General features: G+C 40.9%; 4 protein-coding genes and 2 long non-coding RNA genes across 11 annotated transcripts; 3 read left to right on the forward strand and 3 right to left on the reverse strand.

Moving 5' to 3' along the window:
- Positions 1 to 3,924: 3,924 nt before the first annotated feature.
- Positions 3,925 to 28,213, reverse strand: LOC135188503 (serine/threonine-protein phosphatase 4 regulatory subunit 1-like). 3 transcript variants are annotated; one of them, XM_064167952.1, is made up of 22 exons: positions 28,132 to 28,213; positions 27,960 to 28,004; positions 27,005 to 27,256; positions 21,404 to 21,536; positions 20,940 to 21,046; positions 20,216 to 20,358; positions 19,470 to 19,616; positions 17,924 to 18,031; positions 16,753 to 16,818; positions 16,046 to 16,204; positions 15,370 to 15,551; positions 14,620 to 15,056; positions 13,788 to 14,020; positions 12,707 to 12,799; positions 12,010 to 12,195; positions 11,557 to 11,718; positions 10,937 to 11,037; positions 9,645 to 9,765; positions 8,824 to 8,958; positions 7,981 to 8,122; positions 6,924 to 7,040; positions 3,925 to 6,201 (listed from the first exon to the last, which is right to left on the reverse strand). In XM_064167952.1, the coding sequence occupies exons 1-22, from the start codon at positions 28,136 to 28,138 to the stop codon at positions 6,152 to 6,154; spliced, it is 3,126 nt and encodes a 1,041-aa protein (XP_064024022.1). In that variant the 5' UTR covers positions 28,139 to 28,213; the 3' UTR covers positions 3,925 to 6,151. The 3 variants fall into 3 exon arrangements, with proteins under 3 accessions (XP_064024022.1, XP_064024023.1, XP_064024025.1); XM_064167953.1 differs by lacking the exon at positions 27,005 to 27,256; XM_064167955.1 differs by lacking the exons at positions 27,005 to 27,256; positions 27,960 to 28,004 and having other exon boundaries at positions 28,132 to 28,184.
- A 276-nt stretch (positions 28,214 to 28,489) lies between these two features.
- RAB22A (RAB22A, member RAS oncogene family) lies at positions 28,490 to 48,996 on the forward strand. 2 transcript variants are annotated; one of them, XM_064167956.1, is made up of 7 exons: positions 28,490 to 28,573; positions 30,709 to 30,788; positions 34,504 to 34,585; positions 38,527 to 38,598; positions 38,717 to 38,823; positions 40,524 to 40,633; positions 41,966 to 48,996. In XM_064167956.1, the coding sequence occupies exons 1-7, from the start codon at positions 28,538 to 28,540 to the stop codon at positions 42,061 to 42,063; spliced, it is 585 nt and encodes a 194-aa protein (XP_064024026.1). In that variant the 5' UTR covers positions 28,490 to 28,537; the 3' UTR covers positions 42,064 to 48,996. The 2 variants fall into 2 exon arrangements, with proteins under 2 accessions (XP_064024026.1, XP_064024027.1); XM_064167957.1 differs by lacking the exon at positions 28,490 to 28,573 and adding an exon at positions 29,142 to 29,308.
- A 1,366-nt stretch (positions 48,997 to 50,362) lies between these two features.
- Positions 50,363 to 52,496, reverse strand: LOC135188266 (uncharacterized). Its single transcript, XR_010307639.1, has 2 exons — positions 52,173 to 52,496; positions 50,363 to 51,809 (listed from the first exon to the last, which is right to left on the reverse strand). It is a non-coding gene; the product is annotated as an uncharacterized LOC135188266 (long non-coding RNA).
- A 334-nt stretch (positions 52,497 to 52,830) lies between these two features.
- On the forward strand, positions 52,831 to 90,473 carry VAPB (VAMP associated protein B and C). 2 transcript variants are annotated; one of them, XR_010307638.1, is made up of 7 exons: positions 52,831 to 52,911; positions 68,482 to 68,634; positions 76,220 to 76,323; positions 78,531 to 78,611; positions 79,366 to 79,542; positions 81,652 to 83,747; positions 85,176 to 90,473. XR_010307638.1 is itself a non-coding variant. In XM_064167585.1 (6 exons), exons 1-6 carry the CDS (start codon positions 52,854 to 52,856, stop codon positions 81,808 to 81,810), a joined length of 732 nt encoding a protein of 243 aa, XP_064023655.1. In that variant the 5' UTR covers positions 52,831 to 52,853; the 3' UTR covers positions 81,811 to 90,473. The 2 variants fall into 2 exon arrangements, 1 of the variants encoding a protein (XP_064023655.1); XM_064167585.1 differs by having other exon boundaries at positions 81,652 to 90,473.
- A 923-nt stretch (positions 90,474 to 91,396) lies between these two features.
- On the reverse strand, positions 91,397 to 110,362 carry APCDD1L (APC down-regulated 1 like). Its single transcript, XM_064167584.1, has 4 exons — positions 109,940 to 110,362; positions 97,047 to 97,176; positions 96,000 to 96,558; positions 91,397 to 93,551 (listed from the first exon to the last, which is right to left on the reverse strand). The coding sequence occupies exons 1-4, from the start codon at positions 109,974 to 109,976 to the stop codon at positions 92,787 to 92,789; spliced, it is 1,491 nt and encodes a 496-aa protein (XP_064023654.1). The 5' UTR covers positions 109,977 to 110,362; the 3' UTR covers positions 91,397 to 92,786.
- On the forward strand, positions 96,516 to 98,185 carry LOC135188267 (uncharacterized). Of its 2 annotated transcripts, none has more exons than XR_010307641.1 (2): positions 96,516 to 96,808; positions 97,993 to 98,185. It is a non-coding gene; the product is annotated as an uncharacterized LOC135188267 (long non-coding RNA). The 2 variants fall into 2 exon arrangements; XR_010307640.1 differs by lacking the exon at positions 96,516 to 96,808 and adding an exon at positions 97,061 to 97,311.
- Positions 110,363 to 143,694: the final 33,332 nt, after the last annotated feature.

Genomic DNA, 143,694 nt, shown 5'->3' on the forward strand with positions numbered 1-143,694 from the left:
CAGTCAGCATCTTTCTGATCCTCATTTCACCTGTTCGTAACAGGCAATGCTACACAACAGCAGACTGATTTTTATCATTTTAGATATGGCTACTTCCAGGTCCTGATCTGGAACAAAAACTTGAGAATTGAGACCAAAACTCATTAAATTACCTGGATATTTATGCGGCAGTCCTGGTATTAGCTAAAGAAAATGCATGGCACAAGGAAACAAGAGCAATGCAAGTTAGTTACTTGGTCTCCTGACTAGGTGTGAGGATTTGCAAGCAAAAAAGGCAGTGGGCCAAGTTCTCAGGAGTGCTCAGTTCCCACCAAAACCTCCTCTTCTGTGGTTACTTGCCAGTTAGTTGCCAAGCATTTTGGAAAAATCATTTTAAGCAAAACAATGAAAACTGCTCAAGATTGAGCATTAAGTCCTTAGAAGCCCCCAGGAAACACAGCTCCTACTGACCATAGAGGCATAGTGAGCGCCTAACTAGTAGTTTTACTTTTAAAGCATAGAAGAAAATCTGAGATAGCAAGAAACTATGGAAGTAGATGGGCAAGCAAGTCCCTTCACCCATTACTGGCTTCAGGAAATCACATCCTTCAAAGCCCTGAGGCTTAAGATGTTGGAGACACTAAGCAAGGACTAGGCAATCATAATTAGGCACTTAAAGAATCACAGAATAGTCAGAGCTAGAAGGGACCTTGAAAGATCATCCAGTCCAACCCTCCTACCAGAGCAGGATCATTTATGCCAGATCACACAGGAACACATCCAGGCAGGTTTTGAATATCATCAGAGAGGGAGACTCCACAACCACCCTGGGCAGCCTGTTCCTTACACGTACATCAACTTTGCCTGCATTCTGCCATGGCAGACAAACTGCCCTACTTATAAAATAACCCTTAACTGACCTGCCAGAGGCAATAAAGTCAGTCAGGGCCAGAACTGGATTAAACATCTAGGGATTTACAGTCCCTTGAAATGCCCATTAAACTGTATCACCCTGGTCTGTTGCCAACTATTAGGAAATTACCCTAGCAAAAAGCATTCCAAAGAGGACTTGCAGACAGGCTTGAGCTTTCCTACAAACTGCATTAACTAAATGGCCAGTCTGGCTAGGGAACAAGGTTAGAAATGCTTAAGCTACAAATTAAAAGCGTGTTTGAGAGCTGTGCTGTCAAGCTAGTTGTCATCTTAGCTGCAGCATCACCAGTATATGAGCTTATTTCATAACTAGAACCTATGAATCCCACCCAGTGACCTATATTTGAAGTGATGGTCTCTGGGAAAGTTACTGACTGTCCCTTGAAACTTGCCAGAACCAAGTTATTTCATGTGTATTTTAAGAGGTGGGACCAGATGTCTGCTGGAAGGCTTGATCTGCAGTAGTGGAGGGTGGCACAGTGCCAGGGAACCTCTTCCTCCACTGAAGGCAAGCCGTGGTATGTTCCCTCTGCTTCTGGCCCCACAGGCAAGTGAAGCTCATCATCGTGTGTCACTCGCTGCCTAGGCCAACAGCTGGTGCCCCATAGGTAAAAACTACTCCAGACAATTGCACTGCCCCAGGACAGCCATGACATGAAGGGCACTGCTTCCCAGAGAGGTTTTCAAATGCAGAGCTGCACCTGTGAGGAAGTCTGCATGGTCGAGTGTGACATTGGAAAGGAGGCAATGCCACCTGCGGGCCACAGCGCACAACTGTTTTCCAAAGGCAGATGCAGTTTCTTCAGTCGCATCTCATCAGTGGATTAAGAAACCTGCGTAGGGACCATATGCTCCTGCCCTGTGCTCACACACAGCAATGGGATTTGCTGTTCTGTGCAGGGGAACATCAACAGCTTTGCTGCAGCTGAGCACCTCCATGCCTTCTAGACTCACTTATTGGGAAGGGACACTTGTTTCACAGCAACAAATGTTGAGGAGACCTGGCTCAAGAATCTGATTGAAGGGAGTGCCCTTCCTTGAAGGTGAGATTTCCTCCTCAGCACTTGCAATGATCACAAAAGCAACCAAAAAAAAATCCTCTCATTAACAAACATCCTTTAATTAACAATCATCCTTTCATCTAGACCATCAAGTGACCTCAGTCAACCCGAAGGACTGTCCATTGTGCAATGCAGATTTCCAGGTAAAGTCTGCTTACTGAGCTACAAAGCAGCAAAAAAGCCCAAATGTCAAAGCTACAGCACTAATGCTTACAACTCTTCTTTGCATTTCAATGGCTGATAAGGCACTGCATAGGACTGGTATTATTTAGAAACATTTAATATGCAAGAAAATGTCAATAAATTACTGAAGAGGGAAGAAAAATATCAGAATCCTGATTTTTCAGCATTAGAGGCACTTCAAGGCAAGGTTGGACGTGGCACTTGGTGCCATGGTCTAGCCTTGAGCTCTGTGGTAAAGGGTTGGACTTGATGATCTGTGAGGTCTTTTCCAACCCTGATGATACTGTGTGTGTGAGATAAATTCATAACAGAAGTTATTACACTCAGCAGGAAGAGCAGCTATGTCTACATCAGAACTCCAAGAACAGCTCAATGTCACCTGTTTGTTTCCTATTCTTCTGCCCCATCGTAATTCCATCCTATCCTAGGACACACACTCAGACATCACTTGGAGGGAACAATAATTTGGGATTTCCTCTCATATGTAGTTTTAAATGCCACGAAATCTTCTGGAAAAAAGAGAATAAACACACACATTTTATATATATATATATGAACACATACAGAGAGTGAGCGAGCATGCACGAGTGTGTGTGGGCATTTTTACAGTCCTTGTTCTTCTTAAACTTGTCACAAACTGACCTGAACTTTTGGTGATAGAGAACAGAGAACCTATACACGTCAGCCCAGGTTTTTTAGGAGGCAGACGAGACTTTGGGCCTTAATTCCAGCAAGCAGCTCATAAACCTAAGCTGCCTCAGGAAACAGTCCTGTCATGTTCTTTCCCAGAAGGAGTTTTATTTTAGTAATAAACCCAAACACATCAGTTCTAAAGTGTTGCTGAGAGGCCTCTTAGGAACAATTTTTAGGTGCCTCATGCTGCTGTTCTTCCTGAGAAACCATTTCCATGTTGGGCTACATCTTCCACAGTACACCATGGTTTTCTCATCTCAATACACCTTTCACTTCAGAGGCTGTCTTTGTGGCATGCTCTTCTGTATCTTGCTTTACACAGAGCAGGAAGAATTTTTCATATATCAAGAACTTGGACCACAGGGGAGAACCAATTTGCCCAGTAGCAAGACAGAAGCCATTTGTGGCAGAACAGCTGCTTGGCTGTGAACCACACACTACACAACAGCTAAGGAAGGGAGCGAAGAACCCTTAAGTATCCATTTGCAGCAGTGGGGGAAACAGAATGTGATTAGCCAGGTTGGAATTTAGCCAGGGCAACAGAGATAATGGCTTTCACAAAAGGTGCCAAAGGATATTTTATGAACACATCTGTTTAGGCCTGAAGGTCTACAGTACAAATCAGCCAGAGTGGCCGGTGTTTCTGCTGAAACATTTCAGTCCTGCATCAAGAAAGCAGCATGCCCTCTATCAAAACACACCACAGAAACAGTTGGTTCTATAAAAAAATCAAAAGTTTTCTTACCAGTCAGACTTGACAGGACTGCAAGTGCAAAATGGTCTGTAAGAGCTTCTGATTCTTGTAACAGGCAAGTCAGCCTCACTGTAATACCCAAGAACAGAAAACCTCAATCCTCCAATGACATTTTAGGCTAACCAAGAAAAAGATCCTGTTTACACATGATGTGTACTACTTCAGCTCTGGACATTTAATGGAATTTTACAACACAGTATGATGAATTCCACATTCAACCCAGGTATGACAGCTTACATACCTGGGTTCACACCGGGGAGATGTTTCATTAACCAGAAAAACACACTCACTTCCCCCCATGACAAAAGTCAGTTACCACAATTCAGTTTATAAAACAGTCACAGGATTTATTGAGATAAATACAAAGTTACATAGATTCTCTATTCTGACAAACAAATGACACTTCCAGAGTGTCCCCACTTAACTGGGTTCTAAACACCACTGTGTACAGACACAACCCCACTAGGGCAGCACCTGGCCAATTCCAAGTGTACACCACACAGGAGATACCAGCAAGTCTGAACACCAAGTAACACGACTAACAGGCTTTGGATTACAAGTGCTTGTTAATTTGCTATTGCATCCGAGCAGTATTGCACCCACTAATGTTATCTTCATGTTCCTTAGCTAGAAATGTTTAAAAGGAATACTCTTACTGCTGTTGTGAAGTGGATCTATGACCTGACTTTGTTCTACCTGGCTTTTAAAAGCATTTTTGCATAATTTAAACAACCCAGAGAACTGTACGTGAACACATCGCTTTACTCATCATTGCATACATTTGTCTAGTACAGGAAGTAAAGTGCGGTCTTTAGTCATGCTGAAAAAATTTCTAGTTTAAAACTAAACCAAAAACACAAACCTGGAAGAGGGTAAGTGAGGGTAAGTCTGCTTAACAGACCTGCACATCGCCTACACAAAAACAAAACAACCCCAAAACAACCACCCCAAAGCTAATGATGTCCCCTATTAGTGCATGCAGCCGTAAAGGTTTAACAGTTCTTAAACCCTCTATTTGAAATCATATCATTTAAAGCAGATAAGTCTTGGAGCCAGAGAAGTACCAAAATATTGTTAAAAACAAAGAATTCTGTTTAGCCTTTTAGTGAAAGTTTATAGCTGGTGGCTTACTTACACACATTCTACTTAAAAACGTAGTGATCATTAACCAAGCTTGCTAACGCTTATGGAAGCTTATGTTTTCCAGTGGAGTATTGCAAGTAAGGGTATCTGTGGAAGATTATCTGACAGACAGAAGCCTGGGTTGGATTAATGCTCAAAGTATTTAATTTATATACAGTACATTTCAAACATACTTACATATACACACACTTAAAAAAATTTGTTCAGTGCTGAAAATATTTAGTGAACTGATAATAAAAAACAGAAGTAAAACCTTGTCAGAAAGGCCTTAGAAAATTTGACCTGTTAGAAAACACCAGTATAATGCCAGCATTAGAAAAAGATTAGAACTAGAAAAATTAAACTCGAGGGATCTTTTTGTTAAGAAATCACAATCATAAAAAGTTTGTACTGAAGCTCTTTTTTTAAACTATAAAAAAATTGTAAAAAAATTAAACCTAGAATATTGCAGAACTGACAGTTTATACTGTTTGCTCTAACAGCGGCGATAGCAGTGACCTATTTCTGCCTGCAACTTACAAAGAACATTGTGACCTGAAGAAAACAATTTCTTACAAATACTGTACAGGTTATAATACAAGATTAGTTAAATTTATACAAAGCTGAGCCCTCCAGAAATACCAACCCCAGCTGAGGAGCCTATGTGCGGTGTTGCAGACAAGGCAGATTTAAAGCAAAAAAGAAGCCAACATAAAAACTTTCACCCATGTGAACTACTCACTAGCACCATAGTGAAGTGAGGGGAAATATTTACACAGGGCTATTTATGATGAAGAACCATACACAGAGAGAAGTAACTGTTACTATTAAAATAATCTCTTTAGTAATCAAGAATTAATTTTTCAACAGGACAAAGTTCCAAATCCACAATCTCAAAAATTAAGACTTTTTTCCCCAAGCTCCACATGATCTGCAGATAAGACCAAAAAGTATAAGCTTTATAGACTGTAAAAATGATCAGAAGCCATGAGAATCTATTAAAAGTACTTTGTTCTAACTGCTTGTCTTCCTTTCTTCTGAAACACAAAAGACATCCCACTTAAGCTTAAAGGACCTCAGTGACACCAATCTTGTCTCAAACTTTAACATATAATTAACAGACATGAGAGTAAACTGCATCACCACCTTTCCCCTCAACACTTGTTATTCGGGTTTTTAACAATGTAGAGGCCCTTTGTTTCTTAGGAACAAAGCAATGGGCTGCTTGGGATTTGAATGTTGGACCCATTAAAAGGAGTTTTTCAATGAGATATGTATGGAAGTCAAACAAAACACAAACTTTAGTCTGCAAAATTCTTCGGTACCTTTCTGCAGATACAGCACCTGCTGCAGGAATTCAATCCCTTCAAGGAAGTAAACTTCTCTTGGGTAAAAGGAGTAATGTTCAGTTTGGTAACTTTACAGTCTACCTACCACTAGGAAGGCCACCAGTAACAAAATCAGACATGTTAACACCTGTGAGGATAGCAAATCAAAAGAAAAGTCACAATTATACAAAGAATCTTGAGTACTCTGTGCTTTGAAAAAATCATATTATATTAAAAATGAACTATGTCTTAATTCTGGCAAACTACTGTATAAAATGAAATGATTTTTGAGCTTTTGCCACTGATAGAGAATTAGGTTCTTCATTGTTTTTTGTTAAAAGTCAAAACTACTTGCATATGTACACATGTTTCAGTTAAAATGCAATACTGGAATGAATACAAAAACTGCAATAAAAGTGAGGAAAGATTATCAATGTAAGTTTGCTGTAATCAGATTTTAAGCTCTGGAAACCATTTTAAGCTTATAGCAAACTGTTCTGCTACTGGAAATGTTTTGTTAAAAAAAATGAAATATGAACTTCAACACCAACACTGAGCTTGGTGTAAGACTTTACACACAACTACGGGTGAGATTGGAGTTACCACACACATTACAACTGAAAAACCCAAAGGAATTATTCAGACACATCAGACAAGTACAGCTGTAGATAAAATGTGGTCATGAAATAAAGATCATTAACACTTCTTCACAGACTTCTGCCAGCTCAGGTAGGTTAATGAACCCCTTCCTATTTGTCCACATTATTCATACTAACCCCAAACATACAGTGAATAACCATTCTAGTATCAGCATTTACTGCAGAAGTGCACATTAATTTTGTTTGTCAATGGTAGTATTGTCCATGTTACCCTGGTTTAGTTTTATAGTGGCAAAGAAGGACACATCTTGATCTCTGTCAGACTGCAGGGTTAGAATGGTCTCTTCTGCAGCTTCTAGATGAGGATTGCCAACACTTTTAAAATAAGCTAGAATAAAAGGAGAAGAAGACAATTTTAGTCAAAGCCAAAAGAATAAACCCTAAGGCACAAGTAGTGCAGAAATACAGAGGATGCTAAAAACATATGGGGCAGCTCATCCAATTCATAGGCTCCTTAGAGAAATTTCAGGATGATAAAGAAGTTGACAGAGAAAAACTACTCTGCTGATCTTAAGCACTTCAGTGTTTCCATGAAAGAATCCTTTTGCTGACCCCCAAATAGAAATGTGTTAAAGTAAAAGGAAGCTCAGGAATCTGCCACTGTCAGTGTATTAACATTCTCCACACTTTATTCTAAAAAAAAACCAATGGTGAGGCTTCTGGGCATCTTCCTTTGAGTAACCAGCAACCAGCTGATTTTTTTTGTTTGTTTTTAAGGAATTCTAATACAGGGAATGGTAACAGCACACAAAATTACACTCATTCCTAGTAGAACTGCTAGCTTCAAACTAAAATGACAAAGCAAACCATCTCAGAAAAAAAAAGCTGACACTTCACCTGATGGGCCCCAGGGAAAACTGGTTTACTTACAAATGCTTGAAATATAGAAAAATAACGTGATGCTTAAGAAAAATATATCTGCCATACCCATCACGGCTATGACAAGCACCCGCAGCAGCGCCCAGCAGATGCAGTGCTTCTTGTTCTACATAAGGACGTCAGTGCCCTCTAGTGATCATATACAGTATTTTATAGATGCCCGTATGAGGGGTCATGATCAAATACTCTCAGCCAGTAAAGCCACTACAGCAAATACTCCTAAACCTGGATCTAAATGCAGTATCCTAGATTACAATGCACAGCTATGTTTTTTAGTATAAACAGCCAAAGAGCCTTTTACCAGTTTAGCCAATTCATAAAGAACTGCACTGGCAGGGAGACAGCATTTTTGAGTCACAAGCAGTTTCCAAGGAAGTGAATGAGCACACCTTTCTCCAGTAAGGTCTGCCGTAGAGCCTTGGCCAGCAGAACCCTTACATTTGGCACAGGATCTGAAGCAAGACTTAGAAGGCTGGGGAGTAAGTGTTCTACAAACTGATCAACAGGCATACATTCTTCTTCTACTACAGCCTACAGGAAAAACAGAACAGGAGAGTAAGATTTATGTTAAAAAGGCCATTCCTTCCACATTGCCCTTCCTTTGGCCTATTAAAAAAAGACAAGTGTTTAACTCTGAACAAACACATCCTGTGTTGGTGAAGGATGTACAACCTTTGAAAAGCTGTCATGAATACATGTCCTATTATGCTACAGTTCATCAGAAGATGACCCAGCATGATCAAATAACTTTCTTGCAACTATATTTTAAGAAATAAGAGCTCTCTCGCCCACCATCCCCTTTTTGCCTTTCAAAGTTCCATCTTTGCTCCTCAAATAAGCATTTTTGTTTGTGGATAACTGGAAATGAAGTGGTTTGTGGCATCTAACACCCACTGGTAGTTTGAAGAGCTGTCAAGGTATCAAAATCCATCTCCATTTAGGGCTTAACTGTTGACTTTGACACTGGGATGCCAGAAAGTATAAGGATCAGCTATTTCAGCTGGAGGCACAGGCCAAAATAAAGGACCACAGCTTCAAAACTGAACAGCCATATGCTAGTACTGAGATCACAGCAATTCTGCCACTGTCTTTTGCCAACCCACAGGATGACAGAACCCAAAGAATGGCAAAAATATTTGAGTCCAAATTTCAGTTTTGCCCACACTGCTGAAAAGCCCCAAACTGGCTCGAAATTAAACACACACACAGAAACATAAAAAGAACATTCCAACCTGACAAATGAAGGCAAAAGCTTGTCTTCCAACCCACTTGGAGCAGTGACGAAAACGCACAATGAGTTCATTAATGAAATTCAATCCCAAAGTATTTGCATTGTTTGTGTAGAACTTCTGCAGTATTGCTACAACCTGTGAAGTTGAGTGCAGAAAAGAGAAAGACAAGATGAGACTGAAGCTGTAGACCTTACAAAGTTTTAAAAAAGAGTCTAATTTAATTTGAATCCTATAAAGGAAAACCAAAAATTGTATTCAGTGTAATCAGTTACACTTGCAGGATTTAGTGAATTCTTGGGTTTATTCTGGGCAAAAGAAAGCATAAGTTTTAAAAACCTGTTCAGGTGAAACAAAAACGCTAAAAGAAATTGAGACAGTCATAAAATAACGTCCCTTTCTGCAGTGCCATGAAGAAAATGAAATTGAAGGAATCTTTTAACTCATTCAGGGCATCTATGGAATGATGGCCCTATTAAGATCAGGACAAATTAAATCAACTTGGAGGAAAGATCAGTAATTTAATATTATTTCTCCTACTCAGAACTATGGGAAGGTCTCCCAAATTCATATACTGGTTTTCATCCAGATGAAAATACATTTATCATTCACACACAACAAGAGAAAGCTTTTAATATTTACACAAGTCTGACAACTCAGAATATTTTTATAAAGTTTCAGTTTCACTTTTTTCCCTATATTACCATATCTAGCCAAACATTTTGCATTCACCCTACTTCTCCAAAAGAAAACAGTGATTTCAGGTATTCCTCTGAAGGAACATTTTTTTCCTCTCCTGCCAGGAAGTGAACTAAATTCTCTACCAATTTGAAGGAGATCCACCGAACTTCAGAAACTTTATCAGAGCAGAGAGTTAGTGCAATGTGTCTTAAGTAGTCATAGACATCATTGGGGTTGTAGAGTTCCAGTATCAGGATCAGCTGCCTGGAACACAAAAGAAGTCATTAGCGAATGCAGCATTGACCTGCTCCTGTTAAATATAGGGAAGGATCTTTGGAAGGCTCAAAACCAACACAGTAATTACGAAGCACTTGAACAGATTGCTCTTTGCTTTACTCTACAGAGATGCATACACATAGTACAAGTACACAGTTTAATCCATCACAGAATCCAAAAGGAACATTTACCGAAACTATAGATACCAACAATTTAATTATCCCAAATAATAACGACAGCTAAAGCAGAAACAAAATGAGAAGTTTCTTTGCAACTTCAGATCAATACCCAGTAAATCTCTGCAAACTAAAAATGAAAAAAATATTTTGGTGCAAAAAGCTACCTTTCAAAAATGATTCTTAATGTTGGAGCTGTACAGAACTCATTTCAGCCACCACACTGCTAGTATATTACCAAGAGGCCAAACTAACCCCAAAGTGTCAGCTCTCCACTAGATGTCAGAAAACTGCTGTACAAGATTCTTGCACTGCAGTGAGACTGCATTTGTTGTGTCAAACTACAAACGGAGAGTAAATCCTTAATAGTCTGTAAGATAAACACAGAGGTCAGGTTTTGTCTGCAAACTACACCTACTAGCAGTCTTTGGGTGCTTCAAATGTCAGAGCTTGTAGAAAAAGAACTGTAAGGTATTACTCTGTCTCCATCATATATCCAATCATATACGAATGAGTAAACTATTTTTTTAAGAACGTGACTTTCACGTGTTATAAAAGTGACTTTGCACATGCATTTCACTGATTTTTATGTAAGGCAGTCTAGAACTGAGTAACATCTGAAATTTCACTGAATAGCATCACTGTCACGAGGTGCTAGTGAACCAGATCTTCAGTTCAGTGTAATTACAGACACTTAAGTTTCAGTCATCCCTCATTACAACTTGACAAACCAACACAACTACAAAAAAAAACACCAAAATACCAAAGCAAACACCTAAACCAACCCCTCTATACACACACAAAAACACCAGCTAAAAACCCAAGCAGACATCTGAACAGCCTATGACTTTTAAGTTCAGTTCCTCAATAAAGAATGGTCAAAATATTTTAGCTCCTGTTAGGATGAGCTAACCTCTGAATGTAATTACCTATTCCGAGTTAGTAATACAGATTAAAAATCACAAGTTAACAAAATTACGTACTCTGCCAGTTCATAACGAAATCTCCAGTTCCTGCTGTTATCAGTCACCACAAATTCTTGAAGCTGGTAAAGATACTCTCGCCTTTTGTCTGCATGGAGTAACTGAAAGTAATAACATCATTAATATAAAACTGATTAAAATTCACTACTTGCAGTTCTTTGGTCTATTAGTCTGCTTACACCTCTGTGCATTTTCCCACATGAAAGCAAACAATCCTAAGATGCTTACTAAAAATTGCACAAATAAGCTGAATACCCAGACTCACAACACTGACATCAAAAAAAAAAGTACACTGAAGTCACCACTTCTGCAAGGATACCTGCAAAAGCACCACCTCTAGAGTCTGAGCAACCAAAAGCTAAGGATTTGTGTTTATTATGCAGGAGCCCTCCAGGATCTGCCCTTTTCTTTCCCAGCCCTAACCACAAATTGCTCATGGTCCAATACTAGTTACATTACATCCATTAGGAGCATTTACAACTCCATACAAATGGACAGAAGTGCAGGACCTTAAAGACACACACTGGCAGCACTGCAGAAAACTCAACATGTACCTAGATACTGATGCTGCATCCCTCATTAAAACAAAAGAATCTTCAAATTCAATTCCACTTTCATACCTTCAGAAAGTCATACAGATGCTTAAGCACACCAATACGCACTTCATCCAGATCTTTCAAGAATCCATTGAAAATGGGCACCAGATCAGCAGCTGTTAGCTGATCCCCCAGAATAACAGCTAGCTCATGGATGGAGAAAGCCAGTGTTCGACGTACCTTCCACTGCAAACAGTTTGAGAAGAGAACTAGGTTAGGCACCACAACTACAGTAAAAAAGCTTCTGAACTACATCTCTGGGAGGATTAAGAGAGCAGAATGAACAGGGCTAGTTAAGTAGCAGTAGCACACAGAAAGGTCAAGATTTAGGTCAGACTTCATAAATAAGATTATTTTTAATGCACATTTAATCTCTTATAGGGAAGTATACAATGTTATAACTTTAGTGCTAACTGAACAAAAAAACAGCTACTCAAAATTTTGATTTATCATTAAAAAAATTGGGTTTTTTTTCACCTGTACATCTGAGGCCAGTGTCTCATATGTATCCTTCAGGCAGTGCCAATTCTGCCTGCCCAGTGTTAGGGCCACTCCAGGTAGACTGTAGGCACAGTGCTTGGCTATTTCAGTGTCCACAGTCTGGGCTCGAGCTGGATCAGTCATTGACAGGTACTGGTCTAATAAAGGTTGGGGTATGATATCCTAGAGGGAGACAGTACAACAGCAACACACACTTCAGTATCAGAAAGAAAACGGAGCTGTTGTGCAACAGTACCCTCTTGCTACTAACCATCTGGCAGCTAAGTGCATACAGTGGCAAGGCATCCTTTTTGTGGGCTAGTTTTACAAAGGGTAAATGACATCCCACCCTGTTATTTGTCCTCTCATTAGGACAGAGCAGTCCATGAACAGTAATTATTACATTATCAAAGTGCTAAACTAAACCCAAAATTTCTTCTGTGAAGGCAAACAGTAAATCCAGTGACAAAACAGTATTGACAGTGCCTGCCTTGGTTGCACAAATTGCCTCTGAGGCACCAAATGGGTGAGAGGATTTTTCTAGCTTACCGATTTAAAATAGATTTCTCCTCAAATACCCAGAGCATTTCTCCACATTCTGCAACTGATCAATTGCAAAAGCTATCACTGTACTAAGGATAAGATGAACTGCATCCAGTACTTCACTGAATCAGTCAGATGCTATCATAATAACCTGTAATTTTGACTTGTCATCTTCAAATGGTGGATTATTTTCTTGTTCCTTCTTTAAAAATACATTGGTTCCCCTGTGTTGTTCCTCAGAGTCCTGCAAAGAGAAGTAGTTGCTAATAAGTCAACACTCTTCGGGGTATTTCAAAGCATCCTGATGGAGAACAACGCAATTCAGGCACAGAATAGCCTTGTACAGGCAATGCCTTATTCAGCGTCTTTGTATAAGGACAGAGTTGTACACTAAGACAAACACTATTAAGACCTCAGTAGCAAGAAAAGCAACAGGAGTAAAATTTACTTCTAAAAAGACAATTTAAATTAAATTAACACAGTAACACAAACATTCTTATAGATTTTGGATTGTTGCTTTCACTATACTCTTACATGTTTTTTTCTTCTTGGCAGGGATTTAAGTAATATTTAATAAGACAGCCTGGTGGTTGCTCCCAGTCAGTCACTACCATGACAAAAGCTTTAGTCATTTTAGAACACACTGCTGCAAACTCCCAAGTCCACCTCTCTATCCAAATACCAAATGAAGACTTCAAAAATGAAAGAGTTTAAAATACCAAAGACACAAGTCTGAAAGCTTACACAGTATTTTACAGTTTTGTTCAGGTTTCATGTGTGATTGCTATTCACAGACAAAGGGAGCACTTCTTTATAATTCAGTGAGTTCCAGAAACATTAAATATCATGCAAGTAATTCTTCAGTCTTATCTGCATGTTACAATCAAGAAATAGTAACCAGGAACTGTGTATGTGTCACCACCCAATTCAGCCTCCTGTCTGGAGATAAAAGACTAATTTTAGATTTGCTACAGGAAGAGGTGAGACTATATTTGGCACACTTCATCTCAAAAAGACTAGAAGCTGACTGCAGAACTTTAACTCTTAGTTTACGTGGAAGTCTTCAATAGCTTTTCTTTTTAAACCAAACTAAGTAGCATATGATAGTAATGGCATAGTGATGTCCAACGGCATTACATCAGTAGTGGGTCAATTATGCCAGGGACTACATGAATACACAGTACTCAAGTGGCAAGAATTCACTTCAGACGTGGAGCACAATGCATACTTACTGCGCTTTTCAATGTACTGGCAGGAGACTGCTCACTGATGTTATCCTGGGATGCAGCAGATGAACAATTATTTTCTTCCACCTGTTTGCAAGTAGCATCTGACACAGCTGCTTCACCTGAAGTAGTCGTGTTCTCAAGTTTGCCACTGCTTTCTTCCAGCTTTTTAGTCTCATAGTCACCAACAGAATCAAACTGAGCAGCTCTGAGAGCAGCAGACAACACTTGGACCTGAGCTGTAGAAAGCAAAAAAGACTATTTAGTCTCCCTTCTGCACTTAGAAAGCATTGAACTTGTAATCAGTTAACCAAAAAAGCTAAAAAGAAGCCCAGAGCTTTTTCAATCCTGAACTAGAAAGACATTCTACTATCCTTCCACAAAACCATCTCAAATTCAGAGCAACAACTTGCATGTATTAACACTGGTAGAATACTTCTTCTGACGACTTTATTGATGGGCTTCTATGTTGAGACTAAGGAAAGGTGACCTGAAATAAGGGTCATTCTCACTCAACCAAATATTGGTTAAATTCATCTGAAAACAGGTAGCTCTGTCAAAAAACAATACTTCGAATTTACTTAAAGACAGTTCTAACAAATTTCAGCAAGCTCTTTCTCCCTTGTAGTCAGATCTAATTTATTTCTCCTGCAAACAAGAGCTAGGACACTTCCCCAGCTGTTCTAGAAATAACTCAGATCTTGTGAAAAAGGCTGGTGAACAACTTTACAGTGTAATTTATTACTCAAGGAATTTTCACCACCTTAGGAACACCAAGTAAAATGCCAGGAGAAAAACAGCTTAGAGAAAACAAGATTTTACTGTCAAAGAGTCTCACCTTGAACATCTGGATCATCTATATGCTCCTGTAAGCTTTCTAGAACTTTTTTTATTTCACTACTAGCAACACAGTTACTGCATGGCACAGAGCAGCTATCTTTGTGCTTTTCAGTCTTGAACTGAAGCAACTCCAGATCCTGACTTATGTCAGGCAGAGGTGGGCGCCAGTACAGAAAAGTATTAAATAAGTCCTCAGCAGGCTGTAGCCTTGAGTTCGTTCCAGGAAAACTGCTGTCCTTAGCGAGTTCTGTCACACCAGCAGCAACTGTGTCACCCTGAGACAACTGAGACACATCTTCTCCAGGACCAATACAGCAATCTGTACTTTCTTCCCTTGTATCTTTATTCAGGTTCTCAACTAACAGGTTTGCATTAACTTCAGCTGAAGTCTCCTCAGTCGATGATTCTGGCTTGACGTCCATTGGTTGTTCTAAACTGAAAACACACAAACACATTATCCAAATAAAACTTCAAGTACTCTCTAACAATATTTTCCAGTTAAATACTTCAGAAAAGACAGCATCAACTACAGAGGCTTATTTTTCACTGCAGAAAGACGATTTATGTTAGTACCATGCTTTACTTTATCAGTTTCTCCTCTACCCTCCTATGGAGCCAATAATGTGGATGAACTCAGACACAGTTGTGACCTCACTCTTCAGAATACTGGAACTGTATTCTCAAACAGGGATTTTTGTCCCTAAACAGCAATTCAAAGAACTACATCACATCTTTCCCACGATCTTACCAAGATGATGTAGCATTTGTACTGGAAGAGATTATATTGTTGCTTGGCTGACAGGGATTGGAATCCAGCATTGACGGCCGGATATTCAGCGTCCCATCTTCTCGAATGTAAAGACCAGCACTTGAAGGGTTTGCAAAGGTAGAAATAAAGGGGCCAAGAGACTGAAAAGCAGCCTGACGAACCTACAATGGGATAAAGAAACATTAGATTTAGACACTTCCCAGTTAATGCTGAAGAATATAAGTTTAATTCTTTTTTTTCAGTAAGAACCAATTCATTATTACTATATCAATTTAATACCAAATGTAACCAACTGTCAATTGCAAAATAAGTGACACCTAAGCAATGAGTGTTAGAATATTAAACAAGTACCTACAATCCCAGTTAAGACATTTTTTTGGAAGTCACAGATTTGAACTGTCTACTTCAACTAATACTTTCAACACAATCAACCTATTCTCAGAAGAACGCTTACACTTATTTTATAAGGCTTGACAGAAATTTCAAGTAGCAGGAGAGAGGAGGAAGATACTATCTTAACAGAGAAGATTAAATTTTAGTAGACTAGACTAATCCTTGCAAATTTAGAGAACCTTTAACACACACTTGTGACTTGCCTATTATCAGTGCATGATCTGCCTGGGAAGAGCTGCCAATTACAGACTGAGTTACTTACCCATCTGCAAGTGTCACTAATGAGACTTATAAACAATGGGGACAGTTTACTTCTGCGAACTTCTGGGGATGTGGTGTAAGACACTGCCATAAAGCATTCAGCACAAGCTTTTCTCATTCCCCAAACACTATCAGAACAAAGTTCGAAGAACTTGGGAATCTGCCAGAAATAAGCAACACCAAGACTAATTAAGGACTAAACAAAAACTGCAGCAACTTACTATGAAGGCATTGGTTTGGAAACTGGAGACAACAACTCAAAAGTGAAGAACAAAAGAAATGGAAACAGGTTAAAACCATGTATTAATTGATGGAATTAGAAAAACCTTTCTGCCATTTACTTCATTAGGATTTTAAGTTTAACTGCATGCACTAGGAGAAAACAGAATTAATAATGGCCTATTTTCCCCTGATCATCTAGGTCATGGAAAAAAAGAAAAGAAACAGAGTATAATTCTGAAGTGTGTGTGTAAATGTGTGTCTATGTATCTGTATATGCTGTTAATTGCATTTATTAGAAGTGTTTGCAAACAAAAAACTTTCCATTTCTATTCATTCCCAGTTCTGTGATATAATTGCAACCAAAGCCTTAGCCAAATAAGTTTTAGGAAAGCATGCACACTGATTAAAGACAATGAAAGAACTCATTATTAAACCATTTGAACTAAGAAACACAGGTCTCATGAAGGGATTTTGATTTTTACTTACCAGCAGTCTTTCTGTGGCTTCTTGCCCAACTGCATTACAAATATCCCCAAAATTAGCTGCACAAATCTAAGAAATACAAAAAAGTCATTAATAACATTGTAGCTCTCTAAAATGCATTATTTATCCCATCTAACAACTGCACATTTGACTATTCAAATGTCAGCCATGTAACTATATCATGCAATACTAATTCATCCCAAAGACTCAGAGCAAGCTTCCACAAGCCACATGCCATTGAAATCAATAGTAATAAATGTTTCCCCACAAGAGCACCATCTCCTTCAGCAATCCTTAAAAGGGACTAATAAGCCTGCTTGAAAGTTTAAATTACTCTGAACAGCAGCTGTGAAAACTGAAGCAGACTAAAATAGGACACCAGGTCCAAGACTTAGGTGTACTGACAGAACTATCTTTGCTCTGGCTGACACAGGCTTTAGTACTTTGCTGAAGCAAAGTTTAATCAAGGTCTTGAGCCAGTGCCATTTACAATACATTACAGATGCTGTAATTAAGGCAAAGGGGATATTCCCTCATGTTGTAATGATGTCAGTCCAAAATCAGTTAAGTAATACCATGTTAATGTAAGATTTATTCCTTCTAATTATTTTCATCCTGCTTACTTAGAAGGCTACAAAGCAGCTCAAATTCCAACAACTGCACCTTACATTATGCAGGCTGAAGCTCTGCATGACACTTAAACCTACTCAAATATTTTAAGACTTCTTATGTTGCAAGTTTCCCTTTGTACTCAAAGATGAATTAAAGTCTTACATCTTCAGGATTTACCCTTTCAAGAAAACTGGAGGTTTTTATTTTAAAAACTGAAGGCCGTCTCAAGTATTTATTGCTTTTGAATTTCTGGTTTTGAATAAGGTGGCAGAAATCAGGCAACTTATTTGCATCCTATAGCCAAGTACAGTGGTTTAGTAAAAGGCTGTGCAAAACAAGTAAAAGAGCAAAATCTGTTTAACTTCTAGACCAAAGCTATTCATTAACAGTATTAGCTATTTCTTTAATGATCTACAGAAACTAAAACCATCAATAAATTAACACTTTTCCATATTCTTTCAGAGTTCATTAACTGAAGTTATGAATAATATACTCAAGAAAGCATGCAAACAGCAATATGCAAATTCATTTTTAAGTGGCTTAGGGTTGAAAACACACTAACCTTTCGGACTTGAAATAATTTCCCATCACTGCACAGTTCACAGAAACGAGGAAGTAGCATATGTTCAACTGTTGTTCTGCTCAACATTGAAGCCATTTTACAGATTATCTAAAAATCAGGAAGGGCATATGTGTAAGGAAAAGAAAATTATGAAGTTTGTAAGCACAAATATTCCTTCTGCTCTCTTCTGAGAACCAAAGAGCTACCATCAGACAGCTTTAACAGTTACACATTATCTTTCCACACACCTGTTCCATGTGAAACAACTACGATTTGTATTTAACACCATTCCATGCCATTGTGCCTGAACATAACATTTCTGCACATAATCATTAAGATTTTTTAATCCAGTTAAGTATCATTAATATTTATCATGTATGGTTATATATTAATATGGCAAACAATTTTTCCAAGTGTTTTAGAGTGGCATACACTGATTCTTTGACAGAGAAGGTTGAAGTTCTATTGCACTCACCACCATATAAAAATCAGTCTTTAAGCATAGTAGAACTATTTCAAGTCAAACCATGCAAATAAGCCCCTTGATTTTAACAGAGCTGTTCAGATACCTAGGAGGAAGAGACTCAGCTCTTTATAGGCTCAAGCAACATACTGTGCAACAGAAAAGAGAGCAGAAGACTAACTAGTTGTATATGAGCGAATTTCACACTACAGAAATTGTCAGAAATTTTACAAGTTAACAGTACGGTCTAAAGTTATCAACATGCTATAACCTAGCTTTCTTTGAGAGAACAGCAATTTCAACCACCATTACAAACCATGCTTCTGCTGTGAAAACAAAGTTCTTCGGATTGTATGTTTTCCTTCATGTCCCACTTTGGAGAATAACCTGCTATAATTCCTACATTTTTAAGAGTGAAAAGGAAGGGGCTCCCACTCCCCTTTCTAGCTGACTGCTCTGCCTGCAGCACTAGTAGTTTAATGCTTACACAAGTGCTGTCAGATTAACAGTACTTCCCTAGCGATTTCTATTTTTCCAAAGTTATGGAAACTTTCTACCGCCACAAAAATAAGCTTTACTTGAGTAAATGTTTGCCTTGGTAATAGAATGCTAAATAAGAACTAAGGAAGTCACCATTTAAGGCTTTCCATACAAATTTTCAAACTCCTATATGGCATCTGGTGATCAGATGTCAGCCTGGAAAACTGCCTAAGCAACACCTAACTCACAAGCAACGAAGAGGAAAGTCTAGCTGGTAAAACTATTTTACAGGTCAAGTGTCACATATCCATGCTGAAATGCAATTACACACCAGCAATCTTCTGTGGAGTGAACTAGTTTCTTGAAAGTGAACAGGGAATGTTTTTACAATGTGCTAAAGAATTAAAATCGGGTCATCATTCATACTTTTACAATATCACTGTGAAACCTGGTAGAGCAAAGGTATAAAATATGGGGTTTATGCCCATGAGAACTGCACACAGTTATTATATTCCAGAAGAGCTTTATACTAGCACTGCTAAAAGAACAAAAGCTATTAAAAAGAGAAGAAAAAAGTGTAACATTTCTTCCAAACTGACTTACATTCACAGCTTCCACCTTGTATTCATCATCACTGTCTGGAGCAGAGAGGTCCAATAGAATTGGACACACCTTATTTTCAATGTCACTCTGAGAAACAAGATCTTGTTCTAGCAGTATAAGCAGTGCTTCTTGACCTGCCTTTCTAACCTATTAACGAACAAACAAAAAAAGTGTATTACTGCAAAACCAACATTTACTGTTAAAAAAAGGGCAAACAAACAAGGAAAATCCTCTCATTTTTAACATCATAAGCTATTAGTAATAAATACTATATATATAATATATATATAATATATATATATATATAATACTATATATATATATATAATACTATATAATACTATATATATAATATATATATAAAATATATATATATATATATATAAATAGAGTATCATTGTTTGATGACATTTCATCAAATTCTGCAAAGACAAAAGATGCAGTAGAAGGCAGGAGTCTTAAGTCATGACTCATGTAACAGACTGTGTTATCAGGTGCTAGGAAAATCTTTTAAAGTTTCCATCTAGGAAAATCTTTTAAGTTTCCATCATCTGTGAAGGTTAAGTATAAGAAAAACAAAACTCACACCTCCCCAGCAAAGCTACTGAAACAAATAAGCACAAAACACTACATAAAAGCTGGGTATCAGTAATCACGGAACTTCCTTGTATCTCTCTCATGCCTTAAATTCATTGAACCACACAGAATTTTCCAATGCTTCAACTCACGTTGTCTGATTTTCCTACCTGATTGTTAACATCTGTGAGGTATCTCACTACTATGGGCATAAGGTATTCAAAAAATGCTGTTGGGAACTTTGGTCGACTTTCTTGCAGAAAAATGGCAATAGGAGGTATTTGTTCCATCAGTTCTGTACGCACAGTTGGTTCTAGTAAAGAGAAAGTCAAATTTACATCAGTAAATATAAAAGTTAAATCAAGTATCTTCAGAAGAAAACAGTATTTTTATTTAAAGTTTTCATAACAGAGGAAAACGCAAGACAAAGAAACATCACTACTGACACTGCCTGTTCTTAAAGGAAAGCAGAGTAAAATAGATCAGCCTTGCATATACCATCACAGTACAGGAACTCGGAAAGAGTTCCAAATAAATCAGATGAGAGCACAAGCTAGGTATCTCTATCACCATGAATGTATGCACATGAGATACTAAAACACCCAACTGTTCTGTCACATGCACCACATGTTCAGATACACTGAATTCCTTGAAACAAATACTACTTTGGCTACTATACCAAAAGCCTTTCATTTATATACCTTTCACACAAAATACTTCAACAAGAAAAAACACCTCACTTTTTCAGTGATAGATATTGCTGTTAGATGATTTAGTCTCTTCCTTTTACTCACTGTCCTCTCAAACAGTCATGAAAGTTACTGACTTCTATATTACAGTATAAGTAAAATGAATTAGAGGTGTTTCGGTTTTTTTAAGTAAAAATTTTCAAACCTGCATCTTCAGAGAGCCTGACCACTATTTCCATTACAGTCAGGAAGTCTTCTTCATTATTACTGAAATCCCGAAAGACATCCAAAAGACCTCTGGCAATAATTTGCCTGTGGAGTAAACAACATATTAAATGCCTTAATATCCTGCCAACAACATGTAGATGGGATGCAAAGGGAAAACTTATCAAGTGTTAAAGGGCACCTTAAAAAAAGAACAAGCTTTTCTCAGAACATTCAGTCATATCAGCTATACAGTTTCTCCACATGTCAAAGATGGAGTTGAGAGATCTTACTCCAATAACCAAGAATCAAAACATCTTTTTATGGAAATGTTATAAAGAAGTTACACAAACAGAAATAATATTAGACATGCATTTCAGAGAGTAACAACAGAAGCAATGATGCCTTAAGATCCACAATGCTATCATATTCAGTTATCATCAGCTGTAGCTGTTGTACCCTTACCTGTTAAATATGTTATCACTGAAGGCATATTTTTCTAGACGAGCCAGGGAAGTTAAATTATCCTGTCCAGGAATATTCAAGAATGCCGCTATCCTCATGCTATCACAGTCTGGCCCATAATCTTCAAATCCAACTTGAAAGACAAGAAGAACAACCCAAATAAATAAATAATTTTAAAATCCATGAGTGAACAACCGATGTTATAGTGCAAAATCATCTGTATCAGTAACTATTTCTTCTAAGAGCTATTCTTCGAAGTATCTGTACACCACTGGAAATAGCTCACAGCAAAAATAATGATCTACAGTCATATGTAATGAAGTCAAGAGCAGAAGCTCCATATTGATCTGTAAATTCAAGCTTTGAAATTTAATTCATTTCAACTCACAGAAAATCCTTGGCTTTAAACACATTTTATTTTGCAATATGAATGGACCAACCTTAAGCACTATGTGTTAATAGGGCTCAGCTGACAAAATTGCATGCCACAAACTGAGCAACACCTTCAAAAGGAAAGTCCCATTAAAAGAAACTGAGATTTTAACTGCAATGGGAAATCCCAAATTGCCTTAAAACAGCAAATTCTTGGGTCTGTTTCAAAGTTAGCACACATTTTTCTCACTGTAGTCACTTAGTCCCATAAATCTAAATCAGACTGGCAGCTTTGAGAAAACACTCAACTTTACCTTACTTGTGAACATACTGTGTGCTTTCTACTGCAGATCTCTCAGGTACAGACCTTTCAGATACAGTTTGCCATGCAAGCCTACTCTTTTATCCTATTTTTTGTATTTGCAGCTTTAGATATTTAACTGCATATTACCATACCAACTGTTAAAATTTACCCCAACAAGTCTTGCAGTCCCCTAACCCAGTAACATGCACTTGATTACACACTACAGGTAAAAATTAAGACCATGAAGAGATAAGGGAACAGAATAACTTTGCTTCTAAGTTTGGTTTCTTTTTCAACCCTTCTCCTTCAAAGACAGTGACATAACATATCCACAACACAAATCTTTCACACAAATCCTCTCATTTCAACAGTAGATATAGGAACACATACAACAAACAAATCTACAGAAAGAGTTGCACTAGAGTAGCTGATACTGCTACTCTGGGGTTACAACTTTCCCAACCAAGCACTCCAAGAACTACATACACTTCATTCATGTAAATATGGCAACTGTGATCATAGTTAAGTACATGCAAATTATGCCAATACAGTTTCTCATATGCAAAAAGCAGTCTCTCCAACTAGCATGTGTGCTGAGAGTGACAACCACTGAACACAACAGTTTCTGACTTGGGAGGATACAGTATTAGGTATTTAATCAGCAAATAAAACAAAAATGAACTTAAAAGCACAATGACAAGCCAAATGGGTTGTATTTTAAACAGTGCCTCTGATACTATAATCTAAGTGATGCCTCTACAGGCAGAGATCTGTCTTCCAGCAGTCAAATTTATACAGCACCTCTATACTGAAGAGCAGCAAAGCCTTGGCTAAGTAACTAAAACCAAACCAGGACTAGTTTCATTTACAGCACCAGTTTCCCCCCTGTGTAAGATGGGAAGAACTGAAATACTCTCTCTCACTGAGATGTTGAGATAAGAGAAATACAGTCCTTCCCAATGCCTCCTCCCAACTAGTACAAAGCTCTTGCACATCCTAAAGGCAAGTATGTATTATTTCATAATGCATTCTGAAATGGCCAGGGTACTAAATTATGTGTATTCATAAGTCCATGACCTATAATGCTATCTTTGTGATTGAAATGGCCATACCTTAATTAGGATAACTAAGCTTCAGCTCTACCCTCACTATTATTTTACTTGTTTTATACTACAAACACTATTCCCAAAAGAACCCTTTAATCTGAGACCTGACACACCCAGATTTAAACTAAATATCCACTTTATATTAATAAACACTTTACATATATATATATATTCCTCTACTACCAGCACTCCACTTTCCAGGTATTTCAAATGAGCTAAAACATTAGTAGAAGTACTGCTTATTTAAAGAAGAAATTGTCTGAACATATTTTGTGCAAAACATTATACCTGGATCTTCACAGAAAAAAAAAAAAAAAGTAGAAAGCACAGAGATTCCAAGAAACCCATCTGAAATAAAAGACCAGACTGAATTCTGCTGCTTCTGCAGACAATAGGCTCTGACCAACAAGTACAGTTGGATTCAAACAGAAGAAAACTGTGGGATTAGAATAAAACATTCACATTTCAAATGTATAGACAAATACTACAAGTGAATCAACAGCTACATGACTAGAACCATATGGTCATTACACTCCTGGCTTTTTATAATGACTACATGTTGTACCAACACCCTTGTTTCCATTCAAGTGGTTGTTCACAATATATCTGCAAGTTCTGTGAGGTTCAAAATATTTAGCTATCTGCACAAGTGCACATAATTGACATGGCACAGATGTGTCCAGGATTGATCTATTCACACGCCCCTGGCCAGCCTTCTCAACAAGCCTAGTATCTTAAGACACAGCATGCAGTATTTTCTGCTTCAAAAGCAATCTGCTGTATCGCTGAAAGCTTTCATGTAGGATTGTTGACTTCGGATGAGTAAAAAGTCTCACCACATGAAAGGCCAACTCTGACCATCCTTATCTCTATACGGTTATAACACATACACATTATGAAATCCACACAGATTAGACATTTTCACAACCTAATTTTTGAGGCTAGCCCATTTGTATACAAGAGAAGATTTATTAAGACTTAAAAAATAAAAATGAGTGTATTTGCCATTAACTTTATGTAGTGCCTACATGTTCTCAAATTAAGATATGACTTAAAACCAAAGGCTTTTATAGGTTCAAATATTTCTGAATTCCTACCAATTGAAATGACAGTTAAGTAAATCTCCATTCTAAGTTTGACTGTAACACCACACCTGGGACTAATTTTGTAAACATGATGAACATGCTTAATTTTACTACTTGGAGTAGTTCTATTATTCATTTAAACTATCTAAGCACACATCAGTTTTTCTAGGACCAGAGAGAAAACAGAGTAAACTATTTACGCTCATGATCAAGAGAGTTAAATATCTCAATTTTTTTCCACACATTCTGAATACAAGTAAGTAATACTGATGGCAGAATCCATTTTGTTTTCTCTCAAGAACATTAATTTTCTTTTTCCATAAAACAAGAACCTATAGGTACGTACACGTTTCAGAATACACTACAGAACGATAAAGAACCAGTGTTTCTTATCTAATACTATTTCAGAGAGGACTCAAATATTGTTTTCTCCCTAACAACATCAAACAAGTAAACTTGAAATCTGTTCATCTATAAACAAGAACAAATGTGACAGCACTCACAGCTGGATTTGACTTCACCATGACTTATTCTGACCTAGACTCAAAAGCTGCTTAAAGCCCATACAGAAAACCTGCAGGGTCACAGGATTTGACCATGTAACTCAACATCATTAGCTAGTATCAATATTTACTGTTACAGATACAAAACAGTGAGGAGTACAATGAGTTCATGAGCTCAAAGAGGTAATTTGCTCTCTCACTGTTTTCAGAAGGAAAAAATAATTTCCTCTATTGGATGAAGGGTCCAGTTAGCTTAATTAAGCTAAGGATATTTCCAGCTGACCCAATACTTCGCTTAACAAAACCCAAGTTTCTTACTATACTCATTTTTTTGGTAGATTTTTCTACAGCTTTTACCCATTTTGAAAGGAATGCCCCAAACTCTTCATTTGTTTCAAAATGTAATTGATCTTCAGCATGTACAGCACTATTTCACCAATTTAGCTACAGAAGTAAAAATCCAGTTCCAGTGATTATTTCCCCAAGATCTTCCTAAAATGCTTCATGAACTCTTTGCTAGACTAGTCACTGGATTAGTGCAACAGTATCTCAGGCTAAGTGGGACATCTGTACTCTGCTGTAACACAAGAAAACTTCTTTCAATGCCATAATGCTAACTGCATTGTCAAATTAATGACCTCAGAGAATATTTTTAAATAAAGATTTCAGTAATGCTCAGAAATGCATGTTCATTTAAATGCTTATCTTGATACTGACTGTTTCTTCTACAAATTTTAAGTGACCCATATAAGAAGCTTACTAATTACTGATTACAATAAAACCTTCTATCTGAACATTTTTATGAACTTCATGACTCAAACTAGAGGTTGTCCACAAGGATCAAACTTCTTAATCAGCTCCACAGACAAATCTTTTACATAATCTCAATAGAACAACCAAAGACTGAGCGCTAACGGAGAACAAACACTTAATTCCTAGTGACAGTTATCCCTGGTTCAAGGCCAGGGTCCATAACAGAAGAACATAGGCTGCAGGAAGCTTGCTTTTTGCATTTCCATTGCTTATACCACACACAGTCGGAACACAAATGACACCCCAGTTTTGTTTGTGGTTTGCTATTTTGGTTGGAAAAAACAACCACAGAGAGAAGAAAATTGGAAAGGGGACTGGGAACAATTCAGAAAGACCTCATCAATTCACATAGGTAAGCATTCATTAGTAGTATCAAGAGTTTTGTTAAGAGGGTTGTGGGTTTGTTGCTTTGTATTTGTGAGGGTTTTTTGTGTTGGTTTGATGTTGTTTGGTTTTTTTTTTAATTAGGATAGAAAGGTAATTTCAGCTTTTAAAGACCGCACTACAGCAATAACAGTAGGAGTCTGCATGCTAGAACTCAATGCAAAACAGTCTTTAAATCAGCACAAGCGCATTAAAGTGTACCACAGTTAATGCTCTTAAATTTTGTTGAACACATGCTTTTTTGTCATCTAAGGTGTAACTTCTTACACAATTGTCTTATATCTACTTACTGAAGCAAGCAACAAACTTTAGTACTGCTTTAAGCAACTTCTTACAATATTACAGTTCTTAAAATCCCTATATATTAAATATGTTCATTTTAAGTACTATTTTCCACAATTATACTTTAGATTTCCAGCTTTTCCAATAGATAATTGCAATAAGGAACTCACAGAACTACAACTTACCTGTGTAAAATAAATAGTAAAAATATTTTCAAGTACACAAAAAACCCAAACATAACATGAACTAAGAACTCTGGCATGCAAAAATTCATTATTTATTCGTAACATACAGCACAAAAGATGCCACACTTTTCTTCCGAGAGCATTATAAAAATGCAAACAGCACACTTTTTTGTGTGTTACCTACTAGTGAAACGCAGAAACTAAAGAGACTGAGAGCAACAACATTTAAGAGCAGCAACTAACAAAGTTCCACAGAACGACCTCCTGCCTGCAGAGGCATCTTTTCTTTAGGTCTCGTACTGTAACATTTCCCTTGATGGTCCACAAGATCGCCTTCTCCCCAAATTAGGTTATCCGCGCTACAATGAGGAGGAAGAGATGTCATCTGTTACACATTTGCAACAACCATTAAACAATAATGGTCTTGTGGTAAACAGAATCTCTCACATGAAACAAATTCAAGCATTGTTGTTGTTTTTTTCCATAGAAGAGTCAATCCAGCAAGCAAAGTGCCAAATACATCACCCCACATAAACTGCTGCTTTCTGAAGTAATACAATTTCGTACCATTGTAGCAGTCTCCTGAAGTTGCAGCTCTTAACAAGCTGGCTGAAAGGTGTTCAGAGTTGTGTTCCAGTGGAAGAGCTGGGCTATACCAGCTTGAGGTGGAGCTGTTGCCCGGTCTATGTCCCACGGACACAGCACTTAACCTAAACCACCGCTCTGAGTTAGCCAACCACAGTACCCACAACACCAGGTCTTCTGTTATTCCGACTTCCGAGAGGGACACAGACACCACAGCAACGGCCTGAAGAGAGCCTGTGCCACCAAGAAGGAGGGACAGCGAAACACGGCGTCCTTAACAGCCTCTACAGTATTTACGAGTCTCACCCGTTTGAACTACTGCAACGAGGAAATCCCTCGGCTACTCCAGGCTAATTTCACCGACAACAACAGCCAAGCTAATCCCCTAAACCACCGCCGGCAGGAGCCGTTTTCCTTCCTTAAAGCTTCATGGCGGGCCATTGTTGGAAGTGCTGTTTACACTGACTCCAGCAGGTTAGCGGCCATTTGAAAGGCCGAGGATGGTCTCCGGGAGGGCCGATCTCCAGATTACTGCCCCTGGCCTGACCCCAGTACTCAGGTCCTCTTTCCCCAGCCAGACAGCGTCTGCCTCCCAAAATCCCGATCTAAGAGGCTGCCAATGCTCCAGCGACTGTGCGCCTCAGCCAGCGTTTGCAGGCTTGTGAAAGAGGTCAGGTGAGGCGAGGGCCGGCAGCTGAGGGAGGGAGCGAGCCCCTTCCCCTGTCAACACCGCGGTCCTACAGACATACAAATTGCTCTTAACTCAGTAGTCCTAACGTCCTAGAAGCTTTCACATACGAGAATAAACAACTTCAAAATCCTCCCCTCACCCTAACTTGGATAAAAACGGGGAAAGAGAAGGACAGAATGACCCCAGGATAGAAGAGCAGAGGAAGGCCTAAACAAGGAACAGAAAAATAAAAAAACAGTTACTCACAATCATCTAAGTCATCCTGCAAATCCACAAAATACAAAGGGATCCCTACAAACAAAAACAGAAGAGAGATACCGGAGGGTTGGTTTCGGAAGACCACGGCAAGGGCAGCAGCAGCCCCGGGTGAGCCGCCCCAGCGCCCCCCTCTCCCGCCTGCCTGCCGGTCTCCACTTACCGGCCATCTTGGAATGGACATGGGCGAGGAGGAGGAGGGGAACGGGACGGCAAAGGGAGGAGCCGCCTGTACTTCCTGCCCACAGGTCAGTCCCCGCGCAGTCGAAACGCGACCAGTTTAATAAACAACCGCCACTGAAGAACGAATCGCCCCTTCAGCGGCCGCCATCGCCTCCAGAGAGTGAAGAGAGCCGCGGCCGGAGGGGGTGCAGTCAGGTGACTCCGGTGGGCCGCCCAAGATGGCGTCGCGTCCGCGGAGCCTGAGGAGGAAGGTTTACTGGTAACCACGGCGTGGGGGAGGCGGGGGGCTGCCCCCGCAGGCCTCGGCTGTACGTGTGCCTCGGCGAGGGCTATGATCGTTCTGCGCGGCGTCTCAGGCGCTCGTTAAAAGCGCAGTCTGCACGGCCATGGCTCTGAGGGAGCTGAAAGTTTGCCTTCTGGGGGTAAGTGCTCCGCTGCTAGCTCTTCGCGGGGCCCTGGTGTGGGCCTGGGACGATGGGAGGAAGGCTGCCAGTCTGAAAGGTTCTCTCTGGTGGGAGAGAGACAGTGCCTAAACTCTGGAGAGGCTCTGGGTGCAAGGATTCCTTTTCTGGGCGAAGGGTGGGCCTCGCCCTGGCGGCGCTGCCGGCGCGCCCCTTCTGTCCAGCTCAGTGCCCCTGAAGAGAGCGGGCAGCCGGAAGGGCCTTCTCCCGTGCCGGGGCGGGTGGGACGCTCTCCAGAGGGGCACTATCGCGCCTCTTTTTTTACTACTGTTTCTCTTACTAAAAAAAGAGAGGACGTACAAACACCCAGAGTGTTTTCCTCCTTTTTCGCAAGCGGTTTCGGGCTGGGAATTGACAAAATAACTAAAAACACCTGAACTCAACTCGCGGGGGAGGGGCCTGAACTTCGTGTAACGGAGTGGGCTTTCAGAGTGTTCTAAGTGTGGTAGATGGTGGAAGAAACAAACGTTAAGCAAACTGGTGTAGAACTTAAGTAAAAACTAAGGCTCTGAAGCTATATGTTGGTTTGGTCTGAGGGCTTCACTGGGGAGCCTTACTTTGAGTAGGTGGCGTTTTCTTCAACTGTGTCGTAGAGTATGACAGGCACAATTGTGTTCTGCTTCTCAATGGTCACATTGCCCTTCAGTGGGAAAAGTTAGCTGCTGCTGTGCTCTTTGCGTTATGAAGGTATTTGAGGTAACTACTACTTGCTGTCTGTGTTTACCTGACCCGAGAAATCTTCTGTCATGTAAGAAGGCAAACACCCAGGAAAACTGGTCTTTGAGCCCCCAGAACCAGGAACTATATCTGTGTTTTCGTTAGCAACTTTTGCTCTACTACAAGCATGATAACATACAGAACTGAGAGAACGTTTTTTCCTTGAGAGAAAAACCACTAGAAAAGAAAAATACAAGCATATATATTATACCCAAACTTAAAACAACATTTAGAAAATCCAATAAAAAGCATGGAGGGGACATAAAACTTCATTTACAGTGAAGGAGTTCCTCACATTTTTTTTCCTTAAAATCTTAATGGCTCTAGGGATGTAAAGCAAAAAGTCTGTCATCACCTGTCTTAATGGGGTGACTTTATTGTGGCCTTTCAGTGTCTGAAGGGGGCTTACAAAAAACCTGGAGAAGGACTTTTCAGGGTATCAGGGAGTGACAGGACATGGGGGAATGGAGCGAAGCTGGAGATTGGTAGGTTCAGGCTGGACGTGAGAAGGAAGTTCTTCATCATGAGAGTGGTGAGACCCTGGAATGACTTGCCTAGGGAGGTGGTTGAGGACTCATCCCTGGAGGTGTTTAAGGGCAGGCTGGAGGGGGCTCTGGCCAGCCTGCTCTAGGGTAGAGTGTCCCTGCTCATGGTAGGGGGGTTGGAACTAAATCATCCTTGTGGTCTTTTCCAACCCTGACTGATTTGATGATTCAATAATTAAGTGATCATTTAAAAATGTCCACCTGCTATTGAGAACAGTTTATGGTTAATAGTTTGTTTCATTCCTAAATAGGCCTTTTTTTCTTCTTTTTAAAGTATGTAGTCAGTGGTGCAAATACATACGTGACCCTGAATTTTCATGTTATATTTCCTCTTTTACCATTTATAGCTCTGTAGTGTTGCATTAGAAACATGTTTCAGGTGTGTCACAGAAGAAACTTTTAAGTCTTTCATTAAGTGGGGTGGGACACGTTAGTCAGAGTTTGAAATGTGTGTGTCACACTTGTGTAATTTACTGTGCACCATTGGCTTGCAAATATGGAGTACCATACTCAATTGCTGTTCTTGTTTAAATGCAGTTTGTGCATAGCTTTGAAAAAAAAACAACTTGGAAGAACTGATAAATATCATGAATGCAGATTTGTATAGTCTTTCGTAACAAAGTTGTAACATGTTTTTTTTACAAAATAGGAACTTATCAGAGGCTTTTCACTTTTCTATGGAATTATTCTAATACCTAAAGTACTTCTCTAACTGAAATTTCCCGCAGGACCTTGTTGTTTATGTACAGTGCATTGCAAGATTTGAGAACAAATCGAATCATCTGTTTATGGTAACTAATATCTCTTTCAACTGTTACTGTTTGTTTTTTTTAGGACACTGGTGTGGGCAAATCGAGTATTGTGTGGAGATTTGTAGAAGATAGCTTTGATCCCAACATCAATCCAACAATAGGGTAAGAAAGAAGCTAAATTGTATGAATAAATTATGCTATAGATGCTTCTGTTAAAGGAGCAGTATGCTTTTCTCATGCATGATTCCTTAATTTCAAAGTCTAATTATAATACAACTACATGTTGATTTTTCTAAGGCTTTCTTAGAAAGAGAGACAATAAAAGGTCTCCAGGTTTTTGGAGGTAGTTAACATACTAATTCATGCTGTAGCTCTCTTTGCAGATTATTGCATATAGGTGTATAGCATAAGAAGTACACACTACTACGTGATTGGTTTCAAAGGTAAGATTATTTGGAAGTTGAGCCTCATAACAGCAATATTATTGAGCTCAGAAGCAATTCTTTACTTATAGGAGAACATGACTTCCCTTGATGCTGAAAAGCATGTATGTGAGGGGATGTCAAAACAACTTCCTGTTTCAGGTGGCACACAGGCTCTACTACAGCTTTGACCAAAAAGAGCATGCTGATAAAGATCAGTTGCGTCTCAACCTGCCCTAAGAAATGGAGTTCCCATGAGTTATCTCTTCCCCACTACATCTCTTCTTTTTAGTGTAAATATTTAACAGAAGTGGCCTTTGAGATAGATTGTGAAATAGCTTTCTTGGGCCTTCAAGGACTGAACATTTTTAGTTAATGGCAAGTTAGCTACAGGTTCTTTTTTGGAGGCCCGTGAAACTCATGTTCACTTACTTAAGTGAGCAAGTTGTCTTAAATGTGTAAGTTCAGGTTGTATATTAAAGTTCAGACCTACTGCCCATTGTGACATTAACTGAGAGAAAAACTTTAGATGGACAGTAGTGAAAGATTTGGTTGGTTTTCTTATTACCAGCAGTGTTTGAGAAGTTGATTAGACAACAGTCTGTTAATTAGTCAGCTAATATGGGTGGTATCTGCAGTGGCCCAAATTCAGCCATTGTGTGTAGCTTGATTTCTTTCTGTTTTTTTAATTTTGTGCTTGATGCAACACCTACTTATTTGAAGACAGGAAACCAGAGAGAATCACCTGCATGTGTCTTCCCAGTGGAATGTCTGTAACAGATGCATGTAATAATTTAAGGGCCTTTTAGAAGATGCTAGACATTGTGGTAACGAGGCTACTGTGTAGAATAGAATTTGCCTTCATGGCTTTAATGACAGTACTGGGATTATTGTACTTTCTTGAACTGACAGACTAAAACTTTATCTTTTAGCAGTCATAACAAAATCACAGGTTCTAACAAGAAATGGTCAGAAGATTGGTATCATGGTAGCTTGCTATAGTAGTATAAATGAAAACCTGCCCAATTGTGGGGCTGTCTGAAGCTCCAGTAAGATACAGTCCCAAAATTTTAAGAAAATTAATTTTGAAACTTTTTTCTAGATCTTGTTTTTATTTCCTAATTGACACTAGGAAGTATAAAGGACAAAGTAAGGATTTGAGAGAAGTTTTGAGCATCTTGTGAAGTGAAAGCTGAGAACGTTTCTGCATTTGCTTCTGGGATTTTGAGTTCATGTGATACAATCGTATGTTTCCTGACATGTTTACATTTATCTTAAAATTGTCTCAGCAGTCAGTTTATTGTCATGTGTGTCTGTCATTCAAGTTCAATCTTTGACAGCTGTAGAAACTGTCAAAATGTCTTCTCAGGATGCTGAGGACACATTCTGCGTTGCTTGACCAGCATATATCTATCTTTAGGTACTGCGGAACATGTAATGTTTCCTTGTAGCATTAAAAAGGAATCATGAATATGTAACTACTTTCAGGTGCACCTTGTTTGTGTGGTTACAGTGATTACCTAGGAGAGGCAAATAGGAAATTTAATGGAAAATGTATTTTTCTTACTTGTAGTCCTTGAGGACAGCCCTGCTTTAGAACCTTTTAACACACAAATTATTTGCCTGTGATCTGTTTGGGTTTTGTTTTGGGGTTTGGTTGGTTTGTTTGATTTCGTCTTTTTCAGTGACATCTGTCACAGTGAAAGCTTCCACTTGTCACAGAATTTCAAGAAACATTTAGCCTCTATTATCAGCTACTATTTGGAATGTTTAGTTGAGATGTGAATTACAGCTGCACAGCTGTTTGGTTCAACTTGATAGCAAAGGAATGTTTTGGTTTACAGACTCAAATAAGATAATTTTTCAGTGAGAATCTGAATTAGGAAATTTGGTTTTGTGTTGGGCAGAGAATTCAAAACTGATGTATAATTTACTGTAGTCTTAGAAGTTGGAAGGCTTTGTACTTTACAACAGATACTAATATCACTTTATTTTCTGTTACCCATTGCTAGAATACATTATCCAGCTAGCTGTGTTGAAGTGCATTGAAGTTAGACCCATTCTTTTTAGGAATGCTGCAACGTTGTATTTGGCTTTTTAAGAGAATGATCAACTTTGGAGATTGATGTACTACTTGGCAAGCCATCTGAGCTTTAAGAATGACGAGATTACCTTTTAACAATTGAAAGCATTGTGTAATTGCTTCTTTGTTTTTTTTTTTAAATGTAGATAGCTGGTTTGTCCTCCCATAATGCTGAAACATATCTAAAAGTTATAACTACAAAAGGGCTGTGGATATCATTAAAGTCTGATAATGCTTAACATTCAAGATAAACTCAAGTTCAGAGTCTTATCTCAGGTATTTAATGTTGTTGATCATGCTGAAAAATTCCTGCTTTCTGACTCTGAATCTACAGGCAGCTTAGTATACTGTAAGAAGCTCCAATACAGGCCACCTCCAGCATTCTCCTACCCTGCATTCTGCCCCAAACTAATACTACAAGAAGTTTGGAGGTCTGCAGTGTTTTCAATTTACAGGCATACAAAGGGTGTCCAAGATCATAACATAGAATCTCATATGCTAAAAAATAATTACGGCCTCTACAGTTCCTGTTCTGCAAGGATTTGAATTCAGCGCGTGGGTATTCTATTATAAACTATGCTTATAGGTAATAGATACAGTGAAGAACTCTCTCTTCTGAAATATTAGTTCTCTGAATTCCTCTTCTTTTTGGAAATACTAATTCGTGTAAAGCAGATCAAGCACAAGTATTTCACAATATTTTTACTGTAATGTATCTAGAAGTTGGTGGAAGGCAGCTGGGATATAGGAAGACATTTTTATTTGTTTGTCTTTTGGAACTGTGAGAGCCTCTGCAGACTGAAGTATATGTAATGATAGAGAGATTTGAGAGCTGTACAGAGTGCAGACAACAAGCAAGTTACTCATTATTGATTTATCTGTCCTTCTAACACCTACCAATAGTGATATGAATCTCCCATAATTTATTCCCAAGTATGAATTTAGCAGCATTTATCTGACTTGGTAGAGACACAGAAAATGCTGCTACAAAGGATTTGATGTCTTTCTCCCCAGAAATCTCCAGTGTATGCTGAAGCGTTTGTTGTGATTCTTCTATTTAGAAAGAATGTTGTTTGAAAAGATGACCTTTCTGGGTTTGGTCAGACAGCCTTTATTATTATCAAAAGCTCATAATATTTGTAACTGTTCCTTCTGGTTTGACAAATTGAATTTCATTTTCTGAAAGGAAATTTCATTCTCCAAGGCCCTTTGCCCTATCAGTATGAAAATTTTCATCAGATTTTTTTTTGAGGGGGGAGAGAGGGGAAAGCACTTTTATTGGAGTGTAAACTTTTTAAAAACTCATAGTGATAATGTTCTAAGAACATATTTGTGTTGTGAAAAACTTAAACTATCTTTTTTTTTTTTTTAGAGCCTCATTTATGACCAAGACTGTACAGTATCAGAATGAGCTGCATAAATTCCTAATCTGGGATACAGCTGGACAGGAGCGGGTGAGTAGAGACAGTAGTTGTGGTGATTGCTCTACATAGAGTTTGGGTTGCTTGTCAACCCTGCCCCTGAAAGCCACAAAGTGATGTGGGTTTATGATCTGTATGTATTAGAACATTTGTTTCTGTGCAGATTTCTATCAAGATATGGGTGCTGTAAATATGTTTTTATTTCTCTTTGTTATAATGGTTAAAGTACAGAGTTCAGGATGATTGCCTAAGAAGAGTAGTTCATAAAACAGAAGACTGGGTTTAGGTTAGCTGAAAGGAAATGTTATTTGAAAAGAGAACAAGACTGGGGCTAGGGAGGAGCCAGCAGCCGTCTCTAGCACCATTCCAATTGAGAGTTAAACATTCAGCTGGTGATGTGAGACTCAAAATGGATGCTCACATTGCATGGTACAGGTAATGCCCTGGTGCTGTAAAAACATAAAATTCCTAATATTGGCTTCAGTTCAGGGTTGTTAGTGTGAGTAGGATATGGCTTTAGGCTTCCAAAACCAGTGTTTCAAGCAGTGGTATGGATGACTAGTGGTCTTTTATTTTGTTAAGTTTTACTTCTCAAATCTGGTAGTATTAGAAACTACAAGAAATCTATTGTGAATTTTCAATTTGGTAATTTGGGGTTTTGGTCTCTGCAGTGTGTGGAGTTCTGAGGCGAGGCAACAAGCTTTCAAGAAAAGAAATAGCTGAAAGAAATCAGTTAATTTGCATGATTTTCACTTGGACTTTTTCAGGAAGACTTTGCTAGTTAATTTGCTTGTTTATGGGTTACTAGTAACAGCAGTGGAAATTACAGTAATGATACTAACAGTGCTTATTCTTGCAACTTCTTGATTAAATACTGTCAACTGTCAATTATTCCTGAGTAATTTTATTCATGAGGATGTGAGGTCACTGCAACAAAGGTAGACACCAGAGCTGGTGCCAATGAGAGTCGGTTTTATCAGGTTGGGTTATTACTTCAGGCAAATGAAGCTGTACTACTGTTCTGGATTGGCTCAAGAAACAGCCCTAACAAAAAGAACCAACTAAGCTTAAGATGCAAATAAACAAAACCTGTGTAAAGTCTCAGTCATCCCTTGAATTTTTGAAGCCATGGTGGAATTGACTTGCTAGGTTTTTAGCTTGGTAACAGCCTGGCTGGATAGAAAGCAACTCAAGTATAGCATTTCAGTGCTCTAGGTTTTGAATGGCAATTTATTTCCTTCCAGAAGCACCATATAAAGCAAACTTAACATTGTCAGGAATGTGCTGCAGGGATATGTCCAACAGTACTCATGTTATCAGAAATATCCAAGCCGTTCCCTTTCTAGCAATTAGCCAGTCAGCATTTGCTGTTCATAGTTTGGTTTAAGTGAACATCCTTGCCCATGCTAGGATGTTAATGCTGGAATGTGAATCTTCTGAAAGGCTGGTACTCTTAAACAGAAAGCTTTATAAACATGCTTGCCACAACTTGGCAGGAAACATCCATTACATTAGCATTCCAGCCTGTTCATTTTAACTGTATTTGTGAGCAATGGGAGAACGCTGTGATTCGAATTCAGCACACTGCAATCTGAGGAGGCATCTCTGTATATGATGAGCATGTCCCTTGTATTTATTTTTTGACTTTGAGTGATACCTTCTTAATTTTCTCTTGTTCTGTTGTGTGATAGCTTTTACTGAAATCAAAATAGGGAAGATGTCTTACCAGAGATCTGACCCAAGATCTGTGATACATGTCACACATTTGTTCCATGCATAGGAGAGGTCACTGTGAAGTCCTAATATAGGCAAGGAAACCAGTGAAATGGGAGCAAAGATACTTACTTTGAAATGGTGCCAATATCTTCATAGATGTTTCTCTCTTCAAGCCAGAACAGCATTATCATTTATAAATGATCTGTGTGTCTGCCTTACCCTGAAGTCTGTAGCACACAGTTTTCTGGTCATGCAACACATCTGGCCAAGAACTGTGTAAGGTATCCCCTCTGTGGTGATCTGGAATACCAGAATTGTCCACACAATTCTTGGAACTAAAATGTCTCTGCTGAGCTATGATGTGTAATGCCCAGAATTAGTAATCTTGGCTTTCTGAAGAGCATTTGCTATTTTCCACTTCAAAGCCCAGCAGCAAATACTTCTGCACTGGGCAGCCCCTTCTTCTAAATGGCTTTGGGTAGTGGCAGGCCAGCTTCACTCCAAAGGTGGAAATGTGCACTAATTCACATCACACAGCTCATTTCCCTATACACACATGCCTTATTTCTCCTCTCATTTCTTCTACCCTGAATAAAGCTGGTGGGAAATTACTTAGAGCAATTACAATTTTTGCCTTCTTACCTAACACTTTTGACAGCTTCTCTGGATTATTATATTGTCGTCTTAATAATTCTGTCAAAACACAAACTAGAGGCTGGCAGGCAAGCTGGAGTCTTTGGAAAAATAGCAAAAGGAAAATTCAGTGTTTCTGGTAACATCTGTTTTGTTAATGTATTTTTATCTGCTGACTGCTCTTAGGTGGAAAAAAGTATCTAAGTGTTAGCAGGCAGGAAATGAGAGTAATACAGAATGAGCAAGTGAAAGTTGGTTTATTCCCAATGTAAATAGTCAAATAATCAAAAAGCCAGGTCACAGCCAGTCCAACTGGTGGTTTACCAAATATATTTCACTTTACATTTCACTGCTTCAGAGGAAGAGAGGGATTATGTCCCAACATAAACTGAATGCCTGCCCATGCTTTTATTTCCCACTAATAAATATTTTTATATTCCAATTTTTGTGTTCAAAATCATGTTTTCAAAACAGAATTTGAGAGCCAAATGTAGATGGTCTGGAATTCTGCTTTATAGCAAGATTTTTGATTTATAATATTCCTCTCAGTTGAACTATCTTAAGGAAATTGGTCTTTTATTAGAACTAAATAAGCCTTTATGAGAAACTGCATTCTGTGCGTGTTTTTGGTTTTTTTCTTTTATCCATAAGATGCACAAAAGCTCTAAATCACATATGCTCACATCAAAGCAATACCTGCAGTTTGCTCTGTGCTTTCAGTGAGAGCTTTGGTTGCTAGATTACTTATTTGGTTCTTTTTAAACCGATGGAATATCACATGGTTTCTAAGAATGCCTGACCAATATTTTTGGTGCAGTAATCATGTGCTCTCACTTTCTTCAGTCCTGGATTCATAATACTCTGCATATGCAAAGGTGGAGGCTTGGTTTATACCCTGCAAATATGCCAACTCAATGTGCCTGGTAGAGGTTTAATTCTGAAAAGTATAATGAAGTTAGTATAGCTTTTTGCTATCTCATGGGTTCCTTTACAGGTCTTTTTGCAACAAATCATGCAGCTGTGGGATTTTGCTGGTTTTAGTTGTAAATGTACTTGTAACTTTTGCAGAAAAACTGAAGCAAAATCCATGAAGCCATGAGTTAGATTATGAAGAAACCACCACTTTCAGCATAAAGTAGTGCCATGTCTGATTTTTGGGGCTAGAGGCTGACACCAACCTCTAAACATTTCAGACTGGCAGCATCACATATGAGTCATCTTGGAATTGCTCTTTGTCCAAAAGTGTGAATGTCTCAAAGAAAAAGCAGACAGTTCAGTTTTGACAATTTTCTTCTTGCTTGATGTGTGAAGTTGAGCACACATGCTGTGGGTTTGTGTCTGTAAGTAATCTACATGCTTTTGAATTGACAGATTCTAATCTAGTCAGAATAAGGTCAAGTTTGGCTTCCTGCTTCTTTCAGTAGGTGTGGTGCTGATTTATTGAACTATTTATTGGTTGGCATTACTTTCATGGAAGTTTTTCTACTCAATTGCACAGCCTCTCTGTAATGGTAACGGAAGTTCCACTAACACGGACTTTAAAACTACTTTTCACTTTCTTCAGGAATAATAAACTTGTGGAGTTCATTGGAAGATCAGATTAATAGGTATGCTCTCTCTTTCAGTTTCGTGCTTTAGCCCCGATGTATTACAGAGGATCAGCAGCAGCCATTATAGTCTATGACATCACAAAAGAGGTAAGGAATTTGTTCTTGACTGAGCATTATAATTTCTGTTGTGTGTGGTTTTTTTTTTTTCTGTCCTAGGCCAGGCCTGACTCTTAATTGCCTCTGCTTTTTGTCCTTTCCACATCAGGAAACTTTCTCAACGTTGAAGAATTGGGTGAAGGAGCTTCGGCAGCATGGACCTCCAAACATCGTTGTAGCTATTGCAGGAAATAAATGTGATCTTAATGATGTAAGGTAAATAACTGTTGACAGTTTAGAGGTTTTCCCTTCATCTCCTAGTGCTCAATACTTTAAGATTTTAAAGCAAGTGATTGAGCAATTTAAGCTGTTCTGCGCTAGCTCTGTAGTTTCACAAAGGGTCTAAGCTGTTTCTACTGTTAAATTTGGTTAATCTGCCCCTGGACAGTTTTGTCCACGTTCTCTTTTGCATTGGTGTGAGTGCATGTGTGATTGGGCAGTAAATTGGGCTGTAAAATGGATCCAGATTAAAACTAAACATTTAAAATAGGGAAAAATGGTCCAAATGTATTTGTCTTTCTCACACCATGAATACTTGCTGGCACAACGGAGGTGGGATAGCACGGCTAGGAATGAGCAGTTTACAGGGAGACAGGATTACCTTTTCGAGTGGGAAGGCCAAGTTACACAATCCCCAACTGCTTATAAAACTACAGTGTAATACAAGCTGTTTACCTCACTTTCTAAGAAGTACTCCTGTCAGTCACTGGCACCTCATTTTTATTTTTTTTGTTTTAGAAAAACATCAAAACTGTTGGAATGCATTGTGTAAGTTTTTTCTGACTTGCTTGTTCAGGTGCCTTCTTTCACTGCTTAAAGTTTGGAGTGGAGTTGGCTGCGCGTGAAATAGTTGCAGGGAGCAGGAAAAGTTCTTGAGAAACTCTATGAACAGCCAAACTTTGAAGAAGGCATGTAATAAAAACAAAAGAAGCCCTTTTTTATTGATATCCTGGCTAAATGAGCCAAATTGAGAAAGGAGGTGTATGCAAACTTCTTGAGTTTAAATTTCATTGGAAAAGGTACCACAGCTGGTGTCTCAAAGGAGGGAGGTGGTTGTGTTTTAAGAACCACTGCAAAGGTGGTTCGTAGTATACTTTTATGAATTGTTAATTTCTAGCAGTCATCTAGTGAGCTGTAATGACTTTTGTTAGAAGTAGTATCTCTTGAAGTTCAGCATGAAATTATTGAGAAGACAAATATAAAGCATGCAGTATTAAGTCTCATGCTGATTTTTCGGTGCTTAGATGGCATCATAAATTATGTAAACATTGCTGGTCAAGCTAATGGGCTAGATTCCTTGTACGTTGGTCAGAGACTATATTTAACTCACTGATCCAAAGTATCTGCTTTTGATAGTCCTTGTTACTGAAAGTAGCCTATGGTTTCTAGGGGTTTGGGTTTTCACGTTGTTTGAGGAAACACATCATTAGCAACTTGCCTACTTTCTCACTTCATGTCATCTTTTTCGTAACTATATCTTCATGTAAAGTAAACACTCTGCTAATGTCTGTGCAGCGTTGTGAGATACTTGGCTCTGTAAACAGCTGTAGGAAACCACTGGACTAGTGGAATTAATGCTTTAGAATCTTTTCGGTGTATCTAAAACTGGTGTGCCTGTGAAGAGGAAAGCACCCTACAGTCAATCACTGAGACCTACATTTGGAGCACTCAAACTCCACTATAAGGTTGTCAGATGAATCAAGGCCATGCGTAGCTCATGATTCTGATGTTTGTTACCTCAAGGCAGAGAGACTGTAGAATAAGTGCTGAGGATCAGCTTCAGCATAAGGGAGCACTGTGATGCCAAACAGGTAAAATACAAAATTATCATTTAATGAGATACTTAATCAGTTCCTTAAGATTTTGAGTAATGAGAGTTTTGCATTTATGATTTTTTGTTTGCTTTGTTTTTCCAGAGAAGTCATGGAAAAAGACGCTAAAGACTATGCAGATTCCATCCATGCAATATTTGTAGAGACAAGCGCGAAAAATGCAATAAACATTAATGAACTCTTTATAGAAATCAGTAAGTATTTAAACAGTTAATGTGCTTTCTTCTGAAACCAGTTCAAGTACAAATTTGATTGCTCTATTGTGCTATTGAGGTAAGACTATTTTAGCATTAAGTAGTGCTTAAGGTCAGAGTACACTGACTTGTATTCATGTCTGACTGGAACAAATTTAAACTGCAGAGTGAGATGCATAAAGCCTACCGTGATGCTGCTCAGTAAATAGCAAGGAGAGCACTTGTGTCAGAAGTCAGTGTTGTCTTACCATATCTGTTACTGAATATTTAAATCAGTACTTCTAAGGTTATGGAAAGGAAATAATATGGGAAAGATCCAACCCTTACAGAGCTGCAAAAAGGAATCAAGTTCTCACTCTCAGTGTTTGTACTTATGCTTTTTGACAATACACTGGTTTAGTCTAAGAATTTATAAATGCCAGATTACTGCATGGGAAATAGCAATCATTGTGTGTAGGTTTTTTCACAAGTGTATTTGTGGTACCTTGGTTTTTTTTAATTAAATTGCAAATCTTTTTTGTCTGATTCATTGTGGGGATGAGAATGACAGGTTTTTGCATGTCTGAATGAAAGACTATTTCAAAATGAATTCCATGCAATATTTGCAGGATTTTTTCAAGCAGCAGCACCAGTATGCAGGTGTGGTTGTGAAAAGAGGAGAAACAGTGACCTGTTTATCCGTGTATGTGCTGTGGTTTAGCTTTGGCTAACTACAAAAAATTAGACTTGAAGGGAGGAAAAAATAAGGTCCTTGTAAGCGCTGAAATAGATTGAAGCTGATGTAAGAAGTATGTGGTGTAGATTAGCTTCCTGATTTACTGACTTAATACCTGCTCTCTAAAATTGATCTTGAATAAATGATGGGAAAATATCATAAATCGTCCTCTGAAAAGAATACTGAACAAGGAATAGTCAATTTTAAAGACTGATTAGATGACTAAAGGAGCTGTCTTTATAAACACTTCTCTGCTAAGCCTGATGCAGGTGATCTGCTACAGAAATGCAGGTCAAGATGGTAGTTCTCAATGAAGATACTCCAGATGGCATTACATCCTGCAGAGTATATTCTCTGGGTGCTTTTATAGCTTAACTCTCTTCAAGTTGAGATTATAAATTAAAATGCTGCAAAATTAGCTTCAAACTGCCTCTGCTCTGCTCCTCTTAAAGACACAATAGAGACACTTACCTACTATCCTCTTAATGCAGCAGTGTCATCACTAGTGACGTATGACTAAGTGAAGACACTGTTTTTATATATAGAACATGCACTGAATGCTTAGAATTAGTTTTAAGGATAATGTTTGTTATGAACTTTTTTCTGCCTTCTTGTAGGTCGCAGAATTCCATCAACTGACACCAATCCTCCGTCTAGTGGTAAGGGCTTCAAACTTAGAAGACAGCCATCAGTGACGAAGCGCAGCTGCTGTTGACTGACTCCTTTAGAAAATCAGACTTGTTTATACAGTAGGTGGTCTTGGAAGTTAATAGTTCACGTTGGGTTTATATTATCAGTCTTAGATCTTTATCTGCTGGTGTTCATACACCCAAGGTCCTGCAGAAATGGACTGGCTCATCTGACATCTGTACACTCGCAGAAAAGACTGCAATTGTAATGTCAGCCTGTTTACTTACAGAAAGTGTAGTATGTCTTGCATTCAAAGGGAATCCATCATCACTATTTTGGCCTTGCTTGAAAGGAATGTGGCTATATGGATGATAGAACTGAAATGTTTAATAGTTTTGTAATCCAGATTCTGGGGTTGGTTGTTGGTTTTGGGTGTTTTTTGTAAAAAGGGAAATGAGCACTTTTGTGGGACTTAGGGATGGGATGAGTCTGGAAGGTAGGTGTCATTTCTTCCTTTTCTTAAATGTAATTGTAGTTAGCCCAAGTTATGATGGGACAGTTGATGTGAGGTGGCTACAGAGAAAGCAACTGTAGTACGCAAATGAGTCCCTCCAGTCCCCGAATGCCATTTGCACTTTTTATTTAAAGATGATATGCACGAGGGATGGGGACACAAGCAACAGATCTTAAACCACAGACAATCTTTCATGCTGACTTTAATCACTTTAAGGCAAACTGATATGCTTGTAGGCATCCTTATGTTCCTGAAAGTTGGATTTTTTTTAATATTCAGATGGTTGAGGAAAAGTGTTCCAAGTGGTTACTGACTAAAACCAGATGCTGTAAACAGATGCTGCCAGTGGTTCTGATAATATCTAAAAGTTTTTGGGGAAAGCTTTTAATTGCTTGGCATGTGTAAAGTGTTCATACTATATTTATGAGACCAGTGTTTAAAGTATTATAAATTATGTAAAAACAGTTAAAAAAATGCAATCTTAACACACTCCTTCCATTCCACACCTATGGATAAACTCCTGGGGAATTTCCATCAGGTTTTTTTCCTGCATTTTACCTGTTCTCACTGTGAGTTCATCCAGAGGCAGAGTGAAAGTCTTTTAATCGCATTTGAAAGGGCCAATAGGGAATGCTATTGGTGCAACATGAAGTGTCTGTGTTGAACAAGTTTTAACCTCTGGTGTGCCCAGTCTTGCCTGGTTTGGGCACAAAAATCCAAATAGGAAGTAACCTTAAGAGATGGGGTGATGTAGATCATTACCTCTTGCTTCCTGGGCTTTTTCACCTGTGAGGGTTTTAGGAAATCATTGTTTAGCTTATTCTGTATTGGCTTTAGTAGGCTATCAATTAACTATAGGTTGACCATACCCACTTGTGCTATTTTATTTATTTTTACTTTTTGTTTCCTACCAGCACTAGTGAGAAACTTTATACTTTTGAAGAAAAAAACTTGTTAGACTTGGGTATATACTAAAATACACTGATTAGCTGTAGTATCAAAACAAGCTCATGTTGATGATGCTTATTATTTGTAATATGTTTTTTCTATCGTCTCAAGTATTTTCTCTGAAATGTAGAAAGGTTTGTAAGAAATGAAAAGGACTTGTACTTCAGATCAGTTTCTATTATTGAATATTCTTGCAGGCTATGCAGGAGCAAAACAGGAAAACTCTTACAGTGAGATTTTGAAAGGGTCCATATGTTTTAATGAAACTTGGTGACTACATTTTTATTAGGCTTCTTGCTTACCCCACATTCTCAGTTATGTCTTCTTTGTCACAGCTGCACAGGCTGTGTGCTTGTGGGCCTTAAGAAGGCATCACATAGCAGAGATGGACTTGTGTTTGGTGTTCAGCCTGAAGTATGATTTTTTTTGAGGTTCCTCCCCCTGTTATTTGAAGTAAATAACCATGAACAGAAATATACAGTACTCCTATAAAATACTTGATGGAAATATAATTAGTAAAGAAAGAGTAAGCTTGTTCTTGGGTGTATTAATTACTTTTTAAAAAATTGAAAGGTTAGCAATAAATGTAGAGCTTTCAGTGTCAGTCATGGGAATTCCAGTTTCTTTAAAACATCTCAAGTCTTACTCCTAGCAAATTTTTGAAAGATAAATTGTGTAGTTGTGTAATTCAGCTAGGTTTTTTAAAACTTTTTGTGTTCAATGTTTCAGAAGTCTGCTCTATACCAGGTGCTTTAGTATCTTAACTGAGATACAGAAGATACTGCCTTTGTTAAACTTGGCTGGTCATAAATCTGGAAGTTCTTTACCTTGGAAAGATCATGGTAAAAGGAGAGTCTCAGATATTTGGAATATCTTCAACATAATTTAGTAGAAAAGGGAATTTCAGTCTTTCTAAGTTATTGCCATTATTTGTTATCCTAGAGGAAAAATAGAGATGAAATATGTTTTTCAGTGAGATAACAAAAATAGTTAAATGTTATCTATCTGGGATTTATTGACTTGAGAAGAAAATACTGGACTCTAGGCAAGACCGAGAGCTAGGCTAGTACTGAGACTATCATGATGCTCTGCATACAGAGATCAGTTCATAAACGTTTGCCAAGGTATTGCTTTCTGATCTCTCCTTACTTATTTACTAAATTAAACCTTAAAAACAGGCAAAAACCTCTACCACTCTGAAAGACTAAAGAAACAATCTGGCTCTTCTCAAATGCAGCTAGAATCTTAATGCCTCAGACTCATTTTGTTTCGTTAGCAGTCTAAGTGGAATGCCACCTTGCTTCATATGCTTTTCTGCAGTTCTGGTCTTGAATTACTGCAGTTAATAAAAACATGGAAATTGCCAGTGTCTCGGACTACAAACAGTGAAGAGAGGCTGCTTTTTAACACATGCCTATTTAAAATGACAGACTGTTGATGTAAGCCAGGATAACTGTTTATTGATCAGTTTGCCCAAGCTGAAAGCTGGAATGCAATCTTCCCTGGATGAGATGCACATGTTCATTGTTTCATTTTTGTTGGAGAAAAATGGTTTCTTCTGTATTAATAATTTGTTAGGCCATCTGCTTTCATCTTGCACTAGGCTTGCTGCAATTGATTATATTTTGTCTTAACATAACTTATCTATTTGGAGATACATTAGCCTTTGAATGTTTGGAGTGCTGGTTATTAAAAATTTAGGTGGAATGCCTAACAACTTCTCTTTTAAGTTGTTGAAAAAGCTCAGGACTGCAGTGTTATTCCACTATGCCTGTTTAGTGAATGGAGCTCATCATAGAGGCTAGACTTTGAGATGTTGCAAAACAAGTTTGTCATGTATGTAAAAATGTGACGAGGTGCATGTCCAGTCATTGATCCAGAGCATTTTTAACTGACAAAAGATGACTGTTCCAGCTTCTAAACAACAGCTTTTTTTTCCCATGAACGTTATAGTTCTGTACAAATACATAATTTGATAAATGTTGGTTTGGGGCAACTTAAATGTGCTGCCCAGGTGTTTGAGGATACCTTCATCTGATCCTCTAAATTACAACAGTCCCTTAGCCAACTTACCAGTCTCTTCATCTGTGCTGTAGGTAGTGTTGTACTACACTTTACAAACAGGCTCAAGACTGGCGTACTATATGCCTAAGCAAGTGAAATCTAGAAGCATCTAGTGGTCAAACTACTGGAAATTGTTATAGGTGCTTTGAAAAGATCTAAGACAACTCTGACAACTTTTGCAGTTACCAAGAAGGTGAAGATCTTGTTTAGGTTATTAAATCCATGTTGAAACAAAACAAATCATTGTGCTTCAAATCCTTACTGTCATGGTGAGAAGACCCTTCAAGAGCTATGGGCTCAGACAGTTAATAGTTTACAAAGATATTTTAGACAGACTTGAGTCTTTGGGTGTTGGTGTACAAAATACCAATTTAATGCTACTAGACTGCTTAAGAAAGGTTATTTACATACTTGGGAAGAAAGGAAGAGGAGAGGAGACAATGCCTGCTCACTGATTTAGAAATCTAATCCTTTAACTTGGTTGAGAGATGTGGGATTCACTGGGAGCTGTGTGCATTCATGGTTAAAGCTTCATTTTAATTATAAATAACAAAAATAGGCTGAATATTTTGAATAGTTTTTAAGTTGCCCTGAACAAGATTTTTTTGTTACAATGCTAACACAAAATTATTTCATAACATTAGTTTCCTGTATAGCATATTGACTATTAGTCAGAAAAGGAAGCTTTAGCAGTGATGATTGAATGACTTTCTTGTGAAACAGTCTTTAGAGTTTATAAGGATAGCGTAGTCTATTTGTGGTGTGCTGTGTCAGCAGTCTGCAAAGACTGTCTTGGGAATTGGATGATGTACAGGACAGAAGCTGTCTAAACTGTGTGTAGCCAGTCACCCTGTAGCAAACCTCGCTTAGGAGCCGCAATAGCTACATTGAATTACAAAATGTCATCTCAAAAATGAGGAGAACCTGAATAATTCACTGACTTAAACTTCTGCACTGGCTATTTATTTTCCTTAAAGCTTCATGTGTTTCTCTCAAGCACTTTAAACCTCTAAAAAGAGAATTTTAAGGTCATGGACCCAAAAGAAAGACAAACTTTGTACAACTTTTTTAGCAGGAAGTTGTTTTACAAAGACCTGAGACTGTTCATATGCCACAAGTCAAGTTGCTTGAAGCAGGAGAATTGTGTGTTTGGAATTTAACTTACAAAAAATCTGCACAAAGTTCTCTAAAGAAAATGGTAGAAGTTTTATGTTCACATCACAGCTGTAGTGATGGTAGGTGGCAGAAAACTTAGAGAAGTAAGATGTTGGTGTTAATTACCTAAGACAGAAATACAGGTTTTAGTATATAAAAAAAAAGTCATGCTAGCTAGTCCTATTTAGAGTCATATGGCTTCAGCTTCTGAAAAGAAATATGTTTGAAACTACATCTTTGTTTTTCATACAAGAGTTCAGGTGCCAAAACGTTTCCCTAAAATTATTAGGCCTTCTGACACCAATGTTTGTTTCTGAAAAATATCCCTTTTGATATGTTAGAGGTCTCAAAAGTTTGAATGCAAACTCTTTCTTGGTCAGCTAGGATCCAAAATTTATGACTTGAAAAAATCAAACAAGCATTGCCAAACTTTATCCATAAAGTGTCACAGGTAACAAATCTTTCACGGGATACAAGACTACCCTGATACCCAGGAGTAATGATGAGCTTAGTCTCTGACATGTCAAAATTATCCTAAGTCAGGATTTTCTGGTTTTTTCCTGCCACGTCCCAAATTCTTAATTGAGTGTTGACAGTGTAAATGCTATAAGCATCTGCTCAGAAATACTTGAGGAAGTTCTAGTGGCATAGCATTATTTGATGCTTCCTATTTTATGTGGAAAGTCAAGGTAGTGGGCTGATTTGTCCTGCTAAAAAAACTGGGACAGCATTTGCTGAAACCAGCAATTTCTCTAGAATGAGAATTCTCATTCTAGAATTAAGACTTCTTAAAAGAAACGTTTTCACTTTTCAGTCATCCTGCAAGTTGGAGTTCTTAATGTTTTCCGTAAACACTAACAGTTTTATTCAAGAAGCTAGTGACTTTTGTAAAGATACTCTTCTTTGAAGAAGGTTGGGTTTTATTTTGCTTCATTTCTGGTAGTATTTTCACATACCTGTTCACAATCAAGCCAACTGCTACTTTTTGTCAAACGCTGAAGGATACAGACCACTGCCATGCTCTTCATCTGTGTGAGTGTGATACTCCACACAGCTGTTGCACTTGGATATGCTGTAACCCTGACACCTGGATAGATTCACTGCTATTTTGCCTCACTTTTACTCATGTTACAGAATGTATTTCCTATTAAAACCATTATGCTTTCTTGACAATTTGGTCTTTGTTTCCTTATGGCCTTTATCTGGGAATAGGTGGCGAGTGTCTTTTTCTCTCCAAAGGTTCTAGAAGTATCTGTCACAGCAGCAAATATTTGTAAACAAAGTGGTAATTCACTAGTACAGCCTTAGCTGCTATGTTGTCACAGCAGTGTCCTGAGACAAGTACTAATACTGGTTCTTACCACATAAGGCTAAAAGCATGTTCACTTGGGAGAACAAATTATTGTGAAGGCTCTAGTAACATAATGTAAGCTCTTCTATATTTTAACTTCTTTTGTACTTCATATTTCTGAATACTGCATATCCAATATGGAAATTGTGACAAAGTTAATTGTTTGAAGACACAGAAATTATTTGTATTTCTGTAGCTGTAAACCACTCAAGTCTTCTTAGCAATCTTCTCTCTTCTATTCCCCACCCCCACTACAATGAAGAAAAATATTAAATCATTCTGACGATGTCTTCTGAACAAGAAACTTTGAATTTGTCTATTCAGGACACAAAAATAACCTAATATGCCATAGAGCTCTTGCAGTGTAGTAAGTGTTAGTCTGTAAAATAAAGCATGAAGGTTAACCTTTGTATCAGCAGTTTTTGTCCCTCTTAAGAGTGTTCTGCCTTTCCATTATAGGATTGGGTTAACCTATTACAAAGGTTGAGAGGTCTGTGCCTTCTTATTATGTTATCTCTTACTAAAACAAACTTAAGCCGCTCCAAGTTACAGAGCATTTGCAGCACTGTAAACTGCACAATTTACAACCATTGCTTCACTGCATGAAATGTAGTTGGATTACTAGTGTTGAAATATTGTAGTGATGAATTCCCAAGCTTATGAATGTTTTGAGACTTTTTTTTTTTCAGTCTTCTCTTGGGCTGGTCCTGAGAGTGTGTACAGGTTTGTCTGTATTGTTGGATTGTAGATGCTAATGAGGAAAACAAGGCTTTTGTGTTCTCCTTTGTTTGAGTTGTTGCACTCCCATATAGTGCATAGAATGCAAAGAAAGAAATGTTCATTTGGCATAATGTAAACAGCCTTTTCAGCCTAAGCATTCATAATGAAATTTTATAGTGTAATACCATGCTAAATCATTACCAGTCTGATGTATTGTGCAAACAAAAGGTGTAAACATTTTATTAATAAACAGCTTTGTTTATAAATGTGCTGTCTTTGTTCAGAAGTGCTTCCATAATGCTCAACAACCTCAATGGAAATAATACTACAGCAGAAGTGAACCTTAGCGATGATTTGTATGTCTGTCTGCCAAAAACACAGACTACTGGTCATTCATGGGCTGAAGATTTTCCCTGGTTTATGTATACAGCAAAAGGCGGAAGATGAACTTGTACAAAAGAACAGAGGGAGAAAAAACAGAGAGAATGCAGCTTTTGTGTAATGCTTCCTCTCTCTGCAGCATGACGTCTGAGAAACTTCAGGCCACACACCATCCTGTCAACCAGTGCAAGGCCTGACAAATTCTACTAGGGTCAAGTTATTTAATACATTGCATTTAGCTTAGACTGCATGAAATGTAAAATCTTAGACTGCTTAGGCCAGGTTTCTGTCAATCAAAACTGTAAAGTGCTTTTAATATCTGCATAGTGTTTTAGAGGTCTGTCATGCTAGAAAGGGATCCTTTCTTATTTGTTAATACAGCCAGCTGGCTGGTAGCTTGTTTTTTTTTAAAAACAACAGTGTTTTGGGTGGCTGTGTAGAGTTCAAAAATACATTTGCCTACAGTTACCTTGGGTGATTTTTAAAAGATGTAGTCTTCTTGTTTCAATGCATGATGCAACTCTACCATACTTAGTTATTAGCTGCCTTTGAAAGTGTAAATAAGCAAAAGTCATGGTTTTGATACTGCTATTTCACCTGAAACAGTTCATATGTAGAAAACATATACTCTCATGTTTTTAATAGAGACCTGGAGTAACTTAAATTTATTGCTCACTACCTGTTGGTTTTAAGTTATCCTCTTAGATGTACAAAAGCAGCTTTTGAAGAGTGTCAAAGGGATATGAATGCATTGGAGAGAGCATAAGAGTAGCATATACAAGGAATATTTAAATGTGTTTATTTAACGTGTTTGCATGGGGAATCTCAATAGCTAAATGACACCCACCTCATTTGCACACATACACAATATGAGATAATGTACATGGATCAAGCCTTTCATAGCATTTTTAGGTAAGATCTCATAATAGATGAAACTGTTTAGATGACCCCAGTGCAAAGCTTTCAGATGCTTCTTGGAGTTTCCCTGTAGTGTTCATCTCCGTTTTCTCCTGTTAATGAAAAACCCAGCTGGGCACCAAGTTGCTTCTTAGTCTTGTCATGGCTGAACTGTTAATGAAGTGAGGGTTGGTTTGTGTAATTGGATAAGGACCCAGTATGGTGGATGCCCTTCATGAATCTGATCTGTCCACTGTTAAATGTACACACATTATTTACATACAACAAAACTCTGACAGCCTACATTCGTTAGACTTGAGATTTTTCAACTTAAAACAGTGTTGTGCTGTATAAAACCTGAAAGAAGACGCAGGTGAGTCCTTCAAGCAGGTAAGTTCAGAGCTACCACTTTTGGTAACATGGCACAACTTGGCAAAGCCTTTAAAGATGTGGATCATCAAATGCTTAAGGCTGTTCTTTGTACTGTTAGGAAAAGCAGAACTTGGAAAGACCTGGACAGCAACACTGAACAGTTGTTTACTTAAGGGTTTTTTATTATGTATGAGAATACATTGTACAAAGTTTCTTTTTCCTCACAACTAACTTGCAGATACATATAAGACTTGTCTCTTCTACTACCAGCTGGATTGAGAATGACAGGATCTGTTTGTAAACATAAAACCAGAGAGATTTCATGAACAAATACAACCTTTCCAGCATATCAAAGAAAACTCTATTCCATAGCCTAAGTGCACCCAATTGTCTCCTGATTTGAGCTCTAGTAAAATGTTATGATTTAAAATTTATAGCATAAGCCATGGCTTAACCCCCAGTAGCAGTAAAAAAACCCACCCAAACAAACAAGAATATTGTAGGCTCCAACTATAATTATCTAAGCGAAGAATAGCAAAGACCTGAAGGGGGGGGAGGAGGAGAGTATTCCTCTATGACATTCCATGACCATCTTTTGTACTACAGAGAAGGAATTTAAGGAAGAGATGCAGAATATTGCTGAAGCTTCTAAAAATTAGTCCTCTGTATTGGATAGAAAAAGTCAGCAGGTTTCACTTGGATTATCCTAAATGTGTATATGGGTTTGGCTTGCTTTTGGCATGAAATGGAAGACCTCCAAGAACAAAAGATGGAACAGGATTGGAGGTGGTTAAGCAGAGGAGCTGAAAAACACAAATCATCATAGACAAGAACAGTTTAAGTGTTGAGATGTGGCGTAAATACTGCAGATGTGCTTAAAGCATTGAACAGCATCATCCCATCTAGTGGTGTGAATCAGTCGTTTGTCATCGCTTCTATTGCCAGAAACGAGAACAAGCCTGTTGTCATGAATTTGGATTTTCTTAGCTGCCTTACACACTTTTGGCAGTTACCAAGTAAAACACCATTCTTGATACAAAAAACTGCAAGGATGAGGTGCATGGCATGAGTGAGTTGTGTTGGCGCCATAAAATGGATTTTCACACTGGGTTACTATTACCATGTTTTCAGTCATCTCTTACCTATTTGCTTTTCAGTCCTGATTAGAACTTAATATAGCTGAGTACTAGGAGATTGATAGCAATACATCTCTTGCTTTTCATCTCTGGAAATTGCATCTTCTCCCACAGTCCTGTATATCTTAAGTCATGAATATTTTTGGTGGACATAGATTTCTAGGTTTTATGACCAGTGGATTTCTGCTGGTAACTGGGGAATCCCAAACTCCTGCTTCATTGTAACCCTCCACTGAATTTGGTTATAGCGATGCTTCATAAATTCTTGGAACTTTTAGAATGTTTAAAACAACCTGATGAGAGAACAGAAAAAAACCATCCTGTTATTGTAACTACTTGGGCCTAAGGCTACCAAAGAAGCAGTACTTTACATTATACCAATGTATACACTGTAAAAATATTATACATCAGGCTCTTTAGAATGCAAACAAACAACCCAAAATAAAACCCATCCAACTCACAAAAGAACCCCTAACAAGGCAAAACCCAAGCAACCCAAAACAAACTCAGTAACAAAAAAAAGCCAAATCCAAACAAAACAACCCAAAACTTTGGTTACAGTGTAGAAAAGGAAGCTAGATGTTTTTTCAGTCACCAAGGTGACCTGCAAGCCTCTTGATTTATTAAAAAGGCAGCTTGTCCTTCGTGACAGTTACCAGCCTCTCCTGGAGCTGTAATGCTCTGTTCAGCTTTGCAGTCACACCACAACTGCCCCAGAGCAGCTATCTCTCCAGGAACCCCCTCCTTGCTCTGGATGCGTTTCTTTTCCCCTTTCTTAGTTTTAACCTTCTTCGATGACAATAATTGGTCCTTTTTCTCCTGCATAAGATTACAGATACAGGGTGATATCTCAACCCGGGCCAGCTCCCAAGAGAAGCGGTGAGGAGCCTCCCCGCCCTGCTCCTGCCGCCAGCCGGGCCGCGCCGCCGCTCGCAGGCAGCCGGAGGACGCTCGGAAGGGGCCAGCCCTTCACCCGCTGCGGGAGGCGGGCGGCGGCAGACGTCAGCCGCAGCCTCTCTCTGGACCTCACCGTGCTGCATCATCCCGCCTCCGTCCCGCCTCCCGCCCTCTCCCCGCGTCCTGCCAGGGTAGCGTGCGCGCTGGGAGGCTGCGAGCCGCCGCCTGCCCTCGCTGGCCTGTCCCCGCTTCGCCACCCGCAGCGCCGCTCCCTTCGCCTTTTCGAGGCCGCTTGGCGGGGGTGAATAAACTAGCCGGGCGCGCCAACCCCCCCGCCCGCCCGCCTGCCTATCCTTCTCCCCTCCCTCCCCCCTTCCTTCCCCTCCCTCCCCGTCCCTTCCTTTCTCCGCCTGGTGCCGCCACCGCCGAGGAGGAGGAACATGGCGAAAGCGGAGCAGGTCCTCAGCCTGGAACCGCAGCACGAGCTCAAATTCAAAGGTACGAGGTGGCTGCCGCCGTCCCCCGCTGCCTCTCCGCGCTGCGCTGGCGGCACGGCCGTTCTCAGGCCCCGCTCCAGCGGCAGCCATTTTCCGGGGACCGGGGCTGGGCACCAGCCGCTAAAATGTCCTTCAGCGCCGCCGCCCCCTCCCTGCCGGGCTTCTCCTGTCTGCTGTGGGGCGGAGAGGTGTCTCCTTCTCTAGTTTGCAGGGGCCGTAGTGGGGCGCGGGTGTCCTCGCTGGGCCTGCCCCCGCCGAGGCTGCGCCGCCCACCCCCACCCGCGCCGCGGGCGGCTGCTGCAGGGCCGAGGGCGGCCCTGAGGGAAGAGCCTGCAGAGGGGGGTCTCGGCCGCCGCCTTCCTAGCCGATAGCGGAGCAGCGCGCCCTTGCAAAGCCCCTTCTCCCCCGGGCTGACCTTCCCCCGCCGCGGCGGAGGGCGGGCCGGGAGGTTTTGCGGGCGGCGGTGGGTAGCTCCCGAGCCCCGCGGGGCCGCCCGGGTGAGGCGGCGGGAGCAGCCCAGGGCCTCCGCGGAGATGGCAGTGGCAGGGAAAGGCCGTGTTCTTTGAACTCCGGGACCCCCGGCCTGAGGCGCTGCCTCCCCGAGCTGTCACGCAATTGGGGCGTGGGGCACCCGAAACGTGTGCGTGCGGCTCAGCCGGGCTTGGACGGAAAACACAGGGCCGCTGGCCAGGTGCTGGGCACTGTTCCGTGGCTCTTTCATGTTCCTGTTATTATAATTCGGCAAGCCCTTTAGATAAATTAATCGTAAATACTCTACTTGTGCAAAAATCCGTCATTTCTTTAGATAAAAATCTTGACTCGGCGCAAATTTTCATTAGCGTTAAAATTGCCATCTCCGAGCCTGACAGCACTACTGTAATACAATATTCTGGGATTACAAAAAAGCGTTCGGCAAGTTTATTTATGCTGCCAGAGTCAGAGGTGCTTTATAGCTGAATATCTGGCAAATTGTGGTTTGTTTGTGCCTTTTAATAGTAGTTTACTGGCTTCTGGTAAAAATAACATTAGGAAATCTTCACCTATTTTTAATAGTAAATATATTAGGAGCAATAACAGAGAGTTTATCGAAAAGAACAATAATAAGCACTAGGTGTGATGAATATATCTTTGTTGTAAGCTGAAGTATTTATGTGTTGTTATGGCAGCAGTATCAAACATGCTTAAGAAGGAAACTGTTGTTTTAACGTTCTTTATGTTCAATATGCTTAGAAGAAAATCAGCTCTTGTTCTGAACAGTATTGCTTTCAACGAACAAGTGAAAAGCTCAGTTGTGTAAAAAATGGGGTCTTAATTGGTACTGACTTGCTAATGAGACCTAATTGTGATTCAACATTTGGGGTTATTTTCACTTCAGCACAGGTAAGTATAAATCCAGCAAAAATGTTTGGGTTTTTTTTTTAATGAAATAAGATAACTTGTCAGGCTGCCCATCTTTCAGTTGAGGTTCTGGGCTACATAGTTAGTAGCCCTTGAAGTTAAATCAACCAACCATGTAGATTTTGCTTGCCAGGTCTTTAGCCCATTATATATACTCCTTAAAATGTAAAATGTTATTTGACTAACTGCAGGTATTAAATGTTCTAGCTTAAAAGTGTGCTTAAATATTAATGTTCAAACAGACTTAATGCTGTGGATAGTATTCCTGTGCTTTGGCAGTAAATTCTGTCTTACAGTCCTTTCAAAGCGGTAATGCTGACCACTGTCCTTCATTCAGGAAAGGCCCGTCTGAAGTATTCATGAACTAAATTCTGCTGCAAGCCTTTCTTGTCCTGCTGGTTTTGTGATGGCATATTGCCTGGTGATATGGTTGAGGTTATTTTCTTACCCTTGTAAATAGTTGTATTTATTTCCAGAGCTTTGCTTTGCGCTATACGAGTAAATAGAAGCTGGTAGAGGTCAGTAGTACTGCTGACTGGTATGGTTGTACTTCTTTGCTGGTATGTGCTGAAAGCTCTGATGTTTAGCGTAGAGCCAGCAATGTCAGTGAGGTAGGAGTGTAAACCAAGTTTCACGAACACTGGAAATGAATAGAGGTCTTAAAATGCAGACAAGTAGAAAAAGCAGAAAATACCTCTGCTGCTGTTAAGGTACTCTGTATAGCTCTTAAACATAACATCTAAAGGGAGGTATGATGTGAGGAATAAGGTACAGAAGTGGAGACTTCTTCTGTATGTCCCAGTCACTGTGGGGTTGCAACCATCTTAGCCAGTGCTTTCACCTGTGAAGGACCAAAGACTTTTTTAAAGAAGCGTTTTCAGTGAATCTTCTATATTCGTCTGACGCTGTCTTTCAAAACACAGTCTTTTTCGACTTGTTAGCAAAAATATCAAAGGAAATTTTCAAGCTATAATTATTTTTCACTTCACAGCATGTGAACATCAGCAGGGATTGTCTTTCTTTCCCGCCTCACATCTTCTGCACTGTAACCCACAGGCTCCAAAATAGCATCAGCATGTGTTGCGCTAAAATGCAGCTGTGAATAGTGGGAGGCAGGACACTGATGTGCCCGGTTCCTTCCCCTGGTCTCTGATGCCATGTGAAATAGGAGCTTTACTGTCTTGCCAGTGACTTCCTCTACTTCTTGATTGTTGTAGACTTGCAACTTAAGTGAGAAAGCATCAAGCTAAAGGTTTATTGCTCAGACTTTATTGGTAATGGATGGTGAAAAAGACTGTTAGTATACATGACAGTATTTCCATTTTTTTTTTCTAATCTAGGAGATCACATCCAACAGTCTGCCACAAATTAGTTCAGTTACAACATTCAGGGCTCTGACTTCAGGAGTTGCTGGATTTATAATTAGGCATCTAAATGTCTACATTTGGCCCCTTTTGCTAGATGATTTTGAATCCAACTTGTAATGGCAGTGCCACAGTTGTGCTCCAGGCGCTGCCTTGGGCACTTCACAGGGTGGCTGATCTGACCCAGTGAAGCTGATGTGACCTTTGAGCATAATGTGCCTATCTAGAGCTAATTTCTTTAATATCAGCAAGTAAAATTTTGTTTGTCTGTAACTTACTTTAGAACTTGCCAGGGGTTTTAGGTATTTGAAACACTGTTGCATTCTTTGCATATGCAGTGTCAGGTGGAGTGGTGCTAGGCAGGAGACATGCACAAAACCGGAGGTGGCATAGACTGGGGTGCATTTCAACAACGTGTTTAGAGGTTTGCTACAGGTTAGGCTGGACTTATGACTCAGCACTCTGTTACAGTGCTCCCCAAGTGGCAAGTCGCAGTACTACCAAGTGCAGGATTAATTCCTTGCAAAAATCTGTAAGCAGATGCCAATTGGAAATGCTCTTTTCGAGTATGTGATTCTGCACCGGCACGTATGCAGCATGTCACCATTTACTTTCTGCAAAGGACACAATAATAAACGAGAATAGCGATATCCATCAGTCCTAATAGTACTGATTCAGACCTGGCCTGAAGCCTGGAAGTGTTGTTTCCAGGATGTCACTTGTCATTGGCTCAAGTGAATCCCCTGAGTACATCAGAGCTGCAGTCCAAAGGTATGGCCTCAGCCAGTGTGGATGTGCTCAGGCTAACAGTGTATCTACAGCACTGGGAGTGAAGTATCTGGTGTTCAACAGTCCATGTGGCTTGTGTGACCTTCATTACTGTGGTAATGCCACTCCCAGGTAATGTAGTTTGAGCTCTGTGGTCTATATAAACTAACCAGATCTATGCATTGCACTGTAGATGTGCCAGGTTCCCCTTATTGGACATACCCACTTCTTATCAGATCCCAGGCTGACATTTTTCAATTCAGTGATTCATTTCAGACATAAGATTGGTCTTCATTTAACCTACAGTTGTGAAGCCTCAGAAAAAGGGTTAAGGACTTGCTCAGACACTGTGACTAAACCATATAATTACACGTCTGTCCCTGTTGTGATCTGTCTGTAATGATGAAGCACCCCTGCACAAAAGGTAGTCAGAGGGATTTGACTCTGCTATTTTTGCTGGATAAATGAGGATTTTTTAGTCACTGCTGCTGGAAGAGGCTGTGTTTAAGAATGTAAAATACTGAATATTGAGAGAAGTTGCCTGTTCAGTAGAATTAATAAGTATCTTTTAAGCTGAAAAGGTACATGCTGCTTTCTTCAAAATTACTAGAGCTGTCCTGCGTAATGGCAGACAGTGCTGGATGATTTTGTTTGTTTGTTTATTTTTACTCTTTGAAGGCTGCTCTGCCACTGGTGATCAGATTTTTTTTTCTGCTGGAAAATGTACCAGTCATATTTCCCTTTGTCTAGCCTGATTGCTAGTAAAATAATCGTTAAGAAAGAGTAAACCTTCACACCTCTCCACATGCTTTAATTTGATTGTCAAGTTACACAGCTAAAAAGAAGACATAGTATTTGAATAACAGGCTTCCTAAAGCTAAACAATCTGAGTATGTAGCCCAGCTATCAAACAAAATTAGTCATTTTCTGCTGACATTTAAGTATTTGCACTTCATGTTATCCTCCCTATTTGTGCAACTTGAAGTCGTTGGCTTATTCTGTGAAATGTGTGTTATGGTTATATAGACTTGCTGCATCTTGCTGAATTGTTCTAATTTCACATATGCTGCTCATTTTGTAATTACTTCACCACTTTGCATGGACTCAATTTCACTTCAAAAGAGCAGTGTTTGGAGGAAAAGAGATAAAAGCAAGGTAATGGTGCATTGTGAGTGTCTCATGACATATCTCATGGTTCAAACGATGGAATACATTGAAGATAGTGCTTTTCTTGAGCTTCTGTAGTCTGCTGGCATCCTTCACACCAGAGGTATGACACTAACAGCCCCACTGGGAAGGGAGCGAGGAATTGCACATGTAGCAGCTAACAGAAATTTGAAACTTTGGATAGGATAGGTAGAGAGCTAAAGAACAATTACTTGGGCTGCATGAAGCAGTCAAGGTGTAGCTGCATTTTCTGTTAATTAATGTATTTAGGTCTCCCAAGACTATTTCCAACAATCTCACAATGTGCTTGAAGTCTTTGGCCAATGGGATTTAGAGGTTAAGGGCTTTTGAATATTTTTGTACTGCCTAGATTTTAAGAATTGCAGTTGAAGTAACAGGCATTAACAGGATCAAAGTATTACTATTTCAAGGAAAGTCCTAGTGCAGGGATAAAATCAGCATGAGCAGTTGCTACCCTTAGTTTTGTGGGATTTTGTGTGTTTAATGTAAACAATTGCTTGCCTTTATTGTAAGAGATCATCATTTCATGTTCCTTGGGAATCTCATGTTTGTGCAGCAATTTTCAGCTAATTTTAAGCTGTGGAACCATTGCAGTGATAGGTGAAGAAGTTTGTTGAGTTTATTTGAAAGCTTATCGGGGTGGCAAGCTGCCAGTCTGCTTTGGCTGATGGGATGTGATTTATCACTTCAGAAAATATATCTGATAATAAATTGCATTGCAAATGCATGTGTAAGGGGTGGCTGTCTTAACATCCTAGCATCATGGATGTCATGTCAAGTAAAGACAAAGATAATGTATCATAGTGGGTGCAGGTTCACCCAGATGCTTAGCAGTAAATTGTATTTACCAGCTGCTACCCTGCGTGCCATGTGCAGTGTCTTATCACCCATGAATGAAGAGCATGGAGTGGAAATTTGCATAGGAGTGTCTGATAATTTCTTCTCATTGGAAATGAAATTACTGTGTTTTTTCTCACTTCACAGGTTTTATAAATTAAAAACTTATCAGTAGTCACACAGTGCTTTATTTCTTATAAGGTAGTTTAGCTACCTTGGAACACAAGGCTGAATTTTGCTTAATTGCACTCTTAAGTAGGGATTACGACTGTAAAAATTAAAATACAGACCTTCAAATGGATTGTTTTGAAACTCAACTGGAAAAAAAGGCATCATCACCATAGTGAATGATCCAACTTTATGAGCTCAGGTCAGCTTACATCTATGAGCAAATACTCCATTTTAAAAGAAGCTTAATTTGGTGTACTCACCCAGCTCTGGAAGGTATTGATTGCATCAAATGAGTTTGGAATAAAACGAGCAATTTCTACATATGTTATGATGCAGTTCTTGCAGAAAACTGGGTGACCAAGGGTTTATCTTATTTCTTGCTTTTAGAGTGCCTCTGAACTCAGAGTTCTGCTTAGCTGGAGACAGTGCAAGAATCAAATGACCCTTGCTAATTCTGCCCACATCTTGCAGTCATAGTCATTTTCTACTATCTTGTTACCGTATTGGTCTTATGCTTGTTCCCTGCTGGGAACAACTAATAACTACTGCATGCATTTCATAGTTGATACAATAACAGCCTTTTTACTTTTTCAGTCAGTGTAGCTGCCTGGTTTTGAAAACGTTATTAATGATGTTTGCAACAGCTTTGTTTGTGGTAACAGCTGTTGTTTCAGACTTAAATTTCATCTTTGTATTTGTAGGGAATGTGATCTTTAATATTATCATTATGCTTCTGCAAAGCTTCCCTTCTGTTTTTTTTTCTGTTGTCTTTTTTCCCTTCTAAGTAAATCTTCACTGATTTAAGTGACAATCTGGTTCAGTCAGGAACCCTCCCAGCTAGACTTTTTTCTCTGAGTTAGGGACTCTGACACTGGTGCAAAAGTTCCTGTAATGACCAGAGACAGAAAGGAAGCCTATTTTACCTAAACACATGAATATTTAAGTACCAGTTGTTCTAAACTAGGGGCCAGACTCATGCCCGGTCTCTTCCTCCGGTTCTCAACCCAATATTTATTCAATATATAAATAATTTCATACCTTCTTTGTAGACTGAGATGTCTGCAGAGACACAGAGGATATTTTCTGGTACATCTGGGATGTTGTTGAGTTTAAAACTTGGCCTGCTAGGCAACCTTTGATAAAGAGGGATTTGTGCCATCAGTCAGGAACAGCTGTCACAATCTTGTTGTCATTGAAAATGTATGCAAAGCGAATCACTATTTCCATGTTTAATTCAGTGCAGGATTAGAATGCACGTGAATTGAAGTGATTGAGTATTTACACTAGCAAGACAACCCGGGCAGTTGACTGTGTCTATCCCTTCGGCATTAGAACTGTTCTGAAAATTGCTTACTACTTCTGGCCTCAAAAACATTTGTACAAATTGGGTACTGCTGCTGCCTGCAGTATTTTGTATCACATTAGTATAAAAAATAATCTCTTTACTAAACTACTTTAGTGTCTAGTTCTCTGAGCTGCAAATGAGGTCCCTCATACCATGGTGCTATGGATTAAAGATTTTATCGTTATAAATTTAATCCTGTTTTCTTGGTTGGCTTCCACAAGGGGTGGAAAAAATACAGAAGGGAGAGAGGTTTCGCTGATGATCCAGTTATTTACCATGCAGGCTATAAAATCATGTAGGTGTGGGGCTCAGTGTGGACCCAAAGCCTAAGTATTTGCAAACAATTTTGAAGACCTTATTCAAGTTTGTTGTGCTTGTAGAAGGCATGTCAAATTGCTCTGTCATTCTTTAAGAAAATAAAACCACAATTGCACTTTTCTTTTGTTTTTCCCATGACTGCTCCTTTTAACCTAACCAGTTCATCTTTAGTGGTTCTCTAAATGGTTCTGATAAGCAGGAGTTCAGCCCATGTATGTGCAGTTTCATGTTTGGACTGCCACCATTTCCTGTTTATATTTGCAACTGCTGTTGCTTGTTATATATGAATTAACAATATAGTCCACATTTTTGTAAAATATTTGTATGTAGCATGTCTTCTGGTTTGCAATACCTTCTGGCCTTTCTACCCTTCACCAGACCAGAAGCAAAAGCCTTAACAGCAATAAGATCATTTCTTTTTTTCCTTTATTTCATATGGCTGTTTTTACCTGATGCTTACTGGCTGCAGATAATGCTTGGAGAAATTTAGATTTGGAGACTGGAAGTTCACATTAGTATCTTGCTCTATGCCAGACATTATAAGCTGACAGATATTTTTTTTTTCTTACTAAGTTTTCATACTGCTTCTGATTAAATTTCTCATGCAGTTTTGGTTCAGGTTGGGCTTTTGTTGGTTGGTTTGGGGTTTTTTATTTGGTTTTATTTGTCTTTTTGTTTATTTTTCCTTTAGTTATGAAAGCACATTAAAATAGACCAGTTTTCAAGTGGTTTTTTAGAAATGTATCTTGTTAAATTCAAGATTCCTTCCACATTTGTGAACTTCCTAGAAAAGCAGCTACTCATTGTGCATCCCAAAATCTCTAATTTTGCTTCATTCTTGTGGTATTTGCAATTTATGTGTAGTTTTGCACTTAAAATATTTGTTCAGTTACTAGTTAGGTTACACATCAAATTTGTGTATTGCACAAGTTTATATGAACATAAAGTTGAAATAGTTAAGTTGCTCTTTCTCTACTATTTTAATATGCATTTGAAGTGGAGCTTAGTGATGAAATTAGACTAGGAAAAACTACTTGACAGAAAGTAAAAGAAAAAACCTAATTTGGGATGGTGCTTTACATGATGATGCTTCATCCAGGGACTTAGCACTGTTTTTTCCAGGGAAGCTTGCACATCAAGTTGTCATCATGCTGCATTCTGCTCTCTGCTGTTGCACACCCACTTTTCCCTAGAGACCAGGGCTTTGTTCTGCTATCCTTTCAATTCCCATCCAGCAACTCCTGTGGATGAGGCTTCCAACCATGGAGAATAAGCAGGTGTCATCTTGTGAGTCTTACTGTGTCCTGCTTATTGAAGGAGATGAAGTTACTATTCCATGATCAAGAGAGAGTATGCCACTATTTTCTGAGCTGTTCATACCTAGAGAGAGTTGGTACATAGGATATTTGTGAGTAGAATGAGCTAAGTAATGCAATATGTTCGGCATTCAGTTCTAAATGGACACAAAAGCCCTGAAGAAGCAGAGATGAACCTCTAAAGCCAGTCAGCTCTGATGTCAGTCTTCTGTTCAGGCACTTGTGTGTGGAAAACTGCTTTAAGTTTAGGATGTAGAGAATGTGATTCCTGTGTAGTTTTGTTGCTGAAGGGTGTTCTGTGCAATGTGAAGAAATCAGTTAGAAAAAAATTTACACTGATACCAAAATTATTTGAAGGGCATATTCTTCCATTCTTTTTGGCAAGCTTCTGTGTGGCTTCTCAGTGCTTACAACTGTGAAGTCAGACTGTTAATGATCCTCTGAGGAGTAAAAGGTGACAAAATAACATACTAATAAATGCCCTGAAAATAGTCTTCAGTCTCATACTTGTTTTTTTTCCTTCTTCCCCCCCCCCCCCCCCCCCCCCCCCCCCCCAAAAATACACGAGGTATGTTCTGGCAAAAATAATTTGTGCCAAAGGACACTGATTAATCTATCCAAATGGATCAATTTATTGCCGGCCTTGCCCCAACTTTGGCATGTGGATCATGTAGATTTGTTGGCTTTCTGCAGCTTCTTTTTATTTTCTTTTCTCTCTTAGATAATTTTATTGATTACTTTTTGTTTTAATGACTCCACTGCATCAGCTATTGCATGGGAAGTGATTTGGATGGCACTTCTGGTTTCATAATAGGTTATTCATCAAGGCTTCTACTGTTTGACACAGCAGAAGTGGAAATGACCACTTCCCATCCTATCACTTTGCTTCAAGGACTGTTTTGGGTGAGGATAGTTCCTGTGAGAGTAGAGCAACTGATTCCATGGGAACAGAGGGTACTAGCTACTTCCATTTAAAATCTGAGCTGTGGTAGAAAGGTTTATTACATGGGGATTAAGAGAGGCCTGTTTTCCTTTAAAAAACATTACCACATGTTGGATTATTGAGTCCTCTCAGTGACTTACTTGTGAAATCAGATGTTTATGCAACACAGGCATTTCTTGTTTCTCATTCTTTGACTTCATTGATTTCAAAAGTTGTGGATGCTCAATTATGAATGTCTCCAGTGCCAGATGATGGTGATGATTAAAACTTGGCATACAGAACTTCTTTAAACACTAATCTTCTGTGCTAATTAGATAAGTATTCTCATGCTTCATAGAGTGGGAAACTATAAGGGTCCAAACCTGCTTCTGTTTTGGAGTTGCCAACAACTCTTAAGGCTGTTAATAGCAGAAGATAAGCCCTTAAAGGATTTGTCTAAAGACAAGTAAGATGTTGCAAGGGTTTGATTGGCTCTTGGGTGTTGTTGATTCACAGGCACCTGGCTGATAGCTCAAGATGTCTTGCTTGACATTTCAGCTCTTTCCATTTTAATGCTTATCTTAAAAGGTCATCAATTTTATATATAAGCTTTAAAAAGAAGTGTGCAGTAAGTCATGTTCTGCTCCTGTAACTGAGCCTTCCTGCTCATTGCTTGCCTTTTTGACTAATGGTGACAGACACCCCTAGAAATCAAATGGAAGAAATTGTGGGAAAATGAAATCACTTGGTATTGTCAGAAGCTTAGTAAAGGAACTGAGAAGCAGTGTGGATATGATTGGAAAAGTTATAAATAGAAAGGCTGAAATACTCAGATGGAGAGACAACTGTGTTCTTGGGTGGTGGTTGCTTTGTGCATGGTGCTAACACCCTCTGGCTTACGACTCTGTGTAATAGGTTTGTACAGGCTGAAGTAAGGTTTGAGAGGCTGATCAGGCTGTAGGAGTGCAAGCCATCATAGTATGTGTTGTTGGGGAAGGGAGCCTGAAGTATCATGTTCAACCCTCATTCACACATTCAGTCAGTGTGGCTTTTTCATTGGGTGAATTATTGCTCCATGTGGACATCTACTAGTCAGGGCACATCAGCATTTGCAGGATTTAGGCTCTTGGGAATAGCCACGAAGGAAGTTTTCTCCTCTACTTTCCACCATCTCCCTTATTAAAGATTCCTTGGTTACCTTTCAATGGCTGATTAATATGTCAGATGATTAATGACTTTCATCTGACACATCGATGGGATTAAATCATAGTGAAACATCCTTCCCTCCCTATTCTTGCATTCCACAGCTTTCCACAAAAGAAGTACATGAGGGATTGTCTCACTGGAGGTTCTGCTTGTATTTCTGCCTGTTCCCAATTACCTTGCCCTTGGATATGTCTCTGTGGTGCTGAGTTGGAGTGGTAACAGTTGTTTAAGGAGGATGATGCAAGTGCATCTAAAACATACTGGGAATAACATGGATAGCCTGATGTGAATTCATTCTTAGTCTTGTTGATGAGTGATTGCTAATTTAACATGACTACAATTGTATCAAGTGCTTCTGCAGTGCTTTGGGTCTGCAAAGCAACAGTTCACTCTTTTTTTTTTTAGGAGATGCCTCGTTTTAAACAGATGACAATTTGAGCTTATGCACAAAAAAAAAGGCATGTGCTTTAATAGTTTAAACAAGTATTCCAACACTGGAAGTACAACTGCAGTACATATGCCTAGATGTGTTAGCTTTAACCTAGTAAACAGAAGACCTTGTTGCCTTCGTTTGGCAGAATGCTGCATGCAAAGGCATGGTTCCCGTGATGCCAGTGTTTTCAGTTCTGCTCTGATTTTCTTTTTTCTCTTCTCCACTGCCCCCCCTCTACTCCCTGTCTTTTAAGTGGATTAATTTTTCAACCCAGACAGCACCCTGGCTCAGATCTCGGTGTAAGCAGATGAACACTGCACAGGTAGCACAAGCAGTTGGTGGCGATAAGATTTCAGACCACCCTATCCTCTCAGCACTGATATGAATTGATGCAGAAATAAAGCAACCCTGGGACTGTGGCCCACCTAATGTGTGTAGTTAATTATAAAGACCTGTTTGCACCTACACATCTGTAGAGGAGTATGCCTGTTAACTTTCAGTGTTCCAAACCAATCTTGTGCCATCAAAGCTCTGCTGATACTTGTACAAAGTTCTTTCACATACCAAACAGTGCTACAGCAGTGTTCTTCCTGCATTGAAAGTACAGGTCATTTGTCATGGGAAAGCATGGGAGTTTGGTCAAGCTATTGAAATTTGGTACAATGATTCAGTTGTGTAATGTGGTTACTGTGACTAGTGAGTAGCAAGAAACTTTCAGCAAGTACTGTGCTGATCAAAAAGTTACCAGTTTGGCTTTGCTGGTACAATTATGAGCAATTTTTATTGCAATGAGAGTTATCTAAAATTTAGATGGAGTTGACATCATGTTCTTTTGACCTAATTCTCAGGCTTTTGTATTGTTACTAAAATGATCTGGGCTATTATAATGCAGTACACTGCAAAATGGCACTCTTAGGAAAGATTGATACAACACTGGTGTTTGAATAGGAAATGGAGCATGGCAAATTCTGAGATAATGCTGTGATCTTCAAGTGTAAAGGGTTGTGTGTGTAGCTCCTGGGTGGAAAGCCACAGCTGTAGCTTGAAACTCACTCTGTTGAAAAATGACCCTATGAAAGAGCATTATACCTCTAAACTGTTTGTTGTGGCATGAGTGTATGAGGTGATGTTTTCTTTAAGTAGTAGTGATAGTTTGTCTATCACTGGATGCTGAGTTTGTGTGAAGACAAGTTGATTTTTAATCTTACTGGCAGGAAAAAAGCCACTGAGCTCTTGTGGAATATTCCAAACTTTCACCGCCAAATTCAATTTACTGCATTCTTCCTTCTAGACAGCTTGTTCCCATGACAACCCCCTGTCAGATGATGCATGTACAGACCCTAAGTTTCCCATAGCTTTGGCCTAAGGATGACACCAGTGGCATTTTTTCTCATGATCTTTTTAAACACAGGAGAAAAATAGTCCTTTTTTTTTTAATTAAGAAGTGTGTGAGTTGTCATTTAGAAAGCACCCTGCCTAATAGAAGCTTTCCTTATCTAGATGTAATCAAAATCACATTAATTGGTTGTGAACATTATGAAATAAAGGTTGTTTTTTAAGAGAGTGGCTTCTCAGTGGCACACAGCAAGAGTCTTCACTGCTGAGTCCACTTGTTGCTTTTAACCCAGGTACCATCCAGGTGCACCAATCTGATTGTAATTTTGCTTACAGCTCACCTTAGTGATATAGATATTGTGCAAGTGTTGCATATATTTGTAGGAGTAGTTCATCCACCTTCAGAGGCATTGGGAAACATAGAGCATTTTGTCTTTAAGTGTCTATGGGTAGGATCCACATGTCCTAATGCCTTGCACTGAGAAATTAATCTCCAAGGTAGATGTGTGTCTTATACTCAAGCTAACTTTCCTACACTGATCAAATGCAGACATTAGAAAGCGAAGGTGTGCTTATCCTGGGATCAATTCCCCCACATAAACTCCCTAAAATTGTCTAACCTAGGCTACAGTAGTCTAACAATAGGCTATTGAGATTTAATTACAGCCTGAGTTGGCAGCCCATGGGCCTTGCTCTTAAAAAGGTAGTCCAGCCAAGCAAATACTTCGCTACCATATCCTAATTACCCCTGAGTAATACTCTGTTGTCTGTTAGTTTTTTAACACACTTAAACCACTTCTAGTGTCACTTTATTCCTGCATTTGGCTACTCTGTTCTGCTTTGCTACTGTATTTGAACAGTAGTGCCATGAGAAGTCTGCCCACATACAAGTTTGCGGAGAGCCGAGGTTGACTTGCTGGCTAATCTGTAAAACCTCTCATTTGGGGGAAATGTAGCTAAAGAAAATCTTTCAAGTTTGGTGAACAGAGAGGATGAAGAAATGTCAAGCAGACAAGAAGCAATGAATTCAGTCTGCTGAAAGGCTTTGGTGCCAAGTGTTTTGGTGTGATCTATGTTAGCAATAAGTAACTACATTTGGGAATTATTTTACACACGGCATTGTTGTCAGATTACTGTTACAAACAGCAGCTTCGTGCTGGGCCACGCAGATCCTGCACGCATTCATGGATCAGCCAAGTCAAAACATGGTATTTCCCACAGGAAATCTATCTCAGCATGCACACTAGTAAAGCACTACCGAGGATGCAGCTGCATATGTAGGGCTTTGTAGAGGCGACCCTCCCTCTGTGCTGGAATAGTTCAAGCTGTAATTTTTAGTAAAGGCACATCCTTAGTGCTTAAGCATCAAGTACTTTCTGCTGAAATGTTAGACTTCTTCCAGTTAGAGCTGCCTTGAAGGTCTGCCACTGACTTTGCACAACTCAATGTTTACTGGGTTTTTCTGAGAGTTTGGCTTGTTTAACTTCCTAAACAACTCCTGGCTGCTTCTACCCAGTTATTTTCCATTAGACTTAAAGTCTTGCTTTGCATGCAGAGCACTGAGCTATCTTAACAGCTGTGTTTCATTTTCTTTCACATCTCAGTGTTTCACCAGACACAGGTTTAGTGAAGTCCTTGTTATGGGATCTGAAAAATTTATTGCTTCATTTTTTTTGTTACCAGGTTGTGTTGTCAGTGAAACGCAGATTTGTTCAGAGTGCGAGCAGAAATGGTGCTACATTGGTGTCTGGTTGCATCTTTTTTGTATGCAATTGCTTTGGGGCTTTTTTTCCCTTCTAATTACCTAAAGCAAATTAGATGAAGGATAAAGGTTGCAGAACGTAATACTTTCAGAGTTGTATTTAATATCTCAAGAGACAAATTTGCTTCCTTTTCTACAAATGGAATTTTTTTAAACCAACTGTGCTGCAGGTGGAGGCTGATGGAATGTTGCCTACTAGTATTTTTATTATCATCATTCACCTTTTTTACATTTTAGGGCTGTCATTTCTGTAAGGAAAGGTTTGTTACTTTTTTTAACCTATTGCTTTGAGGATAGATGAAGACATTTTATTTGGGTATCAACTTAATGACTTCTATGCAGAAGACAGTCAATCAAAGTATGGTTACATTTCTTTTAATTTTACCATCTGTGCAAGCACTGCAGTTGCATGTTACCTGATTTATCAGAGTCTTGTAGAAAATCAGTACGTAGGCTTTCCTCTAACCCAAGGGATCTGGGCTGTTTCAGCTAGGCAGTGAGCCTGTGAGAAACTGATTTACCTGTACTCAGTGTTGCAGAACTTGACAGTGCTCCCAGTGTCCAAGAACTGTCGTTTTTCCACATGGTTACTTTCTGCTTTTGGTGAGAGAGGCTATTTAATGAAGATTTCTTCTGGCTTATTTCTAGTAGTCAAGAGAGTTATTAAAAATTAATTGGTAGGAAAAGAGGATGGACACTGATTGCTTAGCTTGATGGTTATTGTACAGCATTTCCGAATACCTGGTGGAATCCTGCTTCTGTGGAGGTACAGCTTGTGTATGCAGTTGAATCTGTAGTAGCCACAGTTCTAGTTAACATGCTCTACTATTTATCATCTATAGCACAGGTGTATGTGGTGTCTCTGTAAGCCTGGGGTCGCTGGGATCCAATAGTTAGAATGGAGTAACTGTGATACAGCACAGTTTGGCATCGTTTGAATGCCATGTTGTTGTGTTGGCACCATGTATAAATGATTTCCTCCTTTTTGTTTTGCTGTTAATGATCAACTTCAGCTGTTGGAGCATGCTGCAGTCAGTGCTTAGGGGCCTCACTGCATCCTTAGCTTCACGTGTGCCATTATCCATAGGTGGAAATTGAACATCTAATTACTTTATAAGATTTGTGAACAGAGATTTAGAGCCTACTCAGCCTCTGCTTGGAAAGTACTTTCTGTGTGATTTCAAGTCTGCTTTTGTTCTCTTCCTCAGGTCCTTTCACAGATGTTGTCACTACAAACCTGAAACTCGGCAATCCTACAGACAGAAATGTGTGCTTCAAAGTTAAGACCACAGCACCACGTAGATATTGTGTAAGGCCTAACAGTGGAATTATCGATGCAGGAACATCAATTAATGTTTCTGGTAAGCCATTTAAGTAGTTTTTAATGACTGAGAGTAGAATCATAGAATCAAGCAGGTTGGAAGAGGCCTCCAAGATCATCCAGTCAAAACCTGTCACCAAGCCCTATCCAACTAGTTTCTTCAATTACTTCTTGGAATGTTTTCCCATCTGAAAGTATTTTACTGAGTGTTTTGTAGAAGTAACAGGTTGTGATTTCGTGGGGAAGCAGCCATTTCACATATCCTTGCATCCTTTATTCCTAGTCTGGCACAGTTTTTCATCGTCTTTTGTAGGGTGAAGGAGGGAGAAATATGTAAATTATTTATGTAGTTCATCAACAGCCATAGCCAGCCTGTCCAAACCAGTGCTGCTGCAGCACTGCCCTCCCTGTGGGATTATTTTTGTACAGTTTTTTTGCCAGCTTAATTTCCTGAACCAGCTCATTACACAGTCAAACAAGTGCCTGGACAGGCAAGTTCAGAGAAGAATAAAACTGAGCAGACTGCAGCCCATTGTTTTAGACTAGTGTTGGATGTTGCCAAATTGCCTGATATAACCAATAATGAAAACACTTACTTTGAAACCATGCTTGTTTTGTATTTCTGAAGATGCAATATGCTTTGGTGTCAGAAATGTCAAGTGACTAAGTCTTTGCTGTTCCATAGGAAAAGTTAATGATTTTCTCTAATGACTCAGTAGCTCTTGACTTGCCTGAGTTTGGTAATGGAAAAGCAAAGGAGTGGCTTATTTTGAAAGCAAAAAGAGATGAGTATTTCCTGTGAAGGATATCTCTGTATTATTAACTTGCTGATGATACATGCTTGAAAGCAATGCATTTTCTCAGTGGCTTCTCCAGTCCATGTTTTTAATAAAGACTTCTCTCAATGCATGTAGTAGTGGCATCCTCCATGAATAAAGTGACTTTTTAGTTAAGAAAACTATTTCTGTAAACACATAGATTAATTTTATTACTTTTCATATCAATATTAAAAATCATTTACCAATGGGTTACACAATTTGCCATTGGTCTCTTACCAAACTTCCACCCCGGAATGGACAATTTTGGGAGTTAAAGCTGCTGCCTTCTAATTGGAGGGGGGTGAAAAAGGGAAAACTAAGACTTCTGGTTTCTTACTTAAAGTATTCAGGCACCTCACCCTTGGAGAGCTTGCTTCAACCAAATAAAAATCGATTCCAAAAAACAGTGTAACATTAAGAAACTCATAAGTCTCCTAATGTTCTGTAAGTCATCCTGAGCATGCCTACATTTGCACAGTCACTGATCTGTTGTCTTTGGAATTTCTCTTGTGTCAAATTGAGTGTGCATGTGATTTGAGAATTGTGCCTCACCTGCGGTATATCTCTAGGGGATGTCACATTGAGGAGATAACCAGTGCAATGTGGTAGCTTCAGGTGGAGCAGGCAAAGCACTTCTGCTTCAGAAGAAGGCTAGCACATATCCAGTAAGCTCTGAAGTGACTAATATGTAAATGAAAGAGCTCTCTAGAGAGAAATTGAGACTTTAAAAACTTGGGATGATTCCCAATAAAGCTGTCTGTCATCTATTTTAGCTGCAGGCAAGCATATGAAATGCATAGAAATCAATGAAGCGATAATGAAAATTAGCATGGTTTCTAGCTACAAATTTATCTTCATGCTATAAAGATGTGAATTCTTTTAATTTTTCAAATGAACTTTCAAAATTGAAGGCCTTTTTCCTTTGCAGACATAGAATGTCCCTTTTAAAATGTTGGCTTGATCTCAACATTGTTTCCTTAAACCTTTGTTTACAGTGCCCCTTTGCTCTACCTTAACCAGAAGATAGCATAGGAGAGTGCCTAGATCTTGCTATTCCAGCCCAGCTCTTCCCAGTGGTATACCATATGGAATATGGATCTAGTCCAGGACTCGAAGTATCCAGTTTTGTCCTAACCCTGAGCTTTGTTGTGCTCATGCTTACACAGCTTTGAAATTTTTCTCTCTCTGCTAACTTCAGTGATTTATGATTCAGCTGATTTTGCAAGTGGCTGTGGTGTATTTAATCACAAGCTCACATTTGTATTCTACATATTTTTGTGCTGATAATAACTTAGTAAACAATGACTCTAAATCACCATCTTTTAATACTATTTAAAATGCAAGCATTTCATTGTTCTTTATTTAATAAGGTAAAATTACAGGTAGATGTGTTACAGAATTCTACAGTTATAGATGTTAATTCTTTATTTCCTGATATGTTCTGAAGTGAAACTGTCTTTATCTCATGCCTTGGTTGAATTTCTTTTTAATAGAGCTGTATATATTGCACTCCAAATAGCTTCTTTAAACCATGTATGGGACTTGATTTTGGACTTAAAGATAGCATTGGGTTTTTCTTTTATTAGCAGAAGGGAGTCTTTGGACAGGGCAAATCAAAGAGGGGGGACTTTCACTAACTTATAGAAGAGAACTGGATTTGAATTCACAGAAAGGGGGAAATGTGTTTAGTCTTTGCTTTGGAGTGATGTTGCTTAAGCACAGAAGGCTGATTTTGGAAATAATGAAGTGAAAAGTGATTAGAATTTGGGGGGCTGCCTTTGAATCAGTTATTTTTCCATTATGTAACTCAAGTCTGCCCAGAGCATAAAAACAGGACTTGAATTCCTCCAAACCTAGCAAAAATATTACTGACAAGAAATTAGTAGAATATAATTAATTCAGCAATAACTTCCAGCCACTTAAACTAATTGGGCTGTATTTACTATGTGCAATCTGTCCTCTTGAGAATTGCTGACTGGCTTTAACTTGGCCATTTGCTAGTACTGCATTGGCACTGCACCTTGTCTCTCCAATCAGTGCCTAAGTATAGTGGCATGAAGCTCTGGAACAATTTATTAGTTTCTCAGAATACTGCTACTGACTGAAGCCAAGTTTGGGGCAGCTTTATTTTCCTTGTGCAGTAGCACTCAAATGCCTTCCTCATACTCTGTGAAACTGTATCTGTACTGTTTTGATGTAAATATATGAGAAGATGTTCTGCCTTAAGATAGAGGCAGCAGTCAGAATGCTGTACCACTTCATTTCATATTAATATGATGACTCATTTGAATCCTATAAAATGCCAGAGAAGTAAAGCTTGCTTTACTCTACTGGAGTCTCAAACCCTGGCTTCTTAAGCCATGTCACAGCTTTTGCTAAATACCAGCAGCAAGAGCCCCATCAGGCTGCGCTGTCTGCTGCGGTGTCAGGTTTGTAGCTTGTGTTTTCACCTGTTATATAATGGCATGTCGTGTTAGCAGCTGAGTTTATGTAACTGTTGGGAAGTGTGTGTGCTGCCATCTGATTCCACCGCTTTTGCTCTGAAACACTTGGCAAAGAGGACTACTTGCACATGTTCCCTTTTTGTTAAACATGTCTCATTTCAGCAAAGATACCTGACTTTGTGTCTTCCAAGATGTTGAAATAAAAGATATGAGTGGATTACAAGAGGAAAGTGGAAAAAATACAAGTAGATGCTGCTGAGTCTGCAGAGAGGCATGTAAAGAGGGGAGAGAGGAAGTACAGATGGTACCATCTGTGCACAGTGTCCCGCTGAAGAGAGCAGTCTTGAACATGCTTCCTAAAAATGGAGAGAAGCTGATATTATCCTTAGGTTGCTGTTGAATATCCTAGGGAGCTTGTTTCTAGCCTTTTGTAAACTTGCCTGACTTTGAAAAAGCAGTTTACATTGCATTCAAGAAGGTGCTCCTGCAGCTCTCTTCTCTTTGGTTGCAGTTGGGTCTGCACCTTTCACTGAGATCCTGTTTGTTCCCTGTGCAGTGTTGCAGCCCCTTACTCTTCAGAGGCAGTGTTGCTGCTGCACAGTTGCCCCAGCCCTCCAAGAACTAGGCAGCAAGTTTGGGGTTGGTTTTATCCACTTACTTTAGAAGACTTGACTTCACAGATTCAACATTTTTCAGTGTTACTGACATATTTACAGAAAAAATCTATGTATATGTGGAACAAATGTGAAGTGATGCAGTGGGTTCTGCCTGTTTTCATGGATGAGTGTCCTTTGCTCACCTCTAGCAGAGCTGATCAAATTGCAGGCTGATTGAGGCTTACCCCTGTATCTGTTTAGGGTATTTGATGTAAAGGTGACATAAGCGTGATAGATTTGATCTATCCAGACCAGAAAGAACTTTGTGCAGTGCCATTTAGGAAAAATGATCAATAAAGCTAGGAAAGAGAAGTAGATTTACAGACTATTGAATGAGCTGCTTAAGAGTAAACACGGATGTGTAATAGCAGGAAGTCGCTTGTGACGTTTCTTGAGAATGATTCTTGGTATTAACCCTGTTTAATGCTTTTATAAGCAATTCTGCCACAAGAATGATGATGTAATGTTGGAACACTGAAGATACACAACAGAACTAGGTGTCCTTGAAGGCTGCAGTAAGAGAAACAGAGGATGAGTTTCATCAGAGAAACTGCAAAAGTATTTGAAGGATAAAATGCTCCTACTGTAAATGCAGGCTTGCTGAAGGGGTCTGGCTGGGGTCACCAGGATGCTGACATAATGTGGCTATGAATAAGGCAGATGTAGTATGCGTGAGCAGGCTGGATGATGGAAGAGGTGAGAGGGTATAAGTGCTGTTGGCCAAGGCATTAGTAACATTTCCTGGATATACAATTGGAGTAGCTTTTTTAGAGGAGTTCAGGCTGGAACAGGTGCAGAGAATGAATGGTGAGCCTGGCCTGGAGAGGACCCACTTAGTCTAACTTGTTCAGTTTTCCAGAAGGCCACGAGTGACTGTGATTGATGTCTTGGAGTTCACCAGAAGTGAGTGACTCTTTCCCTTCATTGATATTTAAGCATAAGGGCAGCATTGGTCAAGGACCAAGTAAACAAGCCATTAATAAATTTAGATGGAAACTAGAGGAAGGTTGCTGACTATCTGAGCAGGGAGACTTTTCTGTTCCTTCTGCTCTTGGAAAGGAGTGCTAGATCCTAGCAGGTGTTAGGGGTAGGGTTTTGCCTCCTTCCATGTTCCTTGCTTCAGATTTCTTCTGTTCCTTGATAAAGCAGGTTTACTCTGGGAAGACCAGAAGAGTTTAAGGCTTCAGCCTTAAATTTGTTTAAAATACAGGTATTACAGCAGAAATGTGTGGAAAAAAATTGTATCATTTCTTTGGAAACACCAGAAGAGGATGTACATAAGCCCAGCCCTTTGTGTTTGGAGAGAAACAAGTGGGCTAACACGTGTAGTTTGGGGTAGTCTGGATCCTATTGCACTCTCAGACTTTGCAGCTTGGGTTGTGACAGAATACTTTTGGTGCTTTAGCTGTAGAGTGGTTTAGAAAGTGGATGAAATACATAAACCTGCCTGAGGGCTGCTGGTGCTAGTAAACCTGAAGATCATGTTAATAATTTTGTTTCTTAGAGCTCTAGGTTCAAATGAAAGCTGGTCAGAAACTTTGAAACAGATGAGATGACTGAGTTGATAAGGCATTTTGTAGCAATATAGGCTTTCCACATAGTTCTTGCATAAGGTGTGGAATTTGCAATCAAAACAGAGTAGCCAGATTCATGGTAGCAAATTCTCCAGTCATTAGGGCAGTTCCATGGACCTGATCTTCCACAGATACTCCCAGTAGTATGTGGATAAATGCTGAAATGGTTTGGTTTCCTCTTGAACCAAGTGCCTATTTTTGAGCTTCCCATCTGGTTTACAAGACATTTGCTGAATAATTTGTGCCAATGTGGCTTTCATGTACAAGTGCTAACAACGTTTCTACTGTCAAGCCCTCTGTAGCTGCTTGCTCTTAAGATTCAGTGAATGGAATTCAGAGCAGCAGTCATTTGGCGTTGGAGACTGACTGGCTTCAGTGCTATCACTTGGGACATAATGATTTTCAAATGAGCTTGTAGTTGCACTCAGCATAGCGAGCTGATAAATCTGCAGATCTGGAGAAGTTCCATAAATGAGATGGTTTTGACTACCCAGCTGAATCTTGCACAATATGTAGATATGAAATAAGAGTCTAATACGAGGGAGAGAAGCTGACTGCTGCTGTTCAGTGATGTATCATGCAATGCTGGAATGCCTGTGCTTGCTCTGTGCAGGCACTTCTGTTTGGGAAAATAGCTTTTAACAGTAGCTTGTTAATCCCCATACATTAGTTTTGGGCTAGTATTTGATTGTTGCAAGATGAGTTCAAAATGCATGGTAATTTTTAAAGCACCTCAGCTGAGAGGCTACTGCTTGCCTTCTCTTCCAGCTTTAAAAGGCATGTGGTTGTTGATAGCCCCAGATTGTGTGCACAGTGAAGGTGGCACAGCCATAACATACTCTGCTTAATGAAGGAGAGAAGTTGCTTTGACTTTCCTTCCTTTGCAGTAAATGGGATCTTTGGATATCACTTTTATATGACAAACCCCTGCAATTAGTGCAGATGAATTTGGGTACATATGTTAATAGCTCTAGTACTTTAAAGCAATCCTAATTCTTGAGCCGCTTCTCTTCTTGTGATTGAATTGAAGGTCCAAAATAGCCTGATGGGTTGTAGAATATGAATTTTTAAACCTCACACCAATTTTTATGTCAATAGTAATTGCAGGATACGCAAGCTTCATTTTAAATTGATGAGGTGGAAGTTCTTTGGAGTATCTAATAACATGTTTGTGTAAACTGTTTGCCTTCTTTTCACCTACGTTCTGTCTCTGTGTTGAAGCCAAACCTATGTTTGTTAAAGTCACAGTAGCTGAATGTCCAAGTGTCCTACTGGGATTAAAGAATATTCCATGTAGATGAAATATGTAACTTCTCCCTCTTCAAGTCACTAATGTGCCTGTTCTTTACCCAAACAGAAACAACGTGGAAACCTCTAAACTAAATTAAACCAAATAATTTTAAAGAAGCACGCAATCCTCCCAAGCTTGCAATTCTTTGCTCTCTGGTTCACAAACACAGTCTCTGTGTAACTAAATTCTGGGATCTTTGTGATTTTTGAATGGAGAAACACATTCCTTGTATGCTTTCAGAGACAGGATTTATATAGAGTTTAACTATAAACTTCCAGCTATTAATTAGTAACAAACTTTCAGCAGTTTACTTCTGGAAGAGAAAAACTTGAATTTGGTAAATCAAATACCATGAGACTCTTAAACTTTGTAGAGGAAACTTCCATCCTGAGATTTTACCCTCTGAGTTTAAAGTGTTTGACTTTGTCTCTGTAGCTTTTCTCAGGAGTCACTGTGTGTACAGCTCTTCAAAATGCCATCTTATGACTTCTGCCCCAAGGATGGAGGAAGGAAAAAAAATGCTTTCTTTGACAATTTTCCTCTCTGTCCCAGAAGACATGTAAATTACCCTGTTTACTATAAATCACTATTATTATCTTGCCAGAGTTGTGTACAGAGTATTCTACAGTCATCAGCATTTCCAAAATTCTCAGAGAGAAATCTCACCTGTGTCTTAAGTTTTTTTTTTCAAGTGAGGTTCCTGATGTCAGCTGCTGCTTTGGTCACAATGGACAGACAATGTGCAACTGTTGTAGCATCTCAGATGTGGTAAGAATATCATCAGTGTGTGACCCTGTGTCAGAGCAACGTTAATGTAACATCTTTTGGGGATTCTCTTGCAGTGATGCTACAGCCTTTTGATTACGACCCTAATGAGAAAAGTAAACACAAGTTTATGGTTCAGTCTATGTTTGCTCCAGCTGATACTTCAGATATGGAAGCAGTAGTAAGTATTGAAATTAATTCAAATGGATTTCTTTCTTACTGTATAATATTATAAGACCTTTTACTGCATTGCCTAAGGGCTGTTGTAGAACCACACTGGAATGATCCTTGAAAGCTTTGCCAGATTTCCATCTCTGAGCATGACAAAACCTTTTCTGCTTATTTCAAGCCTCAGGAATCTTGCACTGAAAAATACTGTTCATGTCTCTGGTTCCTTCTTGAGGACACTGCTTTCAGTAACACAATACTAAGCAATCAAATGTTACAGAGTTGTGAAAAGCCAACTTAAACTATATATTCTAAGAATGCAGAGAATGTGCTCTGAAGTCTGTGTCATCTTTCATAATTCATGCCTCTGCTCTCAGTCTTGAGTCTTTCCTCAAGCATCTCCTTTTTCCAGTAAAACCAGGAGGATGATTTACAAGTATTGTATTTGTCTTTATCCCTACCTATGTCTGTTGTGGCTAAGCTAAATGAAAGGCCCTCGTAGATTTTTCTGCTGTAGATTGCAAATGTGAAGCATGTAGGTGCTGAAGTAAAGATAAAAGATGTAGAAATAAGCTGTGAGGCTACATTAAACTGACTTGGAAAGGAACAAAGCAATATTTCAACTTTTTCCTGTAACATTAAGATGCACTATTGCAAGGAGGCACAAGGAGGCTTTCTCTTGTTCAGCTTTTGTTAGCTTGTGAGAATATTTATTAGCTATTGATGAGATAGTAAAAGAGAAAAATGGCCACTGCTCCCAATGTGGGGCTGGCATGTGTTTTGTATGTATGCTTATTACTTAAAAGCTAAAAAGCCAACCTAAAAAACTCTACATCTCATGGCTTTTTTACAGTAGTCTTTGGAATACCCACCTTCTTCAAAGCGGCAGCACTCTGCAGAGTTAGGAGTTTGTCTTCTAAGAGATTTATGAAACTATATTTGTTTAATAGCCTCAAAACGAGATCTAGTGGGAGAAACAGCAATAGTAATAAAATGTCTGCATCACTAGAAAGCTAAGCCAGTCTGCCTTTCTTTCTAAGTCTTTAATTTTTATGATTTACTTTATGCCATGAAAAATGTTATTCTGCTAGCAAAGAACAGATTTGAGGGCCTGGATTGCACTTTTGAGTTTTCCAGAGCTATCCAGACCAATAAAATTTCTTCTCCTGTAACACGTGATCAGTTCTCCGTTTTGTTACCACTCTCCAAATCTCTTCCTATTCAGGATAAACAGGTGAGACAAATTACTGGAGTACTATAAACCTTTCAACACTTCACAGGCAGCCAACCAGCTTGAAATAGAATTCTAACTTCAGCCACAGAAAAGCCAGAGTATGATTCAGCTATTCAGGATGAGTTAAATACTTCTCCAGGTTGTACAGAGGTCAGCCATAATTTGACACCTACTTGAGATACACTGAGCAATACCATGCTACCAGGAGTATGGACAGAGTGAAGAAAAGCATGTGAGAACTCCAGGACATAAATGTGGCCACTTACTGCTATACCACTGCTGTGAGTTGGTCTTTTCAAAAAGTTCAGGGGTCCAACTGATAATGAGCAAATATTTATAGCTGTTAAGTCCTATTAAAAATACTGGAAGGAAGCTTGTTTATGTTGGATTTGTGGTTGAAGAAGGGAGAAAGATGAGAGGGAAAGATGTCATGTGCTATATGTGGCACATCTATTATTGTTTATAGACTTGCTGAAAAATAAGGAGATGAAGAACAAGAAGGAAGGGATGAACAAACTTGTAGTTCCTAGCAGTCAGGAGGAAAACCTCATGAGGTTGGAAAAGCTTGAACAGGAACTGAGCTAAAGAAAGGCTTCAGAACTAACACTGTAGCTGATCTGGGAGTTGTATTTGCTTGTTTGTTTTTTTGATGTAGGGCTTTGGTTGGGTTTTTTTGTTTGTTAATCAGGACCATAGCTCCCCCTACCTACGCTAATTACTCTTGCACAGCTCCTAGCTCTCATAAATTACCTGCATTTCAGACTATTTAGAATGATTCCTTCATAGTATCTGCTTCTTCTTTGCCATACCTCTCTCACTTACTTGGTGTCATTTTTTTCACCGTCTATGTGGATCATGGTAACGTGATAAACACCTGCGGGGCCTTTCCTGAGTACCATGATGCAGTTTGTTTACACCCTACACTGTGTTTTCCATCTGCCTTACACTGCTGTGTTTAACAGTAAATTAATATTAAATTATTCCAGTGGAAAGAAGCCAAACCAGAAGAACTCATGGATTCGAAACTTAGGTGTGTGTTTGAGCTGCCAGCAGAAAATGATAAGCCTGTGAGTACTGTCAGATGTGTGTTGGGTGTTTTAACTTAATACCACAGTAAATCATGTAAAGTGGCATGTTTATACAGACAGTTGGATAAGCAAAAGGCAGAACCCTCTGTTTCACTGCCTGGGTGGCGTCACCCTTTGAAAACAATACAGACTATTGAAGATTGTAGCGGTGCTTAATGTAATTAGCAGCTAATTTGAACAATGTAAGTGCAACACAAGCACAAAGAAATCTTTTGAGTCGTTCTGTTTTCGTTTAGTTAAAGATCACAGGATCAATAATTTAAAATTTGAAAGATGCTGATTGATGGCTACAAAGCTCAGAGTTCATGCTGAAGCAGTTGTAACTGTCAGCAGTATAAATGCCTGTGCAGCACTCCCCTTTTCTTCCTTGATATAATACTGATTTTAGGAAGTAGATGGATAGAAAGCTAGCAAGGAAAACACAACTGCAGCAGGCTGTGAGTGAGTGAGTTCCCATTCATATTGTGAGGAGAGGTCTAAGGATCTTCCTTCTTCCTATATACACAGGGCCTGAAAAATCCAGGTCATTCTGTCTGCACTTACTGCTGCTGCTCTGATGTTTTCTGAGAGACAAGAAAGGGATGGAAATAAAGGTTACAAAAAGAAAAGTGCTGTTTATTTTTTATATGGGCACATTTCAGGTGTACACACATGATATTACCCGATTCTCTTCAGAAATAATCAGGGATGTGGTGTTACTAACTAACCAAAAATTGCTCTCCTTTTTTAACAGCATGACATAGAAATAAATAAAATTGTATCCACAACTGCAACAAAGACAGATTCATCTGTAATGTCTAAATCATTAAGTTCTTCTTTGGATGACACTGAAGTTAAGAAAGTAATGGAAGACTATAAGAGGCTTCAAGTAGAAATTCAGAGGTTACGGGAGGAGAACAAACAGTTTAAGGTAAAGATACTATTATATTTTCTTTTCTTTTTCAACATGTACTCCTCTCCTGAAAAGCTTCTGCCTTCAAGGTTGGGTTACCCAGCCTTGGCACGGTATTTTAATGTTATCTATACATTAAAAGATAATTTGCATTTCTCTTGAAAGAAAAAGTGTTGAAATCAATGTTTTCTTTGAAAAGAGTGTATAAATAGTGCAGGCAGAGAAACTCATTGGACAGCAAGTAATTAATTCCTTTGCTTTTTTTTTCTTTTCTCACCTAATTTTCTTAGTCTAAATTAAGCATTCAGTGTTGGATTTGGCCCTGTTCTTGAGCTGCTGGGAGCTTGAGGGCAGTGTTGTGCAAATACTGAGTGTTTCAGTAATTTCACTTGTAATGTGCAATTGAAATGCCCAAAATAAGGCAGGTTAATAGGAAATGTACTTCCTGTCATAGCCAGCACATGGCTTCATTGAGAAGCCTTTGTCACCATGCTGAGAAACTCTTGTCACAGTTGTCTTGTTTGCAGAAAATGTCTGGTTTCCTAAGCAGCAGCAGCAATGAAAATTTGGAGTTTGTAACTATTTGGGCCCAATGAAAGGAACTGTTTTGTCAGCTCTGTTTGGTGGCTGATGCATGAAGAAATTATTGAGATGTTTGTAAACAAGTTTTGTTTTGCACATAGAAATAATCAATGAATAGAGCTGAGACATGACCATGACTTCTCCTTCTGTTCTTGTTTTGCCAGCATCTCCCGATGTTATATGACTTTGGTTTGGGTTTTTTTTGTAAATGAGTCTTGAATAAACACTCTGCTGGAGGTGTCTAAAATTGAGCTGATGTCTTACAGTAATGTCTTAAAATGGTGAGCTGTTTGCTCTATTTGTGGAGTGTTAACCTTGTTTCCTGATGCTTTACAGATGTTTTAAATTGCTGCCAGCCACCAGGTGCTGTCAGCATCAGGTTAGAATCACTGTCAAAACGAAGTTAAAACGTTTAAAATGAAAATGGGTTGTATCTAACAGTAACATTATTATATAGGTAAACATCATTTTATTGTTTACAGAAGTCATTTGTCCCCATCAAAACTTAGAGCAGTAGCAACCTGTTGATCTGTGACTTTAGTAAGTAATTCTCTAAAATAAAGCTTTCCTCCAAAATGTTAGGTGCCCCTTTACGTTCAGAAGTGAGACACACTGATGTACTCTGAGCCTTTTGACTTCGACTTACCTAACGATTCTTAGGGCCGCAGTAACTTTATTACAGTTTTATTTCTTGAGTTGTTTCTTAGTATATAAACTGGAGGCTTTTGTGTGTCTTAATCTTTCTGTATCGTAATACTATATAATTTGAAGTCTAACACTGTTGCCTCACCTGTATACGAGTCCTCCTCACAGGAGGCTGTTTTTACCGTCTTTTGAAGTGTTCTTTGTGTATATGGAATGGAGTGGGCTAGCACACAGCTGCGCTGCACGACAGTTAAGATCAAGATGGGAGGAACATCATCTGCACTTGATAATATCTGGTGTTAGAATCTGTGAGAACAGAAGATCTTTAAATCAGGAGAGCTGTCAAACTCATACCATGAAAATAGCCCAATTATTGCCAATTAGTATCATGTCAAACTGTCAGCATTAATATGATGGGAGAAATAGATTTCCTTTCAAAGACTGGTAAAATTTGCTTGTGACATCTAGCTAGGGGAATGCTAAGTATAATTGCCTTAGTTGCATCCTTTTCACAACCTATCTTAGTTATGCCGAGAAGTATTTTCCCCAACAGTACTTTATTTGCGTACAGAGCAAGAAAAACATCTTTGTGCCATTCCCTCCATCGTACTTTTTGAAGTTCTGGAGCTGCCTCCAGACTTTGGCCAAGTGTTCTTGCAGGATTTCTCATTGCTTGCCCTGTTGTTTCAGCAGGAGAAAACTTTCGAGAGGACATAGTTGGGTTTTTTTCTGCTAGTCAAGTAGATACAGAATTCCTCACCTCAGGATTATCCAGGAAAGAGAGCTCTATGTTAGCTGTAAATAAGCTTTCACCTGTTTTATTGTGCCCACCTAAAATAAAGGTAAGGGTGACTGTTTCAAGTGTCATTCGGTAGAAATAATCAATATATCTTTATTTAGGAAGAAGATGGACTGCGGATGAGGAAGGCCCCCCAGACAAACAACCCAATATCTGCTTCTGCAGCTGCTGTCAAGGATGAAGGGCTCAGCTCCAGACTACTTGCTTTGGTGGTTTTGTTCTTTGTCTTTGGTGTAATTATAGGAAAAATAGCCTTGTAGAGGCAGCATGCTGGAAATTGTAAATTGGTTTGATGGTTCTGCCATATCATTGGATTAAATTTATTCATAACAATGTTTAAAAAAGAAAACCAACAATTAATGTATGACATCTCACAGGTCTTGCCTTTAAATTACCCCTGCACAAATACTATGTAACATAATCTAGAAAGTTTAAAGTGTACAATGAGTGAATGAATGAAAGAGAATATGCTTCAGTGATGAAGGGGGGGAGAAAATGATTCAACACTACAATGGAGTATTGTATATGTCATTTTAAAAAAAAAAAAAAAAAGAAAAAAAAGAAAAAAAGGAAAGGAAAAAAAGAAAAGGGGAAAAAAAAGCCCAGAAAAATAGAACAAATGATTCCTCCACTGCTGGAGCTGGCCCGATTGGCTATTTGGAGCTGGGTTAGGCAGGAGGTGTTGATAACTTCTGTAAAATAACGTTAATCCACCATTCTGCTCATAAATTTAACAGTTTCTGTCAGTGTCTTCAACTCTGTGCAAGTTACCAGTTTTTTGGCACTTAAATGACTAGTAAGAAGCTGAAAAGAATTGTATGTGGCAACGCTGAATGTGCTAGGCATCGTTGAGAGGCATATATTGACTGGTATGACGCTCGTTTGGAATAAAGGTCAATGCCTTGTTCTCATGAAGGGACCAAGCTACATTGCTGTTGGTTCATTTAGTTGAATTAAAATGTTATTCAGAGATGTTTAATGCATATTTAACTTATTTAATGTATTTCATCTCATGTTTCCTTACTGTCACAAAATTGACTAATACTATATGGTATGAAAAGGCACCTGTTTAAAGCCAGTGACTAGAACTAAAAATCTGCTGCTGTAGTGACATGAGATTCTTCTGCCTCCTGGTGTTTTGGGCACTACACGATTGTTGGGAGTTTTGACCATGTGAGCATTGGAGAAACAGTGGTGAGGAACGTGGTTTTGTATGTAAATAAGTCTATCTAGGGGAAAAAATATTAGTAGTAAACTAGTCCTATGCCATAAAAGACCAATCTTGTTTGACTATGTAGCATCTCAAAAAAAAAAAAAAAAAAAAAAAGAAAAGAGAAAAAAAAAAGAAGAAAAATGAAATAAAGCCCCCAAATTAATGTTTCCTTCGTTACTTTTGTCATGTTCTCAGAGCTGTAGAGGTTGGGGAGGAAACAGTGTTCTCTTTCAACTTAGATTATGGCATAAGGAAAGTTAAAGACTTGTTTCAGGATTGTTTGTTTTTTTTCCAAAAAAAAATGTTTGTTTGTTTTTTTTCCCAGCCTCCTCATGAGTCTGATGGAAATAAATGGCATTCACACTGATGTGCTGGCTGCTGAGGTACAAGGGAACTCCCCATTTTTCAGTTCACTTGGGGTCAGTAGTGTGTTTTAAGGATTAGGTAATTTTGTTTCTGAGCAAAATACCCAAGCTCAGTGTGTTCTAACACTTTGAATGTCAGTAAATGAAATAGCTTTGGAGCAGGAAAATTCCTCTGTATTCTTAAGATACTAGGTCCAAAAGCCATTGATGACAAAAGTGTTTGTAACACCTGCAAGAATTAAGATTTGTCTTCTAAAAGAGACTTCTTTCATTCCTTTATTATTCCTGTAACTTCTTGAGAAAGCTGTTTGGGCTGCAGCCTGTCTGCTACATTTGTTGACCTTTTTATTTGTTCCAGTTATGTCTCAAAGGTTTCCTGCTTTGCAAGTGCAAATCAGTTAGATTTTATGTGAGGTTTAATAAGAAAATAGGAAGAAAATGTTCAGCTTATGGACACAGCTCTGGAAGTACCTCTAGAAGGCTCAACAGAAATGAGAAGTGCATCCTTAGCATTTTGAAATGCTAGTGCCTTGTCTGCTCAGGATGGACATGACAAAGCTATTAAAGTATCCCTGCAAAGGGCAGAGAAGATAGGAGATGAGCTGGAAAGGACGAAATGGTGAGTTCAATGTAACAAATTGGCCAGAACTTATCAAGAAGAAAGGTACTTTCTGGGCAGTAGAAGCTAATGAAAACTTTTACATGAGATCTTTAAAGAACCTTTTCAGAAAGACGAGGTTGTAAGTGATGTCATAAAATTAGTTTTCATGGCTTTGAAGCCTATGTTTGAGCAAACCTTTACTGAAGGCAAACTGACCTATGCAGTGGAGGGTGTTTTTAAGAGGCTGTAAATACCTTGTTCTCACTAAAAACATGTACTCAGCTGAATTCCTAATTTTCTGCTGAAAAACAGCCTCAAAAAGTTGGGGGCGGGGGGGCAGGGGAGGAGAAGACTCTTAGCAGTCTAAAGGGGGAAGACTGAAGTTTTAAACTAGTCTCTTAGTACAGCTGTAATAATAGTCCAAGCAAATTTCACACAAGTTGTTAGCTACCTGAGATGGTTTTGGTGGCACAGACAGCTCCTAGATGAAGGGGAAAGACCAGAAGTTGCCTGTCCTCCTCCCACCGTTCAGTAGTCACTCTTGGTGATCTGGAACTTTAGATTGTTTTGTGAGCAGCGTTGTTCCTGTTGTTTGCACTCCAGTTCCCAAAAAACATTCATGCTTTGCTTTGCCTTACAAACACAATCAAGGAGACCAACAAGCAGAGGACCTTAGTTAAGGATCTGTTGGTAAACGGCTGTTGGGGCCAGCCCACGCGATCGGTCCTAAACAGGACTGTTAATTTAACTGCTTGTGTTTTGGAACTTGAAATTCTGAGGTCTTTGTTAACCTTTTCTGACAACAGCCTGAACAGACAGTGTCACTGCATTGTCTAGGAAACACTTTGCTTTTGCTGAGCTTAAAATAAAATGACTGATGAGTGGAATCCTTAGTAGCTGTCTGCTAGATCAGGCCCTTCTGTAGTACACAGCTGAAAGAAATCTAAGAGTGTTTTTCCTTTCAAGATTCTTACAAGGCCAGTCTGTAGGTAGCTTATGAAATACATTGAATGGATATTCTTAAGCCACCTAGATCTTTTGTACACCATTCCTTATCTGATGACACCAGAGCAAATGTTTTCTGTGAAGTAGTCATGGAAAGTGAATTATTCTAGAGGGCACTGTGTATCTTAGGACATTATGCATGAAACAGAGTTTCTAAATAAGATCATTGTCTGGTGGCCTCACACAACACCAGCTATTAGAAAATGTAATTGATACATGATAATAGAGATCAAATTATTACTTAATCTAATTCCTGTCCTTGCTGTTACATTCTAAGATGCCCATTTGCATTTTTTTAAGAGCCAGTGGAAGCTGCTTATATAGTCTTGGTTTTGTGGAGCTCTGCACTCTTTGAGCAAATTTGGCATAAATAGATATCTAAAATGTCTTGAAGCCTAGTACTGGGAAATGAATGGAATATGGTTTCTACTACTTTCACAGAGATATCCACATCCTAAGGGAATTATTCCATGCAAGAGGAATCATGACTATTGCTCTGCACTGGCTGTTGTCAGCTGTGATTGCACAGCTGGGAGTGTGAGCTGGGCACCCAGTTTCAAGTTGCTGCCTGAGGGACTGAAGAGCAAGGTAATACCATGTGTGCCGTGTTGAGAGAGGTTGATGGACCATAATGTAATTCCCTGACAATACAGAATTGTAATAGTCTGATGGTAGAATTCCATGTTACTTTTTTGTCCTGAAATGCTGTTAGTGGGATAAAATTGGAATCTCACTTTGCAAATTGCTGGAGTTTCTTCTCACCAATAAAGTATAAAGGGTTTCTATTTGCTGCACATGGAAACTTGCAGTTCTTGTCACTTAGCAGTCACCATGTTCACAGAGTGGTGTGCACACAAAACTGGACTGTTAATGTCTGAAGGTGCTTGATGTTTCAGTTGCCCAGTGAAAGGAAAATCTCATCTCTTTTCGTTAGAAAATGTGTAAGACCCACATCTCTTCCTAGGAACACTCCCTTAATCTTTGGCACTATAGTGGCTGAACTCTAGTATTCTGAGGTTGTGAGACTAAACTTCTCTTGCTCTACATGATGTCCTGAAATGCCATATCTTGAGTTTTGTTTTCTATATAAAGTAACGGGGAAAAAAACGCAGTCAATAATCCCTCTGTTTGAAATTAAAGAACATGTAAAGCAAGCACTCTGAGCTTTGTGTCTGTGGTGGCTGTGTTACAGCTGCAGTAGTACTTCACAGCAGCACTGGAGCAGCTTGAGGCTGGAGACCTGCTCCTCCATTGTTGGAAAATGAATTAGAGTCCATTGCTCAGATCCTCAAATGAGCCAGTTGAGAAGGGACAGGTGATGAGTGCTTTCCAGTGTATGTACTGGAGGCACTCTCACCAGTCAGAAACTCTAATGCGGAAAGAAGAAAGCGGTCTTTACAGCAGTGAGACTATCCCAGTCCCATGAGTGGAAGTTGCTGTTCTTTGCAGTCAGATGCATGTCTGCAAATGTAATTTACTAATCAGAGAATGCTTGTGTAGACCAATAGTTAGGCATTGTAGAATTAAAAAGCAACTACTGAGCAAGGCTGTGTGTGCCCAGTGAAACCATCAGTTCCCAAGATACAACAGTGGGGTACAGAGCTAGTATAAATCCTGTTGCACTTAGTTATAGAGTGGGATTTGTTGTTCAAGCAGAGCAGTGCTAATCCTTTAACCATGTCCAGTTAAGATTTCTTTCTGTTCTGCAGACAGCTTCACCTATAGTGAATCACTTTGTCTAATGGGTGTCAGTGCAGAAGGGGCATTGCTCATTGTGTTGTCACTGAATTTTATTTTGGCTGGCTTCAGAGGACAAAGTAATTGTGTGTTTCCACTACTCAAATCTGCTTAACTTTGAAGTAAGTTTGTTTTGTTAATGAGTTGATTTTGGTTTACTGGGTAAGTGTTGATTACACAAGAGCCAGACTGAAATCTCTTGCATGTGCTACCTAATAAGCATCCACTTGAACACTGCCAAAGTGACTGTATGCCTGTCAGCTGCTCCACTGTGCCCTGCGTTGCCTCCTACAGAACTGCCTGCACATTGGTATTTTGTGGACAAAAGCTCTCCAAAATTTATCTAAACTTCCATGCAGATCTTGTTGCCTCTCTGTTGGGGCCTCAGTTTGTCCTGAAGCTTGTGCACAAGCGAAAACCAGAAACAGGAACACTCAGTCTCTGAGCACAGGAAGAAGGCTGCTTTTTTTTTTTTCTTTTGGAAGCAAATGTGAACTTTGGATCTTTCCTTCTCTGATCTGTCATTAGAACACAGCCCTTTCCAGATGGGAAAACAAAAGAAGTTAAGAAAACAAATGAATTAAGAAGAATTACAAGTTGACATTATACATCTGGTATTTCTGTTTACATTCCTGCATCAGTGCATTTCATTTTTAAATAAGTTCCTAATTCTATGAATTTTTTCCCCCAAGATCTGCAAGTGCCTATAGAGAGCTGAAGAACAGCCCATGATGAAGTATTGTTCCCAGTTTAGCTGCACTTCATTATTTTTTTTAATCAAATCTTCAGTGGATAAACTCAAAAGATTAGAAAAGCCTCTTGAACTCCCTTCTGTTTGAGTTGGCAAAGTTCCCACACACAATTATCCACACACAACTACTTTTAAAAGACCTTTATTAAGGCTGTACAAAGTCAAGCACTCAGAAGTTAGGAAGTGACAAACCCAATTTTGGACACTTCTTATTTTGCAGCATCTGGTGAGGCCTTAAAGTACCAGGTCAAAAAATGAGCTAAGGCTGTCCAGAAACTGCCCACCTCTGTGTGCCTGACCTTACATAATCTTCAGTTCTCTTAAGATATGAGTTAATTAGGTTTCTAAAAGTTGAACTTAAATGGCATTAGGTGTTAGGTGTAACCTGCATAGGTGTCAGGATGGAATCCTTTCTGTAGCAGAACCCTTTCCTGACCTAAGCTGCTGGTGTAGTGGTGGTGAACTCTGTGCTGAAGCAGCAGTTTTTATTTTCACGTTTTGCTCTGAGGCCACACAAAAGTGTTGAGCCAGGAATTTTTGCTTCAGACCTGAGCCCAGAAGAGCTTTTCTGTGAAGGCTGTGGATTCTCCTGTCCAGTTTCTTTTCTCACTCCATTCCTTCCCGTAGTCCTTTGGTTCAATCCCAGTCATCCTTGTTTCTTCACTGTTCTTGGCAAAGAAGCCAGTGTTCAAGCAGCTACGAACAGCCTTTCTTCTCTGCCGCCTATATATTTTTCATCTCAGTCTCTTCCCTTTGCTCTTCTGTTCTTTCTCTGCCCTGCCTGTCCTGGTCTTTGGACCCATGAGTGCACTCTGGCTGCACTGAGGCTGCCTGCCAGGGCACTTCCTTGACGTGGAAGTAACACTCTAGTCCCAGATGCTTTTTCCCATCCTAGGCAGCTGCTTACCTTTCTGCTTCCTCTTTGATCAAACGTGTTCCTTCCTCTTTGCTCTCTGTAGAGTTTGGGTCAACAATCTCCTGTCTGCCTCCAGCTTTTTTCTACTGTTTCAATGCAGCATATTTATTTATATTAATTAACAAGGTTTTATTTTAAGTGCAGATCCTTTATCAGGTGATTCAGTAGCATGGTGCTGTCAGTATATCTGAAAGTGTTTTAAAACTTTTATGTGTGTTTTGTTTCAGTTTAAGAATCATTTGGGAAATTGGGAATGCAAATTGCAGGTGTTCTAGAATTCCAAGGTATTTTAAATGGGAATGTAGAGATGGCTCATTGGAAAAATAAGCTACTGTTAATTGAGCTGTGAAGAGGAGATCAGACCTGTAACTGTGCTTGTCCAGCAAACTCAGCTTCTGCTTAAAATTATTGTGCCTGCTAGAGAAGCAGAAAATTGCAAAGGCAACTTGTCTGAGTAGCTTAGGATATTAAAGAAAGCACGAAAGATTCTCATGTTTAGGGTCAGTGCAGGGAGCTAGTGTTTGAAAATCATTTTAATTTTCTCTGCTTTTTGGAGTAGTTCAGAAAGGATTAAACTTTTGAAAAGTACTATGTAAGGAGTGAATGGGGAAGAGTTTTCCATCACACCTGTGCATGTTACCATTGACTTCCAGCTGGTCCTGACCTGTTGGTGGATGTAGCTTGGTTTTTCTTCACAGGCATAGTAAAAAGATACATCTTTATTTGAGAGTTGGAAGGTACCAAGTAGTCAGCACTAACATTCGTTGTCTGTGTGCTAGACCTGTTTTTGTTATGCAATGTTAGACATGCAACATGAAGTTGTTTGGGTTTGTCTTGTGTCAGGTAAAGGACTGCAGAACTGTAAGTTGGAGAAATTCAAGCTGGACATGCAGCTGTGCAAAGCACTAATAAATGTAACTGGTGCTTCAGAAGGGCACAGCTGAGCAAATTTCATCTCCAGTATGGCAGTGAAGAAGAAATTAGATGGAAAACAGAATTAGAAATGGTCATTTTCTAAGTGAAAGGTATTAAATGGACAAATAGCCAATAATTTTTCAGTGGAGGAGGACAGCTGGCTGACTGCCCATCCTGTTTCAGTGGTGAAATGGAAGGGGAAAAAAAGTAGATCTAAAGTAATACAAAACAAATAAGAGAAAGAGAAGCAGACAGTGATTGACTCAGAGCTATGGCGTGTAGAAATTTAAAAAGGAAAGCAACAGCCAGAGGAAAAGAAAAGCACACAGCTTGGAGTGCTTGAAGAGGCTGATAAAGAGCAGAAGTTCAGGAGAATCTTTGTGGTAGGTCAAGGGCCATTACTAGATGTAGGTGGCAAAAGTGCTAGTAAAGAGGTGATGTCATTCACAAGCAAAGCCTAATATGAGGAATTAACATTCTTAAATTCAGAAGGTTTGGAAGCCTTTCAGTATTTCTAAGGGAGCTGCTGATGGTACAGGATGGGAGGGCCAATGGAGAGTTTATCCAGCCTGACACCCCCAGAGAAGGGATGAAAAAGGGAAGGAGCATTAATGAGGGAGTGTAATGTCAGTCATTTCACTCTGTCTTTTGTTCCTGAGATTTCTTGAGGCAGGCTTAGAGTGCACTGAGTATATCTGGGTCCCTGCAAAGCCTGGTGTTTTCTGACTCACACATTTCAGAGGTGGTGGTTCAAACAGAATCATAATGAAGTGGGGATGCTCATAAAAGGGTTCTCTGGAACTGGCTAGGGTTGAATGGTTCCAAGTCATTGGTGAAAACAGACACAATCTCACTACTGATAAATTGTTAACATTACAAAGCAGCCCTGCCCAGAACCAGACTGAGTGAGAGCTCTGCATGTGTTCCCAACACAGTCCCAGGGTGTAAGACTAATGAATGTGTTCTTGGGTTTAATTACCATTAGCTGTAAGTGATTATACTTCTGTATGTCTCAGCTCTTAGAGTTGGGAATTTTGGATGCCATTTGGATATTTACATTTTAAAAGAGAAGCTGAGTAATTGGAATGGATACAAAAAAAAAGATACTCAGAAATGACTGGTGGAGTGTGAAAATGCCTTAGAGAGGGTGAGAGAGAAAACTCAGTTGGCTGAGCTTCTGTACCAAAATTGAGACCGACTTGATTACAGTGCACAAGTACCTTCACAGGGAGAAAATACTGACCACTACAGCTCACTGATCTTAAAAAGAGCCACACCAAGAATCACTGACTGGCAGCTGAAGCCAGGCAAATTCAAATTGGAAAAGGCACCAATTCTAAAGAGAGAATAACTCTGTAATTTAGGAATGTTTCTCCCGAAACTGTGAACAGAACAATAAAAGTGATGATATTTATGCAAATAGCTTTTTCATGCCTTGTTTTTCTTTCAGAAGTGTACTTAAGGGGGGAAACAGGACAAAGAGGCTCCTGATGAGGCTTTCCTAGGGAAGATTAGTCAGCACAGGCCATCCCTCCTGCAAAGTTATAGAGCTGTGTCTAAGCCTCACTGGAGCCCAGTGGTGGTTGACTTGCTACAGAAAGTGGTGGAAGCTTTCTCAGGTGCTTGTTGCAGAAGTATGTGGTGTTGTCTTCTAATTTTTACGTCATGTTAATGCCATCACCACCTTGAACTGATCTGTGGTCTTAGATTTTTTGCAGCAGGCAATATCTGAACACTTAAGAAGTTTAATACATTTCCATGTTATGTAAATCAAAGGGAGGAAAACTGTCTGCACACAGATGTTATTCCTGGGGGTAAATGCAGGGCATGAATTGCTTTTTGTCACCTCCATGCACCCACCCTCTGAAGACAGTACAAAGCTCTTCCCTACTCTCTCGATGGACATCTCTAGATCCTGCACAAATGTGTAGCTCTGCCAGTTTGAATCACAGGAACCTTTCCTCCAAGCTCTAGCATGGTGATGGGAAACTGGTCTGCTGAAGAAGTTCTGTTATGGGTATGCCTCATTAGATGCAGCTGTGCTACCCTGAACTTGCCCTCATGGATAGCACCACAGTGGAGACATCCCAAAGGACACTCCACATTCTCCAAGATGCAGTTCTGGTTCTTCAAACATTTGCCCACAGATCTCCACACAGTAGCAGCCAACAAAACATGACAGCCCTTAGAAACGGGGAGGTGTTTTGGCTGCTGCAAAGCTCCTTCTCCCCTGACTGCAGAGGGAACCAAAGGCAAGGTAGCCAAGCTTGGCCTTTTTGTATAACTGTCATGTGTGTGCTTAATGTCTGATCAGTCCTGGAACATGTGAACATGCTGACAACATTTATGTCACAACTGAATGCATTTAATGAGCATCTCATTTGAATTATTAGTTAATGTACAGATTTCCCCAAAGTATTTTTATGTTATAAACCCCATAATTTATCTAAATACAAGCTGCAAGTTCGTAAATACAGCATTAAGAAGGTAGCTATTGCATAGCTGGTTTAACAAAATACCCTTTGTGAGTAAGATATATAGGCTTATTTGGAGAGGACTTAGCTACTGGTAGGAGGGCTTCTCCAAGTAAGTTATATGCTTCTTGGCTGCAGCAGACAGGGAATATAATTTCTGAGTTTGTCCTTCTTGTCAGTAGAAATCAGTGTGTCCTGACTGGGCTGTCTGATTTGTGTATCTCCTCAGCCCATTGTTCACTAGAGGCAGATTTATAAAACATTTTTACTGGGATGAGGCTGGAAGTGACATCTTGATGGAAAGGAGAGCTGGATTATCAACTGGCATGCCAGTACAGTTACTAAAAAGGAGGTGGTGAAAATTTATGGCCCAAGAAGACTTGGAAGCAATCTTCTGCTGTGCTTAGTGCATGGCAAGTGCAAGCTGTGATTGCCTGGCAGTGCCTCTGTCTGCCAGACAGGGCTGGCAGTGACATGGAGCTACTGCTGATGTCCCACATGCTGCATGGGAAAGCCAGAATTGAGCAGCGAGGATGCCATATCTGCAGCTATGTGTTGCTGGAGGTTGGAGCAGTCGTGCAGAGAAATGTTCTCCATTTCCTGTATCTTCTTTAGTGATCAGGGTCAGGAATAACAGTCTGCCAAGGTAATGCTCTGAAAGGGCACATACTAAAAGAGGATTGTATGTTGCACCTTTGTGTGCCTACACAGGCAGGAAGACTGCAGGAAATGTGTGTAAACTGAGAATGGCAGGATGAACTGTGCCCTTATCAAGAACACTTGCTGACTGTCTACTGCTGACTGACTCTGCAGATTAAATTTGCAAGAACAGCAACAAGAAGTATGATGGGAAGGAATTTAACCTCAAAGAAACTCAGCAGCTGACACTTTGGATGGTTGAATTACATCTGAATCAAGCTCTTGATTAAATCTTAGCAATGTCAGAAGCTCAAAGCAGCAACTGTAGTTGATGTTTCTTTTTCTCCCCTTGTATTGCTCCATTCTGCACCCCAATGTGCAGCACATCCATGTCACTACATTAAATGTGTACACAAAGAGGAGAGAGTAGGCAAGAAAGCCAGAGGACAAACAGCATGTTGTCAGGAATATCTTCTTGGCTTCATCCACTGTTGTTGGGTGTTTCTAAAAAGTGTTTCCAAAGCTGAGTAAAACAGATTCCAGATGTGCTTATTTGAAGGCTATAAAAATCATGCTAGCACCAGGACTATCTGAATTCTGTGCTGCACCTGAATAGAGAATTAGTCCCACCTTAAAAACAGAAGTGCTATGAACAATAAAAAGGCCACAGGCAAAGGTTTCAGTGCTTCATTCCCATTAGCATCCTTCTTTCCCAAGTATTTTAGACTAACGTAGTTGGAGAACTCTTCTGGCGCCCCCGCACACTGAATCAGAGGTGCCTGATAGGAGGTGGGCCGCTTGTCGGGGCTGTCGGGGCTGGACCCGTCCGTGGGCCTCTCGCCGATGTACAGCAGGCTGCGGTCTCTCGTGTCTTGCTCCGTTTTGAAAAGCTCATACTCGGTGTGGGGCAGCCTGATGCCCAACGCCAAACATCCGTTTGTGGGGGTTATATCCTGCTCCAGCCCAGCGCTCCAGGAGCTTGTCAGCCCACAGCTTCCAGGTTCTGAGGAGTTCAGCATCATCACTGTCACCTGGTCCATGGGTGTCACCCGAGCCTGGGTGACTTTAAAGGCCAGCTCTGTGCCACCTCTCACTTTGGAGGAGGGGATGCCCTGGGTGTAATGCCCAGATGCATAGATGGTGAAGGTCGGCTGTTTGCAGAGCGGGTCTGAGTAGTGATAGTAGTAACCTTCCCAGGTGTGGTTGTGACCGTGGAATATGAAGTACCTGGTCAGGAAAAGCACGGCAGGTCGGACCTCGCAGTGGGTGCTCACCCAGCTGCCGCTGAGCTGCATGGGCAGCTGAGCTCTGGTGGGCAGTATGGGTGGGTGGTGCTCATCGGCTCTGTATATGATCCCACAGGCTGGGCAAGGATGCACATGGTGCTGCAGGACACAAACAATCACAGATTTGTAAACTGATAAGGAAAAACCCTCTCAGAATATTTAAAACCCTCCAACTCCCCTCATCCACAGCAGGGTGTTCAGTTGCAGTGAACTTGGCCCAAGACGTCCAAGCAGATTAAGTGAGCTAAAGCATTGCCCTGGCTCTTTGCTATTCTGGTAGCCGGGAAGATCAGAGAGGGCTGTGCCCCGAGGCTGTGCTCTGTCTGCTGCCTGGGCCGCTTAGGACAGACTGCGGGGATGGGGACAGGGCAAGGGCAAAGCTGCTGCCAGGGCAGGGAATGCTCCCTTAGGCTACCCAGGTGGTTCTCCCAAAGTTTTCTACTGCAAGATCGGCACACACCATGGGTGAGGATGAGAGTGCTAGGAGATGCCAGCTACACCCCTACATCTGCGCTGATTTAATAAAAACGCTGCAGCCTTTTCAGCAGTGAGAATCAGCTGAGAGCTCACCCCGGCGAGAGCCTGTGCCTGGACTGCACCACGCTGAAGGCAGCCTCTCCACGACAGCCAAAAAAGCATGGCATGTCCTGCTTCCCTAATCCTGCCTCCCCCTCATCCCCTTCCTTCTGCAGCCCTACAGACCGCTGCCCACACTCCTGTATCTGCAGCTGTGTTTGTGGGTCATGTCCAGGGGTAGATGAGGGAGGTCAGAAAAGGGGCAACCAGAATGAGCAGTGCACTGGAGAAGAAGAGGACCCTCTGCAAAACGAGGGCCTGACCTTTCCTTCTCCAGCTGTGCTTCGTGCAGAGCTGTGAGTCAAACCAGTCCTGCAGCTGATCCAGTGCCAGGAGGGGGTTTGTGTAGGTTGGAACTTTTTCTTATACTCCATATATCACAACTGATTTATTTTTAAATAAGCAGGGTTTGAACATTCTATCGTTCTCTAGAACACGAGCTAATCTTTACTGAGCTGTCGCATGCAACGAGGTTAAATAACTCAGTAGTTAACTGTAGGGTGGGTAATTTACATGCAAGTTGATTGGAGTCTACTGTAATTTAGTCATTTTCAGCTTGCTTTACTGCTACTGTCACGTTAATGAGTGCTGACAGTACACAGTACATTATGGCTAAATAATCCCAGAAGTTGGCAAATACATGTGCTCTGCTTCGACAGGAAATTCTTTGATAATGAAAGGTAATTTGGGGAGAATGGGTTTCTTTAAAACAGATATAAATTTAAGAGGGAAAAGAGTGATATTTTCATAAAGAAGGTTAAAAAATAATTCCTAACATAGCCGTGCAACTCACCAGCAAATGGGTGTTAGTTCAGAGCAAAGAAAAATCCTGTGCCCAATAAAATTATCACCACAGACATGGAGCCAAAAATGGGACTTGCTTAAAGCAGTTGTGTGAAGTTATTCCTAGTGTATGGCAGCTTCTAATTACCGCCAAGTGGTGACATCATGTGCTGGTCCATTGGAGAGCTGTTAGCTGATTAATTACAGTGCTACATTCAGAGAGTGGATTTCAGTATCTTTAGGTTGGGGTTTAAATTAACTTTTTAAAGTGTTTATGTTTACCATCTGGTTTTGCTCACATGTATGGTTTTGGCCCAAAATAACACAAGCTGAACCACTTTGAGACTGTTACTTTCAGGGGGTTGAGGGATGTTGCTCTGTGTTTTTCAGAGTTCCATTGCTGCAGTCTGGGGCATGGGGGAAAATGTCCCCAAAATAATTCTATCAATTCAATTCTAGCTGGTAAAATTCCAAGGGCTTTTTTTTTGACCCCATCTCACTGCTCAATCATTTGTGAATTGATTAGTTATGATTCAGACGGAAATGTGCTTTCCTGGAAATTAACTAACCTGCTGCAAAATACAGTAAAATTTAAAATAAAATATAGGGCAACCAAGTCTCCTGCTTAGTTTTATTTATGTAAAAATGAAAGTTTGATTTGTGTCTAATAACATAATTGCATTCAGGGCAACTTCCTCTTCTAATGGCATTACACCAAGGACTAATGATTTAATGTTAGATGTTGCTTCTCGCTCTTCTCTTAACCTGGAGGACACAACAAAGAGCAAAAGAGGGGAGAAGGAACAATGACAGAGCAGGCAGTCTCTAATGATGTGCAGCCCAAAGCTTTCACTGATTTTGTTCTGAGAAACTAGGAAACTGCATTTCCTAGGCACACACAGAGCCAAAGAAAAGCCATTAAATCCGGGTCCATGCCAAGGCAGGCTTGTTTCTGGTGGCAGTGTTGCTGGGTTTGCACCCACCTTGGTCCTGCTCTCTTGGTAAGGAAGCAGGTGAACCCTGCATACCATGGAGCACCCAGACAGCACCTTGGGAACCTACACTGCAGCACTTCCTCATCTACATGGACTTAGAACAGAAGGGGCAAAGTGCAGGCAGTACTTTAACAGTATGGAAATGACATGTGCTTGGCAAAGCTCATGGACCTTGTCAAGGCATCATCCTTACCACAGCACTCTGCATCGGTCGCTGGTAACCAGTTGGTCGGTAGTGCAGCCTCTCGACCCACTCTGTGTGAATGTCCCCCAGATACAGCTCCTCCACCAGATGGCTCCCGCTCTGCTGGGGCTGCAGCAGTGGCTGGTAGTGCTTCTCCACCCGCACCAAGCTGAGCTCATGCATGGTGAAGCCCAAGGCAGCTGTGCAGTCACGCTCAGTCTTAGCACTCAGCAGTTCATAGAGGGCTCCAGGAGCCCAAGTGCGCCCTGGGGGCAGGAACCCACTGCAGCCCTCACTGGAGGTCTGGTTGATCCAGGAGGCCACCTCCTGCATGGCTTTCTGGCTATGGAAAACGATGCCAACTTTGTGGAGGTGGTAGTCGGCCTCGGTGGCCCCACGAGTGATCCAGGAGGCCTGGCGCAGCCGCAGCTTGCCCTTGATGACCAGCGTGTAGGAGGGGTCGTGGCAGGAGGGGTCCCAGTAGTAGAACTGGTAAGCCTTGAAGAGGCGGTTAGAGTAGAAGAGGTAGGATCGGGTGAGGAACTCAGGTCCTGGCCGCACCTCGCACCTGGGAGGAAGGTAGACCTGAGTCACCTGCAGTGTGTGGTCCCAGCATACAAGGTCAGATCCCTCCCCAGTGACACCCAGCATATGGGAGCAGAGGGGCAAGCATGGGTGGGAGCAGCATCAAAGGCAAGAGCCTCCCACAGCCAATGGCCACCCTTGAGTGATTTTAAGACATCGGCGTTTCTTAACAAAAACGTGGCACTGTTGGAGAGAGGCTGTTGAGCTCTGTGCCACATGCCTCTTTGGGCCAGGTGAGCTCAGCAGCTGCACCCTGGTGGGGGAGGGAGAGAAGAGGCTCTAAACGCACCCGAGGGCAAGAGAACCTCAGGCCTCCCTCCAGCCGGGTGTGGGTGTTTGAGGAGGGGGCAGAAGGCTCAGGGATTCGATTCTTCCGTGCCGCCTTGCCCAGCCCGGCAGCAGCGGGAGCAGGGCGGGAGCAGTGCGGAGGGGCTGGGCCGGGGCTGGGGGCGCGTTCCCGGGGGCCCTTACCCGGTGGAGACCCATCGGCCCTCCAGGCGCGGGGGCAGCCGCGCCGCGATCCTGGCGCCGTCCTGCAGGTGGCGGAGCTGCTGCCGGCACCGCGACTCCCAGCGCAGCGGCGGCTCCGCGGCCGCGCATGCTGCGCGGGGCGGGGAGAGAGAGAGACAGGGCAGGCTGTCAGCAACCCCGAGACCAGCCGGCTACGCCGCCCCGCGCTGCAGCGCCCACCGCCCCGCGGCCCTCCCCCCGGGCCCTGCACGGAGCTGGGGAGGAGGTAACGCTGGGGCGCTTTTGGGGCTGGCACCGCCTGCATGAGGGTTGCAGATCCCCAGGGCAGCCCTAACACGTCACTGGAGGTGTCTAAAAGCCGCGTAGATGTGGTGCTGAGGGACATGGTTTAATACCAGACTTGGTACAGTTAGATAATGGTTGGACTCGATGATTCTAGAGGCCTCTTCTAACTGAAACGATTCTGTGATTCAATGATCTTAAAAGCCTTTTTCAACCTAAATGATTCCACGATTCTATCCCGGGGTTACCCTGACACATTGTGGGGCTGCTATCACATCCTGGGGGTGCCCAACACATCACTGGGTCTGACCCGCGGACAGCTTCAGCCCCAGGCCAGAAGGGCTGCAGAGAACTGCAGGTACCAGCAGGAACAGCTCAGATTCTGCCAAGGACTCAGCGCTTGGGTTTCCCAAGAGCTTCACTGACACAGAAACACTTCAAACACCTCTGCCTAGAAGAACTCCATTGGCTGCATTAGCTGGAAGAGTTAGCTGGAGACTGAAACCCTAACGGGTTAGCTAAGCTGCAAGCTCTTAGTTAAGGATACAGATTTTGCTTTTACTTTATTGTTTTCCAATTTGAGTTTCATCTGAATCCAGATCATTTTTAGATTAAATCTTCAAAACCAACTGAGTGCTCTTTGTTCACGTTCTCTCTCTCTCAGGCTATTGTTGAAGCAGCAACTGGAACAGGGAATTACAGCATGGGAACATTAGACTCGCCTGTCGCCCGCCATAAGGACAGTAATTCTGTCACTTACCTCATTTCCCATAACAACGGATGTTATTGGCTTAGGGAATGTGTGAACACTCAGCTAAATCCTGAAGACCTCTGCATGCACACATATATATGTACATGGATTGCTATATATTATTCACTCTTTACTAAGCAAACTTCTGTTGCACTCATCGAGAGTTTGCTTCAGTAAGAAACTTGAGATTTACCTCTTTATAACACCACAAAATGAGCTCTCAGAGAAACCTCTCCTGGAACCCCAATGACTTTTCTGCTCTCACAACTGTCCTGCTTGGCAGAGTTTGATCCCTTGGCCTGGCGCTGTTCAGCCCAGCCCAGGCTGCCCAGGGTTCACTTGCTGTAGCTCTGCTTTGCAGTTTGCTTGTAGTGTGCTGGAAAATTTTCAAGCCACCTTCTATTCACTACATGCCAGTGGTTAGGACACAAGTCACTTTCTATCCTGCTTATCAGGATGGAAAGAAATATCTAATATATACTAACATAAATCTATTACTCTCCCATAGAGTGAGGATGCTAAATATTCGCAAACCCTGTGCCTTACTCAGTAAAGGAAATCAAGATACAGTCACAACTGCTGGTCTTAGTCCCTGTGTTCTTCCATATGGCATGAACCATCCCATGATCTGTATAGGCAGATTTGCCTAAACCAGACCTTTCACTAGCAAAAGAAACCCAAACCACCTGCTGCAAGCGAGAGAAAGGGACAGGTGAGGTTGTGAAAGGCCCAAGCCCAGCTTGGACTGTGACCGCCTTCTTAACAGAAGAGTCTGTAGATGAAACTAGCACATATGAATCTGCTGCAGACCATGGGCGGCATCAGCAAAATTCCCTCTCTTACAAACTTAGGATATAACAGAAATATAAACACTCAGGGCAATATTCACAGCTGGGAGCTGACAGGGAGGCTCCTCCGATTCCCACAGCAAATTTATTCAGAGACAGGAGTCTCTCATCCCTAGCACCAACACATCCTACACACACAGAGCGTTAAATCCCTGTCAAAAACCTTCTGCATCCAAGTTTGCCACAAATACAAGCCCAAACCCAAGTCAAATGGGAACTTGGTAATTAAATAACTGCTGCACAAGTTGGGAGCTCCTGAACATATGGCAAAGCAGAGAGATTTCCAGTCCAATTGTATTTCATTATAAATCTAGTAATAAAGAACTTGGATCTGATGGACTAATTTAGGCACTTCAGTATGGTGCTGCCATTTGCAAAGGTTTTAGGTGTCACAGTGACAGGGTCCCTGAAATGTATTTCTGTAATTTAAATGCTAAAGCCCTGAAGCCACCACAAGGGGAATAAACAGTTGGAAAGTGAAGCCCTCAATGAAGCAGGGAAGCAGTAACAACAGCAGCCTACCTACCCAAAGGCCAGTGAAGCCAGCCTTGCATTTGCTGTTACCTTGCTCTGCACTGAAGTGCGTTATTAGTGTTAAGGGCTCCTTCTGGAGCAGACTCAAAATTATACTGGTTTCATCATCTTCAGGGGCTGGATGAGGTGAGCAGGCATAGCCAGCTCCTTTACAGCTGCTTGCACTAGTGCTTCCTACCTGAAAATCAGTTCCTGTGAGTCTTCATAAGAAAATGGGAAAACACTGGTTGGCAAAACCCTTTGCTGTTAGCTAAACCTTTAAGTTGGCAGCTGCAGCATGCATGAAGACTGCTCTATGGCTGCCCAAGTGGTAGAACCCATCAGGAATCAGAGCTCAGTGTCTTCATCCCAGTTCTCTTATGACTTTGCTTTGTAGCATCAGGCAAATTTGCTCCTGTGCACTCCTTACTCTCAGGTCTTCTGTAACTCACCTGCAGCCATTTCAGCTGGCTGCACTATCAAGAGGCCTAATTATTTTTTGAGAGCCATCAGTACACAACAGTCCAAACTAACTTACACTTCAACATTAAATTATTATCCTAGAGAATACAGTAAGCAAAAAAATCACAATGTATGTATTAGAGGTGAGGGACTCTAAGGGTCAGATTTGCTCTTGCTCGTAACTGCAGAAAGACTTCAGAGGTATGGATGTACTCTACGGCCACTCCAAAACAGCAGCACAGAAAACAGCCCCATTCCCAGCTCACCAACTGCACTCTGGGTGTGCTTGCTGCAGCAGAAGCTTGGCCATTCGACTGAACCCTTACTGCTACTTTTGGCAGAAACTGTAAAAGTCTACATTGTTTGAGAGCACAGACACTTCGGCAACACAATCACTCTATTTTGACACATTCAATAGAAAAGGGAATTTCTATAATCAGGATAAAACTCCATGGGAAAAAAAATAAAAAGGAAAAAGCCTCCAGAATGTAAATATTTGACATGATGGGAATTCCTAGGGATTTTGTCTTACTTAACTGTACACAAGTCTCCAAGCTGGATGCATCCTCAAATCAAAAGCTATTGGCTTGTGTCCCAACTCTGTGGCTGCTTCTCTCAAATACTGTAGCCTAGTTAATTTGATCTCACCAGATCCAAATATCCTTTAAAGCTGGAAAAGTTCAGTTTCAAACCTAAAATCTGTAGCTAAGGCACATCTTTATTCCAAGAGCAGCATAAAGTGGTTGTCACTCATACATCATTCTGTTACCTAGCCTCTAGTGAAGCACATTAGAGCGGCTCCTCTCTCCATCTTAAGCAACACAAATTAACTGCTTTAAAGAGTTGTTGGGCAGGAGGAAGGAATTACTCACAATTCATCTTCATGACAAGAATGCTCATTCATAGGAAAATCATTAAAAAATCCCCAACTGTGATCACTTCCACTCGCTCGTTATCCTGTCTGTCTGTATAGATTAACCACAAGCGTTTCCAGAGAGCTCCTCAGTACAGCAGCTAGACAAAACAGTATCTTTTTCCAGCTTTCCGGTGCGTGCTGCATCCACAGCACTGGCCCAAAGTCTCGGAGCAATGGGGCTGCACGAGCACTCAGGCAATTAGGAATGTCAGTAACAGGGAACAGCAGCTGATTGCTGCAATCAGCAGAAACTGGATCAAGCCTTGAAACAACAGCAACAGCAAATATTGACCAATCAGTCCACGCATTGGTGTAAGTGGCATTCAGAAAAATCAGCCCCACAGCATCAAATGGTAACAAGGCAGAACTGGAAGTCCTCTGTGAAGCAAATTCTTGGTAAGTCAGCACAAAGATTCCTAAGCAATGGCCAGGCGTGAAAATGTGAAGCTGCCAGTGGGGCTGTGCCACAAAACTGCTGTACACTCCAGCTTCAGACCTATTCCTCACTTTTAAAGGAAAAAAATACCAACCATGAGACAAAAACTGGAATATGCCTCGTTGGAAACAAGTCTTGTTTGTGTTCCTCCAAGCCGAATGACTTTGGAAAAAAGCAAAGTTGAGTCACACATCTGTTTCTTTACAAATGGAGGAGAAAATGCATGCATTACAGTTTGCACCAAATTAGTTACTGCAGATCAACTCTTCTCCAGAGCTAGACTGCTTAATCTGTTACATGTTATTGCCTCCTATGACCAGAATTTATGACTCCCATTTATAATTCTAATGTTTCAGTTAGTCACCCATTCACAGGGATAAGATCAGTGCCTGAAGTCATGGAGCATTACACATTTCTTCATTTAGAGATGACATAAAGCCTTTGATATTTTCTGAGGAATGTTCAGACTGGAATGAAGTGGACGATAAGAAACATATCAATATATTCTGCATAAGTGAATTACACTTATCCATGCAGACTTCATTAGCAGAGCAAAACAGTATTTCTTCAGCATTTTCTCCTAGGAGCACACAGAATGGATTTTGGGTTGGAACTAAAGGAACAGGCATTCTTTTAAAAGTGCAGAAAATGTTCTTATTTTTTAAACCAATTTTTCTTGCATCTGTGAGGAGATTAAGTTAGCGATGCTTTTAATTCAATCAGAAAAAATCATTCTCAAGAGAACAATTCTGTGGGAAGAGATACATTTTATATTATAATGTTATAAAGTTATAAAACTTAAACATAACCCACTGGGGCTGGAACACTCTCACATCAGAACTTTGCCTATCTGCAAACTGAAGCCAGTTCAGGACAGGACTTAAGCACATGCTTAAGTCTAATTGGTTTCAGTGAAACTTAAGCATGTGCTTGAAATTAAGCCAGTGCATGAGCATTTTTCCTGATTAGTAATGCCTCCCTGAACTGAAGCCAGAATGTGGTCAAGTGGTTGAGGGAGGATGCCGACGCTTTCACTGGAGTACTGTTTGGCTTCTGGAAAAGTATTTCTATTATTCATCCCATTTCTTATTTTCTGTGAAATGGCTATAGTCACAGAGAGCTGTTTCACCAGTCTGATGCTCAGCTCGTGCTATTGGTAAGATGCTTGGAATTCATGTGATGTTTCTGTTATTCTTGTATGGATGGCACAGTAAATGTACTACATTAGCTATCGTTGCAGAGCATCACCCTGAGTTTCCTGCACATAACAGAGCACAATCATATATGAAATTGTGCAGATCCTAAGAGGCAACTCAGCTGACTCCAATTTCCCCACTAGCTCAGAATTTTAGAGACATTTTCAAAACATATTTTCACCACATTCTACAGCTTTAGCTTAGTTTTATTCTGTGATCACTGCCTAATTTGTCCCACATCCACCATTAAAATACTGAAGCACTTGTGGTGAGTTGACTCACCACACTCACTTGTCATTAGTTTTAAGGTGTTAGAGGATATTTTATTCTTGGAACCATGGAATCATTTACTTCTCCTATAAGCGTCAAGTTCAGTGATAGATGACAAGAGAGGTAGGATTGGAGGTAAGGAAGGAGAGAAGGGAGAAGGTATTTTTTTCTGCACCTCAAAGATCATTATACTGAAACAAAACATCTTTTTAAAACTGACCTCTCTGACCCTTTACCCTGAAGTAGAAAACAGGCCTAACACTGTAAATGGGGCTGCAGGGCTTGGCCCCACTTTTGCTGGAATCAGTAGAGAGGAAAGATTCCATCACCATGCCAATGCAGCATCAGCACCTTATTCAGAAAATGCCCATCCCCACCAACTGGCAACATACACTCTATTCGAAGAATGAAGGGATACCAAGGAGAAATGGAACATTCTCAAGTGGGATGAACTAAGCAAGACATGTAAGAGTTGGCACAGAGGACCTATGATGCCAAATAAAAGGTGGTGGATGCCAAAAAGAGGTGGAAGGGAGTGCATCTTCCCAAGAGATCAAAACAGCACACTTTTCAATTACACAACAAAGCTTTCCTCATTACTTACCTGGTGTCTTCACAGATACAGGAGCCATTTCACTTCATGTTTCTCCCTTCCACCCCCTGAAAGACACTGCACAGACTCAGGAAGAGGAGTTGTATGCTTTTTTCCACAGTTAAACTGGCCAGTGTCAAAAGATGTACTGAAGAACAGCTGAGCAATTCCATATGGCCAGAGGCCCCAGTTGTCCCAACCACTGTGGTCAGCTCAGCACTAACCAACCCTTAGCTCATAGCCCTGTCCTGCTGCCAGCACCATACTGGGGGGTCCAGAAGCGTGGAGAAGAATGCTGAGAACAGGGTCCTGCTGTAAGCCAAAATCAGAGAAGTCACAGGGCTCCCCTGCAACAATTCACTACCTCCACACTAACCTACAGGACAGAGTCTGGAGAGGTAAGAACTAACGGGATAATTGTCACCTGCCTTCTTCTTTTGACATAGACAAGCACTGCAAAAAGCAAATGAGTTCAGGCTAGGCGAACACACACTGTGGCTTGTATAACTTTGATCAGTGTTGCCACACAGGTTTGGCACAGAGAAATATATAACCAAAACACTAAAGAAAACAGGGACAGAAGAGTGATGATAGAGGTTTTTTCCTTTAACACTGGTGAAAGCTTACACTTTAATTTGGTGAAATAGATGAGACCATAGTGAGATGATCCCCTGGCACCTAGGTGGTGAGAGATTGGTGAGAACACCTGAGGCATACCGCTGCTTTTCAAAGAGGAAAACAAACCACCACAGTCCAAGGCTGAGCAATATCCTGGGGGCAGTACCATGATTCAGTTACAGTCTAACTGGAATTCATTTTCTTACCAAATGGGACATATCCTATCTATCTTCCTTAGTTTAGATGAGCTGCAAACTCATTAGAAAAAACAGCAGCTGGTTTGGAAATTAATGCCACGCTGTCACTTTGAATGTATGGAGCACCCATGAAGTTTTTGGCAACTCCCTCGAACCCCTGCACAGACACTTTATTAGTGGCTATCATGGCTATATTTAATAGTGATGGCTAAGCATGTTTTTTTCCTGGAGTACTTTGAAGAGTAGAAGCCGTAATCAGGCCATGGCTCGGTTATAAAATGCCAAGCTCATTTTGAACATCTAAATCACTCATTCACATGGACCATGGAGCACACAGAGGACCACCCACCACATAAGATTAACATAAATATAGCATTTACCCAAAGCAAAATGAGCAACTGGAACTGATGGGAGTTGAGAGCAGAACAACAAAAAATGATTAGGGGGTGGGAGGGATTGAGTTACGAAGCAAGATTAAAAGAGCAGAGTGCATCTAGCCTGGCTGAGTGACAGCAGTGGCAAGATGGACATGATAACAGCCTATAAATATTCACAATGCATAAACACCAAGGAAGGGAAGGAATTCCTTGCAGTGAATAAAGAGGTTCTGTTGGGATTGAATGAGAAGAGGAAAAAATGTGGCTTGTATATCAGGGTGAACTTCTTGAGGCACAATGCAGTAGGCAGCCCAAGTCCACTTGCTTGGCAGGATTTGAGGGACTGAACAAAGCACTAGTACAGCCAGGAATAAGCTGCTCTTGGCAGGGACTTGGAGGAATACTCTTGAGTGGTCTTTCAGTCTCCCACTGCCATGGAGCTGTCCCCGTGCCCTGCTCCCACGGCATGCAGCTGCTCTCCTGTGTAAGCATATTGTTTGCCATCCTGCTCATCAAGATCACTGCCTGGCCTCCGTGGGACTAGTAGTATGAGGCAGATGCACAAAGGCATTTAGGTGCCTAAAGACATAAGTGACTGCAATAGGTACTGAACTGCTGAACACAGATGAGAATCCCAGTAGGTCCCTGCAATGTCAAGTACTCACCGTTGAAAATCCAAGTCCAGGAAATTAGATTAGAAACCCACCAAAGCAAGAGCAATCCTTTTGTTCTCTCCTTATTTAGCACCTAACACAACAGGATTCTTGGCGCAAGGAAACTGTTTATAGTAATAAAAATAGGATCTAATAGGATCTAATAGTCTGAGGCTACTTGGCTCCTGTGAAGGCAAGGATGAGAAGGGTATTCAAAAGCAGTCCTAAGTACCCTCAGAAAAATGCTCTGCAGGAAGGTGGTAAACTGATACATAGCCCACACCAGAAATACTCACACATGTTTAACTTAGAATCACAAGTGACCACAGAAAAAGGTTACTTGTTCAGCTGAAGCACAGAATTAAAGTTGCTTCTAACATGTGTTTTGGGGTCTGGGTGTGGTTTCTAGATAGCCTGAAATTTCAGTCTACTGTTTTGCCTGTCAACATTAGCCAAGTTTTGATGTGTTCCAGTTCTCTTAAACACTGCCGACAGATGCTAAAATCAAAGCTGACACTCAACCTATGTGCTGCAAAACTGAGTAACAGGACATGGGCTACACACCACTAACTACCAAAAACTTAAGAGCTCTTCTGTAGCACAACTTCACTATCATTTATATTTTCATTTGTCCTTTCTAGGGAATCCAACTGGCAAAACCTATTTTTTTCTCTGAAAAAGCTTTTCTGAAAAGCTTGAAAAATAATGTGTCGTGTTTTTGTATCAACAGGGGGGAGGAGACACTTAAAATCCGTGGCCTGCCAGCATCTAGTACTTGTGGCTTTAGTAAGAGCATGAACAAGGTGAATCCAATTGTCTCAGCAGGGAGTGTGGTGTACACAATGATCTCAGAGAACAGGGTGAAAGCCTGCTTCCAGGGATCTCTGTCTTTGACTCAGATAAGGCCAAAATGGTACACGTTTGGCAGTACAAGCCATAGGGGACATCTGCAGTGATCGATCAAAGGGAAACACTCAAGTTTAATGCATCATTTTAAAAACTAAACTCAAGCAGATCGCTTCAGATGCTCAGTGGGGAGACTTCTGTTGATTTATGCACCATCACACCACTTCTAAGTCAAGAGCTGTTGCTGGACTGATCCAAGTGTCTAATAGTGCCACATGAACTGAACTTCACTGCAGCACTCTTCAGTTCCAGCTGAATTCAACTGTGATGATTTAATAAGCTACTCAATGGAAATGAGAAAACATCAGCATGGAAGACATGATTATCCTCACTGTCAGTCTGCTAAAACTCCAAAATAATGGTGGTTTTCAGCCCTCTTATCACTTCACACTCCAGAGTTTTGGGACTCCAAATATACCTCTGAGTTTCTTTCCCTGTAAACAGAAACATAGAATCATAGAATCATAGAATCAACCAGGTTGGAAGAGACCTCCAAGATTATCCAGTCCAACCTATCCCTCAGCCCTATCCAGTCAATAGACCATGGCACTAAGTGCCTCATCCAGTCTTTTCTTGAATACCTCCAGGGATGGTGACTCCACCACCTCCCTGGGCAGCCCATTCCAATGCCAATCACTCTCTCTGGGAAGAACTTCCTCCTAACATCCAGCCTAAACAGAACTCTCCTAACTGTGTTTTGGAGCATAAGAGCTTTTATTTGCTTTTACAGGAAAAGAACACCACAGCTTGCAGATTACTAACCCCTCAGGTCTTACACAATTTAAGCTAGAGAAGGAGCTGTTCTATGAATCATATTTTCAGTTTCTGAAGAAGGATTACACATGAAAATGTTCACATTCTCACCTAGTTTCTTGGTATTATTATGTCTGACATGCACTACCTTAAAATCACGAAGTTAGGAATTCTCTTTTTTCCTAGTTTTATTTCCCTCAGCAAATAAATAAAAAAGCCAAAGGAATTGCATAACAACACTGTGTAGGTGCTTCCTAGCCTTGAGGTTGATTTTAGCAGTGATTGTGTCTAATGCATGAGGGCATTGTCTTTATAGATGACATGTGCTATGTTGTGGGGAAACACAGGATCCCATTGAAAGCAAAATCTCTTTCCAAACTTTGTTCTGCCAGATGCAGCCTCCTCTAGCATTGAATTCCAACTTTGGTTTTCTTCATAGCAATTTCTGGCTTTTGAAAATCTCCTTACTCAACAATTTGTGCTTGTGGGGAAAATATAGAAACCACACCATATTTTTTTCACTTGTGCTTTTTTCTACATCTCAGCCCTGTTTTCATCTATGTCCATATACTTCGAAACATGGCTAACCTGTAATTATGGAAAGAACAAATAGAGTCATATCACACGATCCAGCATAATATATTAATTGTTGGGGTTGGGTTTTTTTTTGCCAGCTTGAGAAATGAAGAATAATACCCAGTACTTGGTAAAAATAAATAAATTAAATAAAAATTGCCAAACACATATTTGACCCAAAGACAGTTATGTCAACAGTAAGTACATCTATGTGCAAACACATACAAATCGATATTGAATGTACTGTCATTTATGAGACTGTCTTCCCAATCTCATAACTTAAAGTGCTGGTCTTATCTTAACCCAACATTGTAATCTGCAAGCATAAACTCTGACAGCAAGAATAGATCTTGTATGTTAAAAGCAGGTAGGAGAAGGTACACATGAAAAATATCAGCATGATGTTACTGGAACGTAAAGACTTCAATGAAACTTTAGGTAAAACTCAGCAAGTCTCTGGTGACATTTCCAGGAATTAGTGATTCTTTGCTGGAGGAGTCTCCAAAATCAGATTCAGTTACCTAACTAGAGTGCTTTTTCATCTAATTATGCACTGGTGTCATGCTCGTGCTGATGTTCAGTTTTATGTGGCATACAGAATGTCAGTCTTGCTCACAGTGAAGTCATTGGCAAACCTTGCTTTGATTTTAATGAGTTCTGGATCTGACTTAGCTATTTAAACATATGTTTTAAGGTCCAGTTTCTCTGCTTACTGAAATAAATGGAAATTCTTTCACTGACATGAGGACTAAAATAAATTGTATGAAGACTTAAGAAATAAATATTCTAATTAGGCTTAAATGAGTAATCTTAAATAATGCAGTACAGCAGATCTCTGAGCAGAGAAACCTGAGCTCATAAAATACACGGGGAAGGAAAGTATGTATTTCTTAACTTAAGCCTTATCTTTGAGGGACATACGACAAAGACACCACACAAGCAGAACAGGAAAGTAAACTTATAGAAGTACCTTACAGATTTACTTCTGTACTTTGGTTCTGTATGTGAATGCAAATAATGTCCCATAGCTGCATGATTCTTTCACACTGATCACTAAAGTAAGCTCTGAGCCCTGAGAGGCAGTATAGCGTGGTCTTTTGCTGCCCAAAACCTCATACAAGTAAACTAAGTGGTAGAAAGGAAGCCAAGAGCTGGAAACCCAGGTGTGGACTTCCAGTGTCCAGACTGCCCAGGGGGCCTCAGAGGCACTCTTTCAGCCTTCCTTTCACCTGTCTCTTCTGCTCAGGAGTGCACAGCCTCAACCAAAGATTTGCTTTGCATTTCCTAGGAAAACACTTCATCCAAGGATGGAGAAGCCTCCCTCAGGCTCTGCTCCTTGCTGTAAACAGAAATAATTTTGCCTTTTTTTCAGAGCACAGTTGTCTTTGTTCTCCCATATGGTCTCTTAAGCCAGAACCTTTTCTTCTGAAACTGATCCAAGAACTGCACAGTTGAAAACGTCTTTCTGAAAGAGAGCCGCAAAGATGCAGCCTGTTCTGCTCTGAGGGTCTGTCTGCGCAACTAGGACTCAGTGGCATGTCCCGGGAGCAGGAGGCTGCTTGTAAAGTTGTGCCTTGCCGGGGCAAGTGCTGGATTGTCCTAGGGAAAATCGCCAATTCTCAGTGAAACACGACTGTGAATCAACTCCGAACCCTTTCTGGATCTAAATTCAGCACAAATGCTCACCGTGCTCCGGTCAGGAGCCAGCTGCGCTGGCACCGCGGAAGCCCGAACAGCTTCGGCGAAGCGGGAAAACAACTCCCACCACTCTGGGCACCTCAGGTGGAAGGCAGAGGCTGAGCCCCAGCCCGGTACCGTCCTGAGCAGCTCAGCACCAGGCCTCCAGCCCTTCCGGCATCTTCGCACGCCTCTCTGAGTGGGACACGGAAAAGGCTTCAGAGAAGCCACTCGGCAGGGGGCTGTCGCCCATCCCGTGCCCTACAGCTCGACAGCATCCCCGGAGCGCCTGGCTGCCTTCGGGGCTCTGCCCGCTCGTCTTCTCCCCAGGGAAACGGCGGCAGACGGTGCAGGGCAGCAGGGAGCACTCAGAGTGCGCATGGTAGAGAAACCCTCCTCGGGCCGGGCAGCATCCCCAGAGCGAGGGGAGGGACACTCCGGGGCATCCTGTCCTGGAGACGACCCCACGGAGTGGCTTGCCACTGACTTGCACCCTTCTGGCACCCTCACTCCCACTCTCTTCGCGCACGCCTTGAGGAACTCTTGCACCCTCGTTGCCATTTCTTTGCACCTTCTTGGCAAGCTCCTTGAGTTCTCCTTACAGCTTCTTTGCTCCCTTCCTGCACACTTTCTGCCAACTTTTTGCTCTTTCTTTGCATCCTCCTTGCACGCTTCTTTCAACTTCTTTGCACTTTCCATACAATCCCTTTGCACTCTAATTCTTTGCACTGTCCTAGCAACCCCCTGCCTTCCCCTGCCCCTTCGCAGCGCCCGAAGAGATAGGGAGGTGGCAGGAAGCCCCTTTCGGTCACCCGCTCCCCCTCCCGTCCACCCGCCCCAGAACTGCAGCGACCCATCGATGCCACCTACCTACGAGCAGCCCGGTAAGCCACCAGCACCGGACCATGGTGGTCGCTCTGTTTCCTCAACGAGACGGCCGTAGGAGAGGCGCGATCTCCGCCGATGCCCACGAAGCTTAGCGGGGCGCGGCGCCCGGCGGCGTAGCCATGGGCGGCCTCCGGTGCTCCGGTGCCCGCGGCGACGGGACCCCGGCTTCAACCCGCCGGTGGGAGGCTGAGCGCGGCGGGGCAGGCTCCGGAGCTGTAGTTCTGCTCAGCCCCAAGCCTTCCGATGGGAGAAAAAAAACAAAAATATCTGTTTTAAAATAAAACCCCACAGCCCACGCCGCCTTCGCTGTGCAGCGCGTCCCCCCGGCCGCTGATAGCTTTAATGGAGCTTGGCAGCCACAGGTTCAAGTTGCCAGAAGAGGTGGAGACTCCGCCGCCTGCGCCCCACATGCGGCCGCGCTCCGCACACGCAGGGGAGGAGGAGGATGAGAAGGGCTGCCCCCCTGCGCTTCCACGGGCGGCCGGGGCCGGCACCCCTGATTGGCACCGGCACCCTTGCCGCGGGGATCGGCACCTCTCCCTTTGGACTGGCACTTAGTCCTTAGAGATAAGCACTGTTCCCTCGGAGACCGACAATTTCCCCTCAGGGACCGGCGCGTTCTCTCGCCAGACCAGCACTTTTCCCTCACGGGCAGGCACTTTCCCCTTGGCGACCCGTATTTTCGCCTCAGGGACCGCACGGTCTCTCGCCAGACCAGCCCTTTTCCCTCACGGACAGACACTTTCCCCTTGGCGACCCGTATTTTCGCCTCAGGGACCGCACGGTCTCTCGCCAGACCAGCCCTTTTCCCTCACGGACAGACACTTTCCCCTTGGCGACCCGTATTTTCGCCTCAGGGACCGCGCGTTCTCTCGCCAGACCAGCCCTTTTCCCTCACGGGCAGGCACTTTCCCCTTGGCGACCCGTATTTTCGCCTCGGGGACCGCGCGTTCTCTCGCCAGACCAGCACTTTCCCCTCACGGACAGACACTTTCCCCTTGGCGACCCGTATTTTCGCCTCAGGGACCGCGCGTTCTCTCGCCAGACCAGCCCTTTTCCCTCACGGGCAGGCACTTTCCCCTTGGCGACCCGTATTTTCGCCTCAGGGACCGGCACTTTCCCCCCGGGGACTGGCTGCTCTGGCCATGGGGCGCCATGGCTGCAGCAGGCCACACCATGTGTGAGGGGCCATGTGGTGGGTCAAGGTAGGTGTCACCTTCACCTCACGGCCATTCGAGATAATAGGCCTGCCCTGGTTTCCTCAGGGCCCCAGAGGACACTGCAAGGGCTTAGGCCATCACTCCTCGTTGGGGTGCTGCCCAGAGGATTGGGCCTCCCACCCATCATAGGCCATGGTGCCCTCAGATCCACCATCCCTCCTTTATCTGCATGCCTCAGCTGACAGGCCAAAAAGAGATAGCAGGGTGTCCCTTGAAATAGCCTAAAGCCATTAGAAACCCTCTAAAATATTGCACACCCAAAAATTACATGACCCTTTAAAGGCAGCTCTGACGTACATGCTTCAGGCAGTGCTTATCTAGGGCCCTGGCACTCATGCCAGCCATTTCCTTCCCATTACCCAGACAAGGCCTGTGGGCAGAGCCATGGCTGATAAAGGGCTCATAATCAGCTAGTGTGAAGCTAGGCACAAATCTGAACTTAGATATGCCTGGGACAAAGATGCTTCTCCTTCTTTTATATTGATGATTAGAAATGAACCAGTCTTGTTTGTCATCTTTCAAACATAGTAAAACTACCTGAGTCTGAATGTGTGGGCTCGGTTGTCTTTAAAAGCAGTGAGCGGAAGAGGTTGAACCATCATGGATCTGATTGCCAAACACTCATCCCCATGCTGGCACTGAAAGCTGAAATTTGGTGCACTTTTCCATTTTTGCAAAGGAGGTGAAGAAAATAAAATGCACGTATGCCCCCCGAAAAAAAAAACAGGACCCCACAAACTCACTTTTCCTGGTTTAACTGGCACTTTCCCTGGATAAAGGTAAACTTTAGGGGGGAAAAAAAGTCTCCAAGTTCACAGCAGTAGTCCAATTGATTGTGATGAGGAGAAGTGGAGGTCTGATTCTTCAAGTCACGTATTTGCTGAGCAGAGGCTTTGGCATGCTGGGGGGAGGTCTCAGTGCAGTGGGTTTATTCCTTTGTCAAAAATAATGCACAACATCTTTAATGTGGATTGGGACAAACTTATCTGTCATGTGTTCATAAAGAATTAAAGTTTAATGATACTTGCCAAGATAAAAATAACGAAGTCCATTTGTAATGCAGGCACTCCCTTTTTCTAGCTGATGTTTTTATCTCTTTTTGTTTCTCAAATTCCCCAAACCAGTCATTCTCGGTACATGTCCAAGCCGCTGTGGTTTTATTATATTTACAAATACATAAATTAGCAAATCCATAGGCAAAAAAAATATTGTCCTTTATAATGATACTAGAGAGAGAAGAAGAATTTTGAAAGGAGTTACCTTTAAAAAGCAAGGCATACTCTCCAAGACACAGACAACTGAAACCCAGATAAAAATGATGGTGCAGGTAATCTTCTACCAGTAACAAACCTCAATATTGGCTACACATTTCTCATATAACACTTCCAACCCTTGATACTAATCTTTATTTCTTTTGGAGTATTTTAAGAGCACTTGTTTGAGAGAGGGAATAAACCCAAAGCAGAGTCCTTTTGACACAGGTGTTTTGAGAATTTTAGTAATTATGTGTAAGCTATCATGAGCTTTTATCATATATCAGGCTAACAGGGCATAGCGATGGATTTCTTTCATATGGCCTCTTTCATCCCTGCAATTCCCAAAGGACCTTATCAAAGTAACCAAGTAGAAGCACTTTTTCTCTGGAAAAATTCCTCCTGCCACCATTGTGTTGCAGAGCTGCCCAAGCACAGCAATGCAGCTGTTCCACAGCGCACCACCCCAGCAGGATGAGAGGAGTGCCACAGCCTGTTAGAAATACCGGGAGGATTTAGACAGGCGATCGAGTCTTCCAACCTGGAAGTCTGCCAGGACATCAGGCTTAAATTCTCAACTAGTTTAAAAATTGCAGGGTAATCTTCAGCTCCTGCAGAGGAACAGCGATGTAAAAATGCCCATAATTTTTATTATGAAATAATTACAGACTACTTGCTGGGCAAAGCACGTGGAGGGAGACAAATGACTGCAAATAGCCTGTAATTCCAGAAGAACTATGTGGCCTGATTAACGTGTTCAAAGTGAATAGAAGTTGTTCCTATTCCGATTCTGAAGCACTTTACTCGTGGTGCTGTAAATACTGACACAGCTGCAGGGTAACTGGGAACCAGACCAAGGTGTTTTCACATTAGCTATGCTTCACTTGCCTGGCACCTTGTGTAATATTCATTCCTGTGCAAAACAGGTACAGAATATTTGAACTCAGACTCATGCACTCTTGTCAGCAATACAGGGCAATGAGTTGCCTAGCCCCAAAGGCCAAATATTTTCTCTTCCCCTTGCCAGACTAGCAAGCAACCACACATGAAGGCAGCAGGCCAGCAAAGCAAAGACTACAGAGCCAGCAGCTCTGAAAAAACTGTTTGTCTGAAGAAAGGGATCTTCTGAGTAGATAATTGGGTTCTCAAAAAGCCGTGTCCATAGGCCATAGGAACTTTGCTTCTGAAGTTCAGACTCTGGAGGTAGAATCATAGAATTGTTTTGACGGGAGAAAACCTTTAAGATCGTTGAGTCCAATCATTAAGGTTGTGCCGAGGGATACAATGTTTGCAGGGCTGAAAATACTGGGTGACCGTAAGCTCTGAGCATGTGCTTTTACAACTGCTCTTTACCCTGAAGAAGCACTTGCACTTTTATTTTGCTTTCAGGAGTGCATTTTACCAATCTGTGGGAATTAGTATGCCCTTATGGCTGCCTAGGATGGCATTTATGCTTAAGCTCAACACTACTACAAAAATGTTACTGAAAGTAAATGAAAGTACAATATTTTAAAAGATTCTTCTTAAACTGTTCTCATCTAGGTAAATTCAGCTGCTATGGATGATCACCTGTAAAATGGTATTCTGCATCAGGACAGAGTTTTAAAGGTACAGTAAATGTCTTTCTCAGTGCCTGTGACTGTCTTCCAATCTATGTCTTCTTCTGTCAACTCTCAGCCAAGATGTAATAGAATAATAAATCCCTGGTTTGGAGGGCTTGTGGGAGATCTAGGCATCCCTCATGGCAAAAACTTCACTGAATCTCACTAGGAAACTCTGGAGGGAGCTATATACATTTAACACTCTTTGATTCACCAACGGGTGGACCATGATGCAGAGTTGGCAAGTAGGGACAGCAAAAATATATAAAAAGCTATAAAAAGCAAAGTTTGGAAAACATTTTTTAGTTTCTCAGACAAAAAGTACATGTAAGGTGTAGATTTTTTATCTTTCCCTCTTACATAAAACCAGTTAATATGTGCAGAGGATTCTTCATCAGAAACACAATGTATGGAACCTGTATTCATTAACTCTCATACCATCACCAAAGGTACATAGCATTATCTTCCACACAGAGACACTGGAGCCAGGGATGATATATTTTGCTCACACATGTAAATGTTGTCATCAATACCTGACTCAGGGCATGCCTCAGCTATAATGTGCAGTAATGAGTAGTACCCTGTTTCTCTCAGTTCGGCACAGACCAATACTTCCCTGCTGTGCAACATGCTGTTTTATTGCCACAGTCTTTACCATTGGTAAAGAAAACATAATATTGCCCTCCTTGATCACGTCTCATCCACACACCAATATGATCTCAAGCTGGTATTTTCCTCTTGCTTTTTTTTGTAATGGATGAGAGTTTATTTGGGCTCTGCCATTCAAGACTGCTAGTGGCACTTTGGTTGTCTCAGTCAGCCACCTGAGTTGAGCACATTCTGACAGTGGATCAGTGAATGAAACATCACCTTCCTTTAGCCTGTTACTTTGTGCTGCTCACTGAGAATTAGCATTTTTAAAAACACTGCAGATTCATACAGAACATATCTAGTGCACTTTAACAGTAGGAAAAGGTGAATAAACCTTCCAGGCTACCTGGATCAGTGTATCTATTTGTATGCTGAAAAGCACTGGAGTATTATTTACCTGCTTATTTGGGGTTTGTCCTTTCTAAAGAAGTCTGGACTGCTACCTGTTATACTTGGCTCATGATGATTTAAATAAGAATTTATAGATCTTAAACCATCTGCAAAATGTCCCAGTTCTTCAAGGCCAATGTAAATCCAATGAGAGGGGAAAACCACAGAAAGAAAAGGTTAACAAGGTTTTTCCCTGCCTCCCCCTTGGCGCATTTTATAATTAACTTTATAATGTCTGAGAGCAAAGATTTGAGGCGGATAATGGTCCCACATCCTTGGACGTAATTGCAGCAGTTTGTGTAGCACATTACACCAGAAGCAACTTTGTTGGGTTTCATTGAACTGCAAGTTGTTGGCAATGTGTGCACTGCAGGGCACCGTGGAGCACTGGCTTCACATCTCAACATGAAAGCGGCTTGCTGTGATTTATATCATCATGCTAATTGAGAATGTGCATTAATGCAAGGTCCCTTTAGGGCTAAGGGAAGAACAAAGAATCAGAAGTGGGCCAGTTTTCCATCTTGTGCAAGGTGCCACTGTCTCTCAAAGTGTGAAGGAATTAAGTGTGTCATTAGTTTTTACAGACACTTTAGAAGGCAGCTAGAGGAGAGATCTTGCTGCATGCTGCAGAGAGAGCCACAGGCAACAGAACCTTCTGCCCTGGACTCTATCAGCATGAAGGAAATTTAAAATTTAAATAGATCTTGGAACTCTAGCCCACGTTTTCTTATGAATGACAGATCCTTCCTGCCCTTAGTCCACCACATTTCTCCAAGCCTGAAAACTGACGCTTCCTTCTTAACAGCAGAAAAGTGGGAAAGACGTTTGTGGTCTGGTGGTTACACCATGGGGTTGGAAAGCAGGAGAAGTGTTGTTTCACATCTGGGCCAAGTTTCTTGTTCACGATGGACTTGATCCCACCAGATACTGAGCACCCATTGATTTTTCAAGGCCAAGTCCTCACACAATTCATGTGAGTCCAAGTTCTTGTTTCAAAGCAAAACCTGGGCCTGTATTGAAAAAAAATGGTGCTGATTCTGTGGTTATGCCGCTTCCTTCACAGTCCCAGCAGCTTGGTATTAATTTCCATTCTCCCATGTAGTGGCATGAGGTCTGGGACAGTAATGCTCCAACACTTGACACCTCCAAAGCCCTGATTCCTCATTAAAATTTCATTTTTCTCCTCTCTGAGGTTTAGCTTTTTCAGATTAGTGGGAGGTCCCGTTCTCTTCTGTTTCTGTACATACCCAGGGAGGGAGAAGAGTAACAATATGGAAAGAAATTGCTTGTATTTATATGAATTGCAAAATCACCATGAGCTCTGAATTTTGCTGGAGGAGAAGCTACTATAGATACAGATGCAGTCTGTGCTGGCACTGATTTCTTTAGGGCAGTATGTGGCTTAGAAACAAGCAAGCATAGTGATACGTCTAGTCTGGTTGCTGGGCAAGCAAGAATATTTCCTTAAGGTTTATTAGTGTTCACCCGTTAGGATTGCAGGAATTTAGATGCTAGTGCCTTATAAATACCTTAGATGTGTGATTTTATGTATGTTTTCCATGGCCCTTATGGTGACTGTGAACTAATTCTGATGTTCTGTAAAAAATAACCAAGAAAAACAGCTCTATTGTCAGTGAATCCATGGGGGTCCATGAATCCTAAAAGACTGCAAACCACCACTGAGATCAATGGATGTATTATTTAGATTGGAATTGGCCTCTTTTTTTTTTTTAATCCTTATATGTAACCCAATTTCCAGTGTAAGATTTCAGTGCAAGAATTTCCCTTTGCACCACTGTGTGCAGAAAACTGCACAGATCTGTCTGACTCCAGAGGTCTGGCTTCAAGCATGGCCTCTGCCATTCTACAGAGACAGAAAAAATAAGAGGGAACTTGGGCCATCAATAAAGTAAGGTAAAATAACCCTATCTTTGTTCAGTGACTATAGTAACCATAAGCAGCTGTTAAAACAGATCGGAGTGTGCTAAAAACCCAAGCTTTTCTGTGGGCCCTAGTGCGGGGCTGTTATAATAAGGCTTGTTTTCTCCTCGTTAAAACAATCATTTACTCTTTACGTTTAGAAAGATAAATGTTCTCAAGGCACATAATGATATCAGCAAAGATAAATTACAAAGGCCACCAGCCAAATTCATGCTACTGTGAGGAACGCATCATAAATCCTTGAAGCAGACACATGTCTACTCTAGGAGCAATGTTAGTATGCACCTGCTCACAACTTGAGACCAACCCCCTGCATGTTATATTCCTGCAAAGCATGAGAATAATCTTTACAGGAGTCTGCAAACAGCAGCCAAGACTAGTGCCCTGTTCAGGAAAGCACTTAATCACTTTTTCAATTCTTACTTGCTTTACTCAAAAAAGTATTTTAAGGATGATCTTTTTTTTAATGAACTTTAGTTCAAGTGTCACAAAACAATAACCCACAGTGTGCATTTTTTTTCTGTGTTATACCTGTGCACCTTCTCTGACACTGTACAAACCTACTGCAAAATGTTTTCAAACCTTCTTTTTAAATGTGGAAGGAAGCAATAGAATAAGTGATGTCTTTTGAGTGCCCTGGCTTATATAGCATACTTTGCTATGTGGGTGCCCCATGGGTGCCTGGCTGCTCAGCACATTTGCCAGTTTGTCTCATTGCACAAACCCTCCTTGCTGTGCCATAACAACCACCAAGTGTCCCAAACTGCTGACCTATTAACCAAACAAACTCTGATAAATATTGCCATGTGTAAGTGTACTACTATTTTTCTAATTGCTAAAAACATGTCCTTCCTGCATTCAATAGCCTCTAGAAGAGATTGTTAACATCTGGATATTTAGCACAATAGAGGCTTTAAACTTAAAGGAACATTTTCCAGGTTAGCCAGTGAATTTGACCATGTGTATTTTTTTAATAGATGATTCTTTCTGTGTCATCCATGTTACATTTGAAACAGTGAATCAATGGCTTTCATGGGGATTAAGTCATCAGAGAGTATAGTTCATTATAAAAATAACAGATCTGAGAGAAGATAGATGCAATCTCGGAAAGGAGGTGATGAATTGGAACTTTTTTTTGACTCTGTGTATAGCTTTCTGCTGGGAAATGAGGTGTGGGGAGAAAAAAACCTCCCTTGGTTGTGTAGGATAGCTCTGAGCCTTATGTCTCAGAAAGTCCCAGTCACTCCCAGCTGCTTAGGGATCAGTGTGTATGAAGACTACTCCAGGTTGTGCTTTGCCGGTGGCTTCAGCAGTGAGGGAGTCCATTTTACATATGGCTGTAATAATTTTGAAACCCTAATTTTACATTCCACCACTAATTTCAAGAGTCATTTTCCTCCAGCTTTTTGCTTTCTGTGGAGGACAAGTAATTTTTATTCTTCCTTCTAGACAGCTTCAATTCCTGCAGTTGTGGACTGGTTTGCTGTTACAGCATTTGTATTTTAAGCATGAAAAACAGATGTCTAGACCCAGTAGTGTTGGGGAGAGAAATTTCTTTGGTATTTGAACTATAAATATGGAAAAATTCCCCTCATCTTATATTTTGCAAAGCTTTGTTTTCACAAAAGTGTCTAATCTTAAATCAAACTGTGTCTCTGTTTAGTTATATCAGTCCTTTGGAGCAAATACAGTCTATCACATCAGCAGCAGTTTAGGTATTCCAAAAATAAGATGAATATAAATCTGAGCTCTGCATTCATATGTCATAAAACTGTGGGTGTAAAGCAGCATTTACAGAAGCAAGATATAAACCTCAGTATCTCATTGAGTTGCATGTGTGCTGCAAACAATGATACTGTTGGACTCAACAGTCAAGCTTTCACAGAAGGAGGTGATTTTTTTTTCTGTGACTTTCACTGTCAGCCTTCCCCTTTCTCTGCATCACCACTGCAGTGTCACAGTACACAGCTGCCTGACTGCACAGATGCTGAGAAAGTCACAACTGCACAGAGGCTGGAACCACCTTGCAATGACAGTAGCAGGAACATGCAGTCTCGAATATACTACAAGGCAGAAGGGAGACAGGGACCTGCACCAAGACACCAGCTCTTTGAGTAACTGCTCAGTCTGAAATGCAGAGCTGAGAGGGGGAACCTTTGATCCTCTGAAAACAGAAAGCGCAATTGGTTCTTTTCTCTTAGAAGCATGACTGGTGTTACATTTCCTGAGCTGGACAAGGGTGGTCCAGATGTCTATGACAGGTCTTTGCATAAGCACTTTACATTTTTGTTTTTCTAGCTGTTTGCTCTTCTTCCCCAGTTTAAAAAAACCCTCTTCATACACAGTCACTGTCGTCACTACCCTAAAACAAGAGTTAGGTCAGCCTTTAGCCTTCAATATTTTATTGGATCTCTGGTTGATAGTGGGGAAAACAGACAAAATTAGGCAGACAAGAAAAACTGTGGGAGCTATTTATGTGAAATATGGGTCTTTTTTTTTTCTTTCAAACAAGTTAGTAGTACAACCATATGCTGGAAAATAACATGCCAAGTTTTACCCAATCTACTCACAAGTCAAATAACTGGACATACAAACTGATTATTCAACTGCATGTGCATTTTGAACAAGCTGGAACATTATTCTTTACGGACCACATTCCAAATTGTTCAGACAATCTGCAGAGAGTCAAAATGCAATAAGAATGCCATGATTCTGTCGTCATCTCTATTCTGTTGTCTGTTTACATGTCCGCTTTGTAATCACTGTGTACGTGCACAGAGCTGCATGGGATCCCTAAAGAGGAGAAATGGGGACCAGTTGCATACCTCCATATTTCTGTAGAGATGGGCAGGTCTAAAATAGATACATTCACTCTTCAGTAAAGAAATCAGAATAGTCTGAATTTGGTTACTGCATACTGGTGCACTACCAGTACAGAAAAGGCTGCTGTTTGAGCACAGTGCTTTCTGTCTGTGTGTACAAGCATCTTTGCCTATGAAAGTTGGTCTAAGCTGGAGTCACAGTCAGCTGAAAATGCATCAAGATAGGGACATTAGCAGAGAGTATTTGGCTCTCTATACTGATCCCAGCTTGCTAGGGTGAGAGGTATATTCTCTGCATCACCTCTGAGCCTGAGCTCTTATTTCTGTCCCTGTATCTGTATACTGGGTGGAGTAGCCCTAGCAAACAGCTGGTTGCCATCAAGAAGCATTCATGTGTGGACTTGACCCAGACTGACCCAAGATATCCTGGTCAGCCAAACAATGTTATTGGTAATAAACATATGTAGACATCAGCAATTACTGCCATGCACAGTGCAGCTGTAAGGACATAGCCACACTTCAAGACATTTTTAAGCTTGGAGAATGCAAATGCTGCGTAATCCTTTTAGCTAGATCACCAGGAAGGTGTGAAATCCATACTTCTCATTAAAGAAATACGTGCTGCTGAGTATGCAGCCATATACTCCCTTGAAAAACACAGTTTTTATCTGGGTAGTGCCACCTTCCTTCATGCAGCATTGTGCTCAATAGTGAGGTATTTCCTTCTGGATTTTTTACAGGGTTGTTTCTTATTATTTCTCTTCATAAGACTTCCAAATAAAGGACAACAGAACATAATGGCCTTCATAAATCTCCCCACTGAGCCTTTGGGATAAAAAAATTCTAGTGTGTACAGAAATGTTTACCTTTTCTAGGCAACTCTGGGCAAGAACTTGCAGGGTCACAAGGAGGTTAGTGCCAGTTAATCATAGTAATAAATAATATATTAATACAGATCATAATAAATAATCTTAGAATCTGAAGCTCACAGGTTATCACATTTGAATTTCTTCTTTCCTTTAATATCAAAGGAAATGCAAAATGTTGAGTGTACAAATATTAGTCCATCTTTCTGACCATGCCCCATCCAAGGCCCACTAAGCTCAGTGGAAAGTGCTTCAGAGGGCTGTGGTCACCCCTGTGAGCTGCAAGACCTTTATTTCTCTGATAGCAGAAATAAGCTAAAACAGTTTCTGGGCCATTTCTGAGTTCACTTCTGGAATATCAAACCTAACTTCTCATTCTGTTATTTCTTGATTAATGTATTGAACATCAGCTTTTTATGGTTACTTCTAATCAAGGAGAAATGATTCCCCAATGGCATTTTAATCTTGTTTCTATATTTTCAAAGGAAATTAAATGTTAATTGCTGCTAGGTAAATTCATCTAAACCAGTGATTTTCAATTCATCCCACAAACAGTAAGAAAATAAAGATAATTGTGTGGCATTTCCTGATGAATAAAGGAAGCAAGGACTTTTTTTTCCCAAATAATATTTTTTAAGTAAAGTATTTTTGAAGATTACTGTTAGTGTATATTTTTGAATGTCTGTTACTTTCAGATGTCCAACTAAGCCAACTGCAGTAATTGTTAGGAAAATATTTCTCTCCCTGTCTCAGAGGTGACTGTGTAAGAACTATGACTTTGTTTAAGGACATTAAAAGTAACAAGAAATTGCCTCTGCATAGTTGATAGCACTTTGAAAATATAAAGCCCAGCTGCCTTAGTGGACTTGTGTGTGACATCTGTGCTGCTCTACAGCTTGAGTCCACTGAAGGAAAGACTCAGGCACTAGTTATAACACAGTCTATTATCATCTTGCCAGTGAAGACCATTGATTTGGGGATCTCACCACTTGTACTTGCCCTTTCATTATGTGTTGGGACTGATCTTCAAATGTTCTGATTACACCATCCCAGGAAGCTGGGAGTTTCAAAAGACATTACACACAGGCTACCCTGAAATCAAGGCATCCCAAAACACACACAAATTGGGATATACACATCTGGATTTCCAACAGCACTGCCCACAACCATCCACAATTTAGGATTGAGCTCTTGTATTGCCAAAGATTTAAACCTGAAAAATGGCTTTAGAATAAAATTTTTGTGAGTCTTACCACTAAAAACATCTCTGTAAGCAGCAAGAAAAATCCTTGTGGTTTCAAATCCTATTTCTTGATCTTTGTGACAAAATCATTGATATTGTCACGTGAAGCACAGAAGAAGTTGTGAAGATCACATCTACCACATCATTGCAATCATAAGAAAAATGTCTCTATTATACAATCTACACATTAACAGGTGGAAAAACAGCAACATAATTTAGCTTTTGACACAGAAATGTCTTCCTTGGAGCCAAGCAAATTCACTCCAGTGTTTAATCTGAACAGTTGCCAATTTCTGTCTGTAATGGGAATCCAATGGAAATTTGGGGGGAGAACAAATTAAAGATAAATGCCACTTTTCATGCAGAAGCTTTGTCTTAGCAAATTTCTTAGAGGTTAGCAGAGCACATTCTTAGGGACCAGAGTCAGATCAGTAGCAGTACTGACTGTGGCACGTGAGGTTTGCTTTTGAGAGTGTCTACCAGAGCACCAGGGTGGGTTGGCTAGTGTGTCATATTGTCATGATCAGTTAAATCTTTAGCACAAACATAAGTTCAGGTCCTCCAGACTCACTTGCTCTCACACACAACACACATGCGTGCACACACACTCAGTGTTACCATCTTGGCCATGTTCTGGATCACACATTGCAGTAATACACTGCAGCCACTCTGTTGGGTGGTCCATGACCAAAGCTGATGCTCATCTCTGGAACATCCACCCACTACAGTCCTGGAAGTTTCCTACTTTGAAGAAATGTTGGATTTCAATTAAAAAAAAAAAAAAAAAGAAACAAACCTTGGACTAAAGAAAACTGCTCCCAGAAAAATGAAATGCTGAGGAAGGGCTTGCAGCGGTAGAGGGTGGTTTCAGTTGGGTCAATATGCCCATTTAAAATCCAGAGGGGGCCAAAATTAATATATTTTTCTCAATTACACAAATGTTGTTTTATTAATCGGAAACCCTGAGATGTTCAAAGGAGGCAGGGAGCTAAGCTGCCAGTGTCACTGAATTTTAATGATAGATGTACTCCTCAGACTCTTTAAAAATCCCAGCTTTAATGTGTTGCTTCCTGTAAGGCTAGAAAGCTTGATTCCAAGCAATAATTAAAAGTCTAATCCCAAGAAAAATTAGATTAAACCAGAGTTGCCCTTTAGAGTGATTAAACAACTAAAATTGAAGCTTTCTCATAGAAATTACTTCCCATTTTTTATTGTTAGTGCCTCACTCTGAATCAAAACCTGTTAAGTGGGATAAATATGATGTTAAACATGCTAACAATAAAGTTTTCAGTCTAATCAATCTCTCTGTTACTACAGCAAATGCAATTATTTTAATGGAGTGCCAAGATAAGTAAGAAACTGAAAGTGATCTGAAAATTTCTCTAACTGCCTGTTAATAGAGGACTTTCCTTCATTTTCTCCTTTGAAAACATTCCAAGAGTGTTCAGAACTTGAGTGAAATATCTCTTTAAATATTACCTAAGAATGACTTTTGTGTTGGCTGGTTTAAATGAAAAATAAAAAATTAATTACTAAAAGGAAAAACCCCAAACCTAAAAATACCCCATCACATGTAAAAAGCCAAAAGCCCCTTCTAAAAATTGCTGCAGTCTTTCCTTTTGCAAAGATGGTGGGAAAAAAAAAATCTGAGACTTATTTTCCTTTGTTTGCATTGACAGATATTTTATTAGGCCATTGGAGACTGAACAGATATTTGTCTGTTTAACTTTTAATATCAAAGCAGAAAAGAAGACGGAAAATAAAATACAGGAGGGGAAACCTATAAAACAAGTTAGTTGCACAATGAGATAATAACAAACCAAAATGCTTCTAGCCCCAGTTACATGGACTTAACAAGGACTCTGCAGTAAGATAACTTTGTTGGAAGAATCACCACAAATTATTGGTAAACAGTTTTAAAGCTTTCTTGCCTGTAGAATAAAAGCTGAAGCATATGTGAAAATATGTGCATTACAGAATTATGTCTTCATGGGAAACTGCTATCCTACTTTTGAACTGGCTGCAACTGGGACAGGTTGTTCCTTTGCTCTGCTGCTCAGAAATCACAGGATCTGTCTTCAGGGGACAGGGCATGAGACTCGGGGATCTGGACCTTGTGACAGTCATGGTTTGATGGGCACATAATATTTTATCACTTCCACAATAACTGTCCTCAGCAGGGCATCAGGACCACACAGTCTGAGCTCAAAAGTTTCTCATCAGTTGCAATCCTCCTTTCATAGTTCCTTCAGAAGCCCAGATGCTGTCATGAACGAGGCTTTTCCTGGAGCCTGATCCTGCAGGAGCTGCCCCATCCTGGCTGTGGGGCAAGCACCAGAGTGCAGGCAGCTCTCTCAGAGCCTGCCTGCATCACAGCCGGCCAAAAGTTTTTTGCTCTCCTCATGACCAGTATTCCCCTCCGGTTGTGGTTTGCATACCCTCAAAGAAATATTTGCAGGAGGAGAGTCAGGGTAGAGAGGTTTTCCACTGGATGTAAATACTTTGGAAATGCTCCATCTTGCTTGGAAAAGGACCTTGTTGTGTCTGCCATGTCACGGGACAAACAGCAAGAAATCTTCTTGCACCATTTGTGCTTCTGAATGCCAGCCGTGCCGAACTGCCTGCTGAGAGACCCTGGTACCAGTCTCAGCTGGAAAATGTCTCAGCTATTTGCAGGGGGAAATCTCTCAACAGCCAAGAGTTACTGGGCAATGAGCATCACTTCCAGAGCTGCTATGGCATGAGCAAGAGCTCCATGCCATGGCATTGCTCTGGGTAGGAAGCTTGCAGCCATCCTCCCTGCCTTTCCCCTTCTGGCATGCCAGCACACAGCATGTGTTTGGGAGACATTGTTCCTGCAGCCTGTGGTATGTTTTGAATGTTGGTGCTGCCATTAACAGGCTCCCTCTTGAGCCCCTCACTGTCATGCTTTAAATCATCAGTCTGCCATCATTCCAGTGTTTCATCTCAGCTCCTAAGATGAATTGGCAGTTACAATAATGGTTCTCAGTGCAAAGCTTATAAAACATGCCCATTCATGTAGGTTTCTAATACATAACACTGTAAAACATGCCCATTTCTGTGGTTTCCTTCTAGTGAGCAATTGAGTTTCAGCAGTCAGAAGAAACTAGGCTAGGGCAATTCTCCTCTATCCCAGTTGCTCTTACCTGTTACTCAAAGGTATTTTCAACATGCCAGCTTTAGGATAGCTATAGCTATGTGAAACTCAGCCATGTGAATGGTTCCCAGAGCTTCATTTCACAAAGCTTCTTCCTTTCGTTTTTTTAAAGGGGAAGAATTTCCCTGTAAAGAGTAAATGACTTTAATTTTATTTCTTTGTGAGAAATTTCACCTAAGCAATTCAGTCAATGATAGACCAGGAAAAAAAAATATTGCTGTACCTGGTGTTGAGGATATTGTCACTGCAGTCTGAGTGGGAAACCCACTGCAGCCCACAAGGCATTGGTGTGTGCAGTTCTGCTGTCTGTTCTTGCACATGGAAGGACTAGACCAAGTCATGCAACATCTCCTGGAGAAGAAAAATGCAGAAAGGAGGGAAGTGTGGGTGCTCAAGCAGCCAGTTGTGATGCAGGAGGAATTCAGACCTTGGTTTGGTGTTTAGAAATGCTAGGTTCCAGTCTCCTGATGCTTAAGTGTATGTAGCTGCAATATGAACACCAGAAGCTACACTCATGTGGAAGTAGACACTCAGTAATTGTCCTTATTTTCTTGCTGCATCTGTTTCTCAGTGCTTTTCTTTCACAAAGCTGTATGAAGTCTAGTCTTAGGCAGAACACCTCTGCCTAAGTACAGAGAAAACTCAGAGCAGTTTGTGCTGTACAGAAGTGCAAGCAGAGCCTACTGTGCATCTCAGTGGTGGGCTGGACAATATCCCAGACACTAACACAGAACTTTTAATGCAGTAAACATTTTTTTCCCTACAGACAGCTTAGTCTACCAAATGACCCCATTTATTGAAATAATCCTTTGGCTTTTTAATAAGTATTCTTTTCCAATGAAAGAGCACAGGGCAGAGGAGGATTTCCATTTGCATTTTTTTGCTACACTAGAAGAATTTAAATAATCAATCAATGGGTTCAAATAAAACTAAAATCCAAAAGACTCAACTCATGAACATCCTTCAGTTAAAGCAGTCTGTAATTTTTTTTTCCCGTAGTTTTATTCCTTCTGAAGCCTATCAGTGCCTGGTGTGGTGAACTCAGATTCGTGGAGAGACAGGGTGTATCAGAGAGCAGAACAGACCATTCTTCATGGCTTAGGTTTGGGAGAGTTCATATGTCCAAGGCTCTCTAAACATTTACACAGACCAGTATTTCACACGTTTCTAATCTAGGGCATCAGTCAGTGCTGCTGTGATCAGCACTGTTTTGATACAGGATGCAAAAGAGTAAAAACACAAAATCTGTTCCATCTGCTCACTGGAGCAAGGGGCAGATGCTCCTGAAGAAGTGCAGAAGGCCAAGGAATTCTTGTGGGCTGCCGTAAAGAACGCAAAGGACTTGGATGTGCCGCCGTGCCTCTTTGCAAATGCTCTTTTTATCTGCTCCTTACCTCGGTGCAGTTGTCAAGAATAGGATTTTAAGCCCTCCCTGAAGAGCCAATACCATTAAAGGGCACTGAAAATCACTGCCTCTGTCAGGTTCAGACCAGTTCTGATAAAGTTCTGTTCCTGCTTTGCATCCATAACTGCCTGTGCATCCCTCCTCTCCTTCACTCTCTTGTCCATATACATATAAGGATCTCTTGCACAGGAATGGCTTCTTGTTATATGCTTGTGAAATCCTTAGCTTACAGAGCCCCTGTATTTTAATTTTTTAAACAAGAATAAAGAACAGAGTAGATGATAATGTAGATGCTGACCTAGCTGATCTTGGTCAGCTCTGTGCAGTCTGAGCACTCAGCTGCATGCACAGATCTCCTGTCTGGTTCTTCTCCCACCACTGGTACACACTCACATACACATACATTGAAGATCCAGAAAACCAGTACTGGCCCAACAAGACATTTTTACAGGCACTCTGAGTTGGAACTGAAAAGGAAGCATTTCCAGTTATCTTAAGTACTTACTTCTACTTTCTGGCATGTTTAGCCAGGTGAGAATTTGAGGCAGGTGCCCTCCAGTGACTGCTCCTGTTATGTGCTGAATTTTGTGGTGTAAAAGTCATCCTTCTGCATCAGTGTGTAATGTGTGTTTGTGTATGCAGCTATGGAAGCTGGAAATAAAAATGGATTCCAAAGATGAAATCTTAGCCCAAATTGCTGTAGTACTCTAATATTATCCAATTACAGAAAAAGCAATGTTTAATTTGGAAAGAGGAGTTACCAGTTAATGATGAGTTATGGGGAATTTATTGCAGAGCAAGATTCTTGTTAAATTGGCATTACATGATGTGTGAGTGAAAGTTCTTAGGATTTAATAGTCTGGTCTTCTTGCATTTTTCACCAGCTCTCTTGTTTATTGAGAAAAGTGATCTCTTTGCTTCATGGGCACAAGACCAATGTTAGGGATTTAGGAACTGGAAATAAAAAGGAGAGGACAAGCAAGTGGAGACAGGGGAGCCACTGTCCTTCTAGAAAAACCACAGTCAGGAAAAATGCAATTCCACTCACATTGCTCTATTTTCAAGAATGCACTTTGTTCCTAGAAACTTTCCATTCATGTATCAGTTAATCTACTGAGCAAAACACCTGACACTAAACATTAGAACTTTCATGGTAAGAATATTGTGAAAAAAATGTATCTGTCCACTGGAAACCTCTGAGCAGACTGAATTGCTTCTCCCTGCTTCTGGCTGGAGGTGGTGGAGCCAGACGATGGCATATCACTGCTGGTCCCCTTTCCTTAGGTTTGCCAGCATCAGCAGAGTCAGCATAGGCTAGAAATGTAATTTTCAGTTTTTCCTTTCATTCTCAAGCATGAAGGGCTTTGACTTGAAATCTGGTATTTCAAAAGTTTAGGAAAAAGCAGCTCAAAAGCTGCTTTGGAGCTGCTGGTCTTTGGAGTTGTCCCCTCTAGCACAGATTGGCAAGGTGACTTGTTACTGAGTGCCAGATGCAAGGACCCTGTTGCACACGATGATTCATGCAGAGCTCTCATAGCTAACAGAGAGCCTAGACACAGGGTGTGCCAAAGTCAGTGCAAGCTGTAAGCTCCCACTACTGTGAAGAATCAAATCCTCTTTTTAAAATGCAGCCCTCGCCAGTCTGTATGACAGAGATAGGAGAAGACAGTGCAGAGCAGTATTTGTGTCAGCTATCACAGACGTGTGATAAATGTGCTGTCAGAGTCCTACAGCTCTATCTGTTTGCTGTCTGGTGGTTGCACGATTCAGGATCAGTTTATGAGTTTCTTCTGGAACCAGATGGTTGCAAGGCAACAAAATGAATGCCAGCTACATATAAATGTCAAATGTTTAAACCATTACATGTCAACATATACGAGGTGTGCAGCCAGCAGTGCTGTAGAGCACAGTGCCAGAGACAGGCAGCGGGTCTCATTGAGCCAAAGAAATACAGAATTTGGGAAAACTTTGATTCCAGTAGAGATATTTGGTGAAAATAAATCAGCTCCTTATAACAAAAATATGACCAGGTCTCCGTGTCATTAGATAGCCTGCAATATATGTCATGAAAGTGAGTTCTGTCAGATTTAATTACTTGTTTCTTGCAGCTTTAAACAGAACTGGCTTCAGACTGAAAGCAGCTCCTTATTAAAAATGAAATATAAAAGATGAGATTACTAGCCACAAGGAATTTACCATCAGAGACAGTATCTAATCCTGTGCAATATCCTGTGCAATCATGCAATGCCTGTGATACCTGCAGCATTCCAAAGCATTATACATTGCCATTAATTAGTCTTCTTAATTAGTCTCATCAGGCAGAACCTACTTGCAATGTCTTTGTAATGTTGGAGAGCACACTTCAGTGGGTTACATTAGTAGATGTAATGTGCTTTATACCAGATCAAAGTGTTCTGCCCAGTAGTTCTGCCCTTTTATGCCAAATCCTGATCCCACTGAAATAAACTCTAAAAAATTCCATGGACTTGAGTGGGGCCAGATTTTGAACTTTGGCTGGTTTCTATATGTTATGGCACAGATGAATGCAATTTTACAATGAACTATTCAAAATCTTTCCAAACAAACTCAGTAATAAAAGGATTCCCCTGCTGTCAGAAATGAAGTATTTAGATGATTCGTGATGAGTACAACCTTTTCTAATAAGGGATGGATATATTTTCTTTTGAGCTGCACTTCATTCATTTGCTACAAATCCAGGAAACATTTGAATCAAGTTAGGACCAAACAGTGTAGAGGCTGAAATGTGGTTATCATCATGTCATGCACAAGGCAAAGACTCAGGCAGAATCCACTCCCTCCAGAATGTTGCCATCAATATTATGGGTGTGAGAAGGAGCCTGCAGCCATCTGGCCTTTATTAGCTGTGTTTTTAAGCTTGGTATACACGAGGAAGAAGTCTAAGAGACAGTCTGTTACACTCAAAGATTTGCATCAAATACCCAGGCCATGGATGAGTGATCCCAGGAAACTACCTGCTGATGAGTATAACAAGGCATTTTGCAATAAGGATGCTGTTGAACTGATAACTTCTAAACTGTGGTTTATGAAAGCCTCCCTTTTTAAAATGAAACTGTGCATACCATCCATTTCAGACTCTTTATAACCCGCCAGTTATCTCTGCAAGACTTAGAGGGCAAGTCTTTTGGTAAAACCTCTGTCATTCTGAAATTTGTTTCTCACAGGCTGTTGCAAACTTGTTTGCTGTCCCAATACATCAAGTTTTATTGCCATCAGTTACAACTGTGCAACAGTGTAACACGATTATATCCCTCTGTAGGTACCTCTGCGAACATTTTGAGATGAAGTACTGCCTTATACGTGTGTGCTGAACAGCTGAGACAGTGAACTCAGAACGGAGCCTGGGCTCCTCTGTCCTGAAAAGTGAGACAGTGAACTCAGAACAGAGCCTGGGCTCCTCTGTCCTGAAAAGTGAGACAGTGAACTCAGAATGGAGCCTGGGCTCCTCTGTCCTGAAAAGTGAGACTGGGATGGGTCACAATGCCTATTAGTCATGACTTTACAAGACCTCTGCACACTAAATTTTTACTGACTTCAATAGGTCATTGAGTCTGGGAGGTTGGCAAGACAGAGGCTGGGATTTTGCTAAGGAACTGTTAAGGGACATCCCACCATGCATCCCAAAAAGTCTTTCAAGGCCTTTTTTAGAGATGAGCACTGAGTTGGTGGTTACAGAAGCTAGAGAGATTTATGTGGAGTTCTCAGAGAACAGACAGTCGTTCCATCATGGTTGTTCCCTGGGTTTGTTCTCTGCAGTGGTTTGCACAGCATGTGGAGAAATGTCTACCAAACCCATCAACACATTCTATGGAACCCTGCAGCAGCCCCGGGCAGGACAGTTGTGGGTCTGTAATTACCAGTGTCAGTGTGGGCCTGGCTCCTCCCTGGGCAAAGCATGAGCTTGCAGAATCTTGGGTCAGAAAATGACATTTCTTTCAGAGTATTAAAAACTGTAGGCCATCCTTAAAAAAAACACCCACCTATTCTAAGATTGATGTGTAACATAAATCAGGACTAATTCAACCAAGGCTGTTAAAATAAAGCTGCTTTTTCTTATCAGACTGAAGCATTTTGATGTGGCTAAAATGAAATGGTAAAGGCAGAACCCCTGCTATTGACTATTTTAAATGAGATTTCACTTTAATCAATAAGATTCTGCAGAATGTTTCTGACTTGTTTTGCCTGGCTGTTCTCAAAGCCCTGATCTATCAATATTTATTAGCCATATTTTCACACCTGGAATACTAGGGTGCTCCCTACTGTTAGTGAGCTACTGATGACGTGAACTTCCTATCGGGGCTGTGCTGTTGCACTGACTGTTGCCAGCTCCCTGGTTAGCACAGTGACGGGAAGACTCAGTCTCTACTCTTCCATGTGGTTTGAGTTTGTCATCTTCAGCTTCAGATTCTTGGCTGCAAAGTGGAAAACAATGTGTGCAATTCTACTAATCCAGTGGTAAAGTTTTCTTTGAGATGCTCAGCTGAAAGTCAAGAAATGAGGATGACTTTCATGTCATTGGCCCCAATGCAAAGGGAAGTTTGTCTACAAATGATAGAGTCCACTTGACTGTGCTTCCTGTTGGCATGATGCCAACAGCTGTGTGGTCTGAACTCCCTTTACTGTGGTATGTCAGCTTCTTCTGAGAAGCAAGGGCTGAACCAGCATGCAAACACAGCATCTTCCACAGTTGGGAGTGCAGAGTCTGTGCTGGGACATTGAAAGCAGCATGGTGTGCTCACCATAAAGAAAGTTGTCTTTTTGGAAGTTGTTCTTCTGTTTCTTGTTCCTCCAAGAACAGGCAGGTAAAAGCAGCCAGAGTCACAGGAATACCAGGCATTTCCATGGAAAAGTCTTGCAGGGAATTTTTGTGCTCAGCAAACAAATAAACAGGACTAAAGGCTTCTCAGTTCTCTGTTAAGAAGATAACTTTTCTGTTTAAAATATTGCTACTGTGAAATTCTGAATTAAAACAAATACTCTAAAATTCCCAGGTCAGCATCTCTTCGCTGCCTTGAAGAACCCTCAGAGGAAAGGTGCTCAGTACCTGCAGTATGGTGGCAAGGCCAGGCTGTGATGGGGGACAGAGTTCCACCCTGTCCCCTCTACTGGTTCCAAAAGGTCAGAACAGGGGCATGTGCAAGGAGGCTGCTTTGGGAAACATGGAGGTGCTTTATCACTCTGCTGTCTTTCATGATTGTTGCTTTCCCACTGATAAATCCTCCTCGCTTTGTCCTTGCGCTCAGGAGAAGGCTTTTCAGATTGCCTGCACAGTTAATTTTATCTCCATCGCTGGGCTCCTCATTTCTCTTCCTACACAAAATGAGCAGCCTGACAGCAGAAAGCTAATCAGGAGGAGAGCCAGAAGCGGTGCATGCCAGCGGCCCATAGCATGCAATCAGCCACTGCCTGAACTGTGTCAGAGCACCTCCATTCACTGCAGGGAAGATTGTTTGATGCCCCAGACAGATACTTGAGACAAGACAGCACTTATATACTTCATTATCTGTCAGAGAGCGATGGAAAATGGGTGATAAAGAAAAGAGGTGGGGTGAGAAGCACTTTGTTGACATTGGTAGTGAAGAGGTGAGCATGGAGACTCCTGGGTGGCCTTGGCAAAGCCACAATTGCAGGTCCTGAATCTCTGAGAGGGGCAAAGCTTATGTCTTCTCAACTTTGTGTCACATATGGAAGAGACCCAGAGGACTGCTAAGTGCAACCCTCATACAGCTGGGGCATAAGATTTACTTTGTTTACCAAAGTGAGTGAAATCAGTTAATACAGAGGCCCAGCACAGTTCCATCTGCCAGGAAAAAGACTGAAAAAAAAAGATGGGGAACTGGGACATGGGCAGCTGCCCTGGCCTACAGGCTGCGGACATGGTGTCTGCTCATGCTGCGCTGGTGCAAAACCATTATCCGTTAGTTTTGTCTCTTCAGTGCTTAGCCACTGTCCTGACTAAAGGAGAAGAGGTCAAACCCTGTCTCCATCATAGCCTGAGGTCAGCCCATGGATAAGTCTGGGAACTCTGCTTTGTCCTACTCCCCTGAAGTTTGGTAGATCCACATCATTGCCCCATGGTTTGGTGAAGTCAGTATTGCAAGACGACTGCTGCTGTGAGTCACAGACTTACTGACGCGATGCTAGGCCAGCACTGTACTCAGCTGTCTCCAGCACAGGTTCCCATGGGAGAAACCCATGGATGTGATCCTTAAGCAGGGTTTGCTTAGCAGACACATGCTGACAGTGATTGAGTTCCCCAGAGGTAACTGTGCTGATTTACATTCAAAATTTTCATACAAGGTTTAGATGGGCAGTGTTTCTGCTCTGAGTCACACTAAGCCATTCCTCTTTACGTCTGGAAAGATGCTACTGCAGGCTTTCAGTTGAACACTGTGGTGCAGAAGATTTCACATAGTTGTCATGGGGCCTTTATGGAGGCCACTTTGTTCTCAGGAGAATCAAAGTTGCTTCAGTGCTGAAGCCATTCCTGTGACACGCTCTGGGAGTTAAGTTTTGCACAGGAAATGCTCAAAGCAGTCACTGAGCAATTCCAAGTAAATACATAATTGGAGCTCAACACTCAGAAGTGTCAGGAGCCAATATTACCACCCTCTCAAGTCATGCTTGCATGTAAAGATCCCAAGGAGACCCTTACTGTCCTCATTATAGTTGCATATGAAGACTGAGCTGCTGCTTCTCTCTCTGAAGACAACAGCTGCTCCACCAGTGCTAGTGGAGAAACTGCTGTGAAGCTCGGCCGCTCAGGACCCCAGCAGGCTGCCTGAAACTCTGGCCAAGAATAATATTACAGTAAAATATAGTGAGTTTGTTTTTCACAAGGTTCTCCTAGCTTCCATGGGCTGGGTACATGACTCAGAATTAATGGAATGCAATAATTAATTTCACTTGTCAAACCAGCATTACCCTATCTTCTGCACTGAAAGTAATGTTGCATCACACTGGGTCTGTTTAGGGTAGAATCCTGGAGGAAATTGTGCATGGAGAAGTCATGAAAAGGCCTAACCTGGGACTGGATACAGTGTATCTGAGAAGGTTACTTTCATGTCTAATAGTTTCCTTTTTTATTATTATGTTTAATAAATCCTTTGAGTGCAGGTACCCAAGGGATAAAACCAAATAGTTCCTCTTCTTCAACAGCACCTTAGCTGAACCACTTTGTCCTCAGATCCGTGGAGAGTATCACTTAGCCCTGGTTGAGCAAGAGAGTAGTGCAAACCATGGGTTTGCTCCCTTGCACCTGTGTTTCCTCTTGCAAACCACAATTGGCTCTCCATGTAGGGCACCTGGACTGAATCGTGGACTGGACATTTGAATTTACAAACCCCCAAAGACTTGATACCTGACTCTCAGTGATTATACTGCAGATTTCCATGCCAGGGTGAAGAGCACCTGTAACATGGTGGTGACCTACTGCCCTCAAGGAACTATCACTTCCTGCTGTGTAGCAGCAGGTAGAGGCTGGAAGGGTTGGGACTGTATGAGGCACATATGGGGCTGTATGAGGCACATCACAATTACTGGTGTTGCTGGATGACTGTTTTTCTTAGTGCTGTGCAAAGTTGTATTCTCCAGGAAAAGGAGCTGTGAAAGGTTAATGATAGGATCGAATATAGTGCAGTTTCTCAGACTGAAGATGTAGCTTGGTTCAACTGCACTGAAGTACAGGCTCAGATGTATACTTGAGGGCTCTGGGAAGCCACCTTCCACTTGGTGGGTTCACAACATACCTGTGATTTTTTTCTTGGCAGCACGCGTGTGCCAGTGCTGGAGAGCAGGTGAGGCACTGGTTCATCACTTGCACACTTCTACCTTCAGAACATACTTACTCTTCCTTTCTTTTGACTAAGTCCATCTTTCACTCCTAGGAATGAAAATGATATTCTGTACCAACATGATTTTCCCTCCCTTTATTGTTGAAAAATGTTTGCTTCAGGACTGAAGGATCACGAAAATGATGAAGTCGTTTTCTTTGAAGGAAACAATCTTACACCACTTTTCTTCATGAATTATTCCTTGCATCCCTCGTTTGTGGCACATGGAGTTGAGTCTTTGGGCTGTGACAAATCAGAGAGATACCAAGAAGCAGAGCAAGGTGATCTCTGGTGCCCTGGAAATCACAGGCAATGCCACTTCACTGCAAGAGTGCTAGCTTGTATTTGACATTTTTTTAATTATTTCCTTTTTGATAAAATATTTATACTTAGGAAGATCTGTTCCAAATTAACTTCAGCAGGGAGCAATGGCATTATGAGAAATTAATCCCTTTATTCCAAGCCACTCTGAGAAAAATACATTCATTGGCATGTTTGGTCCAGAGCAGATGTAAGTTGCTGAACTGACCATGTAAAGCTGCATGATCACAAACTTTTTGCTTGGCTTTCTGAATTTCCTGTTGTTTAACTACCTAGGCTTTAGTGTGGCAAACAGTTCCTTTCAGGGAAGTGTTGTGATCTGCTGTATTAAATCTGCATACTTGGGGAATCTGACTTCTTTAATATAATTTCTGAAGCAAATGTGGATTATTTTTGTATCATTCTTTTAAATTTTGCGAGAACTTTGACCTTGAGTTAAAATTATTGACATTGAGATTCATGCTCTGTGGACTTCAAAATTCCAGGCTCATGAAAACCATTTGATCTCTAGGAACAGATCTGAGTTCTTGAAAGGCTATCACACGCCATGGGGTCATATTTATTTTATGAGATGATTTTTTCCTAGTGAGATCAGTTAAAGGAGCAGCCAATGTTGCAAAATGTGGAATAAATTTCCAGTATTATACCACAATACTCAGAAAAGATCTCACCTGCAGTTTAGCAGCCAGTAATAGGTGCATTTTAATAGTCTGCATTTTAGGTATCTCTGGTTTCATAACTCCCCAGCCCTACTGTATCTCATATAAATATATATATTACATATATAATAGTTTCCTGCTTTCTTACTGAACACCTGGGAATTAGAAGCCAACTCTGCTTCCTTGAGTTGCTGAAAGATTGCTTTCAGGTGCTATAGGAGTTCTTCCCAGGGTTTGCTATAAATCAAGACAGCATCCGCACAGACCACTGCATACCCCAAGTGTTTGCATAGCAGCAGGGTAGTTACTTGAAAGACACTAAGGACTAACCCACACAAACCACAGCTTTATGCTGAAAAAAATCCAGTAAGCACTGAAAATGGTATCATGGTCTTGGAAGATTCTGCTCTAGGTGTTGCCAGTGTCTGTTACAGAAAGCCAGAAAGATGTTTTATTCCCTTGACCTTAACATCAGCTGGTACCCATAGCATTTACACAGCTTGATGGAAACATTTTTTTGCCTTGGTGGTGCTGCACTGAATGATTTAGTGCCAACCCCACACACGGCCATCGGGTCAAGATCTCCTTCTGAAATGCTGCCTTCTGTCATCAGCACTCTCTCATTTCCAGCCTAGTTATCCTGTCACTGAACACACCAGAATTTCAGGAAAACAAGCATGACAATTTCCAGGCTAGTGTTAGATGATGGCTGCAGGAAGACTGTTAAAAACCGTGTGCTGGATCCATATTGCACTTAAATCTGCTAGAAACCTGCATGTGTTCACCAGCAACACAAGTAACACTCTTCATCCACCCCACTCAGCCTGGAGTTCCCAGCTTTCACCCAAGGAGGAAAGCTCTCTGCATCCTGGATGCAGACAGAGCCAAGAACTGCTCTTGTTCACACATTTCTCGCTAATTTGAGGTTCCTAAAATAGTATTTTTACCCCCAGTAAAGTTTGAAAAATGCTAGGACACTCCCAGGCAAGGGATGCACGTGCATGTTGAGGGAGTGGGGAGGAGATGGGGGGGTATGTATATTCACACTGCCTAATTTTAGATGTCTAATTCAATTAAGACCTGGCCTGGTTACACAGAGACTTGCCTTCTGATGAAGGTTACTCAGAGCTCCTAAATCAGGAGCCTGCTGCTCGCCATGTGCAGGGCAGGCAGCATAAGCCTGAAGTCAGACAGTGTTTGTACATCCTGGACACGTTAGTTTGTTCAACTCTCTCTCCACTGTGGCATTTTGAAATACACCCTTCTTATTTTGTCTCAGAAAAGGCTTTATTGGCTTAGCCTTATGCCCCATTTTAACCTCTCCTTCCCATTTGTTATTTGTGAAGAGTCAGCCCTGATTAAAACCAGCCCCATCTTTTATACTGTGTGATGGCAGTTGCTTCCTCTCCATGGATTTCTTCCACAGGATTCAGAGTTTCCTCAGCCCAGCACGTAGGAAGCCAGCACACAGAGCAGGCCAGGGACGAGATTTCCTTTGTAGCTTTACTTTAGTTTTCCTTCTGTTTGATTTCCAGGAGAAAGATTTTATGTTGCCTGGGGTTTAATATTTAAAAAAACACACAGGGCCTGGCTTGCTTAGTCAGGGTGCCAGGACGCCCAGCAAGGCACTTCTTAACTCTTGGTAGTCTTGCACCCCTCTTAGTCACTGCAGCATGTTTCTGTGTCCTTCACCTTTCCTCACCTTCCCTCTCCAATGTAAAGTGATCACAGCTAATTGATATCAATTGTCTCTATTAGTTCAGCCGGGCAATGTATTTGCTCACATTCTGAGCAGTGTGATGCCAGGGATTAAACTGATCAAAACAGAAGTGTGTTTTCAGCCCCTCAGCTATTTACCAGTAATTATAAAAATCTCTCATACTTTTCCACTGTTTTTGGGGAACTGAGATTAAACTGGGGGTGTCCCAGGCAACACCAGTCCAGTCCAGCCTTCCTCATGACCAGGAAAGTGTGGGAACCCACCTCAACTCTAAAACAAGAACCAGCTTAGACCATGTTAACCAACCCATTCTTTTCAATTAAGTCCACATTCTTCTGGTCTTTTAAATCAGCATGTACACGCAGTGTGGCTTTGTCAGATACAGAAATAATTAAACATCTGCCTTGACTCCACTGTCCTTTGCACTGAAAAAGTCCTCTCTTCAGCCATGGCAATCTTCCAGGAGTCTAAAGAGGTAAGATTGTACACTGGGTATAGTGTACTGGCAAGAGCTTCCTGATGCTTTGAGCAATTCCTTTTAAAATTATGCATAGGAAACCCAGGCCGTAACCCTAAGTCATGCCAAAACAATCTCCCCCTTCTAGATTTATAAAGTTTGCCCAGCTTTCTACCACTGCCACCCAGGTGGTACTTCACCCTACTACAGAAAAACACCTATAATTTTATTTCTTTGAAAAACATGTGAAAGTTTTGGCTCAAAGGCTGGGTGGGAAAAAAGTACATTTCTTAGTGGTTTATTGCCCTTAGGAAAACATACTTCAGTTATGAAGTATTCCCCCCTGAAAACTTACTTGACATTTTGTCGAGAAAATAGTAACATTTCTAAAAAGTTTGCCAGGCTACTTAATATCCTAGCTGTAAAGCAAGGGCCTGGAGAAATGTCAGTGTGTGGATGAGGCTGGTGACTCTTCTGCTAAGAGACCCATCCTGTGAAGAATTACCCGCAGCAGCATGAATTGCTCCTGCAAGAGAAGCTGTGTGGCTGTTTGCCTGTTCATCATGCTCAAACTCCTCTTGCCTCCCAGCCTTGCACAGACTGTGAAACAGCCCCTTGGTTGTCTTACCAAGGTTGTCTGCACAAGGCTGGAAGGCAAGAAGAGTTTGAGCATCACGAGCTCCTGAGGGACTGAACTGGGTCCTTGGAAGCCCAGGCAAGTTCTAGATTCTTTTCAGTGGGCAGATCTGAGCACAGAACAGCCTTTTTCTACATCTTGGAGCCTCTAAACACTACAAAGCCTCTGTCCTTAAATATCTTGAGCTCTCAGATATGCCATAAGGATCTCAGAATGAGTACAATGACACAGTTCTGTCAGTGTTCACTTGCATTCTAAAGAAATAAGCCCAACTTAGCTCAAATGAGTTAATTAAATAGTATCTGTCTATCTATCCGTCATTTGCCTCTTCAGCTTGAGTGAAGTTCTGGCTCTGCTGAAATCAGTGAAGTTTTGCTATTCACATACATGGGCCCAGAACTGCACTCCTTATCTCTCTGCTTTTCAGTTCTCAGACAGAAAGTAAAACTCTGTCTCAGTTGCAACCATTTCAGGCACATCTCAGGTGTCCATGATGGTTCTTAGTTGCTGTACTCCAATGCACATCCAAACTTTGCAGATAGTCCTATTTTCAGGAGCAAGGGAGTTAAATGCTGTGTCTGAATAAATCTGAACTGCAAGAAAGTTCAGACCCATGCTGGGATGTGAACTCTATGTCTCAAGCCCATTTCTAGTTTCGCTGTAAACAATTTCAGAATGTGATTAGAATTTAGGGGAAACTTGTAATAGAGCTGTAATAAGATATGATGTAATGGGTAATAATAATAATATATAGCAGCTGTTAAGTAAGGCTTTTTTCTGCACTTATCCCTGAAGGATACAGGGACTCAGCTGCAACTTCATCTTTTGAAAGAGGGAATATTAAACACTGGGACCATGATGCAATGATGTTATTGTAAACGCCAACAGGAAAGCCCAAAGTGTGAGAGTTAAGACCAGCAAAAGATGCATGCAAACAGCTGCTCTGACGTAAATTCCCTCAAGTTTGGTTCATTTTCTTTTATTTAGCTCAGAGTTAATACAGTGGGCTTGCAGATATTGCTTTCAATAGGATCTGGGCTGCTGAGAGCAGTGGGATTTTTGCTCTTACGTTTCACTGTTGCCTGAACAAACCCACAGAGTGCACCTAAAGAGATTAATGCGAGGTGTCTCTCCAAACGCCTGTCTGAGGCAGCGTCACTCAGCTTCAGGCGACACCCTATCCTCAGTTCATGCCTTTGAGAGAAAAGGAATATAAAGTCAACACAAGTTAGGAGTGGAACATCAACTTCAAAACGGAATTTCCTGGTGTTTTTCACAGCATGCCATAGCTTAAGTGTTAACTAATATTGCTCCATGTATTTAATGTCCATGTGTTGAAGGGAAAAGATCTTTCATGGAAAGACTAGAACAGATAAACCTATATTTAGCCTTCTATAAACACCTCCTAGGGTCACGTTTCTTAAATGCAGAGGCCAAGGATTGCACAGAGAAAGTGTATGAGTGCAGGCATGCTTCTATTTGACTCAGAGAATGAGCATTTCTCTGTAGGATGGACAGAGCCCTATATAAATTAGGGAATGTATAAAAATAAAATGTTTAATTGTTGACACTAATAAGAAGTGATCCAAATAGAGAGAAAATGAAGCATAATTTTAGGTCATTAACCTGGTAGAATGTTTCCAGGTGGAAGTTACTGAGCACCAATGTCAAGCAGACAGAAGGGCTGATTCCGCTGAACACAGCTCTTCCTATCCACCTGCCCCTCACCAACGCCAAATCCCTGCCTGTCTGGGTTCTGCCGACACATTTCTAACATCAGCTCTCCTTTCCATGGAACTCATTTGGCTTCTGCAGCCCAGGAGAGAGCTCTGGGTCCTGTCCTTCCTGATGGTGATAGGGGCAGTTGGGACCTCTTGCTAAGATGAGGACTCCAGTTCATCATCTGCAGATGCGATGAAATGGTGCAGGTTTTATTCTTCTAAACTTAAGGACACACCGGAATCCTTGTGGTGTCAGTGTTAGAGAAGAGAAACAGAGCCCAGTGTCCCATTACACTGGCTTTCAGCTGTACTTGGGAACAACCATTACGTGAGAGGCACTGCCTACTGCCTGCTCTAAGTAATCCAGGCCTGATCCAAAGCCCCAAACCATCTGTCCTGCCAACAAAAGCATGTTAAATAACTTACCAGAAAGTACATTAAAACAGTCTCCTGTCCTTGGTGTTATTTTGGTATTTTGCTGCCTGTGCAATGTTACCACATTGTGCTTGCTGCTCAACTGTATTTTTAGTGTAATAAAACTAGAAAAACAGTCATCCTTTCACCTGAATCCCAGAAGTCATTTCAGCTTTAATGTCTGAAGATGTCCTGAATTCAAACTAGGGTTTTATTTTTCTGTAGATTTGGATCTAAAGTTGAGGAGAATTTTCAGTAAGATTTGCAATCTATTTTTACTGACTTAAGAACTGAAGGTCTTTGTGTCACTTTATGGTGCTAGCTTCAGGGAGAAAAAGTAGGTACTGGTAAGTGTGCTGATGAATCCAGAAGAATTTGAGAGTGATTAACTTCAAACAAAGAAGCTAGGCTGTTTTAATGATGAGATTGTTATCTGAGTTGAATGCATTTAAATGTGTATTTTACAGTCCACTGGTCATGCCATAAAGGTACTATAAGCCTTAAAAGAAAAACTGAAGGTTAATAGATCAGAAATCAGCTGCAGAATTTTATGGGTCACGAAACAGTAGAGTTTTATTCTTGACAAGGCACCCTGCAAGACAAGGTGGACAGAGGTCAGAGAGTTGCATGCTGTATGGAGATGGTTTTTCAGCAGTCACCTGACAGGGAGGGAGGAAGATCACATCACAATCCAGGCTGTCATGTTGAAGTGAACAATGATGCCAAGCAGCGTCACCAGCAAAAGTCCAGTGTCATTTCCCAGCAGCACAACACTTTGTTGGCACAGGATTGGTGTAATTTTGTCCTTTGACATCTCTGCCAAATGCTGCAGCAGCAGCACCTGGGGCAGCTCAGAGAAAAGGCCATGGCACTGCCTCTGTGTCTGCCTGGGCTTGGTGAAGACTGAACCAAGCACGTTTCCCATCTGCAGCCGAGTGGTCTTCCCTTTAGAAACAGGGAATGTTGTTCTCCTGCAATTGTTCTGTTTGTTTTACGAGTTGTACTAGGAATGTTGTGTGGCACTCTCTTGGCCCCTCTCGCCTATGATTTACAGGAGTTATAAACATTCCAAAGTATACATGTAAGTTAAATGATACATTAATATTGTAAAGTTACAATTCTGGTATAAATGTGTCATCAGTTTGAAAATTCAGTTTTTTTCCTTTGCCCAGCTTTGTGATTAGGCTGACTGGAATCAGCTTGATGCAAAAGCACCACAGACATGAATTCAGTGTGCCTATGTGTCCCCAAAGTAAAATACTGTGAAGACAAAAAGAGAAGGATATTCTGCCAAGCTGAAACAGTTCAGAATGTTTAACTGCTTACATGCATTTTAATTATATTGTTCAATAAATAGAGCGAGAGGGAAAAAGGTAACTAAGCCTCATGCCTGTGACAAGAAGACAAATGAGACTCTCAGCAATACCCTCCAAGGTCCAGCTCCTCCCATGGGTTCATGCCATTGAGGTTGTTTCTGCAGTGCCAGAAACCACAGAGCTGGACTGGCTGCTTGGAAGGGTATGTCTGCACCGACAGCCCTGCCAGAGCCGGCCACATGCTGCCATGGCTCCAAACTGGTGGAATCCAAGCCAAGTCCACAAGCCAATGCCTGGTCGCTGCTGGCCTGAGTGCAAACTGCCCCCAGGACACTTGTACAGACAGACCCAGCCCTGCTGCTTGCAGCAGTGATGGCACCATGGGACTCTCCTTCCCCACTTTGCCCCACTTTTCCCTTTATGAAAAGAAGTATTGACATTTGCTAGAGGGAATAACTTGGACTCGGGTTTTCACAGGAAGGTTGTAACAAAATTCAGGAGCATCTGTATCTCCTGTTTGCAGAACAACTGCCACAGCAGCAGGAAAATTCTGTGAAATCAGATTATTAGTTTAAGACCATGGAGGAAATCAGAATGACTGGGAGAAATTAAACCTAACACTCGTGATCTATACATGCAGACTCTAATGTAAACCTACAGAAACTCAGCTGGCAGGTACCCTGTAAGAATAATCTGGCTATGCAAATAAGACTAATCACTTACATAATGAATGCAACAGAACAAATTAAGATGAAAGAGGCTATCAAGGGAAAAGGAATTTGTGGCATCAAGAATTTACAGGATCAGTCTCAAAGTCGGATGGGGATAGGTTATCTGGAAGGGGATGCAGTGACTGTATTTGTTATCTCTATCCAGCTATGTACCAGTGGTCTGCAGAACCCCTAGGAATGCTCATTTTCAGAATAAAATGAGCTATTTAATAAGAGGATGCGACCTAATTCTTTACATTCACATCACAACTCTGTTGCAGTCTGCTTAAGGTGACTAGATCTACTGCTTCAGTGGCAGGATGAAATGTCCCTAAATCCCTGAAAACATTGCCTGCATTACCTTAATAGTCAATTCTTCATCAGTCATTCCATAAGAAAGTTCTTTTTAAAAGAAACTTAGGAGAAAACAGCTTAGCATTTGGAAGTATAGCTCTTGAGAAACATTCCTCCTTCCTGCCAGACCCAGTAAAGAGAACTGGGTGAACTATCTGATCAAACAAGCCTACCACAGAGCAGCTTCAGTTTTCATTGTTGCAATATGAAAATATTTTATGATGCCTCATAACTCATGCATGAGGCTCAGATAATGGTCACGACAGCCCCCACATTTCACACTGTGTTTAAAAATACAGCTTGTTTATCTACCACATGGGCTGCAGCCTGCGATCAGATTCACATTTGAAAACATCCAGCACCCACATGCAGTCTCAGAGGCTGTCCTGGCAGAAGCACCCTCACATGATACAAAACTGTCACCCTCCTTGTTGAAATTAATGTTTCAGAATGCCACATTTTTTGGTCTCAGGGTTTGGAGACACACTGAGTTAAATCCACTCTCTGTGTCCTGTCAGGAAATGCATTTCAGATCTTTTGCACATCCCTCTCACCCTGTATCCTCTGCAGATCCCTGGATGGATGAGATAGGTGGGTGGGTGGCTGGCTGGAGCAGAGCCACAGTGTGTCTGTGCTAAGGGTTCCCGTGTCATCTTCATTTTGCTGTATTTTGGTGTATTTGCCATTTTACTGAGGGCCCAATTCTTACAGAGGCTTGTGAGAGGATCTCTGCTCTCAGCAATAAAAAATAGCCTTGTAGCCCACATGATTACACTGAAAATCTCCAATATGCAACTGAGATGAACCTTTGGGTCTTAAGGCAAATGCGATGAACCTCAAGCATGCATTTAAATATACAAACAGATAAAAATAAAACAATGTAATGAGTTCTAAGCCAATTTCACAATTATGCTGCCTGAGTCACAAAACTAAACTGCTTGGAGTTGGCAGTAAGAGATGAACTTTTATTTGGATCTGTGCTCTCTA

The sequence above is a fragment of the Pogoniulus pusillus genome, chromosome 29 (assembly GCF_015220805.1).
Source record: "Pogoniulus pusillus isolate bPogPus1 chromosome 29, bPogPus1.pri, whole genome shotgun sequence".
NCBI lineage: Eukaryota > Metazoa > Chordata > Aves > Piciformes > Lybiidae > Pogoniulus > Pogoniulus pusillus.

Coding starts and splice junctions, on each gene's coding strand:
- LOC135188503 (XM_064167952.1), bottom strand. Junction 18,032..19,469: donor ACAAGGTGGAAGCTGTGAAT/GTAAGTCAGTTT, acceptor CCTGATTTTTAG/ATAATCTGTAAAATGGCTTC. Junction 12,800..13,787: donor CCAGTACATTGAAAAGCGCA/GTAAGTATGCAT, acceptor TTCTCTTTGCAG/GACTCTGAGGAACAACACAG.
- RAB22A (XM_064167956.1), top strand. CDS start 28,538: ATGGCTCTGAGGGAGCTGAAAGTTTGCCTTCTGGGG. Junction 34,586..38,526: donor ATACAGCTGGACAGGAGCGG/GTGAGTAGAGAC, acceptor TCTCTCTTTCAG/TTTCGTGCTTTAGCCCCGAT. Junction 38,824..40,523: donor TGTGATCTTAATGATGTAAG/GTAAATAACTGT, acceptor TTGTTTTTCCAG/AGAAGTCATGGAAAAAGACG.
- VAPB (XM_064167585.1), top strand. CDS start 52,854: ATGGCGAAAGCGGAGCAGGTCCTCAGCCTGGAACCGCAGCACGAGCTC. Junction 52,912..68,481: donor GCACGAGCTCAAATTCAAAG/GTACGAGGTGGC, acceptor TCTCTTCCTCAG/GTCCTTTCACAGATGTTGTC. Junction 76,324..78,530: donor CTTCAGATATGGAAGCAGTA/GTAAGTATTGAA, acceptor AAATTATTCCAG/TGGAAAGAAGCCAAACCAGA.
- APCDD1L (XM_064167584.1), bottom strand. CDS start 109,976: ATGGTCCGGTGCTGGTGGCTTACCGGGCTGCTCGTAG. Junction 96,559..97,046: donor GGCCGATGGGTCTCCACCGG/GTAAGGGCCCCC, acceptor CCTTCCTCCCAG/GTGCGAGGTGCGGCCAGGAC. Junction 93,552..95,999: donor GACCGATGCAGAGTGCTGTG/GTAAGGATGATG, acceptor TGTGTCCTGCAG/CACCATGTGCATCCTTGCCC.